This window comes from Phaseolus vulgaris, chromosome 2 (assembly GCF_051622355.1).
Source record: "Phaseolus vulgaris cultivar YP4 chromosome 2, ASM5162235v1, whole genome shotgun sequence".
Classification (NCBI taxonomy): Eukaryota; Viridiplantae; Streptophyta; class Magnoliopsida; order Fabales; family Fabaceae; genus Phaseolus; species Phaseolus vulgaris.
Genome location: NC_143499.1, coordinates 4,146,446 through 4,274,345, shown reverse-complemented (window position 1 = coordinate 4,274,345; position 127,900 = coordinate 4,146,446). Strand labels below are relative to the sequence as shown.

Below are 127,900 nucleotides of genomic sequence, written 5' to 3'. Positions count from 1 at the left end.
GCATAGATGGATTTGTCGTTCTTGGGCGTCTTTAGAAGCATTCGAAACTTCTTGACCATGGCACGAGTGTGGGAAGCGTAGTGAGTGAGAAGACGATGCCAGATCTGTGCGGAGGTTTCCAGACCCACCATTTTTGTCAGAAGCGGAGAAGTCATGGCAGCGAGAAGCCATGCAACGATCAACTGATCTTGTTTGTGGTAAGAGTGAAACACTGGATTTTCCGTAGGTGGGGTTTCGGAAGTTTGTAGGAACTCCAATGGAGTATGACTGCTATCCAGAAAATGCATGAGATCAAGACCGCGCAAGGTGGCGAGGACTTGTTGCTTCCATATGAGGAAGTTCTCATCATTTAATTTGAGAGAGATAGGGGTATTGAACTGATGAGCCAGGAGAGACGTAGCCACAACAGAGGTGGTCCGGACAGAGGTTGAAGAAGACGAGGAAGAGGAAGAGGAAGAGGCCATGGAGAAAAAAAATTGGCTCAGGATACCATATTAGAATAACAGAAAGAGAAAGAAAATCTTCTTGATGAAACACCAAGAAGGAGTTATATACAGAGTGAGAAGAATGGAGGTGGAGAGAAACAGTAAATCGTCGTTAGAACAGCTAACAGTTGTAACTAATGGTCTAATAGAATGTTGAAATTTTTTCTAAAAATCACTCAATTTTGGTGTTAAAACTCGACAATTCATTAAGTACGAAATCATATGTAATTAACAACTCGAAATATTCAAATCTCAAATTCAGTAAGAACAATAAATATTTTATATATATTATTTATTTTACTATTTCTTTAATATACTACTTTCAACTTAAATTGACTCTAAAAATATATATTGCAAATATTATTTTTGAATATAGGTAAGTCATGTTAACAAGACACAACTCTTTCACATTAAAATACATTAAAATCGTGTAGAACTGAAACGACTTTATTTTGACGAGAATAAAGTTGTGTGAGGGTGTGATGACTTTGGTTACATAATGAAGTCGTACAGGATTAAAACGACTTTAATTAATATTTAAGTAAAATAGTTAAATTATGAGAAAAAAAATACAAATTCAGTGTATTGAATTATACTATTTTAGTTCAAAAATATTTATATAAAAATCGTGGAAGGTACCAATAATTTTGACAAGAGAAAATAAATTATCTAAAGATCACCAAAAAGTGAAACACTTGTGCATTCACACTAAAGAGGTGTTGATCTGAAAAAACAAAGAATAATGAGAATTGTTGGACATTGATAAAAACATTTTAATGCACACAGATAATAATCATTCACGTTACTACACGGTTTTAATTATATTTTCAATTATAGTTATAATTTCAATTAAATTAGTCAAATAATATTTAATATGTTTAAAAAATTGACAACTTAAATTACCACATTATTAGCAATTAAATTGGTACTGTCTTCCTCACTCATCACTAACACAAATTTATTAAATTTTGTATGTTTTTTTTTTATATTTAATGGCATGAAGTGAGTCAAATATATTGGAACATATGTTAAAGCAATTCAAAGAAGTACCAAAGTCGTTGCTACCATCCACGACTCTTATATAAAAAAAAATTACTGAAAGCAGTGTGATAGTACAGTGACTTTTTCAATTATTCAATACACTAAAATCGTTTTTACCTCTCAGAATCTCACTTAAATATTAATCAAAATTGATTTATCCTCACACAATATCAGGATCTCACTTAAATATTAATCAAAATTGATTTATCCTCACACAACTTAATTGTTAAAGCAAAGTTATTTCAGTTTTACACAATTTAATTTCAATATGATAAAGTTGTATTTTATTGACATAATTTACGTACCTTTTAAAATAATTTTTTTTATCCATTTTCACAATAATTGATCAAAATTACACTTGCTACCTACATTTTCCCTCTTAAGTACTGTGGTGACAACTAATCACATCAATAGAAAAAGATGAATGAATGAAGACGGCTTTTTGGAGATAAAGTGTTTGTATTGTGTTTTAATTGATTAACGTCGACGGCTATTTCATTATTATGTCAAAAACAATAATTTAATCATCTTTTATTAAAATCATTGAAATATTTATTAACTAGATAATTAGTGAAATTACTTTTCCTTACTAAAATATATTGTAAACTTATGTACAGATATTGGTTATTCAATATTTATTAATTCAAAAAAAAAGTTGTGAATTAGACTATTTCTCCTATATTATATGCAACCAACATAAATTTTTAGATTCAACTTGTTTTTCGTCACATATTCATCTATAGATATTAACATTCAAAAATGTCAATTTTATCTGTAGATATTGATATCCGAAAGTGTCATACTTGTATAGATACTCTCATCCAAAATCGTACTCTTTAACTATGGATATCCATATCCAGAAAAAGATTAACTATAATCTTTTGAATACAAGTATTCGGTCCAATCCCAACTATGAAAAAAACACTTTTAGATATAGATATCTAGAAATCACAGAATTTACGAAAACTTACTATAATGCATGTCAGTTCCCACAACCACATATCTTCTCATCCTCCGTGACATTAGAGGAGTTAAACTCACTAATGTAGAAGATGCATTAGAGGAGTGAAAACTTAATTTTTATTTCATTAGAAATACAATAAACACTTCACATAGTTAAGAACACATTTGAGACAGTGTTTTGGGTGTAGGTCAAAAATGGTATGATATAGGTCAAACAAAGCTCACTCATTCTACGCAATGGCACACGTCACCTTCAACTCTCTGCGATCCTTCTCCTTCCTCTGCTCACTCCACTCTCTATATAACGCCACCACCCTCCGCCGCTTCAATTTCAAACCCAACCACTTTCAACCCTCACACCCGCCACTTCCCACGAATCAAATCCTCTCATCACTCCCTACAAGATGGGAAACTTCAATCTATCCCACAGAGTTGTCTTGGCACCGCTCACCAGACAGAGGTCCTACAACAACGTTCCACAACCCCACGCCGTTCTCTATTACTCTCAGAGAGCCTCCAACGGAGGCCTTCTCATCGCCGAAGCCACCGGAGTTTCCGACACCGCTCAAGGCTACCCGAACACGCCCGGCATATGGACCAGAGAGCAAGTCGAAGCATGGAAACCCATCGTCGACGCCGTTCACGCCAAAGGCGGCATCTTCTTCTCTCAGATTTGGCACGCGGGAAGGGTTTCCAATTCAGCTTACCAGCCAAACGGGCAAGCGCCGGTGTCGTCCACGGACAAGCCACTCTCGCCGCAAATTCGAAGTAACGGCATTGATGAAGTGCATCACACGCCGCCGCGGCGCTTGAGCAGCGATGAGATTGCTCCTATTGTGAACGATTTCAGAGTTGCAGCAAGGAATGCCGTGGAAGCTGGTTTTGATGGGGTAGAGATCCACGGGGCGCACGGGTACCTGCTTGAGCAGTTTATGAAAGACAAGGTGAATGACAGAAGAGATGAATACGGTGGATCCTTGGAGAACAGGTGCCGGTTTCCATTGGAGGTTGTTGAAGCTGTTGTTGATGAGATTGGGGGTGATAGAGTTGGAATTAGGTTATCACCATTTGCAGAGTATGCAGAATGTGGAGACTCGAATCCCCAAGAACTGGGGCTTTACATGGTGAATGCTCTGAACAAGTATGGTGTTCTGTACTGTCACATGGTGGAACCCAGAATTGGAAGGGTTGCAGAAAAGGTTGAGGGGTCTCAGAGCTTGGTGCCTATGAGAAAGGCTTTCAATGGCACTTTTATTGCTGCTGGAGGGTATGACAGGGAAGATGGGAACAGAGCCATTGGTGAAAACAGAGCTGATCTTGTTGCTTATGGTCGTTTGTTCTTGGCTAATCCAGATTTGGCAAAGAGATTTGCTCTGAATGCTGCTCTGAACAAGTATAACAGGGAGACATTCTACGACAATGATCCGGTTCTTGGCTACACTGATTACCCTTTTCTTGATCAGGTATCCAATGGGGTGTAGCATCATAGCTTTTTTAAGTTTCATTGAATTGGAGAGAGGATTTATGGAGATTTGAGGATTGAATATGTAAGGATATAAGAAGTTGTTTTGAGGTTGTTTGAATTAAAGAATAGATAATGATTTATTAAAAATTTTGCATGATATAATGGTTAGAGAAAATCTAGAATTTTTTTGTTAAAGTTGTAAAATATAAGTTTATAATTTTTCATTTGTTATTAAAAAATATTTGAACAATAAATTATGATCTATTTTTATTTTTAGATTTAAATTAATTATATCAAAATAAATTTATCAAAAGCAATTACATGAAAAAAAATATATAGTTTATTGATTGTAATAAAAATATTGTTTTTGATATTTTTGGATCGAAAATTTTTGTACAAATTGAAAAATGTTGAAAAAAACATACGATACAAAATAATTTTGTATTAAACTTAAAAATATTATTAAATATATTATCATTTATGAAAATAATAATAATAATTATTATTATATACATTTGTCGGTTCAAATCCCTATCTAGCACCATTTACATCTTTATTTTCCTATCTAGCACCCTTTTGTTTTTATTTCCCTATCTAGTTCCCTTTTGTTTTTATTTCCCTATCTAGCACTCTTTTATTTTTTATTTCCCTATCTAGCACCATTTTAAAAATAAATAAATAAATAATAATTTTTTTTTATAATTTTAATTTTGAATGCATTAAAAAATAAATATTTTTAATGTTTAAAATAATTAAAAATATAATGAATGAATAAATAAATGAGTTTTTACAAAATAAAAATAAAAAAGTAATAAATTAAAAATGTTTAGTTTAAAATTATTTTTTTTTTTAAATGAAGAAAATAAAAAATTAAACTATACAACAACATAAAAGTTGAATCTATAAACATAAATTAACATTTATTTTTATTATTATTGATGATATAATCATGTTAATTTCAAGTAAAAAATACAGGACATAATTATAAAAAAACTAAAGTAAATTAGTATTAATTAATAGTGAACACATAAATAATATTGAAGTGTCTACCCTAAATGCAAAATTCTAAAAAAAAGCTAATGCAAATGCTACACTTAATGCTTAAAAATGAGACCAAAAAAATGCAAAACTAAATAAGTATAGAAAATAAAAACAACAACAATAAAATAAAAACAAAAAATAAATATAAATAAAGAATGACATAAAAAAAATAACAACTAAAAACATAAAAGATATAAAATAAAGGCAAAACAAAATAAGATAAAGATAAAAGATATAAAAAAAATTCAAACAAAATAAAAATAAGAGATATAAGGCGATATTAAATAAGTATATGTTGATCATAAAAAGGAAAATAAATAAAAGATGATCATTCATTTGATATTTTCTTAAGTGATACATTAAATAGTTTGTGCAAAATGAAACATAATTAATGACGAAAAGTAGACGGTCTACAAAAAGAACGTGTCCCAACATTAGTAGACCGTCTACTTTTCGTCATTAATTATGTTTCATTTTGCACAAACTATTTAATGTACCATTGAATAACATATTAAATGAATGATCATCTCTCATTTATTTTCCTTTTTATGATCAACATATACTTATTTAATATCGCCTTATATCTCTTATATTTATCTTGTTTTGATTTATTTGATTTTTTTTATATCTTTTATCTTTATCTTATTTTGTTTTTCCTTTATTTTATACCTTTTATGTTTTTAGTTATTATTATTTTTTCTGTCAATCTTTATTTATTTATGGTTTTTGTTTTTATTTTATTGTTGTTGTTTTTATTTTCTAGACTTATTTATTTTTGAATTTTTTTCTTCTCATTTTTAAGCATTAAGTGTAACGTTTGTATTAGTTTTTTTTAGAATTTTGCATTTAGGTAAACACTTCAATATTATTTATGTGTCCACTATTAATTAATACTAATTGACTTTGGTTTTTTTATAAATATGTCATGTATTTTTTACTTGAAATTAACATGATTACATAATAAATAATAATAAAAATAAATACTAATTTATGTTTATAGATTCAACTTTTATGTTGTTGTAGAGTTTAATTTTTTATTTTCTTCATTTTTAAAAAAAATAATTTTAAACTAAACATTTTTAATTTATTACTTTTTTATTTTTATTTTGTAAAAACTCATTTATTTATTCATTAATTATATTTCTAATTATTTTAAACATTAAAAATATTTATTTTTTAATGCATTCAAAATTAAAATTATAAAAAAATAATAATTTATTATTTATTTATTTATTTTTTAAATGTTGCTAGATAGGGAAATAAAAAATAAAAGAGTGCTAGATAGGGAAATAAAAACAAAAGGGTGCTAGATAGGGAAATAAAGATGTAAATGGTACTAGATAGGGAATTGAGCCTACATTTGTCATTCTATATAACTATATATATTTTGTTTATATTATAATTTTATTTTATTATTATCATTATTTATAATTATATATTGTTATTAATAGTATAATTAAATATTTTTGTTACATAAAATTATATAATATTTAATATGAGAATAGATTCTCAATGCCAATAAAATTAATTTTAAGTATATGAGAATCTTGATTAACACATGAGTGAGAATCTATTCTTTCTTTAATAACATATGAATGAGAATCAATTTTCTTGAATAACACATGAATGAGAATCGATTCTCCCTTGAATAACACAGGAATGAAAATCGATTCTTTCATGAATAACACATGCACGAGAATTTATTCTCCCTCAAGTAACACATGCATGACAATCGATTCTCTTTTTCCTCTTTCTTAGTGCCTTAATGTTTTTCCAATCTTTTTTTCTTCTTCTTTCTCATGCATGCAATGACAATGTCTCGTCTTAGAGATAACATCTGTAAAGATATGTGAGTAAATTATTTTGATCTTGCGGGACATCATCTTCAATCTCTCCATATGAAAGAAGAATGAAAAATGAAAGTTATTCATTCCTCCACCATAGAAGCACCTCCAAAACACTGAATCCAAAATAATAATATTAAAGGTTATAATGTGGTAGTATAAAATTGTGAGTTATAAATTAACTAACATATTTTCATCACTTAAATCAGCTGTAGAAAGAAATAATTAAACTAGTTTATTCTATAACTTAAAATCACAATTTTAGAACAGAAATAATAATCTCATTTCGGTTGCTATTTGTGACATTTCTTATTAATGCACTAACTAAAATAAATTATACTTTTTATTTAATTTGCTCCTGTATTAAATTGTATACAATCATAATTTAAGCTGAATTACAACTTCAATGCTTGGAAAATTACCAGAACACAACATATGGCAAAAGAAGTGCATATTCTTAACTCAAAGAAGCAACAAATAAATAAAGTGTAGTTATGAGAGTAATAAAAAGTCCCATAAAAGACAAATACAACATACATTATCAAGTGTATATTCTGTTTGGAAAATAAGCAAATAAATAAAAATAGGTCACGCTATACCTTTTTAGCATGGGTTAGACATTATTGGACTATTGGAATATTTTTTGTGTAATAGAGTTCGAATATCGTTTAAATATTTATTTTTATTTAATTTATTTTTTATCAATAAAAAATTTAAATATATCATTCTAAATTTAGCTAATAGTGGAGCCTTTTTACATAATTTTTAAGAGAAAAGTTATACATGGTTTTTTAGAATTTTCATAGAAGAGTTAAATATTATTATTTTTTTCCTTTTTTTCCTTCTCTTTTCTAGCTTCCTTTTAGGTAGATGATAGAAACGTTGTAACACATGATTACTCTCATAATTTTTAAAACTTGTCATATGCAAGGTTTGTGCATAGGAAACACGATCCATTTATTGTGCAGATAATACGAATAATAAACTGATAGTTGATTTTATTATTAATAAAAATTATAAATAATCTATAAATTAGTTACCAAGATTTTAATTACTAATATTTTATATTATAAATTAATTTTTAAAAAACTAATAATAAAAACTAATTTAAAATATAAAGTAGTTAGTAGTTAAAAATTTGGTATAAATACATAATTAGAAATTATTTTATAAATGTTATCAATAATAAAAATTATTTTATATACCAATAATTTTTTTAATTTATAAAATAAATTTTAATTTAATTATATATTTAAAATTATTTTTTATTTAATGTTTTTCTCGTAATATTTGTTATTGTTATAGATTCATTTAAATAATCAAAGAAAACCATGTTGGCAAATGGGATATGCTGTTCAACTACCTAATAAAATTGCAACCAAAAACTAATTATGATGATCTATTCTTATTTTTATGTAATTATACACTGATTAAATAAAAATTAATTTTAGAGAAAAATAATAATTAGTTGTTATAGTGACTAAATTAGATATTATTTTATATACTAAAAAATTATTGGTTTCTAAATTAGTTTCTATTATTGATAAATAGTTTATAAATTGGTATATTATTTGCTACTAAAGTTTTTGCTACCAAATTTAGAATCTAAATATTAGGTAGTTAAAACCTTGGTAGGTAATTAGATACCAATTTAAAAATTATTTATCAAGAATAGAAACTAATTTAGAAATCAAAATTTTTTTTAGTCTCTAAAATAATATCTAATTTAGTCAATATAACAATTAATTATTTTTTGTCTCTAAAATTGATTTTTATTTAATAGTTTTCTTGTAGTGAAAATTCTATTACAGTCTAGTCAGAAATAATATATATACGCATTTCTATCGAAATGTATGTAACTCGATGAGGACAACGAGTTTTTTAAGAAATAAGTTTTCAGTTGATCTCGGTGAAAAAAATTGTTCACATAAAAAAACTTTTTGATATTTAAGTCAATAAAAATATAAAAATAATAAATTTTTAAAAATATACTAAAGTTAAGAGTATAAAAATAAGATAAATTGTATTTTCTAAAAAATAATATTTACACATATTCTAAGTGATGACTTTTGGTTTGACCATATAATTTTCATTGCATCACAAATAATCATTCATCATTAAAATATTAAATAAGTCGTTTTATTTATAATGACTATTAAAAATAATAAAAACTAATGTATAAAGTCATCCAAATTATTTAATACTTTTTACCACATCATTAATTTTCATCACAAAGACACATGGGTTTTCATAACTTTTGTGATTAAAATATATGTTCATGATTTGTGTACTGAGTCATGTAGATGTTTGACTGAAGTGATAAAGAGAAGTAAATTCTACCATTAAACAAATATATTATTGTATTGTACAAATGGGTTGTGTATGTCATCTTCTTTAATGCAAAAGATAGTGACAGATGAAGATGACTTTGTAACATTTTGAATACTATTCTGAAAAAAAGGTAACTCTAATCATTAGATCCAAAATAACACAATTTGTACTTTTTCTATGAACACTAGCCTGAAACAAATACAGTTTTTATGGAGTCTCATAATTAATTGTGATGATAGTACATATAATTGTTCCAAAAAGTGTCTAAAGGGAACAAAAATAAATTCATGAAGTTGTTCAATTTTGCAAACCATATTCATGTAAATGTTCTGATTCTGACGAAGGTGTTTGCACTAAATATCAACTATGTGCAAACATAACAAGTGAAACTTTTCATCACTTCTATGCTAGCTTTGGATTTTTGTACAAGTTGTACCCTTTTTATATTCTCCATATTGTTCTTCCTAAATTTTGTGTTGTATTATCTTTCATTCTTTTATTCTCAACAGGAAATAGATAAGACGAACTCTAATAATTGGAGTCACATTTTCTTTCATATATCAATGAATTCAGTGAAGAATTTGATGCATGTCATGCGTGAAATAATAACCAAGAAAGATATCACAAGTTTTTGGTGTTTTCATCATTGAATGTCCATTATATTTCAAAAAATTTATTTCCATGTTAGAAATCTAACCTAAAGCATATATAAAAATTAGGTATGGACGATAAATAGACAAGTTATATGTTCTTATAAGGTTGGGTTGTTTCTAGAGTGACTCCTTTTGTCTTCTTTTTCCAATCTTCATAGGCACTAGATGCAGTGTTCTCCAATTGGTTATTCTTTTCACCGAGATGAGTGGGGAGCACATGCAAAGGCACTTGACAATCAAGTTAGTATGAGTAAAATGTACAGGTGAGTTGAGATGAAAAAAATTACCTTGGTCTTGGCTGATTTCCTCTGGTATTTATACTTTTTCGATGGACCTCAACTATAATGGGTATGCTTGTGGGATCAAAAGATGATTAAATCATACCTTAATCACGATTTACACTAAATTGAATTAATTGTGGTTAATTATAGGTTTACGGACTATGTTTAGACTAAGAGAGTCATTTGACCTTCTTGACCATTCGGTCATGTCAGCCTTCTCAGCTATCCGGTAATATACTATATGTTAAACAATCTATAGACAAACTACCCATTAAACAATTTATTTTACATATTTTTATTTCTTATCATGTTTTAATAATAATTAAATTTACAATAATATAATATTTATAATGTTTTTATAATAACATATTTGAAAATATAATTTTTGTATTAAAACATAAAAGATTGCATAAATTATTTCATTTATGAATAAATATATAGTCAGTTAGGTATTGTAATTTTTTTTTTAATAAAATACCCGTGCTGTAGACGGCTAGTAATATTAAAACAGAAAATGCAAACTCAATTGTGACCTGTTTTTGGGACAGGTTCATTTGTTTTTGTGACAGGTAATCTGTTTATTGTGGCATGGGACCGTGTCTCGTGACGGAAACATCTGCAGTGATACATTTACCCATCACAACGCTGCACTTGTGAAGTGATTCTTTCCGATTTAAGTGATTTTATATTGAATGTAGGTAGAGCAGGGAAGTTACAAAGAAAACGTGATGAATAAGAGGTCAACTTCTCTACTGTTACGCAATTGCACACGTCAATCTTCTTCTTCTTCCTTCGAATCTTTCTGTTTATATCTGCACCTCCATTTTTCCCACTTCAAATTCAAATTCAATTCAAATCCAAATCCAAATCGAATCAAATTCAACTCTCACACCACCATGGCTGCACCCTCTTCCACTCACCCACCGAATCCTCTGATCACTCCCTACAAGATGGGGAGATTCAACCTCTCTCACAGAGTGGTGTTGGCGCCACTCACCAGAGAGAGGTCCTACAACAACGTTCCGCAGCCGCACGCCGTCCTCTATTATTCTCAGAGAACCTCCAACGGCGGCCTTCTCATCGCCGAAGCCACCGGAGTCTCCGACACCGCTCAAGGCTACCCGGACACGCCCGGCATATGGACCAGAGAGCACGTGGAAGCATGGAAACCCATCGTCGACGCCGTTCACGCCAAAGGCGGCATCTTCTTCTGTCAGATTTGGCACGTTGGAAGGGTTTCAAATACAGGTATATATCTTCTTCTTCCATCTTCATATTCATATTCATCACGCTTCATTCATTACTTACTCTGCATTCTGATTTTGGAACAGGTTATCAGCCGAATGGCCAACAACCGATTTCCTCAACGGACAAGGCACTCAAATCCACGGAATACACGCAACCACGGCGTCTCAGGACCGATGAAATTCCTAATGTTGTCAATGACTTCAGAATTGCTGCAAGGAATGCCATTGAAGCTGGTAATTAATTTCCTTCACATTTTGTTTCATATAACATAAACACTGAATCAGAAATTGTTACCACATGATACAGACACGAAGAAATATAGTAAATTTACAATAAAAATTTATCAAAATTTATAATAAATTTAAATTTTTAGAAGATTAATATCTTTTTAAAAAAAAAACTTATGTTAGAACTCTTTATGTTTGAACTAGAATTATTAGAAATCCAACAAATAAAAGTGATTTTCAAGTGTCTACACATGTTGAACCTCATAGATTTTACTCTTACAAATTCTTCAAAACATACTTTATCTTGTGATTGTCAAAATTGTAGGTTAGATTTTTATAATTGTGTTAAAACTCTCTTATAATTATTAGAAATAAAAAAATAAATTCTTGAATTCGACACTCATCTGTTCTCGTACGAATATCGGTCTCTGACACGTGTTTCGCACAGTGTCCAGTCTTACAAATGCTTTATCTTGTGATTGTGGAAATTGTAGGTTTTGATGGGGTTGAGATCCATGGGGCACACGGCTTCCTACTGGATCAATTCATGAAAGACCAGGTGAATGACAGAACAGATCAATACGGCGGATCCCTTGAGAACCGTTGCCGGTTTCCTTTGGAGGTTGTTGAAGCCATTGTTAACGAGATAGGAGCTGACAGAGTTGGAATAAGGCTATCACCTTTCATAGACTACTCAGAGTCTGGAGACTCAAATCCCCTGCAACTGGGGCTTTACATGGTGAATGCCCTGAACAGGTACAACATTGCTTACTGTCACGTGGTGGCGCCCAGAATGGGAAGCATTGGAGGGAAAGTTCAAAACCCTGAGAGCATGGTGATTCTGAGAAATGCCTTCAATGGGAGTTTTATGGTTGCTGGAGGTTACGACAGGGAAGATGGGATCAAAGCCATTGGTGAAAACAGAGCTGATCTTGTTGCTTATGGTCGTTGGTTTTTGGCTAATCCAGATTTGCCCAAGAGGTTTGCTCTGAATGCTCCTCTGAACAAGTATCATCGTCCCACATTCTACATCGGAGGGCATCCTGATCCGCTTGTTGGGTACAATGATTACCCTTTTCTTGATGATGATGAATCCAACACTGTAAGATCCTAGGGTTTATCCTGCAAATTTCTACCTGATTTGCTATTTGGCTGGTCATTTCATCCACATAATATTCTTCAGATACTTCTCTGCAAAGAATTAGTTCAGTTTAACACAATTATGTTCTAAGTTGTTAGGCAATGTAGTGTTTTGGAACTTTTATTGTTGTAATAATATGGCTTTGTTCTTCGAAATGAAGCACATCTTATTTCATCTTATTCTTAATCGTACTTCGAGGGGTTTGATTAGTGCTTTAATAATTAAATCAATAATAATTTTGTTATGATTTCTTTTTACTATTTTTTTTATAAAAGTTTTCATGTTAAATATTATGCAACTTGACATATTAATAAAAAATATCATTATTTGTCACCCCCATGAAAAAAAATATTAATAAAAAAAGAAGAAAAAAAAAGAAAAAACAAAAATATGAGGGGAGTAGACCAAGCCCGTATGTTAACAAAAGCGATACACATAAGTAGACTATACTATTCTTAAAGAATTATAATAACAAACTATATGGAATTCTATTATATCTATTATACCAATGAAATAAAATGATTCTCTCTGAATAAATCCTAAACTAACCAGCACACGTGTTCCCTTCACGAAAAATATGAGTAATCCTAAACCTAATTGTTCAACAAAAATTAAGATAAGTATTCCATTGATTACGAAACATCCACGGAACATTAGTCTTAACACTAAACGCAACACAAACTAAGGGCAGAATCATATTCAAGCCAAACATTAGTAAGCCCCATCTTTTGAGTTTCCTTCATAGCATGTATAACTCTACACAACTCAACAACCAAAGCAGTCTAAACTTCAAGAAACCTAAAAAAGCACCAATAAATTCCTCCATACTACCACGGAAAATCCCTCCAAGAGTAGCAAGACCAAGATACCCCTAACAGTCCCATCAGTGTTAATTTTAACCCAGTCTGGTAAAAGTTTGAGAGATAACATCGATCGCTAGAGTCAATCATTGCATTTGAGGTATTGTTTGTTTTGGTGGTTGATGCTCTGTGACGGTTTTGTCGGCGTCTCCGTGGGTGAGGGAATGAAATTGTCATTGACCTCGACTCCTAAGCTATATAAGACTATATTTTGGTGTTATCAGGACAAATTTGTGGGTGAAAGAAGAAAAGTGTATTTAAACTGTCATTGATCTCGACTCTCAAACAATGTGAGATTATATTTTGACAGTACCAAAACAAATTTGTAAGTGAAGGAAGGAAGTTATATTTAAAATCATCATTGACTTTGATTGCTAAGCGATGTGAAACTATTTTACTCGTACGAAAATAAATTTAAACAACTTCCATGCACTTCAATGGAGTGATAAATGTAGGCTAATGGAAAGTTAACAAGATCTTGTTATAATAAGTTAACAAGATCTTTAGCACGCGTGGGAAGAAAAATCAAGTAACTATATTATAACAACACTTTTGATGCAAAATTTTGAGGTGAGATCTTAAATCAGAAATCAGTATTTTACAAGATCTTGTACTAAGCTAAGATCTTTAGTATTAAGGAAAATATATTTAGTATTAGAATATTTATTCCATGAACCCCTAAAGTCGGTTCATCATCCAATAAAGAAAAAATTCTATAAAAAAATATAAAAAATAAATATTTAGCGTAAATCGATGTAAATCGGAAGTTAACCCTAGTTAGTAAAAAAATGATGCTAATTAAACAATAAGGTTAGATCTACATTGCACATGGAGTAGATTCAAAAAAATTATATGTTAATTTCTATTGTCAGAGGCTAACTTTAAGTAGTGTCTGTGAAGTCACGTGGTTTCTGTATTCAAATAAAGAAAAAATTTCTACAAGTATTTAAGGTACGTTAAAAGTTTATGTTAATTAACCAATACCATCACGTTTATTTATTTATTTATTTATTTATTATTATTTTTATCAGCATACCATCACGTTTATATTCGAACATAAAGTTAATTTTAAAATTATATGTACTAATTTATTAAAAAGGTTAACTCTAATCGTGTCGTTTAAGTTAATACTAATTCATTATTGAACATAGAAGTAAATGAATGATAAAAATGAATTTCCAACTTATATTATTAAGTAAAATTTAAATTCAATAAATTCAGAAAATATTTAAATAGATGCATAATTGATAATTGATTATCCGTACCTAAAAATTTTATTGGTCGCAATCATCGAAACAAAGCGTAAATAAAATTGTAACAGTATTTGTTTTGCCTTTTCAAGCTTAAAAAAAGATATGAAGGGTGCAGAAAAGACATGAATGACATCACACACGTGGTTCACATTGAGAGAAAGAAACATGTATGTATGGAAAATATACACAAGTGTAAAAGAAAAGAATTTGGGTATTTTTAAAGGTAATACTACATCGATAATTTCAATTTCAATATTATTATTTTAATATTTTTTTATATAATTTAATTACAAATTTATTTTTTATTATATATATTTATTTTTAAATTTATTGCATAATTTTAATTATGTAAAACTCCAAAAATTATCAAACTTTCATTTTACTTTTTAAAAAGGTTTGGGTTTCAGTCAAACTCAATTGAACAGCTTCATTTCAACGGTCTGTTTTGTTTTACCCATTTATCAACTCTAATTATTTAAACTCAAAAGATATTTATGTAATTTTAAGATAATGTGGGCAAAAAATTAGGATAATTTTAATAAAAATTGTCACTCAGACTCCTTAGAATTTTTTAACACGATGATTTTTTTTTATCAAAGGATAACTGCTTTTAAAAAAAAATTAATAAAATATTGTCAATGTAAGATGATTTCACCAAATTGATACAAAATTACGTAAACCTATATTTGAATACAATACAGATCTAGCAAAGGTTTTCCTAAAATCAATGTTCAAATTATCTTAAATTCAATATAAACCATAAAACTCGTATCAAGTTAATACAATTTTAGGTTAACATGGTTAAAATCATATCAAATTAACACATTTTGTTCATATGAAATAATACCAACATGATAGGACTTATCTAAATTTAAAAAAATTTAGCCACATTTTAGTAAAAAAAAAAAACATGGTGGTAAAAAAAAACAACTCCTAACACATGTGTCCTTTGAAAGGATTCAGTAATGTGTGTACCCTAGCATAAATCAGTTACATTAATGCGTAACTGTCTTCTAGTAGGACAGGGAAATCAGAATAAAATGGGGTTTGCCGTGACGAAGAAGGTGACCTCTGCTACGCAATGGCACACGTCACCTTCTTCCTCTTATTCAATTCTCTTCTATTTATAACTCTACCTTCACCACCACTCCTTCCCACTTCAAATCCAATCGGAATCAACCTCAACCCTAGCACCACCACATGGCCGCCACCGCCGCCGCCACCGCTCCTTCTCACCAACCAACCCCTCTTCTCACTCCCTACAAGATGGGAAAATTCAATCTATCTCACAGGTATCTCTTTCTCTGTCTCTGTCTCTCTCCATTCTCCCCTTCCTTTTTCAATTCATTCCTAATTTTTCATCCTTTTTTCAGAGTTGTCTTGGCTCCGCTCACCAGAGAGAGGTCCTACAAGAACGTTCCGCAGCCCCACGCCGTCCTCTATTACTCTCAGAGAACCTCCAACGGCGGCCTTCTCATCGCCGAAGCTACCGGAGTTTCCGACACCGCTCAAGGCTACCCGGAAACGCCCGGGATATGGACGAAAGAGCAAGTCGAAGCATGGAAACCCATCGTCGATGCCGTCCACGCCAAAGGCGGTATCTTCTTCTGCCAGATTTGGCACGTCGGAAGGGTTTCAAATACAGGTATTGTTTTCCCTATTCAGATTCATTTTTTTTCTGTAATTGATTTCAAGCTTAACACGGTTGGGTTGTTGATTGATTACTTAGCATTGTGGTTTTTGTGCAGGTTATCAGCCAAATGGGCAAGCACCCATTTCCTCTACGGACAAGGGAATCTCGCCAACACCTCGAGTTGACGGCCTTGGACATACCGAACATACGCCCCCACGCCGACTCAGGACCGATGAAATTCCTGGTATTATCAATGACTTCAGACTTGCTGCGAGGAATGCCATCGAAGCTGGTAAGTTATTTCATTCTATAATGCTCAAACACTTCTCTTAAACACTTCTCTTTCTCTTAAACACTTCTCTTAAGTGACGTGACTCGGATACCATAATACACATATCGGGTAACATAATACACATTTGTCGGACTTGTATATGTGATGTGTAAAATTTAATAAATATTTGTTAGATTTCTAATAATTTTATTATAATTTTAAAAATAAAAAATATATTAATTTTTTAAAAACTTAAATTTATCGTATAAATTTTTAGTATAATTATAAAAATAAAAAATAAATATTTTAAACCAATGAAAAACATTTATCTGTGTTTAAAAAAATTGAAATATACTTAGACACATAAATCTTTATTACCAATTTAGATCATTCATAATTATATTCATAGTTATATAATATATAGATCTGTATCTAATATTCTATATTTAAGAGATTATACATGTATTCATGTATACTGTATTCATGTCAATGTTTATAGTTGCTAGATTTTATTAGCAGCAAAATGATTCAGAACATCCTCTTATCATTATTTCACAAAGTCTGTGGTTGTGCAAATTGTAGGTTTTGATGGGGTTGAGGTCCATGGGGCACATGGCTATCTACTTGATCAATTTTTGAAAGACAAGGTGAATGACCGAACAGATCAATACGGTGGATCTCTGGAGAACCGGTGCCGGCTTCCTCTGGAGGTTGTTGAAGCTGTTGTGGATGAGGTAGGGGCTGATAGAGTTGGAATCAGGTTATCACCTTTTGCAGACTTTTCGGAGTCTGGAGACTCAAATCCCCTGCAACTGGGGCTTTACATGGTGAATGCACTGAACAAGTTCAACATTGTGTACTGTCACGCGGTGGAACCCAGAGTAGGAAGTGTTGGAGGTCCAGATGAAAACTTGACGCCTATGAGGAAGGCTTTCAATGGCACTTTTATTGCTGCTGGAGGGTATGACCGTGAAGATGGGAACAGAGCCATTGCTGAAAACAGAGCTGATCTCATTGCCTATGGTCGTTTGTTCTTGGCTAATCCAGATTTGCCAAAGAGATTTGCTCTCAATGCTCCTCTCAACAAGTATAATCGCCTCACATTCTATCACCTGAATTCTGATCCTCTTGTTGGGTACAGTGACTACCCTTTTCTTGATGAAGAATCCAACAGTGTAGAATCCTAGGGCTTTTACTGTAACCTCAATTCCTTGCTATTTGCAATTTGCAATTTGGTTGGTCAGATTTTCATTGATATTCTTGAGCTACTTCTGTGTTAGGCTTTGGATCCAGTTCACAGATGTTAGGTGATTTAGCATGTGTAGCTATTATTGTTGTAATCATGTCGCTGGATCCGGGGGCAAACACTCTGCCACCTGTTTTTGCAACACTCTCCCACCTTTGTTCTTTGAATTGATTTGCAACACTCCTACTTTTTTTTTTAAGAAAATGTTATCAATAAATATTATATTTTAATTATTTACGTGTATTTTTCTTAAGGTTTTTATTTATTTATTACAGTTGTAGGATGAAATACGATTGTCAAAATATCATGATTCTTTAGAGTTGAGTTATATATCACTAATGTGATAAATTTAGATATAAATATATATTAAAAAAATAAAATAATATTTTTACAATTTTTAAAGTTGTATAAAATTTTTTGATGTGATGATTTAAAAATAAATATATAATAAATGATAAATTTGAAATTAAATTATATGAAAAAATATTAAAATAATATATTGAAGAGTTGTATTGTGATTGTATAAAAAATGGAAAACTTATTATTATCTTAAAAATAAATTTATGAAAAATATATATTAATAATATTAAGGTTATAAAGTGGTTATGTAAAAAAAATGTGAGTATCATTAATCTAAAATGAAGAAGACAATCATTGCATAAACAACTTTCTCTTTTTGATTATTGGGTTAAAAATAGTTTTGGAACCTTATTATACTTGAGCCAAAATAAGAAATATGGCCAAAAGGTACTGATGGGACGCTAAAATCAAGTAACTAATAACATATTCCAACTACTGAATCACACCTGTAAATGATCAATCATACACACGACAATGAATTCAAGATTAAACTAGTTTAACAAAGAAACATTTTTGTTAAATAAAATTTACCCATTACATTCATTTTCACACTTAATAAATTATTATTTTATTATAATATAATATATTATTTTTAAAAATATCTTATGTATTAATTTTCAAGATTATTTTTTTTAATACAAAATATATTTAATGTTTCTTAACTAAGTTTGAGTTTTTCATGAAATTGGATGGATATAAATTAGTTGGATATTGTACTTGTTCTTATTATAAATGAGTTAGGAAGTGTAACTCGAAGAGTATGCATTGTCTTTTGAGATTGAGTTCCAGTTAGTCTTCAACAGTAAATGAAAGATTTATTTGAAAATAATTCTGCAATGCTTAGGTCAGTAGGAGTACAACTAAGTTTTCTGTACTATGAGAGTTTAAAATATTAGATAAGATAGATTGAGTGAATATTTGTAGGTTAATGAGATGATATCCTTTAAGTGGACTGTTATGAGTCCCTTAGATTAGTCACGTAACTACAATCTATTTCTCCATAAATAGCTGCTTATCATTTAAGATTAATTAATTAGATCATTTTATTCATGGTGATCATTAATGTGGAGTAACAATTCAGTTTGGAAGTGGAGATCATCCCAAATTATATATTATTACCGACCTATAGGTGTATAGTTAAAGTACTTTTAAAATATTGAAAAATTAAGAATAACAAAGGACTTATTTAGCAAGTGATATATATTTTATCTTGATAATGTCGAGCACATACCATATATACTAGCATGTGTTATTAGCATATGTTTTCGATCATTACAACAATGTTTATAAAAGAGTCACGTTATACAAAACAAAGGTTAATATATAGGGATGAGGAGGTTAAACAAGAAGATCATGAACAAGTGTCAAAAACATATATGTCACTTAGACCGAGTGTATGCTCGACTCTGCAAGAGAAAAAAAAAACTCATAAGAAATTGCTTTTACTGTAAACACGAAAATTTATTCTAATTTCCTTCACCAGACAACAGAACCAAATACATGCTAAGTCCACTAACACATATTTTTGCTCTCTTTTGGACAAAAGACTAACACAAATTCTATCTTACTCCTAAAATCAATCAACTTATAATGGTATAGAAAAAAAAAGCTGTCTCTTCTCCTGAGAATGATGCATCGATGAATTGCACATCCAAATATGATGCACCCTTTTTCATCATATCCTTTTAAATCCAAAAACGTTGTTTGAAGGTTAGATAGCACCGAAGAAGATATTGTTTTAGGTTGCCAACAATACTCAAAGACAGAAGAGAAACTTTGGGACCACTTCTTTTTTGCTTTAGACATTAGATATGTGCAATTACCATATTGACGTAAAGAGAAGATTGTGCTTCTTGATAAGGACACTTGATTTGATCACTCAGGAAGTTCACTCATTACTCATGTCTTTGAAAAGTTCACGAGGCAAAAAAGGGATTCCAATTGGCCTCCCATTTTGTCTGTTATCGCATCAACTTCCCGAAGAAATTGACAATTTTCGAAACTTAAACACTATACGACACGGATACAAATACACGTGTTCTATAAGTGTCGGTGTCTAAGACGTAGCTTAAGATGTAGCTTAAACACTGATACAAATACACGTGTTCTATAAGTGTCTGTGTCTAAAATGTGTGTTAAATACTGATACGACACAGATACAAATACACTTGTCCTATAAGTGTCGGTGTCTGAAACGTGCGTTCAATACTAACATACCATTTAAGAGCCGTGTCCAAGAACGGTCTAGGAATTCAAAAGCAGCAACTTGGACGGTGCCTAAGACTGTAAAGAAAAGAAAAAAACTCACTTTGTTGACCAGGGGCAGCCTTTGTTCATCTGACCCAATCGTTACCATTTCAATAAATATATATATTTAACTCTCACACTGCTTTATTTTGTTCAAATTTTATGCTATTGTTGTTTTTGCAGAGAATGAGGAAACTCTGTTTTTTCCAAGAGAGAGAAACACAACTCTCTCTATTGCTTTGCTTGTCGCATTGTGTTGTTCCTCGTCTCAGTTAAAGGCATTAAATACTAAAAGCTTCTAGTTGGTGGCATATTTACTGGGACCTTGTTTCCTTGTTCTTGCATTTTTAAGAGTGTGGTTGTGCCATCACAAGAGAGCAAAACACAACACCACACTCACCTACCTATTTTGTTGTCTCTCCTTTTCTTCTATTCTCTCAAAGAAAGAAAGAGGGTGGAAATCCGAAAAAGGGATTTCACAGGAAGAGAATTTAGCATAAGGGGCTGTGTGAGGTACAAGATTAACAATGGGAGACCAGAATTCCAAAAAAAGCAAGGTTTTTTACACTCTTGTTGTCCTTGTCGGTTTTGTTTTTATGTTCTTTGGGAAATGGAATTCATCGTTTTGATCATGTTGTCGTTTGCATCTTTCAATTTTTGGCAACTTGTTGATTGTTTTGTGTGTTTGGGCCTTGTGAAGCTCTCATGGTCGAAGAGAATGGCCAGAAAGTTCTTCAATATCAGAAGCAAAGAGGAGGACTCCTTCCAATCAAATGGTGTTGCTTATGGAGGTTGGTTTCTCGTTTTGTTTTCTTGAAAAAAAATTACTCAGTGCATTGTAATTTGATGCATTGTAACTTAATTCCTTCTCCAGGAGGTGAAGTAGAATACAGAAGCAGGAAAAGCTTCTCTGAGAGAGAGCCTTGCACAATCAAAAAGAGCAAAACAGGTACACAATTATTTATGAATTACCCACTACAATTACCCATTTGAAATTTCCTCTTTCTTTTGTCTTGTTCTTTTTAGCTTAACATTTTTACAAAGTGTTTAGCTGTTTACAAATTACAATCCTCATTGTATTGTGCAGAGAAGATTGGGAGGAACACGGAGCAGGTCAGGCGAGGCAGAGCTAGTCTTGACCATCCTCGAATTGTCGATGTCCATAACTACAGGTATGCTTTTTCTTTGACCTTACTTTTTCACCATGAAAACAAATCATTGCTTTGATGAGTCCAATTTCTCACTTCACTTACCTTATGAGCAGTGTTTTTGTTGCTACATGGAATGTGGCTGGAAGATCTCCACCAAGTAATTTGAGTATAGATGATTGGCTTCATGCCTCACCACCTGCAGATATTTATGTTCTTGGGTAGGATTTCTTTTTATAAAGCTTTCATGTTCGACATCACTGTCATCACTATACAATTCTTCTTAGGTACCATTTTGTACTAGTTAATGTCATGTTTTTTCCAAGCAAACACTAGTGGTTGGTTGCTAATGAGTAACGACACATTTGTGTTACAGATTTCAAGAGGTAGTTCCCTTGAATGTTGGTAATATCTTAGGCTCTGAAGACAACAACCCTGCAAAAAAATGGCTTGCTCTCATTGGAAGGACCTTAAACAATCTTCCTGGTTCTAGTGGAGGTGGAGGGTATTACACACCCTCTCCACTCACTCAGCCAGTGGTAGAGTTAAATGCAGATTTTGAGGGATCGTCTAGGCAGAAGAATCCATCATTCTTCCATCGTCTATCGTTCCAGACAAGTTCTAGCAGCTGGGGAACTGACGATGATCCTTCAAGCATGCAACCTCAACTAGATCGAAGATTCAGCGTTTGTGATCGTGTAATTTTTGGTCATAGGAAAAGTGATTTCGATCCCAGCTTCAGATGGGGTTATAGGCCAAGTGACTACTCCAGAGCAAGTGACTACTCCAGACCCAGTGACTATTCAAGATGGAGTTTATCTGATGATGATAATGCCCTTAGAGATTCCCCAAACACAGTCTTGTTTTCACCCTTGTCTCATGGTGGACCTGCCACTACTGAAGATGGACATGGCAGGCACTGCCTTGTTGCAAGTAAGCAAATGGTGGGAATATTTCTTACCATATGGGTGAGGAGTGAATTGAAGGATCATGTTAAAAACATTAAAGTATCATGTGTTGGCAGAGGATTGATGGGTTATCTTGGAAACAAGGTAATGTTTTAACTTTTGGTTTCATATATTCATGGAAAATTTGTTGAATGATTGAAATTGTTGGTTCACATGAGAGTTATTAATCTGCCTGTGTGTTTTCAGGGATCCATCTCAATTAGCATGTCTCTGCATGAAACAAGCTTTTGCTTCATTTGTAGCCACTTAACCTCAGGACAGAAGGAAGGTGATGAACTAAGAAGAAACTCTGATGTGATTGAGATTCTTAAGAAGACAAGGTTTCCTCGTGTCCATGGTGCTGACAATGAGAAGTCTCTGGAGACAATCCTCCAGCATGAGTAAGAACTTGCTTGTATACAATATGAAACTCAAACACGCCTTTTAAATAGTGTGTCCGTATCAGTGTTTGTGTCTTGTTACATATAGTAGTATGACTAATAATAGTAGCATAGCATGCTTATGTAATTTGATACCCTTCTTCCATTTGCCTAATTTTGCATCATGTTTTAACTTTGGATTCATTTCCTCAGTCGAATTATATGGCTTGGAGACTTGAATTATCGAATTGTCCTCTCCTACCGTTCTGCTAAGGCTCTTGTTGAGATGCAGAACTGGAGAGCATTATTGGAAAACGACCAGGTATGCTGATATAACTATAATTTATAATTCTCTCTTTTATCTTAAACCTTAAACTCTAAATCTTAAAAAAAAACAGTTTATCTATATTATCTATATCATCTATATTATCTATATTGTTATTCATGGCAGTTGAGAATAGAGCAAAAGAGAGGTCGTGCATTCGTGGGATGGAATGAAGGGAAGATTTATTTCCCTCCAACATACAAATATTCAACTAATTCAGATAGATATGCAGGAGATGACATGCACCCAAAGGAGAAAAAGAGAACACCTGCTTGGTAAGATCATCTTCAGTCATAAGAATTAAGCAGAAAGATCCCAATCCCATTTGAAATTTAGCAATTATGAAAAGATTTTTTTTAAGTGTTGCAACTTATTCCATTGTGGATATTTTCCTTTGTATAGGTGTGATCGTATACTGTGGTATGGAGAAGGTCTCCATCAATTATCTTATGTCCGTGGAGAATCAAGGTTTTCGGATCACAAGCCTGTTTATGGCATATTTTCTGCAGAGGTTGAGACAAGTCATGGAAGGTTGAAGAAAAGTATGAGTTGTTGTTCTAAGAACAGAATCGAGGTGGAGGAACTCTTGCCATATTCCCATGGATATACCGAACTAAGTTTTTTCTGATGTTAGAAGGACTGAATATGGGATTTCAGGTACATTCTCAATTCCAAAATACAAGATTCTTGCTTGATATGTTCAATGCTACTAGTTTCACCCTTCTTTTGAACATACACAAACTGATTTCATCAACCCATTAGCCAAAATGTAGAGTATTGGATCTGGTCCGAGGTAAAAGGCAGAACGATGGTCCACAGATCTTGGTATTAAAGAGGTTTTATAAAGCAAATTAAGAAAATTCTGAATTATCAACAGAAGAGTAAAGAAGAGTATTTATCACGTAAACAAAGCCAGATTCAGCGATAACATATATATATATATATAAAAGAAGATAAAGAGGAGACAGATAATACACTAGGTTAAGAGCACTTCTTCTGGACCACCTTGAATATTCTAAGTCTAAGATTGCCTACAGATTTCTGGAACACAAAATAATCAGAATACGTTCACTGCATTGTATGATGAGTCTCTCTCAACCTTTTCTGGTTTTATGTTCTTCCCCCTTCTCTCTTGTCATTGTCATCATCACAATTATTTACCCCTTAAGAATCCAAAATCTTACATGCATGCACCTATCACTGTTCAGAACTTGGTCAACAAAAGGGAGTCACTTCAGTTTGAAGAACTCTATTCATGGAGATTGATAAAACAAACCATTTCCCACATACCGAAAAAGGTCAGTGTAGTCTGTTTTTCTCTTTAATGCTTTTCTTGCTTCTGCTTTTGTTCTCAACCTCTTTTTGTTTAATTTTCAACTTTACTTTTTCATTATTGTGAGGTGCTAACATGTAATTTTGTTGCACAGTATACAGCTAAAGAACTCTTAAATACGTATCTCCGTGTTTATATCTATGTATCGTAAGAGTATCTGTGCTACATTAATCATCATCTCGGTAGCATCTCACATCAACTTAAGTACTAATTATTTGATAGCCAATTAACAAACACACAACTTTACAGTGTCTCCTGCACAATGATTGGGTACTGCATTATTCTTTTCTTGTTATTGTTGCCTTCTGTTTCTATAAATTACTAGTGATACGCACGCCGCACGCATACTCATGACCAAAGCTTTTGTTCTTGCTTTTTTGTTGTGCAGGAGGCCCAAAGAGACCCTTTTTTATTTGATTAATGATTCTTTAGTTGTTTTTGGAGAATATTCATGATGACTGAACTAAGTTGAAAAGTTCCTCAACATAATCATTAGGGTATAACTTTTTTGTTTCGAGTGCAGAGAACAATGAATTTCGATGTATACTTCTTACACTGATTGCAAAAGTGATGAAAAAGAAATTGTAATTACAAAGGAAAAAGAAAGTTTAGTTAATTATTGTTAAGCCTCCACTCCTCAATTTCTGACTCTTGGCACATGATTAATGATTTCACCGATAAAGGTGTCTTTGAGATCATTAACAAACAAGAAAGGCTTCAATGGCTTTCCATGTTTCAAAGGTATATATCCTCAAACTACAATTACAATAAATATTAATATTTATAATCGAAAAAATATTGAAATGATGCATTGATAACAAATTTTTATAACATTTTTAATAATTTGTTAATGAATGATATTGTCCATTTTTGTCTGAAAAGCTACTTAACATGTTTCTTTGCATTAGAGGAATAAGGATTGCCAAGGAAAAAACTAATGAAACATTAACAACATTGATAGCAAAGAAAAATGGTAAAATAATTTGAAAACTTGATTTAAAAACGAGAAGAAATTAAAATTCAGAAAACATAGAAAAGAAGAAAATAAAGTACAGTGAAAACACGTGTTATTGCGTAATATGGTATTAAAGAATAATAATGACACCATAAAAAACCTATAATCATTAAAAAATTGGTAACCACCAAACCATAAAACACAAGAAAGAAAAATCAGGAATAGATAGTCTAAATGTTAAAAAATCTACTAAAGATTTATACGAACAATTTATAGACGAACTACATGTTAGATGATGTTAGACAATTTACATAATAAAAATCAACTATAAACAAATTGTAGTAATATAGGCTTAAAAACGAACAAAATTGGTTTCCCGAAGCGTGAGTAATCACTGTCCGTAAGGACTTATTTGCGGTGTATTGCGCAAGTCTCCCAGAATTCAACAGGAACTTCTCGGAGATTTCCGAAGATCAGAACTAGCAGGTTACTCCTGATAGAGTAAGAACCCAATGTATCCAGAAAAAAAAATATAATAAAGTAAAATAATGAATGAAGAGAGAGAAAGAGAAAAGTGTGAATAAGGGGAGGAAGAGGAAAGGTTGCAGCTTTTAGTTGCTGAAAAAGGAGAGGTAAAGATTCTCGTGCCTCTTATTTATAGGCAAGGTGAGAAGCTCAACAACCCACTAGAAGAGGAGAGTGCGGTTCAGGTGGAGGTGACGCCGGAGACGTGCCGGTAAAGGTGGAAGACCCAACTTGCAAACGAAAAAGGGAAACCCTATCTCGCAACGGTAAGGGATTTCGGATATTTCGCAGAGTTGTTGCATTTCCACAACCTCTTCCACAACCTCCCTTCCACTACCTCCGAGAAACTCTGCAACGGTAACATTTTCCACTACCTCCGAAAGATCTGCACATACTCTGTTTTTTTATGTTTTTTATTTTGCAATATCATGGATCTGTTTTGCAACAATCCCCCACATATTGCAAAAGATAAAGATAAAGAGAAAAAGAAAAAAAATTGGGTTCATCTAAGATGTAATGCATCAAATCTGGTATAGCAAGCTATATGAACCAGTCTTAGATTGATGAACGTAACACATAGTGTAGTTGGTATAGCAAGCTATATGAACCAAGACACTTAGTATGTGTTAGAGGTTTATCAATCACAATACACCCCCACATTACTTGCTGTTATCGCTGTGTTGCGCTACTAGACCATGCGCGTGCCCGGTATTCATGAGTGCTATAGAGATCTTGCCAATATCTCATGCAAGCGGCCCCACTTGACACTCATATAGGTGATTTCATCAAGTGTATACTGCAAATTATACACCACCCATAAGGGATATGAAAATCATTAAAACTTTGTAAATCGTTAAAACTCTTTTACCTCTGAATTTTAACCACAAAGTTTATCCTCTCGATAATGCAGTATCTAGCACTTTCACACACACCATAGGAATGGACAAAATTGATTTAAAATCAATATTAGTGCTAGCAAAACTAACAAGTGACTTGTTTTTACCCATATGAACCTTATTCATGGGATCTCCAATCACAAAGGTTGGGTTTCCATCACTTGTTTGTTTGCAAGTGGCTTAAGTTCCATTCCCCTTGATGTTTCTAAAATCATTTTTCTCCCTAGGGGTTTTGTTAGAGGATCTGCCAAATTCCGTTCTGACTTGACATAGTCAATAGAAATCATTCCACTCTTTAACAGCTGTTTCACCAAATTGTGTCTCAATTGTATATGTCTATTCTTTCCATTATAGCTTTTATTTTTAGCTATAGCTATTGCCGATTGGCAATCACAATGCATTGATACAGATGGGGTTGGTTTCATTCCTAAAGGAATGTTTGCTAAGAAGTTTTTCAACCACTCAGCTTCACTACCAGCCATTTCTAGAGCAACAAACTCAGATTCCATTGTTGATCTTGCAATAATAGTTTGCCTGGCTGATCTCCATGTAACTGCACCACCCCCAAGTGTAAATACATAACCACTAGTGGATTTTGTCTCATCTGAATCAGAGATCCAGTTAGCATCATTTTACCCTTCTAGCACAGCGGGAAATCCACTATATTCAATGGCATAATCCATTGTACCTCTCAAGTATTTCATGAGTCTCGCAAGTGCTTCCCAATGATCCTGACTAGGACATTGAGTGTGTCTACTCAATCTACCTACTGCATAAGCAATATCTGGTCTAGAAAAGCTCATTAAATGCAATAAGCTCCCAATTATCTTAGCATACTGAGTTTGAGAAATAGATTCTCCTTTGTTCTTCTTTAATTTAGAGTTAGCATCATAAGGGGTACTCACTAACTTAAAGTCATAGTAACCAAACTTCTTTAGAAGTTTCTCAGTGTATTTTTCTTGGGATAGTAATATACTATTTCCCTTCCTTATGATTTTAACTCCTAGAATCACACTTGCTTCACCCATGTCTTTCATCTCAAACTTAGATCCAAGAAACAATTTTGTTTTAAAAACTATATCATTGCATGTACCAAATATTAGCATGTCATCCACATACAAACATATAATGACATATTCACCATTTTCAGATCTAGAATACACACATTTATCAGCATCATTGGTAGAAAAACCTTCACAAAGTAAAACATTATCAAGTTTTTCATGCCATTGTTTTGGTGCTTGTTTCAAACCATACAAAGATTTTAAAAGTTTGCATACCTTTTCCTTTTGACCTGAGACTACACAACCTTCAGGTTGAGTCATATAAATTTCCTCTTCTAATTCACCATTCAGAAAAGCTGTTTTAACATCCCTTTGGTGAATTACTAACTTATGGATAGATGTTAAGGCTAACAATACACGGATAGAGGAAATCCTAGTAACAGGTGCAAAAGTATCAAAGTAATCTATGTTATGTTTTTGAGTAAACCCTTTAGCAACTAACCTTGCCTTATATTTCTCTATGGATCCATCAGGATGGTACTTCTTCTTAAAGATCCACTTACAACCAATGGGTTTTACTCCTTTAGGCATATCTACTAAGGTCCACGTATTATTTTTCTTTATTGAATCAAGCTCAGTTTTAATGGCCTTATCCCAATGTTTAGCATCAGGAGCACTAGTAGCTTCTACAAAACTTATTGGATCATTCTCAACTAGATAAGTAAAAAAGTCATATCCAAAAGATGTTTCCTTCCTCTGTCTTTTACTTCTCCTAACATCTTCACTCAAGGTATCACTAACACTATCTATATGTTGTTCAGATGTACCACTACTCTTTAGAGGAAAGATGTGTTCAAAGAACTCAACATTTTTTGTCTCTACTATAGTGTTGCGTTCAATTATATCACTATTAAGAACTAGAAACCTATAGACAGCACTATGTTCTGCATATCCTAAGAACATACAATCAGATGTTTTAGAGCCTATTTTCCTTTTCTTAGGATCAGGTAACATCACTTTAGCTAAACTCCCCCACACTCTTAGGTATTTCAGATTAGGTTGATAACCTTTCCACAACTCATAGGGTGTTTTACCAGTTTTCCTATGTGGTATCCTATTTTGTAAAAAACACGCAGTAAGCAAAGATTCACCCCATAAATTATCAGGAGCATTAGAACTAATAAGCATGGCATTCATCATTTCTTTAAGAGTCCTATTTTTCCTTTCAGCTACTCCATTAGACTCAGGTGAATATGGTGGGGTTACTTCATGAATAATACCTTCTTTTACACAATAATCATTAAATAAAACATATTCACCACCTCTATCTGATCTAATTCTCTTAATTTTCTTATTTAGTTGATTTTCTACTTCTACTTTATAAGTTAAAAACATGTCAAAAGCTTCATCCTTAAGTTTAATTAAATACACTTTGGTGTATCTAGAAAAATCATCTATAAAGGTTACAAAATAATTTTTACCACCTCTAGACATGGTTTGTTTTAAATCAGCAAGATCGGTATGAATTAAACCAAGAATTTCAATTTGACGTTCTACAGAGTGACATGTTTTCTTCGTTATTTTAGATTCTACGCATACATCACATTTACTACTTTGTTTGTCATGCATGTTGATTAATCCTAGTCGTTGCAATTTTATAACATACGAAGAATTCACATGTCCTAATCTAGCATGCCATATATCATACGAGTCAACAATATAAGCAGAAGATTTAGATTCATTCATAATTTCAGAAATGTTTAATACAAAAAGGCATTGATCACAATATCCCTTTCCCACAAAAACATTGTTTTTTGTCATAACAATCTTGTCAGATTCAAATGACACTTTAACCCTAACTTTGTTTAGTAATGCCACAGAGACCAAATTAACTCTAATTGATGGCACATGTAGCACATCATTCAAAGCTAGAGTTTTACCAGATGTGAGCTTCAAAAGAACTTTTCCTTTTCCTAGGACAGGAGTTGTCTTGGAGTCACCGAGATATACTTGTTCTTCTCCATCCCCCACACTTGTGTAGGAGGTGAACACATTTCTGTTTGCACAGATGTGTCTGGTAGCCCCAGAGTCTACCACCCATTTGCTCACATTTGTCACAAGGTTTACTTGTGAAACGACTGCCACAATAGTATCTTCCCCTTCGGCTAGATTTGCCTTAGGAGGATAGTCGTTTTTAGCCCTATTTCTGCACTGAGGTGCATGATGACCTGGCTTTCCACAGACAAAGCAATTACCTTTTTTCTTGAAAGTGGGGTTAGTTCCACTGGGACGAGAGAATTTGTTATTAGGTTTATTTTTGTGATCAAATTTTTTCTCGTACCTTTTTGGAGCTGGTTTGTCTTCTATCACGTTTGCTTTGGCAGACAAAGCTTTGGCCTTTGCAGCAGCGCACTCCTTCGTGTTTGTGTCTTCGATGATGATGTGGGTGATCAAATCTGATAGAGACATCTGTTTCTGTCTGTGCTTCAGTTGTTGTTTGTAATCCGTCCAAGACTGCGGAAGCTTTTCGATCAAGAGTTCGGACACGAATTCATCTGGCAATTTTATGCTTTCAGTTTTGATATCTTCAATCAGCTTGTGATATTCGTTTATTTGGATTTGGATGTCTTTGCCTTCGATCATCTCCCAGCGGTAGTAGTTTGCAATTACGAACCTTTGTCTGACGATGTCTTCAGCAGTATATTTGAGGATAAGAGAATCCTAAATGTCTTTCGCATTCTTATAAGAAGCATAAACATCGAACAGATCGTTAGATAACACACTGAGTAAAGTGTGACGACATACCTTATTCGCATGGATCCAGTCGTCAACTTGTTTCGCAGTCGTGGTTGAGTCGGGTTTGGCAGTTGTAAGTGCATGAGCAACTCCGTACATGTCCAATAGGGTGGACACGCGTTCTTGCTAACGTCGAAAGTTCTGACCGGTGAAGACTTCAATTTTGGAGACGTCCGGAAATGGTTTCACAAAAATGGTTTGCGTTGTGGAAGCAACATTTGATGTTTCCGGAGCAGTGTTGTCGTTGTTGTTCGGATTTTCAGCCATAAGTCCTTACGATTGTAGTAATATAGGCTTAAAAACAAACAAAATTGGTTTCCCGAGGCGTGAGTAATCACTATCCGTAAGGACTTATTCGCGGTGTATTGCGCAAGTCCCCCAGAATTCAATAGGAACTTCCCGGAGATTTCCGAGGATCAGAACTAGCAAGTTACTCCTGATAGAGTAAGAACCCAATGTATCCAGAAAAAAAAATATAATAAAGTAAAATAATGAATGAAGAGAGAGAAAGAGAAAAGTGTGAATAAGGGGAGGAAGAGGAAAGGTTGCAGCTTTTAGTTGCTGAAAAAGGAGAGGTAAAGATTCTCGTGCCTCTTATTTATAGGCAAGGTGAGAAGCTCAACAACCCACTAGAAGAGGAGAGTGCGGTTCAGGTGGAGGTGACGCCGGAGACGTGCCGGTAAAGGTGGAAGACCCAACTTGCAAACGAAAAAGGGAAACCCTATCTCGCAACGGTAAGGGATTTTGGATATTTCGCAGAGTTGTTGCATTTCCGCAACCTCTTCCACAACCTCCCTTCCACTACCTCCGAGAAACTCTGCAACGGTAACATCTTCCACTACCTCCGAAAGATCTGCACATACTCTGGTTTTTTATGTTTTTTATTTTGCAATATCATGGATTTGTTTTGCAACACAAATTACGTGCTAGATCGTCTATCTTAAAACATATACTAAAAACTAGATGTCCATAAACGAATTACATACAAGATGATATTCTAAAGGCAATTGCTTCCTGCACCATATCACTGCACCCAATCACAGGGGAAAAACCGAAAATACACTTAAAAAAATGGGGTACATATAAAATTACATTTCGGACTTCCTTTTCTAGAACACAATAATCTCTTCCGGATAATTTTTTCTGGAATTTATTATTTTCAGTTCCGGATTTTTTAATCCAGAATGGGATTTTGATTTTCTTTTTCTGGATTTTTATATCCGAAACACAAAATTCTCTTCCAGATTTATTTTTCCAAAATACATTATTTTCAATTTCGCATTTTTATTTCTGGAATAAAGGGTATTTTTGGAATTTTTTGAAATTGTGTTGGGTGCAGTTTCAAAAGTGTTAAGTGGAGGGAGCATTTGCCTATTCTAAAACTATCTTAAAACATATACTAAAAACTAGATGTCCATAAACGAATTACATACAAGACGATATTCTAAAACACATCGAAAAATAATGTTATAAATTATTTTCATCTTTATAAATATGTTTTTTATTTTTAATCTTTATAGTGTTATATACCGTAATAATGTTGAGTTGTTAATTTTGTTGAAGTATATATCATTGTAACTTTATGCGACATCATCCATTAGAATTAACAAGAAACTAAAAGAATTAACAAGAATGAAAATACAAAAATAAAATAGAAACCAGAATCATTGTTTATGTTACGGGACGAAAATGTTAACTAAAAAAAGTCAATTGATTGAAATGGAGTAACAACAGTATGCATTCATATGTAAGGACTTTCAAAAAGGATCTGATACTAAGAGAAGGGGATTTCTTTTTGCACCCCACGGTTTCTTTCTACACCCCATGTAGTGTGTATGACACTAAATTAAGTCTAAACAATAACAAAATTGGAATTTTAACATAGAAATACAAAAAGAAAGCATGGCTTGTACAAAGAAATCCTTTGGATATGATAGAGTTAGGACAAACTCTTCCTCCACCTCCTTATTATGAAAAATCGATTTTAATATTTTAATATTTTTTAAATAATTTTAAATAAAGTATAACTTTACCTTCACCTGTCCTCATATATTCATTTTATTCGCAACATTCTTCTTCAGCCGCAGCAATTGAGAGAATAATCTCAATATTTGAGTGTGTGAAATGGTTTAATAGACGATTTATTGTATTTGTAGTTCTTATTGTAATTTTTTTTTTAGTTTTGTACTCAATTTTTGCACCTTGTTGACTTTTTTTGTTTTGTGACTTTTAAAGAAATGAAAAAATAAAAATAAAAACACAATTATCATCACTAAAAACATCACAAAACTTATCTTAATCACCAACATTCATCACCAGCCACTACAAACAATTACCTTAAAAATGAAGAATAAAACACTATATTATTTACAATACTCAAAAAGGTATTATTAAAATTAGAAAAAAGTATGAAGGTGGAGAAAGAAAGAAGGGATAGAGATGAAGAAAAAGATTTGCTTATAGTGAGAGATATAAATATGGACTTTAGGACATAAAGATGTGGCAGTTTGAGGATATATAAATAGAAAAAAAAAATACATTTTAGATGGTAGAATTTAAAGGTATATTTGAATTCAAAAATAATATTTAGATTTTACAATTCAAAATAGTTTTTTTACCTATAAAACAGAGAGAAAGAATCTAAATATGATATAGAGAAACAAGTTAATTTGTGGAGATATTATTTTTAAATAATCTGGAATTTTTTTTCTAAAATAAAAAAAATTGAAACTTCCAGAAGAAGTTTGTTGCAACTAAGTTGTTATGTATGTCTAAAACTTTCTCACTGTTCACGTGTTTATTGAAAATGGGAAAAACAATATTATTGAAGAAGATTCTTCTCTCAATACCTTTATTTTTCTATTATATATATAAAAAAATAAAGTTTTTTGTTTTCATTTTGATTTATATTTATTTAAGTATTCTTTTGGTAATATTTATGCTTTGAGGTGTAAATTTATATCAGGAATAAAATAATAAATTTTTATGTTTTAAATTATGATTTTTAATTGCCAGAATAACTTATTTTCACAAAATGGACTAAATAATTAAAAAAATTAGAAGTTACACTGTTATATGAATCACATTTGAATATCTAAAACTCATAAAATAATTTTATTATAGTTTTCATTTTTTTTAAAATTATCCTACAATGTATAAAGTATCTACAAAATACGGAAAACCATATATACACTTGTTTATTTTGGCATTTGTCCAAGGTAATTTTTTGTGCAGAAAATTGATTAGAGCCATACTTATAGTAGATAATTAATTATAGTTAAAAAAACAACCTCACACATAATATAATTAAGACTTAAAAAAATAATAATAATCGATTATGTAAAAAAACATCATCTTTCATAATCAATTAGACTTAAAAAATTATTAAATGATCCATTATGAAAAAATAACGTCTTTCATAAATAATTAAGACTTAAAAAATAACAAATCAATTATACCTAAATAAAGAATGTCTTTCATAATTTGTTAATTCCAAAAATTAAAACTAATCTATTATATTAAATTTGTAATCGATTATGTGAGAGATTTTTGTTTTCTGTTGTAAATTTTATTTTACAATTTATTTAAATATTAAATTAATTTTAAAATATATTATTTTTTAAATTTATATATGAAACATATTCGATTATATATTATATATAATATAATAAAAACAAAATAACATTAAAAGAATAAAAATGAAAATATTAAATACTACATATACTGTTATTTATAAAAAAATTATAATAATTATTGTTATAAAAAATTATTATAAAAATAATATTATCATTTAAATTTAATACAAAATTAATTTCTAATTATACTTTTTAAAATTATGAATATTTAAATTATTTATTTTATCTAACAATTTTTAATTTTTACATATATTTAAAAATTATTACAATTATGAATATTATCATTTTATTTTTAATTGAAACACAATTATTTTTTTGTTAATTTTTTATGTCAAATATACATAACCTATTTGTATTTTTCCAAAGTCAATACATACACAATATAAAAATATAATATTTTAATTACAAACAATTAAAATACACAAATAAATAAATTATATATTTTTTAAAAATGATAAATTGTAACGATGTAATTTGTAATTTTTTCTGAAAATAATAATTACTCAATAGTATACAAAATTTCAGTTACCTCAAATATAGACAAAAAAAAAAAACATCATAATTTATTATTTAAATATTTTTAAAACAATAATAAATTTATAAACTTATATTTTACACATTTTAATAAAATTAAAAATTTTCTCACAACCATTATATATCACTAGCGGGAACACAGGCACTGACGTGCCTGTGTATCCGCATTTTTTATTTTTTTAGTATTTTTTTATTTTTAAAAACAATTTCTCTTAATAACATTAAAATGAGAAGTTAAAGAGTAGTTTGTATCCGCATTTTTTATTTCTCTTTCTTTAGTATTTTTTTATTCTTCAAAAACAATTTCTCTTAATAAGATTAAAATGAGAAGTTAAAGAGTATACCGTTAAAGAGTAGGTTAATAAAATAGTGGAGAGCGGTAATTAAAAGTTACATATGGTAAAGAGAATGAATGAATTTTCAAAATTTAAAATTCAAAATTGCTATTTGAATTCAAAACCGTCTCTCATAGAAAATAATTAAATAGAATTTGAGTTTCATATTTTTTTATAATTTTTAATATTTTATTAATTATGGGTAAAAATATATGTATTTGGTAATAGTTAAAATTTATTTAAAACTACAAACTCAACCGAAAAAATAATTAAATAGAATTTGAGTTTCATATTTTTTTTAATAATTTTTAATATTTTATCAATTATAGGAATTAAACCAATATTTTTCATTAGGTCTATAAACAACCAATAATATATGACAATCATTACAATACATATGACACCATTAAACAATAAACCAAAAAAAGAAGAAAATGCAATGAAATCTGCTTCTTATCTTCACCTTGGACCTGTATGGAGACTCGTTTAAATTGTTCCCATCTTTCGCACCCAAATCTAATGTTCCTTCGTTGAGCGCAACAACGAAATATAACATGTAAAACATAGATTTAAGAACACGATGACATACCTTCCCTACATAATGCTCTCTGGTGAGCAAACCTATTTTGAATGTGGTCTCTAAAATCATAACTTATGAAAAGTTGAGATGATTTCAAAAATCAAAACCTAAAAGAAGAAAATATAGAAGAAGAGCAAAGATAAAGAAATGGTGATGACAGAAATCTTAAAAATCAAATTGGAAGTAACTTTTCCATAAAATATGAGGAAATGATAATATAGTTTAGTTAATGCTTCGTCTTGTTGAGTCCTTCTTATCCCTCTAGTCACATGTTTCCATCACAATTTTAGAAGACAAATTAGTGTTTTACAAATTGAAATGCATATAAAGAGAATTACCAAGCGCGCAACTTTTTTGAGTCTTTTCGTTCCCTCTAGTCACAAACTTCAATTACAATTTCATGAAACAAATGTCAAATTAGGGTTTCACAAAGATTAATAAAAGAAATATGATTTTACATGAAAGTGAAAAGGAAAGAGAAAAGAAAGTGAGAAGTATGGTAAAAAAGAATGTGTTATGTGTAGTGGAGAACCATAAAATCGGTTTCTTAAATTAATTTTAATAAAAAAAATATCAGTTTAAATCAGAAAAGTAACGTACCAAATCTCCACTCTCCTGCTGGTCCACAAAATATTACAAATATCTTTAATTTTTTATTTAATAGAGAAGAAGATCTCTAAAACAGAAAAGTAACTAATCAATCTCTCCACTCTCTCCACTATATCCATTCTCTCCACTCTCTCCACTATATCCATTCTCTCCACTCTCCAGTTAAATAATAACAAATAAAATAAATTTTAAAATTAAAAAATTATTTTATCAATTATTGAAATTATAAAATGTCCAAATAACCAAAATAAATTAATACAATAAATTATTAAGTAAGGATAAAATGGAAAAAAAAATTAAAAGCAGTTAAGAAGGGAATAAGAAATGACACAATAACCATAATACAATAATAAAAGTAAATATTAATATAAGGATAAAATAGGAAAAAAAATTAAGAACAGTTAAGAGGGGAATCCCCTTTATATATAGGTATAGAGGTATAGATTAATAAATTTTATTAAATATTTCTCACAAATACATCATAACATACTTCAATTAAAATCATCTCACTTACTTTGCACTCTTATTTAAAATTATTCAAAATTCACTCACAAATCTGTACCAATATGTGCATATAATCGAATCCAAAGAGTGATTTATTCATGCTAAATACAACCTATATTTTATATTTGTATTAACTATGCTTTTTACTAGTTCCATTTTCTCTTTCTCTATTTTTCTTCAGTGGTGCTATAATTTTTTCCCCAATTTTTTTCAATGTATATAAAAAATAGTGTCTAGAATTCAATTTTTGTAGCATATATGCTTAATTCTTAGAAATATGGAAGAATCATATTAGAGATTAGAATAAGAAAAATGAAAAAAAGCAAAGAATGAAAAGTTGCGTTGATTTAACAGTGACTATGATGGAGTGGGAAGAGTTGAAGTATATATGATAGCATCGATAACGAAAGAAACCATTTTGCAAACTTTATTCCTTTTCCAAACTTTTGTTAAGGTAAGGAGTGAGGAAAAGGAACAGTTTGTTCCAACCAAAACCCATTTTACATTGCGATTTTCAGTGTCTTTGTTTTCTGTTTTAGGATCATACACACGCAGCTTCAATTCAAGGGTTTTTTCTTTTTTGTTTGGTTTTTTTAGTTATTAGGTTGTAGCATGACAATTTGATTTAGGTTGTACTGAAAGAAAATTAGGTAATAGAAGAATGAATTTGGATTTACTTTTAGAGAACAGGAGAGAGTAATGCTCAAATTTTTAACAAATGCATGTTGTGTGTTTGTTGTTTGTTTCTCTCGTGGTATGAACCTCTCCTGTTATTTGTAAAAGGAGATAACTGTGGTCCATGATTGTAGTTTACTCGAGAAGAACGAAACCTTGTCGTTTTGTAGTTTTCCTTTCTCATAATTTCATGTGTTTTTGCTAAAATGTTGTCCTGTATTTATTTTTGGGTGGTGTTTTGTGTAGAGAGATCTTGGAGTTGGAGGTGGTGTAACAGTGTCCGATGAGTACTGCTGGATGGTCCGATGAGGAATGCTCTGTCATTGGAGATAAGGCAGAAATTGGGTTTCTAGATTTTGAACAAGAGAAATCTGTTTGTAGTTATGGTGATTGTGAAGGGGTTCCGGTTATTGTATCTGCCCCATTTGCTTTTGTTGATGGCAAGCCTCGATCTGTGTTCGTAGGGGACACTGCTGTGGATTTAATAACCGTCAGGAATACTACTGATGAACCTGTGGACCTGTGGGGTGTTCATATTTTTGCCTCAAATCCTAAGGACAGTTTCACTCTCTCTCTCACAGAACCTCCATCGGAGAATTCAAATGCAGAGGAAGACCAGAGTTGCTTAGAATCTTTCTCTTTGGAGGACAGGGTGCTTCAGCCTCGTGAAAACCTAAAAATATGGTTGTCTTGCAAGGCAAAAGAAATGGGCATGTATTCATCAGTTGTATATTTTGATGCCGGAGATGAAAAAATTGAAAGGGTGGTTTTCCTCTTAATTGAAGACAAAATCTCCAAGTCTTTGGCTTCTAATAAGCCTTATTCAAGAGCAAGGAGAAAAGACAAATTTGTGGTAGATACTTATGTTGCAGGTTCACGTCCTGCAGGGAAGCCAACTCGAAGATACGTAAATAGGCTTCCAAAATATGACATTCCCAGGGCTATGAGAGAGTTGCTTGAGAGTAATCAGGTCCCCCAAGTTGTTGAAGAAGGTCTTACAAGAAGGACCTATTCATCTTATTTTAAAGCATTAATAATAATGGAAGAGATTCAATTGGAGGTAATTTTATTTTCTATACTTTTAGTTTCTAAGAGTCATGAAAACTTACTGATTTTTTTTTCTTTTATTTCCTTGTCTCTGGCTTCTACTTTCAGGAAGACATGAGGACTTATGACATGGAATCCGTATCGATGAGGAAGAGGAACAATCAATTTTTGTCTATGGAGGTTCCTGGGCTTGCTGAGAGAAGACCATCTCTGGTTCATGGGGATAATATCTTTGTTAAGCTCGCATCTCGACGTGGTAATAACACCACACAGGTTTATCAGGTTTGGTCCTTTTATATTTTCTTTATGTAAGATAGAGCCTGATCTGGTAGATTGTAAAAACACATGTCTTTGCCATAGTGTTATCTTGATCATCGGCCAAAGAATGATATCTCATTTGTGTTGATGTATGTATGATGGAGATATTTGTTATGTGTGAGTCATCTTCCCTATCTACGACTGCATTGACAAACTTTATTCAGGGATAGCTAAGATAGATTAAACCACTCTTGCAGTGGTTTTCCTCTGAGTGTTGGTTGTAAATCTTGAATAAAATTAAAGCCAGCTATTATTACGGAAGTGTTGAATAATAAAAGTGATAACTTTGTCTAATAGATTTGACATGTCTATCCTCTTTTTCTCTTGCACCCATACTAGTCTGCTGGAATGGAACTTGAGAGTCCCACAGACTATTTATTTTCATTTGTATGAAGATTGAAACAATTTAGAAAGATAAAATAAAAGATTGACGAAAGAAAGAAGAAACAGATATGGACTTCTGTTTGACCTGACTGCATGAGTAGTCTGCAGAAAAATGCAGCATATGAATTGTAATATCCAAGCCATAGAGGACAAGTTCAGGAATTCACTCTCTGCTATGTGTTACTGCACGAGTGAGTTGTATTGATTTGCATGATTCTAATTGCGAATGAAACGATTTCTGTAACCATGTGTATGATCTTTAGAGTAATTTAAAGTGCTGTTTACTTTGAGGAAATGTTTGCTTACCTTTGGCGGCTTAATGAGATAATATTTAAAAAACTAATCAATTATTTTCCAGAATTCAATCATTACGTCTAAATAATAAAGTTAATTATGTTATTCATTAATTTTGTGCATCTTTTATTTTTATATATAATTATCAAATATGATTTTTCCATTAGTCTACAAATGTATTTATCATTTACAGTTCAGACTCTTCTCTCTATAAAATTTATGTGAATTTCTCCAGGGCTTTATTCACCGAGTTGAAGCTGATGAGATTTATTTGAAGTTTGATCCTGGATTTCACTATTACCACAGGGATGAATATGTCTATGATGTTCACTTCACCTACAACAGGATCAATATGAGAAGGTTATATCAAGCAGCTGAGGCAGCAGAAAACTTGGGTACGGACTTCCTTTTTCCATCTACTTCATCCAAAAAGAGACACATTAAAACCACTGCTCTAGTACCCATATCTGGTACTTTTAACGAGGAGCAAATTTGTTCAATCAAAATGATTCTCGGTTGCAAAGGTGCACCGCCTTATATGATTCATGGACCCCCTGGTACTGGAAAGACAAGCACAGTAGTGGAAGCAATCCTGCAGCTCTACAAATATCACAAGAATGCTCGGATTCTTGTGTGTGCACCCTCAAATAGTGCAGCAGATTACGTACTAGAGAAACTCCTTGCTCAACAGGACATTGAATTGAAAGAAAATGAAATATTCAGGCTCAATGCAGCTACCAGGCCATACGAGGAAGTCAAACCTGAAATTATCCGCTTCTGCTTTTTTGATGAAATGGTATTTAAGTGTCCCCCAGTCAACGCCCTCAGTTATTATAGGATCATAATATCCACATATATGAGTGCTTCTCTTCTTCATGCCGAAGATGTTGCCCGTGGTCACTTTTCCCATATTTTTTTGGATGAGGCTGGCCAAGCTTCTGAACCTGAAACCTTGATCCCTGTATCCCACCTCTGCACAATGAATACTGTTGTTGTTCTGGCTGGAGATCAATTGCAGTTGGGTCCAGTAATATATTCCAAGAAAGCAGATGAGTATGGGTTGGGGGTTTCATACATGGAACGATTGTCTGAAGTTCCTCCATATGCCAGTGGAGATACAAATTATGTAACACGATTGATTCGGAACTATCGATGCCACCCTGCAATTTTACACCTTCCTTCAAAGTTGTTCTATTGTGGGGAGTTGATTGCCTGTAGAGATTCCACAACTTTCATGACCATGGGGGAGTTGCTACCTAACAAGGAATTCCCTATTCTTTTCCAAGGCATCCAAGGATGTGATGAAAGAGAAGGAAATAACCCATCATGGTTCAACCGAATTGAAGCTAGTAAGGTAATAGAAGTTGTCAGGAGGCTGATAGCCGGAGGGAATATAAAGGAGGAAAACATTGGTATAATAGCTCCATATAGGCAGCAAGTGTCAAAAATAAAACAGACACTTGAAAATCTAGATATGCCTGACATCAAAGTGGGTAGTGTCGAACAATTCCAAGGACAAGAGAAGGAGGTTATTATCATATCAACAGTTCGATCAACTATCAAACACAACGAGTTTGACAAAGTTCACTGTCTGGGCTTTTTGAGCAATTATAGAAGGTTTAATGTGGCTATGACTCGTGCTATATCATTGCTGGTTATAATTGGGAATCCACATATAATCTGCAAGGTAATTCATTAAATCCAACAAAATGTGACTATCTTATTTATCTAAAAGGAAGAAAAGAATTGGATGATTCCAAAGGAATCCAACCACCAAAACTCTCTAATGTAGCCAAAGAGTAGAAGCCAATTGTAAAAAACGACAATAATTATGGTCAGTGTATCTTTTTAGCGGGATAATTATGGTTACAAAATATTCAATGATGTTGATAATATTAAAACAGGTTCAAACCATGATTGTTTGCTAGATCCTTATCCCTGATAGCTATGGTTGTTTATGAATCATTCTTCATTTGTGATTTGGCAGGATGACCATTGGAGTCAAATGTTGTGGTACTGTGTGGACAATTCATCTTACCAGGGTTGTTCTCTTCCTGAAAGGGTGGAACTGTATGATGATGAGGACACTGGAGAGAACCCATGCTTGACTGAAGATAATGCAGAATGGGGTCAAGATTCATCAAACAATGCAGAATGGGGTCAAGATCCATCAAACAATGCAGAATGGGGTCAAGATTCATCAAACAATGTAGAATGGGGTCAAGATTCATCCCAGATGGGGCTCCCTAAACCTGTTTACGATGAAGCTGAATGGTCTGATGGCTGGAGAAGTAATTAATCCAGCACGTTGGACTTCAACTTGGACTATATTTTTGTGTCTATATTCCTTTTTTTTTTGCGTCTGTTTATACTCCATGCCTGCAGTTGGATCCTAGATTCTGAATCCCCCCAGATTTTATACAACTTTAGCTTTTAGGTAATGCTTCGGGAACGTGGTTTTCTGAGTTGTTCTGGCTTTTTTACCAGCCCTCCGTTTATCACCAAAAAAAGGGTTTCTAGTTCATTTCTTCTTTTTGCAGATATCTTTTTGCAGTAAAGTTTATCGTCGGTGCACCACACTATTTTTAGTCTGCATGAATTTATTAATACTTGTAGGAGTTGAAACAATAAAGAGGAAAATAGAATAAGCTTTTTCATAGATTAATTTTAGTTTGCCGAATTTATTATTCAATATAGCCCTTAAACACATGAAGTTACGTAAAGTCTGAAATGTGAAGTACATGCAAAGAAATAAAAACGTGCATGCAAACAAGATTTGGTGGAGTGTGATAATTTTGCATGTATTCAACAACATTTACAATATTCAACAACTATTTATCCCATGAACATGAAAATAACAGCAAAAGATGGCTAGGAATGTTGAGAAAGTGGCGAGTGGAGTGAGGGTTGAAGAAGAAGAGTGACCATGAGGAACTGTTCCTGCTCCACCGCCCAAAATGGGTGGCCTTGTCTCAGAAGACCTTCCTCTAGTGCCGGACCCTGACCTTCCTCCTCCTCCTCCTCCTGCACATGCATGCATTAGTATTAATAACAAAGTGATTCTTTATTTGTTTCTTGTTCAGGTATATATATGAAGATGAAAGACTCACTAGCAGAAGTTCCGATGGTTTGAGTTGATGGTGTGGTGAGAGGGGGTAGAGCAGAAGAATCTGTGAAAGAAGAAGAACAAGAAGAAGGTGGGAAAGTGAAGAAAGAAAGGAAGAAGAAGAAAGAAGAAATAAGAAAGTAGAAAGTACCTGAAGAGCAGAGAAAAGGGAAGGAGGTTGAGAATGGAGAGGGACAGAGGGAAGAGAGGGAGAGAAGTCTGGTGGTGTTGAGAGGGAAGCCGAGGAAGAGAGGGTCGCGGATAACGTAGCAGAGGCAAGACGATTCCACCGCCGAGGAGAAGGCCTTGCAGCATTTCTCCGAAGCACTTTCTGTGAGGTTGTTCGGTGGATACGACACGTATGCCAGACATGCTGAAAACGATATCAGCTCCTCCCTGCACCCCTCCGCCGCCGCACTCACCACCACGAGGACCAACGCTGCTGCATTCATCACCTTCATCAAACTATATCACTTCAACTGAATCTTCCACATTCACATCTCTTTAACCCTTAAATATCTTTTAAAACAAAAAGTTTATGACTGTTTTTCCGGTATATGTTGTTAAATTTTTTTCATTTCTACCCAACAAAAAGTGTACGAGTCCTTAGTAATATACTCATTGGTTCGTTCGTCATATACCGATTAGTCCGACCGATCTGTCTTATTATGAATTTTCACGTAATTATATATTGGTGTAATAACATTAATTTAGATAAATATATTATAGGAATCAATCTTATTAATACACCACTAACTAATTTTAATGTATAATATTTTATTATTTTTAATATTTTAATTTATTTATTCAATATTTTTTATTATATTATATAAATGTTCTGATAATATTATAAAATATTTTGATTTATATATATGATATTCAAATTTTATGAAAAGATACTATAATATGTTATTAAAACTTGGAGAATCGTGTATCAAAAATCTTATGTTCTTAATGATTTAAGTGTCAGATTATTTTTCAGATTTTATGAAAAGATAAAATGATTTGCCATTAAAACTTGGAGAAACAAGTGTCAAATTCATGAAGGTTAATAAATAGATGACCACTCCCACGGAGTATCTCAACTCAAATTTTAACACTATATTAATTATATACACAGGATGTTCTTAGTGACTTAAGTGTCAGAGAATTTTTTTTAAAGTGGAAATCTCTCATTCTTTAGAGGCTAAATCACTACTCAGAACCCTCTCGAATACCGATCTCATTTTGGCGAAAAGAGAACTTTTTCATAATATGGTGTTAAATTTTTCATTTTGATTTCTTACTAGTCTTTGTCGTTAAAAATGTTTCTTTAAGGAGATAATTGTTAAAAATTTAAGTATGGGTTTAAATTTTACATAGAGTAAAAACAAGTTGATCAAACTCAATAAACTTCTTGAATGGATAAAGCATCAGTGATTTGTAATCCATGCACTCATATATACATTACAACACAAACGTGAAATGCCTTTTGATCTGGTAAATACTCCCCCAATGTGGGTTTGAAACAATCTGAGAAAAACCGAACTGAACAACCACACAAAAACCTAGTATAGTGCTTAAAGAACAGCAAATCCTAATGCAATTAATACAACAGAAGGTAGGAAGCTGTTAGATGACATGGCAGATGATGGAGTCAGATCAGAGCGTCCACTTCCAGTAGTTGCAGACGATGGAGTCAAAGGAGAAGGGTTTGTGTCAGACACTGGTTGCAAGGAAGGTGAGGGAAGTATGGAGGAAGCTGTTCAATGGAAAAAAGAAAAGATGCTGACATTAGACTCATAATCAAACTTTAGAAGCTATATATTGAAAACAGTAACGATACTTTTTTAACAATTTGATACAATAATAACAAGGTTATTTTTATTATTTCATATAAACTGGTATAAGTTTTAAACCTAAAAATATGATTTTAAACTGATAAGTTGTTAATATATTATTTTTGTTGAGTAAAGTAAATACCTTGAGGACTAAGAGATGGAGAAAGAGATGGCCCAAAAGCTGCTGGTCCTGCCAATATGAATAAAAATCACACAAAGCATTGGTTAAAATGGAAAGATTCAAGGATTATACTTAAAACAGTAAGTTTTAGGCATATGATGATAGTACCTGGAGCTGGAAGTGGTGAAACTGAGGCTGAAAAATGACAAAAAAGAAATCTTAGTCTCATGGGTAAACAGTATAAGAAGAACTGATTTAGTAAGAAATAAACACTTTTAAGTCTAACTCAATTTTATAAAACTAACTTTAAGTCTAACTCAATTTCATAAAACTAGTTTATAAGATAACGATGATGTTTACGTCCACTTATACTGTGTGAAATATTCTAATCTCTAGTTGATATGGATAGAATGTGCATACTTTTGCATTGAAGTGGAAGATTAGGCAAATTGCAAGCACGAGGAAGAGAGATGGCCAAGGTTCGGTTGATTGGTATTGTAAAGGGAACATTGCCTGTGACAATGAGACAGACACAGTCCATGCCAGTACTTGTGAGAGACTTTATGGAATTGCAGCACTCAGCAGAAGGTGAAGTGCCATTGCCACTGCTGTTTGTGAGGAAATTCATACAAGGGTTGAACACACTGTTTATCATTGATGCGTTGCATGGCGTGGTTACCTGAGCTTTGGCTGGTGCAGCTATCACCAGAGTCATGGCTAATACCACAGTTAGGTGCACAAAGAGCTCCATTGTTTTGGTGTTCAGAACTAGAGTTTGGAAATTGGATAGTGGGAAAGTGCAGGACAAGGAAGTTAATTTATAGAGAGGTGTTGCAGTTGGTTTAAAAGCTCAACTACCATCACCAATAAATGGAATAGGTGAAGAGTTGGAGAGGCAGTGGATTGACTAGACTGAGAGATCGAAAGTTCAGATTGTCAACAACATGATAAAAACTATACTAAAATAAATAAATAATAGAATAAAAAGACACTATCAAAGTTTATATTTAGAATATATTTAATAATTACAAGATGTAAAGATGTAAAGAGTAAAAATTCAATTAAATCAAAGTTTAATTGATTCTGACTTTATCATTGGAGTCTCTACACTACACACCCGAGAACAATTTCGAATTCAGTTTTATTTTGATTTAGGAAAAAGTGAAATTTCATATCCAGTAACTGAAAACTAGACCAGATAGTAAACCTTATAACCGAAAATCCAGGATAATAGTAAAAGACTAAAATACCAAGATAGAAAGAAACTAGGTATATTTTGTACTTAGTTATTTGAAGCTTTTCATTGCCATCTAAATCATCTTACCTAAATCTGTGCTATAAAATGTGAAACAAAACCATTGTTTATTGATTAGGTGAACTGTTCAGGTGGATAACCGAATCTTAGTAGTTGCTCTCTACTTCCTGCCATTTCTCTGCATTTTTAATATACTTTCTCAAGTCGTTTTATAAGAAAAATAAATAAATAATAACTCATACAACTTCCACTAAACTTACTCAACTCGTTTAAGTGGCCATATTATAATATGAGCACAAGAAAAACATATTGTGAGATTACAAAATTGTCATTTAACATATTATTGGCAACATATATTATTGCATGCAAAAGAAAAAGTTCTCAACATGCAATAATATATTTCAACATATTATTGCAACATATTTGGCAAATTAAAGGCAATTGGGACAAATTCTTCGTGCATAATATCAATTTCAACATGTACCTAATCTATTATTTAAAATGACAAAAATAATCTTAAAGAAAAAAAGTGTAATACTTTTAAAATTTATTTTTCAGAATATATTCCTAAATTTGTATTTCCAGAACATATATATTTTTTTTAAATATGTTTTTAGATTTTATGTTCTGGATTTTTTTTCCAAAATACATTATTGGATTTACATTTCCATAACACATTTTTTAATTTTAAAATTTTTTTTTAAATGCATTTTCAAATTGTGTTTTAGATTTTCTTTTTTATAATCTATTTTTTACATTTCAGATTATCTATTTCGAAACAAAATTTTAATTTTTAAATTCATAATTTTAAATTCAAAATAGAAGGTAATTTTGAAAATTTTAAAAGATAATATTTAGGTTAAAATTGATATGGTATAGAAAGAATTTTCAATAATTAAACCTAACTAAAGTTTGTCTAGTCTAGGGCCAAAGCCCAAAAAATATGCCTATATACTAGGGCAGTTTCTTCCTGCACCCCCACAATTTTGTAAATTCCGAAACTGACCCCACAATTTCGGGATCTCGGAGTGTGCTACAGATTCATCAATCCGGAAGTGAATCATGTTGCATTCTGGATGAGGGGGTGTTCCGGAAGCAAAGTTTGCATAAATATTGATTTCCAGATTGCTGAATCTGGAAGCCCAATTTCTATTACGAATTGGTGTATCCGGAATGATTTTTTTCAATTATGAATTTCTGAATCCGGAATGCATATTTTGAATTACGGATTGGTGGATTCAGAATGGTTTTTTCAATTATGGATGTTTTGCATTTTTTTATTTGGATTAACACTATTATTCATGTACTACTGGAAGTATCAATCCGGGAGATTAACGGATGTGCCAATCCAAAAATTTACCGAAAGCGCCAATCCAAAAATTTACCGAAAGCGCTAATCCAAAAATTTACCGGATTTCATAATCCAGAATACAAAAGAAAAATAAATGTATAATTTATATAGTGACAGTTTTATCTTTGCGCAATCTTGTGGGGATGCAGGAAGAAAAATGTAGGGGTGCAGGAAGAAACTGCCATATACTACACTCAATTAATTAACCATATAAAAAACTTACTACATATTTTGGTCAAAATATAAACAAAATAAATCGATTTGTCTACGCAAATAAGTTTCGCAGATGGTATAAAAATTGCTTCGAATTATTATTTAGGTGAAAAATTGGTATAAAATATTAAAATTGCAAATCTATAAGAGGAAGGTTAGCGAATGTTCCTACAATAATCAAAAATAGAAATTAATTTAAAAAATTGAAATAATTAATTATTATATTAATTAAATTAAAGATTATTTTATAAATTAGAAAAATTATTATTACCTAAAATAATTTATATTATTAATAAAATAATTTTTAAAATAGTATCTAATTATTAATTATTAAAATTTTATTTATTAATTATTTATATTCTAAATTAGTGAAGACTAATTTAGAATTAAAATATCCATAGTTAAAACATTTTTAAATATTAATAATTTTTTATTTTTTGTAGTATCTAATTCAATTAATATAATAATTAATTATTTCTATAATTAAAATTAATTATTATTTAATAATTTTCTTATAACGTAAGATATGAAAATAAAAAGTAAGTGATTTTTTCTTTATTGGTGGTGTTTTCAAAGTCTACAGCTTTGTAGACATAAAGTGGTTCATCTCTTTAACCCTAAACTCTCTACAAAAAGTTGCATTTAATCATAAAAATCCAAAACTTTGAATTTCTACCAAATTGGTATGTTCATCACTTTCCATTGTCATTTTCTTCCCTATAAAAAGCCATGCTTCCTTCTTCCAAAACCATCAAACACCTTTGCTTCACCCCTCTCACAACAAACCAATTCCAACATTTTCCATCAAATTAAACACTTGAAATGGCTCACACAAGAATGCACACTGCTTTGGTTTTGGTGGTGATTGGCATGGTGGTTGCAGGAGTTGCAGCTCAATCCAGTTGCACAAATGTGTTGCTGAGCCTGTCACCATGTCTCAACTACATCACAGGGAGTTCTTCAACCCCATCTTCTGGATGCTGCTCTCAGCTTGCCACCGTGGTAGGCTCACAACCACGGTGTTTATGTCAGGTTCTTGGCGGTGGACCAGTTATGGGGATCACCATCAACCAAACTCTAGCTCTGGCCTTGCCTGGTGCTTGTAATGTGCACACCCCACCCATCAGTGAGTGTAACAGTGGTAAGTAGGACAACAACTATTTCATTACACAAAATACAAAAATAAAAATCATTGTAGTACAGAGACTACGAGATACTATAATCTCTACCATGTATAATTTCTACGATGTAAGAGAAGAGATACATATCTATTTATTACATGTTTATGATTCATATTGATTGATAATAAAATATTTACGTCTACAAGCATGTTTCAATTTTCTTTTGCAGAGAGATGTTTTTCATAATTGGTTCAAAAACATTTAAGTAGGGCAACAACTATTTCATTACACAGAGTAAAAAAAAAAAAACCTATGTAACATATGACATGAATACTGATACGACACGGCCACTTATATAACACGAACACGGACACTGAAATACATATAATCTCTAAAATGTAAGATACGGAAACATGATAAATCTATATATTATATCATTATGAATTATATAAATTGATAATAAAGATTATTATCAATTATGTTTCAGTTTTTTTTACCAGAGAAGTTTTTTTCATAATTGATTCAAAATGATTGTTACTTATTTTTATAGTCATAATAAAAATTTATATAATAAATTTGAGTTTTTAGAAAATTGATATGTCTCCTTTTAAAATTGTGTTAGAACCATGCTAAAAGTTATTAGAAATTTAACAAATATTTATTTGAATTAGACACTTCACCAACATCCATTTTACAAATATCTTAAGAGTATCAGTGTTCAATATAAACACACTTTTAAAAGGTGTGTCGGGTCTCATAAAGAGACATAATCATAAAGAGGATTCTCAGTATCAAACCTGAATATGAGTATGAATATTGAGACAGTGTATATGATCTATGGAGGAAATGAATAGAACAAAAAAAGAACTATAAACTCAATAAGATAACCATGATCTGTTTTGATCAAAATTATTTGCTAACTTGACATCTTTTCTCCATCTACAGTGGCTGCTTCAGCACCAAGAGGAACAGTAGCTGAATCTCCAAATTATGCTCCATCAGGTATTGAATAATGTTAAATCTCCACATTTTGAGCAACTATTTTGGTTGATGCTTCACGGTTTCATAACCCATTTTGTTCCTTCTCCAGGATCCAAAACCCTGCCCCCAACTGGTGGCGGCTTTTCCGCCGGAGATTCCATAAAGTTATCGATTCCTCTGATAATTATTTTGGCAGCAACATATGTCTCAACTTTCACAGCATACTGATCCTGTGATCAGTTATTTGTCATCTGCTATTTTTTTGCTTGTTTTGAAATCATTTGGTATTATTGAGTCACCTTAGATTGAAGGGTATTCATTGGTTACATGGTTTTGTATAATCAGAGATATTTGCTCTCTATCCATTATCAATAAAGATGATTTAACTTTGTGGCACTGTCAAACGAAATGAACTTTTAACTGAATCTGAATTTATCCACTGTAAAAGTCAATCCACAGACTAAAAAGCCATACTTGGACCATGGGAACTACTTCAAGCACTTTCGATCTAACACATATCGATACGAACACAAAAATACGTATAATTTCTAAAATGTAAGACACGGGAAACACGGATCTATATATTATATTGTGTGAAATAGTTGATGTGGAGAGAATGTACATACTTTTGCATTGAAGTGGAAGAGTAGGCAAATTGCAAGCACGAGGAAGAGAGATGGCCAAGGTTCGGTTGATTGGTATTGTGAAGGCAACATTGCCTGTGACAATGAGACACACACAGTCCATACCAGTACTTGTGAGGGACTTTATGGAATTGCAGCATTCAGCAGAAGGTGAAGTGCCATTGCCGCTGCTATTTGTGAGGAAGTTCATACAAGGGTTGAACACACTGTTTATCATTGAAGCGTTGCATGGCGTGGTTACCTGAGCTTTGCTGGTGCAGCTACACCATAGTCATGGCTAATACCACAGTTACGTGCACAAAAAGCTCCATTCTTTTGGGGTTCAGAATTAGAGTTTGGAAATTCAATAGTGGGAAAGTGCAGGACAAGGAAACTAATTTATAGAGAGGTGTTGCAGTTGGTTTAAAAGCTCAACTGCCATCACCAGCTCAACTGCCATCACCAATAAATGGAAAAGAGTAATGATATATTGTCACATGGAAAAGAGATATATATTGCCACCCTCTGACATTAACATATATTTGATGCTGCAAACGTAGCAATGATGTGACCGAGTGAGATTACGAGCAGCGCGAACTTTAAAATAGGGTAAAAAAAAATAATACATCGATTCTTAGAAATATCTGGCTGGGTAGTTCTGGTAGGGTTATTACACTGGTTAAGTCATCTAATTGATGTAATATATGATTTTTATTAAAAAAATGATTTCTTTTTCATGAAAAGTGGGTGATTATAAACGTCACATAAGTAACCATTTACAGACACACGCGTAATCAATTTTGCGTGTGCTACGGGTCATATATTTGAGGGAGAGGATGTGTGAGGAAAGTGTGAAGAAAGTGACGGTGTTTGGATTGAGGTATGTTAAGGTGGGATGTGTGAGGAAAGTTTATGGGAGTTTGTGAGTGATGTGATGGTTATGATGAAATTTTAATTTTGTTTAAAAGTGTGAATTGTTACTTTACAGATTAACCCTTGCCTATTAAAAAAATTAATAATAAAATGAGTTGTTTTTGTTTAAAAAGAAAAAACTTTCACACATTTCGTAAATTTAAAAATTATAATTAAAAAAATATATGTTAAATGTAAATATATATAATATAAAAACTATAATTAGAAAAAAAATATGTATTCAACAAATTAAATAAAAACAGAACTTCAAGTAATAAAATTGAAAAATAAATCAAATCTAAAAAAGATATTATTTTTTAATATTAAAAATCCTCTAGAAATGAAAAATAAAAAATACTACAACAACAAAAATATAACGTAATTAACAATAAAAAAAAATTATAAAAATTTATAATAAAATAAATTATAACTCATAAACATAATAACTATATATAGAAATATATTAATATAAACATAAAAAAAATAAAAACAAAATTTCAAATAATTTCTTTAAATATTAAACATATACTATAAAATTAAAAAATAAATCACATCTTATATAAATAAAAAATTACTATTTTTTAATATTAAAAAACTTCACAATAAAGCAATCTAAAAAATACAACATAACAAAAATATAACTTAATTTACCATAGAAAAGGATTTCATAAAAAATAAGGATAAAAACGTATTAGTAGTATAATCCGATATAGTTTAATAATTAATTATTATTATTTTTATTAATATTTGTGTTAGTTAAATTTATTTAATAACTAATATTTATAATAAAGTGTAGTTTTTATTAATAAATTATGTAAAAATACGTGAAAATATATTAATTATATTTTCAGTTTCTAATGAATAATTTAAGTTAGAATAAAATTATTTTAAGTGATGGATTGTTTTTAGGGATTTTTTTGTATTAAAAAAATTAAATATTTAGTATAAAATAAAATGAAAAATGTTTAATATAACCTTTTGGTGAGGACCATGATCCAACACAGGTAATATTTTCAATTTTAATTAGATATAGTATATTTTTTTCTTTAAAAAAAACTAAATTCAACCACATTTAATAAAATATCTTATTAGAACTTGAAAAATAGGTATCACCTGATCTACTCTAATAACTAATATATAAATGAAATATTTTATTTAACTATATTTTTCTTTACACTGATTTATAATATTTTATAAAATAATAAACAAACTTAAAACTTTCTTAAAATTTATTATGATTTGTTTCTTCATTTTAAATATTATATATATATATATATATATATATTTTAAACATTGTACAATAAATTTTTTAAAATAGTAATACATTCCAATGAAGCATTGTGATACATTCAAATGAGGGTAAATTTGGAAATAAGGGATGCTGACATGGCTTTCCTTCTACATCTCTTCATTTTGAGGGAAGAAGATATTTACTGTTCACAGGTATATCCTCTCCTTCACTTCCCTGCACATCCCTTGATCCAAACCATGTATATCCACTCACATCCTTCCTCTTGAACAGTACATCCATGGAAGCAAACAGGGTGTGTTAGTGACTGGGGTGTTAATAAGACATTTTTTAATGAAAAATAATGTGAAGAGTTGAAGTAGGTAGTGTATTGGTTAGGTCAAACAAAAAGTTGAGAAGTCATAAATATGATAAAAATTAAATTAAAATAAATAAATAAATAATATAATAAAAAGATATCGTATTAAAGCTCAATAAATAGACTCAAAATATTTAGAATATATTTATTAATTGTAAGGTGCAAATAGTAAAATTCAATTAAATCAAAATCTAATTGATTTTAATTTTATTATTGGAGTCTCAAGTACATACATCAATCCGAGTGCAATCCCAAACCCAAAAGCCGAAAGTTGATCTATCTTAAAAAAAAAAAATCATACCCAGTAACTGAGACTAGACCAAACCCAATTTTGTATACCTGTAGTCGAAAGCATAAGATAACAGTAAAAGATTGAGATACTTGGTATTTTGTAGATATTTGAAGCTCTGCAATGGCATCTCAAACATCTTACCTCAATATGTGTTATAGAATGTCAAATAAAACCATGTTTATTGATTAGGTGAGCTGTTCAGGTGGATAACCGAATCTTGGTAGTTGCTCTCTACTTCCTGCCATTTCTATGCTTTTATAATATACTTTCTCACATGAAAAACATATTATAATAATATATAATAAACATCTTATTATAATAATATATAATAAGATTATTGATGAGTTAAATAAAATTGTCATTTAATAGGATCTTCAATATATTATTGCATGCAAAAGAAAAAGGTCTCAACTTTAGTAACATACTTGGCAAACTAAAAGCAATTGGGGGAAATTCTCCCATGTCAATTCCAACATGTAACAAAAATAATTGATATTTAATGAGTTTCTCCTAATAAAAGTGAAAATAAAAAGTAAGTGCACGTGTTTTTTTCTTGATTGGTGGTGTTTTCAAAGTCCAAAGCTTTGTAGACATAAAGAGATCGTAGAGGGTAGCCTCAGATGCTTTAGTTGTTTATCTGTTTAACCGAACTCCCTTCAAAAAGTTGCACTTAATCATAAAAATCCAAAACTTTGAATATCTAACAATTTATAATGCCACCCCAAAAATACCAAATTGGAGGAGTGGTTCACCCACATCACCTTCCATTGTCATTTTCTTCACCCCTTTCCCTACAAAACCCCATGCTTTCTTCTTCCAAAACCATCACACACCATTGCTTCACCCCTCTCACAACAAACCAATTCCAACATTTTCCATCAAATTAAACACTTCAAATGGCTCACACAACAATGGACACTGCTTTGGTTTTGGTGGTGATTGGCATGCTGTTTGCAGGAGCTGCAGCTCAATCCAGTTGCACAAATGTGTTGGTGAGCCTGTCACCGTGTCTCAACTACATCACAGGGAATTCTTCAACCCCATCTTCTGGATGCTGCTCTCAGCTTGCCACTGTGGTACGCTCACAACCACAGTGTTTATGTCAGGTTCTTGGAGGTGGTGGATCAACACTGGGGATCAACATCAACAGAACTCAAGCTCTGGCCTTGCCTGGTGCTTGCAATGTGCAGACCCCACCCACCAGTCAGTGTAACAATGGTAAGTAGGACAACAACTATTTTATTAGACAGAGTACAAAAACAAAAACCTAGGTAAACAGGGACACAGATACATATAATCTCTATAATGTAACACACATGGAGGATTCTCCAGTTAAACCTGTAACAAACTTGAGTATTGAGTATGAGTATTGAGACTGGTATGTGTATGGAGGAAAAGAATAGAACAAAATAAGAACTATATACTCAGCAAGATAACCATAATCCGTTTTGATCAAAATTCTTCTGCTAACTTGACACCTTTTTCTCCATCTACAGTGGCTGCTTCACCACCAACAGGAACAGTAGCTGAATCTCCAAATTCTGTTCCATCAGGTATTGAATAATGTTAAATCTCCACATTTTGAGCAAGTGTTTTGGTTGATGCTTCACGGTTTCATAACCCATTTTGTTCCTTGTCCAGGAACCGGATCCAAAACCCTACCCACAACTGACGGCGGCTCTTCCGCCGGAGATTCCATCAAGTTATCGATTCCTCTGATAGTTATTTTGGCAGCAACATATGTGTCAAGTTTCACAGCATACTGATCCTATGATCAGTTATTTGTGATCTGCTATTTTTTGCTTGTTTTGGAATCATTTGGTATTATTGAGTCTTCTTAGATTGAAGGGTATTCAATCTATTCATTGGTCACCCTATTGGGTTACATGGTTTTGTATAATCAGAGATATTTGCTCTCTATCCATTATCAATAAAGATGCTTTAACTTTGTGCCACTGTCAAACGAAATGAACTTTTAACTGAAACTGAATTTATGCACTGTAAAATAAAAGCCATAATTTGTTTAATTGATATAATGCATGACTAATATTTTAAAATGAAAGAGCTAGCACTCAAAAATATTTTTATTTTGGATGGGTAAAATGATATCTCTAATGTAAGAAGTCTAAAACATAAATCATAAAGACAAACTTTTGTTTAACTTTTAGTTGAGTAATAAATATCAAAGAGAAAGAAAGAGATAACCTCTAAAATTAATATTTAAAGATTATTCAAAAACCAATTTAAACGTGTATTTTATCAGACAACTTGGAAACAGAACAAATATCATATCATACTCATAGGTACTTGCTTCCTATTAATTTACATTTATTTAAATAATTTTTTATTGCTATGTTACACATATTTAGCAGGTTTGGCCATAGAATGGCATCTCTCATATTCTTTGTCAGTCATCTTCTATATCATCTCTGTTGACAACCATCATTCAGGGAAAGCTAAGATAGATTAAACACTCTTGCAGTGTAGGTTGTAAACCTTGAATAAAAGAAGCAATAAGATTATTAAAGAATTGTAGAATATAAACAAGTGAATACTTTGTCTAATAGATTTGACATGTCTATCCTTTTTTCACTTGCGCCATGGAATGGAACTTGAGTCCCACAGACTATTTATTTTCATTTGTACTAACATTGAAACAATTTAGAAAAATTAAATAAAAGCTTGAAGAAAGAAAGAAGAAACACATAGGGACTTCTGTTTGACCTCAGTGCATGAATAGTCTGCAACAATATTGTTTCCTTAGCAAAAAAAGCTGGTTATGTTTAACATAACCTATTTTCAAACATGCACTACATGTCCAACTTGAAACTGGGACAACACGACAACATCGTCACCCTCACTAACGTTGTTTTGGTTCGTTTCTAACTCCCCAAATTTCCTCCACCCTGTTTCGTTGAGAAATTATTAAAGGCAAATTGTCATATCAGTTCACAACCAAAATCGAAAATTGTTACTTGAGTTAGCAAAATAACAAATAGCACTCCAAGTTAGCATGAAAAGAAAAAGGCTTGGTTTCACAATAGAATAACGTAGTCTCAGGAAATTCGCTCAGCAGGATAAATGGATAAAAATTTAAAATGCACGCACAGAAACAAAGAAATTCATCTGCAGTGCAATGGAGGAATAAGCCCATAAAACCATAAATCCATTTACAGTGCAATGGAGGAATAAGCCCAAAATCAACTACCTTTGCTACCACCCTAGCAGCTTCCCTCACCCTGTTTGGTTGAGAAATTATTACATGGTCCTAAACCAATTAATATTGTACCGTTAGTTTCTTAGAAAATAATATACAAGACAAGAGAAAAAGTTTAACCACTTTATTCTGTTTCAGTTTGTTCTTGGGTTTCTGGCCATTATAGAGCAAACCTGGCTCATGCTGAAGAGATTTATTTTTCCTTTTCAAACCAGCTCAAACCCCGGCTTAAGCAAGCTATTCAACAGGCTTCAATTCTAGACCATGTAGCACAGACACAAATATGAACACTGTAATCTACAAAATGTAGGACATGACAAAACAGATGTGTTTATGAACATCATTATGATTATTTAGATTGACAATTAAGATTTATATATTCAAATATAACAATCTGAACATATTGTTACTAAATAAAAAATGAACCTAATCCATTTATCTAAAGTCTAAAACATAAAAAGAGGATTTAATTCATTTAAGATATTTCACCCCCTTCTTGATCATCATTGAAAAAGACAATGTAGTCAAGGTTCATCTAGAGACAAATTAGCAACTTGAAATAATTCTACAATATACGAAGATATGATACAAGAATAAATAAAAATGTTCTTAATAATACATATAAAATTTAAACATTCATGATTATATAGGATTCACTCCTTATATGTATAACTACAATACAAACTTACACAAGTTTCTAACTTACAAAACAAAACACCGTGTTTGCCCTTATTTACATTGTGTGGAGTCGTGTCAAATGCCCAAAAAAACATTTTTTTTTTTAAATATGACACTTCAACATAGTGTTTGATGTGTTATGTGTGTCTGTATCTGCTACATGTGAGACAAAGGAACACACCATTGAAGGCATGTCTAAGTTTCATTTATAACAAAACTGATGCATTGACAGACTAACACGACTTCCAAATAGGCACAGCAGAACACATGAATAAATAGGTAGCATGTCATGAACCACATGAATATGGAAACTCAACAAGTAGGAGGTACAGACAATCACATTTCATGGAGATAACTATTAGTGTGTTTGGATTACCGTTTCAAACGGTGGTTTGCACTTTCCAAGGTACTAAACAGACACAGAAGATAAGTGTTGGATTGAAGCAAAGGAGGGCTTAACTTAGTTTCAATTCAACCGTTTTTCAGACACATTGTAAATATTAAATGTCCAACTTGAAAGCATGACAAGACAAATAGACAAATGAATAAAGATCTAGAACTCTTCGCAACTCAATCTCTACATCTGGCAATTCCTGATGAAAAATAGAAGTATGTTCCAAAATAAGCACAGAAATTAACCTTATATGGACAAAAACTAGGGTATAAATTTGACAACGAATCTGTAAAAGTTCATTGCAGGTGTAAAGATTTCCATCCATTTATACAAGGCAAGTTATTATAAATACTTATCTCATAATCTGATAAAACATGAATATGACAGAAAGTACAGTCTTGCAGTCCCAAGGAACTTCAAATCAAAACTAAGTACGTACATGATATCTAAATATGGCACAAAAATCAAGAACGTGATCTTGCGCGTACAAATTCTTCTAGTCTCTCCCACACATCCAATGCCGCAGCCCTGTCCTGATGTCTCTTATTCTTACTAATCTGCAAATGGCAACAAGTTAAACATGCGATTAACCTACAAGTTTAACAAGTGAAATCACAATATAGCAGAATACTAGATTGATATAATAATAGAAGAAGAACCCACTGAGATAATCTTGACATTCCACTGCTTGACATTCTTTGCTGACTCCAAACTATCATCTTCAAATCGCATGAAAAATCCAATAACTGCAAGAATGGATGAATCACAAAGGTTCAGACACATATCGACAGTTTTACAACATGTATGAGTGAAGTGTTCAATTCATGTTTGAATTTATGACAGGATTCTTAACACAATTTTAAAAAGGAAAAATACATTAATTTTTAAATTAATGTATTTGACAACGAATCTGTAAAAGTTCATTGCAGGTGTAAAGATTTCCATCCATTTATACAAGGCAAGTTATTATAAATACTTATCTCATAATCTGATAAAACATGAATATGACAGAAAGTACAGTCTTGCAGTCCCAAGGAACTTCAAATCAAAACTAAGTACGTACATGATATCTAAATATGGCACAAAAATCAAGAACGTGATCTTGCGCGTACAAATTCTTCTAGTCTCTCCCACACATCCAATGCCGCAGCCCTGTCCTGATGTCTCTTATTCTTACTAATCTGCAAATGGCAACAAGTTAAACATGCGATTAACCTACAAGTTTAACAAGTGAAATCACAATATAGCAGAATACTAGATTGATATAATAATAGAAGAAGAACCCACTGAGATAATCTTGACATTCCACTGCTTGACATTCTTTGCTGACTCCAAACTATCATCTTCAAATCGCATGAAAAATCCAATAACTGCAAGAATGGATGAATCACAAAGGTTCAGACACATATCGACAGTTTTACAACATGTATGAGTGAAGTGTTCAATTCATGTTTGAATTTATGACAGGATTCTTAACACAATTTTAAAAAGGAAAAATACATTAATTTTTAAAAATCTCAAATCTTTATTTTCAATTTATATAATTCATAATTGTGTCCATAACTAGCTTACAAACAATCAATGAGAAGCAAGCAGGGATTGATGTATATGTGTCTGTGCTATATAGCTTACAAACAATCAATGACGGTATAATATACAGAAGGAGTGGAGGTGGACTTACTTTTGTTGAAAATTTCAACATGGTCCTTGAAAGGCCATTCCTTAAACTGCCACTCCTTGCCCAACACGAAAACAGCAACAACCCGATCCCAGTCGTCGGGTTTAAGAGTAGAAGGCTTATCCCTCACTTCATAAGCGGTCACAACCCTATCCCTACTGAGCTTCTTCTGCACAGTGACGCAATCGGGCCTGGCACCTTTCATCTGCTTCACCTTAACATCAGTGGGTATATAAACACCGTCCTCCAAGAACTCCTTCACGTTGTAGATAGTGATAAGCGTCTGAAAGGCACTGGGGACCAAGATGATGGGGACGCCCTCCCCAATTTTGGTGCCCTTCAAGTGCATCTTGGGCTTCGGGGTGGGGTCGTAGCCGCCCATGTCGTCGGAAAACCCTAAACCCCTGTCATCGGCGGCCATCAGGCGACTCTTGGCCACGAGCCCGTCCTTCCTCTGCTGCGACTCCATCCTCTGGCGGTCCTCCTCCCGCTTGGTGGCGGCGACGAGGACGCTGTAGAAGTCGCGATTCTTGCACTCGAGGAGGGCCTGGCGGTCCTTCAAGGGCCTCTCGACGGAAGTGATGAGCGAGATGAGGTCCAATTTGTCGGGCTGATCCTGGGGCTGGGCCTGGGCCTGGGCCTGCGAAGGGAGGAGGGTGGATTTGGGGGCGAAGGAGGGGTCCTCGGGGCGGTACTCGATGGAATCGGTGGAGGCGAGGGTGCCCTGGAGGTAGTGGAGGAGGGGTTTGCGGTCGGGGAGGGTGACGGAGGGGATGCCGACGGCGAAGGTGTTCTGGATGTACTCGGTGTGCTTGAGGTGGTGGTTCTTGATGTAGTGAACTAGGGTTTCAAGAGTGTAACGGTTGCCCTTGGTGGAACGAAACGCGGTCTCCACCCAGCAGGGGAAGGTGTACTCTTCTCCGAATCGGAACTCATTGTTGAGACGCACGATCTTCTCCACTTCCCCTCTCATCGTGAACTCTCGAAGCGCCGACAGCGGATCCATCGCTTTCCGCCGCTGTCACTGCAACCTGCGCTCATACGATAGATTCTCTGTTCCCAATGCTCTGTTCACCTTTCGCTACTATTCATACTAAATCAACTTTTATTTTCTTTGTGTTTCCTTATGTAGTGTAATTTACAATGATTTTTTGTTAAATGGGTACATTTTTTTTATTTCCAAAAGAAACGTGTATGTGAAGTATAAGTGTAACGATTTTCAAAGTGTATATCTTTTTCTTCCAGATATACATTTTATTTTAATTTAAAATTATATAATTATCTAAAACTATATTATTTAAATTAAAAAAATGCAGATAAAGCCCTGTTTTTCACTTGTTATCTCTTACAATCTTACCAAATTCATAATTCTTTGTCAAAAATAAATCAGAATTTCATCTTCACATCATTGTAAATTATTTTACTATGGACTCAAGTAAAGAATGCTGGAGAGAAAAAAGGGCAAAGCATATAATGATCCAACTTCAGTGATTCGAATTATGAGAAATTGCATCTATACAAGGAACACTTTTTACAAGAGTAAAATGGTTTTTGAGTCAAATATGGTAAACTACACTTAGGAAGATGCCTTAGTATCATCACTGCTTTCATTCTCAATAGTTCTTTCATTCTCAATGGTGCTTTGTTCCATATCTGCAGCCTTTCCCAGCAAAATCCCAAGCTGTGTGAAGAAATCACGTGTTATTATTATGTGTTCATAAATTCAAAAAACTGAAAGATCATAAGGAAAACCCACCTTAGCCTTTGGAATCCCACGACCTTCTTTGTCTTCCTTGGAACAAACAGTGGATGTCATGATATCTGCGTCACATACACAACTGAAACTCAGAACAATATCTTTAGGGTTTAGGCAAGCTTTGTAAGGGGACAAGACTTCTCTTACCTTTCTCAATTGCCCAACCGTTACTTTTCAAAATCTCAGAGATGATCACAACAGTTGGAATAGCTGAGATTCAATTTCAATTGAAGTTAGAAAAACAAAAAGTGTGTGATTACTTTCAATTAAAAAAAAAAAAAACCTAATCGCAGAAGTAACAGGCAAAATGCATCCATCAAGAAAGTAAAAACGCAGAAAAAGATTCAAGAATTTATACCCATGCCAAGTGCACAGAGCTCGATGTCATTGTCCTGCTTTATGTACTTCTGCATTGGAAAGAAACACAACAAGATTGAGAAACGAAGCCATTTCATAATCCAATTTCCAGAATCCGCAATGCACATGTTGATAGAAAGTACGAAGAAGAAAGAGAGTGATGATACCTTGGCGAGATTGAGGTAGAAGAAGAAAGGTTTCTTGGTTTTCGAAACCTGAATTCGAATTATCTTCTTGCCTTTCTCTTTGACGGCACTAGTGTCGGCGTTCTTCTTCTGAGGAGCACCCTCCATTATCTCCATTGCCATCAGATTTTGCAGTACGCTACTATCACTGATGAAAACCTTCTTCAACTGTACAGTTTCCGTTGACGGAGACGCTTTTATAGGAGTCCTTGACCAAACCGAAAAGGACACGTGTCTACCTTGGAGGAGTAAAAATAAGTTATACTTACCTAACCATTAATTAAACAAATGTTATAATGTACTAATTATAATTATTATAAAATCTAAAAAAACACTTTGTTATCTATTTTTATTGAATTCTATGTGTCACAAACACTACCACAACATTAACAAAGTTATACGGAAATATGTATAATTTCTAAAATATAGAATACGGAGACACATTTATATATTATTGTTCTCGTCGGTTGACTAACTCTATCTCTTCTAGCATTTGTTCTATCTCTTGTTATTCTGGAACTGAACTGTGTTGAAACAGATGAGGCCTTACTAGTTGATTGCACTTTGACGATCAAGTTAGTAAAGGGTTTACTATAATTTAAAAAGTATTAAGTTTTAGTTTTAGAAACAACGGACTTTTACATGGCTTTTATAACTTACCTCTTGTAACAGTTTTCTCTCACGAAAATCTAATCTCAACTGAAAGCATACTCAACCGGAGAAACATATTTTGTTCAGAGACGCCTTTTCTCAAGGTGCTACAACAAAACGAAATACTGTATCCAAGTAGTAATAATAACATAATAATCACCTACCAACAGGACATCAACTCATGCGCCAACATCAGGGGAACATTCTGTTTACAAGGGCGTCCTACTCATGGTGCAACGTTAACCACTACGTGCCCTATAACACACGAGCTTAAGTTAAAAGAAAACATTTACTCGACCTAGACTTCACACGCACTAAACGTACCCTTAGATCCACAAATATCCTTTATTAATAGCTTTATATTTACGTATAAAAGGTCGCTTCAATTATACCAAAACAAATTTGCTGACCAAACTAGGTCCAACAACCGAGCTAACTGCCTACTCCATGTACCAAAATCCAACCTCCGAGCACTAAGCCCTGAACGATCTCCAGTACAATTATATAATTATAAATTATATAAATTGATAATAAAGATTTATCTACGTAAATATGTTTCAATTTTTTAGTAAAAATATGTTTTTCCATGTATGGTTCAAAAGTATTTGTTTCTTATTTATATAATCATAATAATTTATACAATAAATTTTAATTTTTAAAAAATTAATATATTTTTTCTTCAATCCAATAAATATTTTTGATATAAATAAAGTGTATTACAAGTATCAATTTCCAATATATATGTTGAATACTAACACAGAGCCTCTTAAATTCGATTTGCAAATGACCTATTCAACACAGCTGTTATCCAATAAAAAAAAGTGGATAAGAAGAAATTTACGCGGCATTTGGTTTGGATTTAACCGGAGAAGGGGACTTGAAGCGGCGAACCTACCAAATGTGTTGCAATATTTAATGCAAGTAAATCGACGGCAGATAGGGTGCCACGTGGAGAGTTGGTCTGAGCGAGAGAAACAGGGGAAAAGAGGCTATCCTGTTTTTTGCGTTTCGATTGTTGAAGATGGAAGAGGGCGAACTCGTTGGGTGTGTGCTGTGCAACACCGTTTTCTTCATCATCTAATTCGATTTTTAGGTAAAGAAAAGTTAGAGATAGATTAAGAGAACAGAAAGAGAGAGCGATAAAGAGAGGGATCTTTCATTTTCTCGGGAAAATGGAGGATTCTTTCTTTGACATGGTGGAGTTTCTGAAGAAACCCTCGATAACGGAGACATTCGTCGACATTTTGCTATGCGCCGTTCCGATTTGGTTGGCGGTTATGATCGGCCTGCTCATCGGCTGGTCCTGGCGCCCGCGCTGGACGGGGCTCGTCTTCCTCGGCCTCCGCAGCAAGTTCCGATTTCTCTGGACGGCGCCGCCGGGGTTCGGCGCTCGCCGCCTCTGGTTCGCCTTCACCGCGGTCTCCGCCTTCTCCATATGCCGCACCTACTGGTTCAATTTCAAAGGCAGAGCCAAGGCCAAAGCTCAAGATCCCTCGCCTTCGCAATCTGATATCTCCGACTCCAACGCCACCGACCGCACCAATCGGTAGCTCGATTTCCACCTCTTTACTGTCGCCTGTTTTGCAATTCGCATTGATAACATTGTTGAATTGGTGTTTAATTATTGGCTTTGTAATTTTTCTTAGTACCAGCTGTCAGATTTTATGATTTATTGTGCTGTGTTGGTGGAAGAAGAATTGATCGGTTTGTTGTTTACTTGGCTAATTGGTTAATGCACAATCATTAGGTCCGGTGATTGGGCTGAGGAGAGGGGGCAGGACACTGTTACACAAGCTGATTTGGAGCATTTTCTTCTTCTTCTTGAAGGGAAAGATGGAGTGATGGACCGGCAATGTTTTATGGAGAGGTCAACACCAAACATGCAATACAAAGCTTGGCGTCATGATCCTGAGGTAGATTCCGAGGTTCAATTTTCATCTGTCTATACATATCTTGCAGCACCATCTATATTTGATGATTATTTCCTTTTGTATTTTCACTTCTACCTTAGAAATAGATCACCGTCTGATGTTGTATCTGGATCTGTTAGCAGACAGGTCCTACAGTTTACCGTAGTAGAACCGTCTTTGAAGATGCCACTCCAGAGTTGGTGAGGGATTTCTTCTGGGACGATGACTTCCGTCCTAAATGGGATCCTATGCTTGCATACTGCAAAGTGTTGGAGGAATGCCCTCGTAATGGGACAATGATTTCTCACTGGATTAAAAAGGTATTTACCCCAAAGATCTTGAAGACTGTTGTATTTTAACTGTGCAATGATACGGTTTTCTGATTCTTCATGTACTCCTTTTGTCTGTAGTTCCCCTTCTTCTGTAGTGATAGAGAATATATTATTGCTCGAAGAATATGGCAGTCTGGAAACACGTACTATTGTGTCACTAAGGTATGGCTCTAACATGGTTCATTATAATTTTATGGCATTTCCTCTTGTTTATACTCCTCTCCCGGTGACTAGGCCACAGACTTCTATCACTGGAAAAGAAAGTCCCACTTATGTGATGACACTAACAGTGAATGTTTCGATTTCTCGCTAGAAACAATTGAGTAATGAATTAGGAAAGGAATAAGTGGAAATTGGTCCCACTCCCTCTCCCCTCACAAATTTTAAACATTTTTTTAACTAAGTTTCACGCATTGAGTTGATAATTTAATTTGAACTAGTTATTTTATTAATGTAGTTATTCAGCATGATAACAGCAGAATGGCCAATCCCAAATTTGTTATGGTGGTTAGCAGGTAGTATGAGGGTTGTGCTATACTGAAGTTTACACATACAACAACAGTAGTTGTATCTTACTATGTGAGATTGGCTACATTATACACACAACATCATTAGGCTCGATTAAAAATCAAAGTTTTAGGGATAATATTCTCCATGGTATCTTACTTCATCTATAGGATTCAAAATATTCTCTCTACTCTGCCCACCAGTGTCCTCAGTACCTTTTCTGTATATGCCTAAACTATCCTAACCAATTTTCTTATGGTCTTTCCCGGATAAGTGCTACATACATCAGTATCTCCTTGTATATAAAGTGTTGATATATCTTCCTGCCAACCTTACCCTTAATATCCATAAAGCGATATCTAATAATACATTCTGATTATTTTATAATATGCATTTATATCCAGGTCATAGATAGAATATCTCGCCAACATAATTAAATAAGAACAAGATAATTAGAGGAAAATCAGGAAGGACAACCCCATCATTATAGAAACCGAATTGCAACTCTAAAGGGACAAAACTCACTATAAATAAAGAAGTGAAACCATGGAAAAACAAGACATTAATGCTGAATGTTCTAGATTAAGGGATCTCCATATCTCTTGGTTAGAACAATAATCATTTTATAACTGTCCCCACACATCTTTACACGCTAATACTCTTCTCTTTTTATTCTTTTATAGCCCAACATACTGTAGAGTGTGGTTTGTTTGTGGATTGGATTGAATTGATTTTGAAGGAAAAATCTCTCTTCAAACACCTTAGTTTTGTTATTTGATTGTCCGGTTGATTTGATACTTTGATTGTAAAGTTCAATTCAATCCTATCCAATTTATTTTGAGTTAGACTGCATTGGTTTTTTGTTTTTGGTTTTTGGTTTTTTGAAAGAGTTTAGAAATATTAAAATAAATTATGCAATATTGAGATGCGCAAATTAATCCTACATAAAAAAACACATCTCATGTAGTTCACAACATAGTTCAAATTGTAAGTTAAAGATAATCTCATAATCTCTTAAAAAATAATATATACAATAGGTGACAAAGTCCTAGTAAATACAAGTTCTTAAGTGCATGGATATTATAACTACTGAATATTTTTTATTGAATACACAACAAAGTTTATTTTGGATTTGTTTTCAAAATAGATTCTCACTTTCAATTTAATCCAATGAAAAAAGATGTTATTTCCTGGCTTTTTTATTTCAATCTGATTACCACAATTTTGTATTGGATTGGTTGATGAACACTCTTAGTAGAGTATAGATGATCGTATGATGATAGAACTTTCCTTTGAGTTTTTTTAAGTACTTTGTGATCTCAAATAACTCTCAAAAGTCTTTCTCCGTTTTAGTTATCCAACTTGTATCCTCTGAATGACATTATTAATTTATCCACCATTTTGTATTATTAATTCAAGATACTTAAATTTAGAAGCTTATGTTATGGTATGACATCTCCCATTTTTATGTCCAAGTTATTTACCTATGTGTCTTGTTAAAATTGCAAAACACACACCTTGTCTTGCTCCAGTGAAACGGAAACCTTTTTTATTCCAATGTCTATCTCCAATGCTCAAGTTTTACCTTTCTTCCTTGCTTTTTCAATCAAAATATATTATTTGCAAAAAAAGCCTTTATTTTATGTCCCTAATATGCATTTTTATGACTAGTTAAACAAATAAAGGCTTGAGACTAAGTCTTGATGCAGACCTATTATTATAGGGATGTCTTTAGTCTAGCCATCATGACTTCTCACACTTGTAGTTACTCAATCATACATGTCTTGTGTGGTTGTATAGTCTGGATATAGGCCATGTAAATACCATTTTTTCCCAAAACTTCTCTTAACTCATAATCATATTTAAGTATCTTTACTTTGCTATCTTTCCTAGTATATATTTGAATTTGTTCAAGCAATTTGAATTTATTGTTTTCCATGTGTCTTTCATTAAATGTGTTGTTAATTACAAAAAAGACGCAAAAATAGATATAGAATATTCGAAGTAACCACAATGATTTTTCCTATTCAATCTCCAATGTTGTAGGGGGTATCCCATCCAAGTTTGCCAATACGGGATAAGCCCAGACGTGTGGAGCACTACTTTTCTAGTTGGGTAATCAAACCAGGTAAGAACTGTCAGAACAATTATTATTTGCTCGCTAACCTTAAAACAATTCACTGTTGGTTGTTTAACTACTGATTATGGGAAATCGATGCAGTGGAATCTCGCAAAGGAGATGGTCAGCTGTCTGCATGCGAGGTTACCCTGTTACATTATGAAGACATGGGGATTCCCAAAGATGTTGCCAAGTTGGGAGTTCGCCATGGAATGTGGGGAGCTGTCAAGAAATTGCACTTAGGAATGAGAGCTTACCAGAATGCTAGGAAAACAGAGTCTTCTTTATCAAGATGTGCATTGATGGCAAGTAAAACAACCAAGATTTCTTCTGACAGCAACATCTCAGAGCCTTCGTCTTCCATGGAAGATGGGATGCAAGCCACGTCTAATACCGCACAAAAGGGTCATGGCATTGATTGGAAGTGGGTGGCTCTAGGTGGCACTGTTGCCCTGGTTTTGGGTCTTCATAATGGGGCTGTAGGGAGAGTGTTGTTATTGGGAGCAGGGCACAGAATTGCGCGGAGGTGAGTTGTCCAGGATCTGATCAATGAGAAGAATATCTACTTATCACCATTCAGAATATTCATCATAAATATATTTAGACTTTCATTTATCAGTGTCGAATGCTAATTTTGCTTTATTATCATTATCATCACCATTTTTATTTTATTTCTTCTATTGGTTTCATCGTCTCGCCCTTGCCATTTAGAATGATAAGCTGCAATTTCATGCTATTGTGTTTTTTTATGGAACAAAATCCTGTAAAACTGTGAAGCACAATTGTCCATATTTTCCCAGGATCAAAACAGAATTAAGCATAAGGGACATAATAATATAATGTTAAAGATTTTGTCGGATTGAGGCGATTTTAGGTTGTAACAAAAGAAGAAAAAAAATGGTGTCGTGTCGTATCTATTATAAAATCCTAAACTAGAGCTGTTGAGCTCAATAATTCTGTGACTGCACTTCTGAATGGGGGAATGCATGTCCTATGATATCATGTTCTGCGTTATCCAACATTTCGTCAGGACCTTCGACTAGGGAAACATGATTTTGTCCAATTTTCTTTTTCACAATTGGACAGCTCAAAATTATAAATAATTTAGTAACATGTTGGATGGTAGTTTTCACACATGACAATCTTAGCAAATATTTAATTGATACATAAAAGGATCAATTTATTTAATTGATACATAAATTGATCAACAAATGAAATGCAAAATAGAAACATCTTTTACAACTTATATTGTTGTGTTATGCACTTCATTTTTCAGTACCACGTTATGTATCCAAAGGAGTCTACCAGAATATAAAAATAGTTTGCATTTTTAAAGGGGAACGGTGAAATTGCAAACTATTTATCATAAATAATGATACGAACATTTATATTTATATGACACAGACAAAAAATATATATATAATTATAATATGATACAGATTTATATATTATATAAATTGACAATAAAGATTTATATGTATGAATGTTTTATTTTTTTTAATAGAAAGATGTTTTTTTACTAGTTTAAAAATATTTGTTTTTTATTTTTATAATTATAATAAAAATTTATAAAAAATAAATATATTTTTTATTTTTAAAATTGTGTTAAAACTGTGCTAGAATGGTTAGAAATTCAATATATATTTTTTGAATTAGACATTTCACGAAATACTTATCCTACGAATATTGGTGTGCGATACGTATGTCCGACACAAACACACTACACTATTTGAGAGACGTGTCTGAACTTAAAAATTTCAAATCATCTCCTAAGCATATAATTTTTTTGCAAATAGAAAAGATAAGTAAACACAAATCAAATCAAGCAATTAGACACGTCTATATGCCAAGAGTTGTTTATGATTTACCGTACATGAAATTGAAAAGAAAAAGGTTGATGATATAATAATTTTAAGTTCTATTTCAATAAATGAATTAATTGTACTTTTCCCTCTACTTCTTCAAATGACAATAACTGAATCGTCATTGTTTATATTATTGTGGGAATCTCAGCAAGAACTGAGTTAAAATCAGCAGAGAGATGGAAGCAGGTTGGCCAATCTTCAGAAGTTGTTTGGGGAAGAAGTTGTCTGTGACCGAATTTTAAAACATGGTTGAGAGAATAGTGTTTATTAAAAGAAACATAACTAACCATTTTAAATTTACAAAATAAAAAATAAATGTTAGTTTTCTTTTAATAAATACATGTGTCAATTACTTTAATTAATAAAAATTAAATAAATCTTAGTTATTATAAAGTTTAGACACTCATCTTACATGATGTGTTTGTGTCAGACAAACATATTTGACACCGACATTCATAGGACATGTATTGGTATTGGTAAAATGTTCAAATTAAAAAATATTTGTTGGATTTATGACAATTCTAATACGGTTCTAACACAATTTTAAAAATAAAAAATACATTAATTTTTTAAAAACTCAATTTTATTATAATTTTTTTTATTATAAATATAAAAATAAAAAATAAATATTTTGAACCAATCATAAAAAAATCTTTCTATTTTAAAAAAATCTAACACATATTTATGTGAAAAATCTTTATTATCACTCATATGATTCACAATTAAATAATATATAGTTTCGTATATTCGTGTCCCGCATTTTAAAAATTATAAATATTTTTTCGATTATGGTATATTAGGATCTTGTGAGTGTCTTTACTATATAGATTAGTAGTTAGTAGAGTATTATAAACAAAATTAGAATTAAAACTCTTGTAGTGATAGTATATATATAAAACAGTGACGATGAAACGCTGCAAATTGCAATGATCGAACGTACTGGGTGGTCAGTGGCAGAGAGTGTGTCCACGTGGCATATTCTTAACCTCACAGAACAGAAAGAAGGTGGAGAGCTTCATGTAACTGTTATACCAGCACTTGTGCTTCTGCACCTGCGCCCCAACTCCATTCTCTTTCTCTCTCTCTTCTCTTTTTCTTCTCTTTTGTTCCTTTGCTTACTGGATCAATCAAAACTGGTACCCTTCTCTCCTTCACTTCTCCTTTAAGCTTCAAAATTAACTCTTCCATTATTCTATGAACTGAGTTTGGAGTTTGAAGTGTAGCTTCACAACTCATGTTTCCAAATTCCACACCCTAATATCTATCTAGTATACTTCACTAGCCTAGAATCTATTGCTTTTTTATAGGATATATTTGAAGTTTGTCATTTCCTTGCTATTATACTTTTTGTGTAAATGGTTATAGTCTTGTGTTTGCATATATGTAGCCAAATGATCGACTTGAATCCTTGCAAATTCTAGTTCAACACAAGGTGATGGTGGTGGTGCCCTTGTTCTTTGTCCATACTTGAACCCCATGTGGTGCTTGTAAGCTGAGTCATGAGGAAGTGTGCCCCAGATAAAAATACCATTCATAAGCATGTACCTCGCAACCTGAGCTTTTGGTATGTTTGATTCTTTACATTACCTGTGGCAAGAAATTGCTTTTAACCTCATTCCAACTTTCATGTTTTTTCTGCATATTTCATAATGCTTAATGGTGTGGTAGCTTCTCCTCCTAGACTTGTTGCAGATATTATTAGATTCACTTAAAGGTCTAAAAGTTATTACTTTTTGCATTTGTGAAACACTTGGATTAAGAATGTTAGCATAATGTCTGGTTGAAACAGTTAAATTTGTATGGGATAAGGTGTGTTGGGAAAATTAGGACTAATTCTCATTCTTTAGTGTAGATACAAAATGGTCACTTGCCGAAACAATAAGCAGATAAAAGAAAATAAAGCAAAAAAGAATAATGAGTAACCAACCCATAATCCAGTCAAGTAATTTGGTGCTGTAGGTTAGTGTTTGTAATCAGTTGTCTCAACATCTTTAGCCTGCTTTTAGAATTTTCACTTGAAGTGCTACGCTGAAGGTTACTCTTAATTGTAATAATATTTCAGGATCTTTTTGTGAAGAGTTTATGCTTCTGAAGATGAGTGCCGAAAACAAGAAAATAAAACCAAAGACTGATATTGAACTCTTTTTCAATAATGCTAACCAGTGCGTTTGGAAAAAATTGAATAATGACTCAGGTGCAGGTGCAAATGCAGCCTCCAGGGTGGACATGACATTTGCTGCCACTGACCCCCTATCTGAAATAGTTTGGTCACCAGATAAAGGTTTGAGTCTTAGATGTGCCGATTCAAGTTTTGCTGATAAAAATACTTCTCTTTTTCGGGATGTTGGAACGAGCTGTATGGTTCTTTCTCAGCCACAAAATTTTACTGGTGGTAGTTCTACCACTGATAAGCCTTTAGATGATGACTTTGCGAAACCTTTAGCAGTTGTATGTGCCAAGGGTGATATTGCTGAAGCAGATGCTCCTACTAGGCATGCCACAGGTGATTCAGGTGTCAAGGCCAAGTTTAAAGCCTATGAAGAAGATGATATAGGTAAGTGTATAGATGCAAGGAAAGGAGGCTTTACAGTAGATTTTTGGGTTTGAATAAACGTTACCGAGGGAGGGACAAAGAAATACATCTATTATCCTAATTAGTTAAATACTTAACTGAGACTTAGTGATGCGGAACATGAAAGCTTTATATAAAAAAAACTGGGACTTGTGATTTAGAATTAGTGTCTTTCTGGTCACTTTTTTTCCTGGAATCATTTTCTCAATCCTACAGAACTCATCTGGCAGGATCTGCTTATCATGAAGACATAGTGAACACCACAGCAACAACACGTAATATGCTGAATGATGAAAGTGAGAATCTGATGAACAATTGTGAAAAGACTGTTGGGGGTCAACCCAATATTGGAACTGATAACATATCTGGGATAGAGGGAAACAAATTTTCTGTTATTTCAGGTATGTTTTGTCATCAAGGTAGTTAAAGGTGAAGCGCGCTCTAAGGAATAGCTTTTTATTTTATCAGCAAAGAATAAAATGGGACACGTCAAAAGGTGTTACAACCCTTATACATGAACCAAATAGAACCTACTACCTAGCTTACACACCAAAAACATTACAAACCAGCCGATAGTGTAAACTTAGGCTTCCTAAAGATTATTAAATAATAACCAGCAGCAATGTCTGCATGAAAGAGAGTCACCAAAACACACAAGACTTACCAAAGAAAGTTTTAAACATTAAAGCAGTTAGATATGTGAATATTTGCATTGATTTTCCACATATTAACTATTAAAGCACAAAATTCATAGTAAAAATAAAAGGTATCTTTTTGGTGCCTTTTAGGTACTGTGAGGGTAAGAATCTGGACATTTTAGATTATTTGTGCTCATGTTTGTTGTACATTCTAATTTGTTTAATATTTGTTAATGGTTTTTAGCTGAATAACACAAAAGAATACCTGGTAGCTTTGCAGCCTGTTTTTATGAATACACAGGCACTGAAATTTGAAACATGTCTTTTCTGTTTAAACAAGGAGATTTATTGGAATTTTTGTTTTTGTTAAAGAAAACTTCAAAAATTCTTCCCTTTTGTGAATACCTCTGAAATGTATTATTTGTCAATTTTTCTGCAGGCCAGGCTGACAAAGGGCCATTGGATAATTTATTACTTCAATCAGATGAAATCAAACATAACATGGACCAAAATCTTTCTCCAGGGAGACATTCTGAAGGAGGTGTAGATATTGGTCTTGGAAAAAAGGCTGTAGTAACTGGTAATTTACATACTGTGGTTGAACCTGTGGTGGAACTCAAAGGCTCTGATGCTCCAGGAACTAATTTAGCATCCTCCAGCAGGAGACCTTTAGAAAAACTGGAAAGCAGTGCAGAAAATGATTTACAAACTGTCAAATTTGAAGCTGCTTGTGCTGGAACAAGTGGAGTTAATGTTAGTAGTAAGATTGAAAACAAATTTCAGGACAATGAAATGATGCTACCATGTGATAAGATTCTTCCAGCCATGCATTCTCCATGTCATAGCAGAATTCATATGGCAATAAACAAAGGCAAGGAAAAATCTTTATCAGATGGGCATGCAAATGTGATATTGTCAAAGGAGGACAATGACAGCCATTCAAGTGTTGAGAGCTGCAACAGTGCTGGCATTTTTCCAACAGGTAAGAAGAGACGAAACTTTCAACAACAGTTGATAATCGGGAGTAAAAGAGTGAAGAAGCAAATTGAAGAAACTTCGGGTTCCAAATCCTATGTTAAACAGGATAGCTCATTCATGAATTGGATTTCAAACATGGTGAAAGGACTCTCTCAATCAATTCAAAATGATTCAAACACTATGGCTGACAACAAACTTATCACATGCAATCAAGATTCTGAGCCAAAAATTACAGGATTCAAATCCATTTTTCAGTCCATATATTGTTCAAGCTTGAAGAATGTAGAAACAAGAACCTATCATCAAGAAGGAAAGAGTAGTGAAGATTTAGAGCCAGGTAACATGGAACAAGGAATAAATGCTACTCCTATAACCTGTTGTGCAGAGAACAATAGCCTTTCCAAACTGTCTTTGCAATCGAATAAGTTTGAAGTATCTACTGGTGGAAGACTTGAAGCCGGTCCGTCGTCACAACCTCAGATCAAACCTCTAAATTTTTTTAACTGTCAAGAAAGCAGCAAAAGTAACCCACTGGAGACTAAAAATAATTCTATCTTTAGCCTTAGTAGGGACAAGGAAGAAGTGGGTCCACATTCATCTTCAACCAAACAAAACACAGATAATAATAATAACATTGATTCCAATGTGATATCTGACAAGAAGGAAGAAGAGAATACCTGTCACATAAGAGATAATCTGGGAAGTCTCTGGATAACTCGTTTTTCGCCAAAATTCACTACTCCCTTGAAAGAACAACCCACCAATGAGACAGAGGCCTCTACTGATCTCAAGGAAGAGAAGGGAAACAATGATCCTAAATCAAAGTACAAGTTCAAACCCCTTTCATCTTCTCCAGGAATCCGAAATTTAGAGCCAATGTCTTCAATGTTTGCAAGGAGATTTGGTGCCATCAAACATATCATACCAGCAAACACACCTGATAATGCCTCACAGGTTAATATGTTGTGCTTGTTTTGTGGAACAAGGGGCCATCAGCTCTCTGATTGCTCAGCAATTGCAGAAAACAAGCTGGAAGATCTCCAGAAGAATATAGATTCATATGGAGGATTAGAGGAATGTCCTTGTCTGTGCATCAAATGTTTTCAGCCCAACCACTGGGCAGTTTCTTGTCCCACTTCAATCTCAGTTAGGAAACCTGAACTGAAAGCTAATACCTTGGTTAATGATTGGGGAAAACATTTCATCCCAAGCAATGAAGAGAGTGTGAGGCTTGATGAGGATGACCGAGTTTTATCTGGTGGTTCTGTTAATAATGAAACTGATCAACCAGCACGTCAAGCTATTACTTTGAAGCGGAAAGCAAATGAAATTATGACCTTTAAGGCAGAGAGCAATGAACATGTTTTCAGAGAAAATCCTTTGTCAACTCCATCCAAATTGACTGAAAAGCAGATTTCATATTTGCCAAAGAAAATATTTGATGCAGTGAAAAAGCTTCGATTGTCCCGCACTGAAATCCTGAAGTAAGTAATATCAGACAACACTTACACTTTGTCATTTCATATGATGATAACTAATTATTCTTAATCCCAATATTCATGGTTAAATCATTATGACATCGGTATAAGGGTAGATGTCAGATATATAAAATCATTAGTATATACATCCATTTTATGGCAAAAAGTGTAAACAGTTTTATTTTCCCCACATCATTATTTCTTGTGAAAAGAGTCATTCTGTTTTGTACAATTTGATCTAACAGATACTTAACATGAGTTGAAACTGTCTTATCATTAGGTCATCCATAACTCGATTCTCATCTATTGTCATAGGAACTCCAGAAAAAATTGATGTATGCATAAAAGTAAGTGAACTTAGTTATAACACCTTTACTTTTTTGTGTGAAAGAATGGACTTATAGAAATATTTTCACAATGTCCTGAGAGGATCTCTTTGTGAAAAACTACAATGTAACACTTCAAATGTATTCACTTTTAGTCTTACATCTGCAAAAATGTAAAGAAGCTAACTAAAGAAACATGTAAGTGTAATAGAAGAAAAGTTTGCCAACAAATAAAAGGAGTTAAAGAGGAATCGTGTATAAAAAGACAAGCACAGTCACTAAGTACAATAACAATATTGAAAATGAAAAAAAAACAAGGGGAAAATAACAGGAAATGAGCTTACAAAAATAGCATCAAAAGCTACCTGCGAAATAATTATTTGCAAATACTCCACTTTTGCCTCTTGATGTTGATTGGGAAGGGGAGATATTGCTAATATTTCTAGCAGGTAAAGGGTTAACTGAAAATTAAAAGGAGAAATAAAACCAAAGGGAGTGTATTTTTGGATAGCTATAATACAGTATACTTTTGTCACTTATAAAATAAGTGGATCTTTGTGGTTACTTAACAGACTGTCATTTACATCAGATGGATAGATACTCGTGGCTCAATCTCACAACTTGATGGCTTTTTCTTGCGCCTGCGGCTTGCGAAGTGGAAAGAAGGGAATGGGGGAACTGGATACTTTGTGGCATGCATAAATGGTATGATTAAAATCACTCCTTATTCTTTGCTTGCAAAACAAGCATGACTTATGTTACATGACTTCTGTTGTTTTTTTCTGACTACAAGACTACGAGGCTCAGACACGCCTCTTAAATGGTGTGTCCGTGACACCGACACTCGTAGGACACACGTATCGGTGAATTGTCTAATTCAAAAAATATTAGTTGGATTCTGATAATTCTAACATGATTTTAACCCAATTTTAAAAATGATAAATACATTAATTTTCTAAAAACTCAAATTTATTGTATAAATTTTTATTATGATTACAAAAATAAGGAATAATTTTTGTTGAACTAGCAGTGAGAAACATCTTTCTGCTATAAAAATAATTGAAACATACTTATGCACATAACTCTTTATTGTCAATTTATATAATTCATAATTATACAATATATAGATCTGTGTTCTCATGTCCTACATTTTTTAGATTATATGTATCTCCGTGTCTGTGTCATATCCGTGCTCGTGTCGGTGCTTGTGCTACACACCTACAAGATTGTTGTGTTTGTTTCTTTATTATTTGTCCTTCATCCTTGTTCTTGTTTATCAATAGAGACCCAATCCCGGAGACAATCTTCAGAGCAGAATACAAGAAAATCTTTTTCAGTGAAAGTGGGGAGTATCAAGTGTATGGTAGAAAGTCAGTATATATCCAATCATGATTTTCTTGAGGTAATAATCAGTATTTATTAGCTTTTCCGCTTGTTTTTATTGGTTCCCACATCATTTTTACTCCATAAACTACTGTGAGATTCAAGCTATGATGAATTATACGAGATACATGAGATTGTTGGGGGAAACAAGCCCCTTTAAGCATTGAGGATTGAAGCAAAGAATACATTAACACCACTAACAATATGTCATAAAATAAAAATAGATGAAGAACACAAGTAACATGATTCAATACTTCTTGCCTATAGCATTGGAACATCTTAGTAAATGTTCATTATCAAATAAGATTACAAGTTTTTTTAAACAAACTTGAGAAAACTCCCCATCTCACTTGGGTGAATCAAATTCTAATGATTTATCTTTCTGATGTTTCCACAAGTGGGTTATTATTATAGAAGTGTAGCTGATTTGGTTCAGTGATTTACAAAAGCATCATCATGGGAATGGTTATCTAACTACTATTTTGTTGAGCAGGAAGAAATCATGGAATGGTGGTTCAACACCTCAGAAGCTGGTGCTGAGATTCCATCTGAAGAAGATCTAACAGAAAAAATTAAAAAGAAAATTATGTTAGGTCTCTAGGCATTTAATATATAAAGTGTTAATATATTTGTTAACGTACACGAGTTCATTCTCTCACACTATTTGTCATCCAATTGATTGTATATTAAAGGAAGCTTAAAATTGATGATGGTGGCAACCCATCATTATGATTTTGTGAATGTGATACCAACATTCATATACAAAGCATTGCTTCATCTTATTATGCAATGAAAGTTACACAAGATTTCATTATCCTGGTGGATGTTGTGTTGGGAAACCAAACTCCTTGGACTGTTTTTATTTAGATATCAGTTTTGTAATGCACTAACACCAGTACACATCTGTCTATAGTTTTGGACGCATGCGTAGGTTGAGATAATTAAGGTGAATTCTACTTTCCTTTTTTATTTAACTAACTTAATCATTCAGTAATTATATAATTATTTCATGTTCAAGTGAAAGATCATTGTGGCAGAGTGGCGGACACTTCGAAACTGCTGTTGTATGAGGCTCGGACACGTCTTTTACATGGTGTGTCCGTGTCAGACAAGTGTCCAATTCAAAAATTATTTGTTACATTTCTGACAACTCTATAGTTATGTACACGAATCTTTATTGTCAATTTAGATAATTAATAATTATATAATATATAGATTCGTGTCTTCGTGTCCTACATTTTAGAAATATAATTAATAATTATATAATATATAGATTCGTGTCTTCGTGTCCTACATTTTAGAGATATAATTAATAATGATATAATATATATATTTGTGTCTTATATTTTAGAGATTATATGTATCTTCGTATCCATGTTGTATCCATGTCTTGTTAAGTAATTAATAATGGTAACTAATTGTTTAACAAAAAAAAAGTTAAAAGAGAACTGATGGAAACTAAAAATATATGCAAGTTATAGAATTATTTTCATTAAAATAAGTGAATTTTATTCCTAAATAATTGATCAAGGTATAAAGTAATGGTCGACCAACATAGATTGATGAATGAATTTGATTGACACAATCAATCCAACTAGAATTCAATAAATTGAGTTTAATCATCATCTTAATTCTGTTTTTTTTACTATTATTAATAATTATTATTATTTCTGATCAGGTGAAATACTATATTTTTAAAGGTGATCAATTGTTATTTTTTTCAAAAATCCCAAATTCTGGATTTTCGCATCCGGAATGAAAAAAAAAAGTTTTTAAATGGCATTCGAGAAACATTTATGTGTGGTCAAATAAGACTATTTTCTGGAATTTCTCATCTGAAATGAAAAAAAAAAAGTTTTCAAATCTCAGCATTCGAGAAACATTTATGTGTGAAACATTTATGTGTGGTCAAATAAGACTGAGGATGGACATATCCGAAAGACACATCTCAGTTTTAGATTTGCACTTAGAAAATTAAAGATAAAATAGATATTTTTATTGTAAGATTTGGATATGACAATGGTAATACCAATCAGGTTGAGGAAATGAGCACGAACTCTTAATGAATATAAGAACTTCATCTAAGTCAATCTTCTTTTGCTCTATTCTCTCAAGTTAATCAAAACTGTTTGATGTATGAATATAACAACTTCATCTAAGTCAATCCTCTTCTGCTCTATTCTCTCAAGTTAATCAAAACTGTTTGAATCTCACATCCATTAGAAATCATTCGATTAAAACATTTCATATATAAGTGTTATAAACCGGAGTTAAGCTTAAAAGTGAACTTCTTAATAAAAAGAAACAAACACTTGATCCCAGCCAAGCAAGTCATGCAGTATATTTTTAAGGAATAATGGTATTTTCTAATGAAGTTATAATACTACACTTTTTACATCAATACATGCAATAAAATAACAGTCTCTAGAGATTGAGAAAGAGTTTTACAGTCCACAAGCAGAAACTGAGATCTATATTGGAACTCACCTTAAAAGATAAAAAATCAAGAGTGCACAGCATATAATCTCTACGAAAGCTCCATTAAAATATTGAATACAGAGTAGTGTGTGTACCTCTCCCTTAAAGTCCTAGAGAGATCATTAAACAAATAAAAAATGAATTACATCATCAACAGCATTTTCTTCTCTGAAATGTCTATAAATATAATAATGTAATAATGTTAAGAATACCACTAAACTCTAGTTATAGACCAGCACTGATTACACTCCTGCTCTCATATAACATGAATCACCAGATCCCGATTTTTCACATCCAATTTGACATAAAAGAATAATAATACATTACTATAATTGATTATCAGTAAATAACTGATTGAATCTAATTGGCAGATTCTTTCTTGAGTTGCTTCTGGTAATCTTCCTTCTCATTGACCCAGAGATCAGCAAATTCACAGTTTTTCCAAGCTTCAAACCATGGCCCTCCACGAGTATAATGAATGGCCTTGGGCAAAGTAAGGGGATCCTTTTCAACAGTCTTGTTATGTCCCTCGAGAAAGTTCCAAACAAAGGGAATGGATCCAATTTCATCATCCTCCAGCCATTGAAACCTGTGAAGAAAAGCACCTGTCTGTGTGTTGACAGTGTCAGGAGTGAGAACTCTGTTCTTTGGATGACCACAGTTATAGAGAACCATTGAAGACCAATTCTTTCTTGGATACACAGTTTGCACTGCCCCATCCATCTTAGTAGTCTCCTTTGGAGCATAATCATGCTGAACACACATGATAGCATACTTCTCCTCAATCAAATCTCTGAGTTCCTTGATATCAGCCAAGTAGAGAAAATCACAATCCACAAACATGGCCCAGCCTTGATAATTGGCAAGGCAAGGTGTCAAGAATCTAGAAAAGGAGAACTCAGTGCTCTCAAACTGACCCCTCTCACGCCAATACAAACCCTTCTTTCTCAGATCTGACTGCTTAATCGGTATGATCTCAACAGGAATTGAAGACCTTTTCAAGATGGAGTGCCGACACACCTCAAACGCAAGATCTTCACTCGGGTCATATCCAACAAAGATCTTGAAGGCCTTGTTCTCATTCTTCACAGTTTCAGCCAATGGTGCTTCATTCTTACCATTACCATTACTCAAACTCATTTCTCAATATGCCTGTCACCCAACAAATCAAACATGAACGTGAACAACAAATCACACCACCCATTTGCCTCTAGACAAGAACAACAACAAAACAAGAACAAAAATCCAATCTTTTTCATTCCCAACATCACCCAAATGCTGTAATGCAGCATAATGCAAAGTTAACAAAAATGCATGGTGAAGAGATCAAATGTAAACAAAAAAAAAAGGAGAAGAAGGAGAAAGATACCGAATTGAGATAGCAGCACTGAGGGTTGGACTTGAATGGAGAAAAATTGATTTAGAAAACGGATATGAAGGAAGATTGAGAGCGAGAATTGAGCAATGACGCACATGCAAACCGACAGTGGTGGAGCAATATATATAGCATACCATTCTCAAGGAGATTGGATTCGATCACACGCTTTCTTCAATCAACTGGCCCAACCCATACTTTTACTCTTTCTTACCCCTTTTCTTCCTCAATTCTCACCTCACTTTTCTCTTTTTCTGTGAATCAATCTTCTGTAATATAGTGGATTCCACCATATTGAAATTGCATGGAAAGATGTGATATGGAGAATTAAAAAATTAATTTTTAGTTAAATTATAAATAGAAAACTAAATTTTGCTGCTATTTTTGTTTTTTTTTTCCTTTTTTTAGTAATATTTTTTTATGTGATCGCAGATGACTTGTTGTTACATGTCAGTATAACTGAGATATCAAGTTGCATAATGATACCTAACATGCATTTTTATAAAAAAAAAACTAAAAAAAGTTATGTAACCAACTACCACAAGCAACCAAAATAAAGAAGAAAACACTATATTTTCCGTCATATTCAAAATGATATTGTTGAAATTAAAAAAGTACGAAGATGAAAGAGAATTTGTCGAATTTTCCCATCCAATTTAGGGAGTTTCTTCCTGCACCCCTACATTTTTGTTTTCTTCCTAGACTCCTATATTTTTTAAAATACTGAAATTATCCTTTCACAGTGATTCCAAAATTGAGGTTCCATAAGCAAAAAGTGTTTCCAGGACAAGGATTTCATAAGAAAAAATGTTTCTATAATAGGAAATCTGGAAGAGAAAAAAACCATTCCATAATATCTTTTTTGAAATACATTTTTGATTTTCAGATTGATAAATCTGAAATTAGTAAAATGTGCTTCGGAAAATATATTCTGGAAATATTTTGAAAATAACAATCCAGAATTCATTTTTAAAAAGGGTAAAACAGTTTTCTTAAAAAATAAGGAGTGCAAGAAGAAAGTTGTTAGAGGTCCAAGGAAAGATCCTCTGAGCCTCTAACTGGAAGGCCCACACACATACCAATATAAGGGTGTTTCTTCCTTACCTCAACAATTTCTCCTTGCATCCCATTATTTTGGAAAAAAAATTTTAAATTTTTTTTAAAATGACTTCCAAGATTTAAGTTTAAATCAATCTTATAAAATCAATTTATAAAATAAGGTTATAAATTATAAAAAAAATTATCATGAGATGGGTGTGTAATCTCTAACATGAGATGAAAGGAAAGAAGGGTGAGAAGTTATTTTTATTCACTTAAAATTAACCTTATAATATATTTCTAAATTAATACCTATCTTACCAAAATTGAATTAAAATCATTCACACGATCTAAACTTTTACATAATATTATATTGATTCACGCATTATCATAATAAAATGTATAAATGATACAATTTGTTCATAATATATATATATATATATGGATTACTAAGTAGTAAAATATTAAGTAAATGTTTGGACCAATTTTTTAATAAAATATATGTTTTGAAAAGTGATTAAATAAATTAGAGTTCAAACATTTTTTTGACATGTTGATTACTTTTCAATGTTCCCATTGTTGGGCTTGTACAGCCTGCCAAGAAAGCCCAAAATAACTGACTCAAATTCTTACTACACCTGAATTTTTTTAACCTGACCCAATATTCTTTTAAATTTCCAAAATTGCCCTTCATTCTATAATTGAAAATCTAAAATTAAAAATACATATTCTGAAAAAAAATAATCCATAATTGATTATTCTATTTTAGAAATGAAATTCTGAAATAGAATTCAAAACTAAAATCTCTCTGAAAAAGCAATTACATAATGTAAAAAGTACCAGAAAACAAAATCCAAAAACATACTTAAAATTTTTAAAAAATCAGAATGTATTATTTTTTATTTAAATGCAATTTTATTATTTCAAATAGAAGTAGGATGCAAGTTTAAATTTCATCCACTGGAAGTAAATTGGCAATAACTGAGTATAATAATCTGGGAAATGATTCATCTAAATTTAATAGTGAGAAAAGGTCCACATCATATCATACATTAACATCACTATGCCAAATGAATCTAGTTCACTTAAAAATCAGTACAAAGAAAATCTCATGAGGAAGCAAAAAAAAGTTATTCTCTCAGTAAAGTAAATCATAACTTCTTTACATATTATAATATTATAAAGGTGTGGAATAAGTGGAATAACACTTTACCTAATTCAATGTATACATAGTTTAAAACATTCAATCATATATAATTATTGTTTCTTAATATTATTACAATCCATAAATCATCCTATAAAAGCAATTTAAAACTGAGAAGTGGAATGAGAGAGTTCAATCAAGCAGTGAAGAGGTAATGCAGGGTTCTTACAACTTATGAGAGAATTAATATTTTTTATTGAGTTGTTATTGCCTTCTCTTTCGTTATGGTTGTCTTCCTTTGAGATCTAAGAGAGTGAGATCCTTGCAATGATACTCCGACACTAAAATCACATAAGATATGTTCAATTAGTTCAGTTTAGAGTAAAAAATTATTATCTTTCATCAGTCTCCTTTTATTTATATTTTTCTATTGGATCTTATTCAAGATAATTAGTGTAAGTCCAATGATAATTAACTATGTTTTGTAACTTTTAATTAAGGTTAAAACTCAATTAAAATTAATATTTTTAACTTATAATTTGACGTGATTGTTGTCTTTTGCTAATAGACCACCTGATCGTTTGAGTTAACCGATTACTCAATCTTCCGATACACACTTGTAGAAATTAGTGTTATCCATATAAATAAACACATGAGAAGATTTATAAATCACCTGATCGTTTGAATTAACCAATCACTTGACTTTTCGATCACTGTACAATCGACAATCGACCTTCCGATCACTGTACAATAGTAGTATCCATATAAATAAATCTGAATTTACATAAAATAATAATATAATGATAATAAGGGAGACCCTAGAGTTAGAGGGTGGTACATGGTACATAGGCATAGGGTGTTGATACAGAACCCCAAAACTAGAATATGGTGCATTTGCATTGCTTATATTTGGACCACATCTTGGTGAAGGTGAGGTCCCACATCGAATGTTACCCGCATTCCAGCAACCAAAAGGTGGTTTCCTCCAGCGGTGGCCATTCCAAATTTCAATTTCACTTCTGCATTGGGCCCATGGGCCCGGCCCTCTCTCGCCCCCATCACGTGTGGTTGCTGTCAGCTAAAGAGGTGACAACACGAGGTGGGTAAGGAGAACACATGCATGTGATATAACACGCCCTTTTCTTACCGATCCAATCAATTAACATTGATTCTTTCCCACATTATCATCATCAACTCTTTCAATTCATATCAAAAATTTCAAATTCAAAATATCTATTCTCTTAAATTCATGCTTTACTTCTTAGTTTTACACTGTGTAATCTCTTCAACTGATATGATATGAATCATTCAATGGAATAATAATAATAGTGTCCCTCAATGCAAAACCTAATAAAGATAGTATTTTTACTTTAAGGGTATCTTTCCCTTAAGGTGAAACATTATTTGATTTTCAGGGTACAGGAGTAAAACATATGAACAAAACAAATGGTCTTGTGAAAGAAACCAAGGTAAAAAAATATACAAACACAACATGGAAGACAAAGACTGTCAGCTAGAAAGTAACATTATAAGGTTTGAAAATAATTTGTTGTCAAAGAATATAAGCACCTATGTACCATTTCTCTTAACTTTCCTTGTTCCCCAAAATTGTGTTTTCTCTCTATACCATACTCTCTCACTGTCTCCTTTTTCTCAAAGTAATGTTTTCACTTTTCACCGAGAAAACAACTCCTACACATCTTGTTTGTAACATTTTATGCATACTGCTTTATCTTTATTTTTTACAAGTAAGTGTAAAGAACTATGGATTTTACTTCACTGTTGTTTTTTTGGGTACATTGGTTAAGGTAGAATAATTATGTTGGGTATGGGCAGATGATGGTAATCATTAGCATCATCATGACACTTGGATCCTCCACCATTTGACCAACATCAATTTACAAGGTGATTTCATATCTTAAACACTAGATTACAGTTAATTCCTAACCCAATTGGTTGAATCATGCATGATGTAATCTTTATTTGAAGTACATTGGTTTTAAAAGAACTTGTAACCTAATTTCCTTTCTTTTTTTCTGATGCCTTTTCTCTTAACCCCTGAATACAATTTGTTAGAGGGTGAAATTTGAAGTGAGAAAGTAGAGGGAAGGGGAAAAGAGGAAAGAAGTAATTAGGTGAAGAGTGATGATAATAATTACAGAGAGGAGTAGATGAGGGTTGCAATAAAGGGAGAAGAAACCAAACCTACTCACTCACCTAAACTAAACTAAAAAAGAGAGAAATGAATAATAAAAGGAGAAGATGATTTAGAGTTTGTTTGAGAAGAGAAGAGAAGTGAAGAGGAGAGAAGAGAAGAGTAGAGTGGAGGATGAATAAGAGTGGGGGAGGAGAGATGAGTAAGTGGCCCTTCACAGTGTCTCAGTGGCAGGAACTGGAACATCAAGCTTTGATTTACAAATACATGGTGGCGGGTCTTCCTGTGCCTCCTGATCTCGTCATTCCCATTCAGAACAGCTTCCATTCCATTTCCCAAACCTTCTTGCACCATCCCTCCTCTGCCAGTGAGTCTACCTATTCATATATTTCAAACTCACCCATTGCACATTCATTTCTTGCATTAATCCTTTCTTTTTCCTTTGTTGTAGATGTAGACTCTACACAATGTCTGAGTCTATGGTGTCATTTTATGTAGTATCTCAGACATTGCATTTGCATATTGACCCCCTTTGTACTAAAACACCTGCACTGAATTTGGGTAGGGTAGGGGTACCTCAACTCTGTTATATGGTAGGATGACAACTCACCATACCATATTTGGTAATGTGGTTGCAATTAAACATACCTGTGCACTTTGCATTATATTTCTCCTCTTTCATGAGGATTTCATATAGGAAATTGTTGAGATAAACTGAGATTTGTGATTGTTGATTGCTTATTTGGTCTCCCATTCTTTATAACTAACTAGATGCTACAGTCTGATACACTCAGTGAACTATGCAGTTCTGTAGTTTTTTTTACCTATGCAATGGATATGTATGTACTTCACATTTTGATGTCTTGTCTGTGACTTGGGGCTTTTCTAGATACAGGTGATAAAGTAGAGGTGGGAAACTAACTGTGCATGTAAATTTTCAGTGAGTTATTGTTCCTTCTATGGAAAGAAGGTGGACCCAGAGCCAGGAAGATGCAGGAGGACTGATGGCAAAAAGTGGAGGTGCTCCAAGGAAGCCTACCCAGACTCCAAGTACTGTGAGCGACACATGCACCGTGGCCGCAATCGTTCAAGAAAGCCTGTGGAATCACAAACTATGACACAGTCATCATCATCCACTGTGACATCATTGACAGTAAATGCTGGCAGCAGCAGCAGCAATGCAACTGGAGATTTCCAGAACCTTACTACCACAAATACATATGGTAATCCCCAAGGCACTGGCTCTGGAACAGACCAAACCCACTATGATCTGGAATCCATTCCCTATGGGATCCCAAGTAAAGAATACAGGTATGGACATCTTTATTATATTTCACACTGTTTCTTTGCTTGGAGAAAGGAAAATTACTTATCACTAGAATCATTTTGCTTGGCATATTTTAAGAAAGAACCTATACTTGTGCCTATTGTTGTATTTGATGCAGATCTTTGATTTCTATTCCATGCAAATGAATTTCTGTTGTATAGATCATGATATGCTTAGTTTTTGTAATTTGGGCTCACTTCATTTCCAGTAAGAAATTATTGTTTACCTTGATAATTCCAGGTAAGCATTGGATGTCAGAATGGCAGCTTTTTCCTGGTTATTTCATTCTAATCACTATTCTGGGCCATGATGTCTTTGTGCAGCTTTCGAATTCTGTAGCAATTTATGAGAATGGTGGGGCTGTGTTTGTCTTTGGTTATTTTGTTGCAGATGTCTGTAGTCGCTTGATTTTGTTGTTAGAATGTTATTACTGCAGAAGAATCTTATAAATTCTTGTTCTGAAAATTTTGTCAAAGGGCAGAAAAAATTGTTAACTACCTGAATTTTTCTGTCAAAAATTGTTGTCATGTTGAAGACAGGAGTTATAGTTCTTTCCCTAGATCCTAACGTATTTAAGGTGTTCTGGTACAATTTATGTTTTGGTTTATTTTCTTGTCTGTGTGATGCTCTAAGGTTGGAGTAGATTGAATGTGGAAAGCCTCATGAATTGAATTTACCCACAAAGTTCTTAATGGGTTTGTTGACTCAATTATGTGGGAGGAAGATGGTCTTTAATTGCCTTTTTTTCCTTCCATTGATTTATTCCTGTATTATGAATTGCACTGTGAAACATCCTAGGATGCTAGTTGCCTAGTATATTGTCTTTCTGCAATATCTGTCATGTGGGGATAGTGGGAAAGGTAGGTGCACTGATTTATTGTCCTACCATTTTTTTTGGTAAAGAAAGGAAATGTTACGTTTTCCTTTATTCATTTGCAATCACTTTTGATTCTGCTTCATGTGATTGTTGTCTCTAAAATCTCAAAATCAAATAATGGCACATTTATATTATATTTTTTAATAAAAGATAAAGACAGAATATGTCTCCTCTAAAGTATTGGATGCACAACCTTTGACAAGAAAATCTGGTATTGGATTTTTTCGGAATACATATTTTGCTTATTCTTTCTCTGGTTCTTTTTATGAGATAGAACTAACTAATACAACAAAATTAAGGAAGTTAGTTAATTTGCTTAGTAGTAATAAGTAAAAATTACCTATAACATTAATGTAACATTTTATTTTATTTTATTTTCAAATCCTTTTACTGGTTTTGATTCTTTTAGTCTTTCTCATAGTTAATATATTTATCATCTAAATTTTTACTGGCTATGCATGTGAATATATCAAACTAAGGCACGAATATGTCAGATCATTTGAATGTGCTCTCATTCCATTTTCATTACTTATTTGTCTGATATAAATCTGTTCAAAATAATGAGGTCTGAATGGCTTCAGTTTCACTGAGTTATGCTAACTTTATAGATGGCTCTGCATTGGTGACCTTGTCTAATGTGTTGCTCTTATCTTTCCATGGTTTTGTTATTGTTATGGTGTTGCCATTATCATCAATGTGATTATGATAGGGACTTTCCACCATTCAAAGTGGTCAATTAGGCACATTGTGTTGGGAATCCCTCCTTATTCTAGTGGGGACCAATCTTGATAACTGATGATATGATCTTATTTGAAACAAACAGGTATTTTCAAGGATCAAAAGGTGATGGTGGTGAACATAGTTTGTCATCCAAAACTTTTGGAAGCAACAACAAGGTGGATGCCTCTTTGATGCCAATGGGAGTAGCCTCATTCTTGAGATCAAGTAATAATTCCATGTTGCAGGGAGATTATCAGCAGCAACCTTCTTTCTTATGTAGTGAATATGGCTCAGGAGAAACTATGAAGCAAGAGGGTCAGTCCCTTCAACCTTTCTTTGATGAATGGCCTAAAAGCAGGGAATCATGGTGTAGTCTGCAAGATGAGAGATCCAATCACACAAATTTCTCCACCACTCAACTCTCAATATCCATTCCTATGTCATCATCAAATTTCTCTACAACTAGCTCTCAATCCCCACATGGTGAGATTTAAACAAGGCCAACACCTGAATTCTGTAATTATATTGTTGCAGATAACTGAGAACCATTTCAGTACAATGTTGTTAAAGAACACCATAGAGACTAAGTTTTCTTGTATTTTCTTTTCACTCTATCTCCTCAGTTTTGTGTACTCTCTCATGAACAACCTCTTCTAGTGGTTGCATTGCATTTCAATACAAAAACGCTATTTCCTCCCCATTTAATGGATAGTGAATGAGGTAGCTGGTTTTGTTGAAGAATTAACGCATCCCTGTGAGGTGCAATGGCTCATTTTTGTGGGTTTGGGAGGGTGAAAAAAACTTTAAATTTGGTACTTCTCTACTCTATTATTACCTGATGCTGATACAAGAAAAATCTACCACCATATTTTTCAATTCAATTAAACATGTTATAGATTGAACGATTTGAAAGTACTTTTCAAATCTGAGTGATAACATCGTTAGTGTCAATTACTGTATTTGAGGTAAGTTCCGTCACGGTTTTGTTCTTGAAAGACACCTTAGTGGATTAAGAGAGGAAGGTGCATTTAAATTATCTTTGATCTAGATTCCTAAACAATGTGAGACTATATATTCTAAAGTAAACAAGAACACTGCATTAACACTTTTTTTTGCACCTCCCTCTCACACTCACACTACCTCATTACTGTTACTCTTCTCCATTGCTACTCATTTTCATTTCAAACTCCCACACCCTTCATCACCATTTCAACAGTTTCCGTTCTTGTCTCCGTCCACACCTTCATCGACAATGCATTGATATGCTGGTAGTAAACATTGGGGTGCAGGAAGCAAAACTCAAAAAGTGAATGGGATTATATTTAAGCCCATTGGCATAACAACACGTGGGTCTTGCTGGGCCTTGAATGCATTGATATAATATGGTGAGACAAAAGAAGAGACAAATTCTCTTTTCGTTCTCTACCTCACATCCATTCTAATTGTGAAAAATCAATTTTAACCTTCTTAAAAAAAATTCAAAATGAATAATAACATTAGTTGCACCTCTATATCCCAATGCATCTCTTAGAGTCGCAACACTTTGATTCTTCTTCAGTCACCGCGTTTGATAGAACAGTTCCATCATTTGAATGTATATAATAAGATATGGGAAAGATTCGTTGTATTAGACGTTATCAGTATAAAGATAATTTATTTTTTTAGTTTTGTACTCCATTTTTGCACATCGCTAGATTTTTTCTGAGTTTTGTGACTTCCAAAAAAAAAACTAACAGAAACACAACCTACATAACTAAAAAGGAGTGGCAAAGTGGGGCAGGCCGTGCGGGCTGGCTCGCTGAAAAAAAACGCGGAGCGTGTTGCTTATTTCAACCGCTGACCCGTTTAGGTCCTTTCCGCATAACTCGCAACCCGTGCAGGACGGGGCGAGTTGGCCCGCATAACCCGCATAACTTTAAAATGTATAATTTTTTTTTCTACACCCCATATTTTCTTCATGTAGCCTAATATTTTACATTTTGAAATTCTTAATAACATCTTACAACGCATGTTTCATGAAAATAATATTATGAGACCATTTACCTAATGCATCTAAAAATCAAAAAAATTATTTAAAAATTTAATTTTTTAATAAATATTTCTTATGCGGGTCAACCCTTATGCGGGACGGGCTAGAAAAATCAGCCTGCAAATTCTATGCGGGGTAGGCCAAATGCAGGACGGGTCTATGCAGGACAGGTCAGCCCGCATTGTCACCCCTACTAAAAACACCACAAAACATACCTCAATCACAAAAATTCATAAACAACAAATAATCATCTTGAAAACAAATAAGAAAGTATACTTCCAATCAAACTTAAAATGGTATAATTAAAAGAGTATGAAAGGTAGGGTTGTAGGGTGAACCTCAACCTCTAACTTCAATTTCAATTTCTTTATCTTCCTCACGTACGCACTGACGTGGATGTGTTGAACTAGAGTTATGCATTAATACCATAGCATGTGTGCTTTGTCACCACTTAAAAAACTATAATATAAAAAGATAGTAAAAATTTCAATTTATGTAACTTTTTTAACAAGGTTTGGCCCTATTAATATATCTTAATTAATTAAGTCACCCTAACCTAAGAGCTATTAAAACTACCAACTTATAATAAAATTACAAAATTAACCTTAACTATTGAATTCTCACAAAATTACAATAATGCCCAAAGCATTTTTCTTCTTTCTTTACCAAAATTTTAAACACCATTTTTCATAATTTTTTTTAATAATGGGGGTTATCCACTCATTTAAATTCTTTCATTCTTATTTGTCATTTTTCATAGAATTTCTATTAAATGCATCTTGAACTCATCATTTATAAATGAATTTAGATTGTGTTGCTAAAATTTGACTATATGATAAAATAATAATATTTAAAAGTTTAATAAGTCGACTTTTGGATCACAGAGTAAACACATTTTTTTTTAATTCTTTTGTTTTAAAAAAGACTAAATATTTTTTTATTTTTTTTTACGATTTTCTATTGACTTATGAGATTTTGATCAATAAAAAAAATTATTTAAAAAAAAATCTAATAGGTGATTAAATCACCACATATAAGAGTCAAAATAAAAATAAGTAATTTTTGTTTTGTTTTATTAAACAATAATGTATAATAATAGCAATAACCTAAAACAATATCATAAAATAGTTACTTTAGCATAGGTTTGAAATTGGAAAAAATTTTGTTGATATTATTTTGGAATTGACAAAAGTTTGAATAAAAATTAAAAAGTATTTTGCGTATTTGAATGAGAATGTTTTATGAGAGTGATATTTATACATACGCACAAAATTCATAAAAATTTAATAATAAAATAATTCATTGAGATTTGTATGATCTATTGTTTTTTTCTAGTGAATAAACTTTTATACCACCAAGTTTTGCTCTCTTTTAAAGAAAAATGCTAATTTAATATCACAACAAAATTTATAATATTTAAATTTTTTTATTCAAAATCAGAATATTCGTTACACATATATACTGGGTATAATATATTATTTAGAAAAAAAACATGTTATCTTTTAGAGATTTTGTTCTTCCAAACCTATAAATAATACATTTTGTAATTAGTATTAGGAGTTCAAGTATGAATTTGATTTTAGGTTGAATAAAAATAGGTTGAATAAGAATAAATATGAAGAATAATACATAAGAATTTTTTTTATATATATATTTATTATCTTAAAATTTTAGATTAGGAATAATATTTGACTTTTTCTTTATATGAAATGTCTGTGAGTCATTCCATAAAACTAACTGATATACATATTGTCAATATAGTGGAAGTTAAAGATAATTTTTTTTTTCTTCAATCCATTGAAATATTTTTTAAAATCAAAATCATGGATCTCCAAAGCAGACAATAACACAAATAAACTTTAAAATGAATAAAAAAAAATAAAAAATACTTCCTTTTATTCGTTTTATAATACTTCTTCTTCATTTATTCTAAACTTTTTTTGTATCTAGGCTTTGAAAAATGTCTCTAATTTCTAAAAAAAAATATTATTTTTTAATTGACATGAATTAGAGCCGTTGGAAAAAAGGAATGGTTAAATTTGTTGATACCTAATTTCACAATTAAAAAATCACCCTTTCTTATCTTCAATATCTATTGACTTTGCACTTCATTCTCTTCACCCCTTCTTTTCTAAGTCAATGGCATCACCAATTTACAGTGTTCTTCTATGTTGTTCACTAAATTATATTATTTTTTCTCTAGATTTACATTGATTAATGTTCACATTTTTTATTTTTAAAATAAACACACGTGTGTCTTTTAATAAAATAGCTCTTATTAAATAATCAATGTATTTTTTTTTATAAAGTGGAACTCTTTTTCTACTTAATTTTATTTAAAATAACATATTTACTAAATTATGAAAATTAAAAGTTGAAAATTTGGAATACTAAACTAATAAGCAAGAAATTAAATTATTTATATTTTTTTTTCATCTTATGAGATACCATATAATTAAATCATTTAATTTTTTATTCTAAAAATTATGTTTTACACATTTTTTTTTATTTAAAATTATAAGAAAATGCAAGTATGAGAAAAAGATAAAGAAAAAAACTTGATTATGGTCCAATATTATAATAATCTCTCCAAAGAATGGCTTTTATATATAAAACTATTTAAAGACTATGTTTTCACTATGAGACATGATTCGTATGTCTGATGTTAAAACATTATTTATTATTTTAAATAAAATTCTAATAATTATAAGTAAAATCATAAAGATTCAAAGTTAAAAGTGTAACAAATTTGTTTTACTGCTGTTAATTCTTTTATTACGGTCTAACTCTATCTTATAATATTTTTTAATCAAGTATCTGTTCTTAAAGTAAGCATTGCATTGTTCTTAAAGTATTATTATAATATAAATATTTTGTAAATTGACTAAGCATAAAAGTACGTAAAGGAAATAAAAAAGGAATCGTGTTCTCCTAATTCAAAGTTGAAAAATTAGTGTTTTGGATCTTTACGGAACATAAAAAAATAGAAGAAAAGAAAGAGAAAAAAAGTGTGTTCTCTTATATTATTTAAAAAATTGCTCCACCACTCAAAAGAACCACAAAAGATAAATAAAAAAGTGTGTTCTCAAATTAAATTATGTTGAGTTTGAAATTTATATCAATTCAAGTTATTTGTGACCCTAATTTATATTAATTTTTTAATCTCTTCTCGTTTCTTTATATTTTATATTTTTGTTTTCTTTTGTTTCCTTTGGGAGTAAAGACTAAATTAAAAAAAATTGAATTATTATTTTTGAAATATTTTTGAAAGTGAAGAAAAATTTATAGAGAAAAAAAGATATCCAATGAGTATTGACAATTCAAGAGTGTTGAATAATAAAATGACGTCTCTTATACACAAATTTCAAATTTCAAATATTAAATAATAAAATGAAATATATTAATAAAGATAAAAAAAATATATATAAAAAATATGTTATGAGAATAATCTTCCTTATATATTGTTATACATTTGTAATTTTGAACTCTCTTTTAAAATTAAATATAAATTAAAAGTTTTTAGTTGACTGAGTAATAGAAAAATTAAAGTCTTTTCAATTGAATTATCTAAAAATAATATTAATTTGCAATACACAATATTGATGGAATGTTTATCTATAAAGTATTTTCAAATACTCAAATTAGTAAAAATTTAAAAATAATAATGAAAAGTGAAGAGAAAGTGTTTTTTTTAAGTGTATATATTTATAGGTTTTTATGTCTTCATAGATAATTTAGAGTATAAAAAATATATTTGATTTCGCAATTACAATGAAAAATCACTTATTTTTTTTATCAATGTAGAATTTAAACTAATTAAAATGTGTATTTTTATAAATATAAAAGAACTAAGCTAACAAACGTGACGTAACTTGTTAAGACTGATATTAATATTATTATTTTCTGACTGCAAATATTAATATCATCATTATTTGGACTTTACAATATATTATGCATAAAATATATGCATGTTTAATTGAAATAATTATTTTATTAAATTAAAATAATATAATACTTCTTATTCAGTTTCTTCTTTCTCTGTATGCTTTAATTTATGTCTCTCAAAATATGATACTGTATACGTAGTTTCACATCAATACAATATGTTTACACGTACTTTATACGTACTTTATACTCACTATTTATTTATTTATTTATTTTTCTTATAACATCATTTTCAATCATACGCGAGTCTCTATTTTTTCAAAACGTTTATTCATAAAAAATGAAAAATATTAATTTACTGTTTGAAACAAATATTGTATTTTCCTTTTCATTATCATGTTAAATATTTTTTTTTGTCAAAACAAAATTAAAGGGCCAATTTTGCTTTTAAATACAATAAATACTTTATATAACTACTTAGAAAAAAAAAGAAAACTAACATCCAACCGTTTGATAATTTTAGTTTTAATTACTTTTAATTTTATTTTGGTTCAAGTGTGTTTTTAGGTACTTGGGTATAATATCATAAATTTTTGTCTATACATATGGATTAAAAAATTTATTTCTTTTTATTACTTTTTTTTATCTATTTATATATTTTATGAAAATTTTATCAAGAAATGTAGAATAAGAATCATTATTCTGCTTCTAAATTTAAATGACTTTAAACTAGATTATTCAAGTTTAATCCTCTTATTAATAAAAGATATATTTATAATCTATATTAGTTATTTTTTTATATTTTGAATCTTAATCAATATTATATAACTTTTAAAATTTATATTTTTTCTTAAATATTAATATTTGTTTTTATGTTAGTATAGTTTCACATAGTTAGGAGTCAATTTTTTTTTTTTTATAGTTTCACTTTCATTTAAATATAATACATGGTTTAGGAGAATGGCACTATTTTAACATGTATTTGATTTAGTATATTATTTTATTTTTTAATATCAAATTTTAAAAACTAATTTAAAATATGTAAACTTTTAATATAATTTGAACCAATTTTAAATATTTACAATTTTCTCACTATTTTTTATAATTAAAGAGAATATAAAAAGTAAAATTCATATTATTTTATAATATATCAACAATAGCCTCCGAGGAATGACATAAAATGTGAGGCAGAGACGCTGCCAAAGAGGTCTCATCAATCCCCACGCGCACCCTCACCACGCGCGCCCTCACCACGCGCTCCCCTTCAGCTAACACGCCTCACTAAACTTACACGTGCGGAATGCTCACTTCATTCACCTTGACTTGTTTGTCTTCGTGGGCCCCACCTTTAATAAAACCTAAATAAATATTAAATGACCGAATGAATAAATAATAAATACCCAACTGATGAAAAAATATAAAAAACCAAATATATACAAATTAAACGTGAAAAACAGAAAATAAAAAAGGAAAAAAATTATGTGAAATGGAAATGGCCCAGAATTCTGTTTTAGGGATTTGAAAATTGACTTGATTAATGATGAATTTGATTTAGAAAAGGTGGAATTTTTTTGAAGAAGGGAGAAAGAGAGAGAGAGAAATGGCAGTTTGAGCCAGCTGGGTCAGATAAATGGATTTGGATTCTGATGAAAAATAAAAAGCCCATTTCAAAGATTTCACTTTTATTTATATTTTTGTTGAGATCAGAGAGAAAGTGAAGAGAGAAGAAGAAAAAACGGAAGAAAATTTATTATATATAATTTATCCATGAATTAATTTTATTGAGTATAAATATATAGGAGTTTGTTGGTTGTATGAAATTCCGTGTCTCAATGGGTGTGTGTGTGTTTTGCTGTGAAATTTGCATGCTCTTCATCTCATCTCTGAACCCTTCATTTTGAATCTCCATTTGGTGGATCGTCACAGATACTCTAAACTCTCATAACCCCAATTTCCAAGGCGCAGATTTCCGCCACATCGCGCTTTCATCTTTCTCATCGGAAGAATTTGCCTAACGAAAGGTGAGGCTTGCAATGCAAACAAGATGGGTTCCATCTCAATTTTTATTTTTTTTTATGTTAGGGTTTTCTTTTTTAATTTTTATTCTGATTTATGTTTACCCTCTTGAAATATATTTTGCTCCTTTTGTTTTGTTGATTGATTGGAAATGTTCTTGTTGTGTTGAGATGAATTGATTGGGACAGTAGGGCACTTGTTGGTTGTTACAGGGGGAATTTTAGAATAATTCACTGCGTGGTTGGGTTAGGGTTTCATTTTGTCTGTGGAATGGGTTCTGGGACCTGGGGTTTTTTTGTTTTTTGGGGACCCTTTAGCACACTTCAATTAGCATTTGTGAAATTGTAATCTCTGTTAGATTCTGGGTTGAGAGAAGCATCTCATGAGTGGTACCTGCTTAGTACCTTTTTTATGTAAAAGTTGGGATAATGTTTGTTAGTGTGGTTTGGATGTAAATTCTGTATACATTGAGCAGTTTCCAGATTCTTGAACCTCGGTTATGGGTAATCAATCATCGTAATATTCCAGGAGAACATGCGGAGATAACAGGGTAATTGAGAGGCTGCTCCTTTTCTTTTATGGTAATCCGGTTTTTGTTTTGTTGCTCTGAAATATCTGCCATATTGAGTTACTTTATGGTTTATTGAACTGGAGGGGTGGGCAGATAAAATAGCATTAAAATCATTATGCCCGGCAAGTTGCCATGAGATAAATTTTGTAAGCATGTATTGTGCGAAAACTGTAGAAGTGGGCGATTATATGCATATATGAATGTATCATGTGTGTGCATTGTTGGTCTTGGTATGCATGTTTGGTTTATTGTTTTCTTATTTCCTGTTGTCCTTGTTGAGAAGCTGCTTATCTGTGCAAAATTCCATGGGTACAAAGAAAAACTATATTTCTGGAATTAGTTATAGTCTTCATCTTTCTCTCTGTTTACAACTGTTGAGTACATCCATGTTAAAATGTTGCAACTTTACCCCGTATCCAAGTAAATCCATGAATGGCACTATGTTCACATATCAGAGAAAAAGATAACTCCAGTCTCAGAACTTTAAAATATGGTTCACAAATATGATACTATAACCTAATGCAGCTTCTGTGCATTTGAATTCTGATAAGTCGTTTGTGTTAATTATAGGGTGTAACTTAGAGAAAATTTGTTATTATTGGTTTGGAGGTATACATAATCTCTGCGGAAAGCAATTGTGAGTGTCTGAGTCAAAATTTTCATCTTTCCTTTAACTTGTGTTTTGTTTTGATTATGTATCAGCTCAATCTGGAAAAGGTTTGTCAAAAGTTCCATGACTCAGAACACTGATATGAGAATTGAATCGGGAACTTGCAATGTGTGTTCTGCTCCTTGTTCATCTTGCATGCATCTCAATCATGCTCTCACGGGGTCAAAGGCTGAAGAGTTTTCTGATGAAAACTGTCGCATAGGAGAGGCTATTGATCAGTACTCTATGGATGAGGACAATGCATACTCTCTCAGGAGCAGAGCTTGTGAAAGCAACACTGTCAGTGAAGCAAGTAATATGCAGAGTGTTAATTCAAGTCATGACGCACTGTCTGAAAATGCCAAGAGTAGACAGATCATTCCGAATAAGTATCAGGATTCCAAGCATTTAGAAGGTCATGATGACAACACTTCTTGTATTAGTAGAGCCAGTGATACTAATTCAGTGAATGTTAGCCATCAAAAGAATGAAGAGCGAATAATAATGCATGTGGAGAGGGATTCATGTTCTCGTGTGTCAGAGAAATTGTCTGAATGCACCATTGAGAATTTTAGTTCATCATGTACCAAAGAGAGGGAACCTGTTGTTTCTGGTGAGAAATGTATTGTGGTTAAGGATGGTCTTATTGAGAGTACTTCCAACATTTCACTAAAAGTATGCCCAAAGTTAGAAGCAGATACTGAGGTATGTGAAGCTAACAATGAAGATCCTAAATGTTCAGTTCAAGATGGACAGTGCGAGAAAGCTGCACAGCTGGTTAGATCGTCTGCGAAGCAGGAAACTCAATCTGAAGATGAGAGTGATGAATCAGATGTTGTGGAACATGATGTGAGTATCTTTCCTTTTCTCTCTACTGAAACTACATTTGATTGAGATGAAACTAAGAGGATTTGAATGCAATGGCATCTGTGGAGATTCTTAACCTCAAATTTCATTTCTGATTGCATTATCTGGTACATAGGTAAAGGTGTGTGACATCTGTGGAGATGCTGGTCGGGAGGATCTACTTGCTATATGTAGTAGGTGCAGTGACGGTGCAGAGCACACGTATGCATAAGAAACTTTCTCCTTATTTTTCAGTTTTTATTAATATTGTTGCAAATTTATTTTTCTAATAATCAAACTGAATTTTACCATTATTGTTTCTTTGAATCAGCTACTGCATGCGAGAAATGCTTGAGAAAGTCCCTGAAGGGGATTGGTTGTGTGAAGAATGCAAAGACGCAGAGGAGAATGAAAATAAAAAACCGGGTAAGAGTGAAGTTGTATATCTTATCATAAGAATGGCATTTTGGGTCCGACATTTTACACACCCTTTGTACTTTCTGTGAACTGAATTTGCATGCTCTGATGTTGAGTACATAAACGTTCATGCACTCACCCATATATCCGTATCTATGGCTGTATGCTGACATTTTTGTGGAATTAAATTTTGTGGTTCAGATGTTGAAGACAAGAAAATTGTTGAAGTTAGTTCAACCTCACAAGTTTCTGGCAAAAGACTTTCTGATAACATTGAAGTAGCTCCAGCAGCAAAAAGACAAGCTCTTGAATCAAGCACAGGGTCACCAAAGACGTCAAGCCCCAAGAGATTAGTTCCACTGTCCCGAGAATCTTCATTTAAGACCTTAAATAAATCTAAGGTGAAGACTGGTCTTCCGATACCTAGTCGAAACAACTCTGGTGGTAGTGACACTGAGACTGCTCGCTCTCCTTCCATTGGTCCCCGGGGTCAAACTCCAAAGGGTATGGATTTATTTTTCAGATGTTGTGCTTCACTGCAATTTTCTATCTTTCCTGTGTGTAATGATTTTGTATCATATATCCCAGAGTTTCATTTATTCCATGCACAAATTGTTTCTTATGAATAGGTACGTTATTGAAATCTAATTCATTCAACAATGTAAATTCCAAGCCAAGAGTCAAACTTGTTGATGAAGTTGTTCCCCCAAAATCAAAAGGGGGTAATGAACATGCTTCAAAGAACATGGAGATGCCTGCTCGGATGACTGGCAAATCGACATTATTCAAATCTCAAAGTTTGGGGCGAACAAATGCAACTGAATCAAAAGTTAAAATGCTTTCACCCAAGTCTGCAGCTATGCAGGATTTGAAAGGATCTAGACATTTAAAAGAATCAGGTGCACTTGACAGGAAATTTCCATCTAGGATTGATCGGCCTGTGGTTAGTTCTGTTGTTTCCAGTCCTAAGGGTGATCAAAGGCTCACACCTCGTGCTGAATCCAGTAAACCTTCCGCAGTGAACAACAATCGAGAGGTGAAGGTTATTCAGGATGGAAAAGCAAGTGCATTATCAAGGTCAATGAGCAGCATGAACCGGAAAAGTTTGGAGCCTCAAATTATTTCAGGTGTGATCTCTATTCCTGCTATTGTATTTTCTTTTTTCTTCGGGGAGGGTGAAGGGGTTAATCTGCTGCCCTTGATATTTTGGTTTTATTTTCAGGTGTGGCATCCTTCTTTCAGTACTAGGTTTTGTGCTTCAAATGTGCTATCTTATAATGTTATTTCTAATTTCATTTTTCTCTGAATTTTACAGAGAGAACATCAACCCGTGTTGATGAAGCTCAACAGGATGTGCTGCCTCGAACACGGGAGACAGCTAATCAGATTGAGAAAAGCAGAGATAGTTCTAGTGACCGTGTAAGGCCAGTTGTTCCTACTTCTTCAAAAGGTCCATTCTGTCAAAAGTGTAAGGAATTTGGCCATGCTATCGAATGTTGCACCGCTGGCACTACACAAGAATCTGGTGCTGAAATATCTGTAACTACATCAAGTAGTTCAAAAGATGAGATGCATAAAGGCAATATATTGAAAGCTGCTATCCAGGCTGCTTTACTTAGAAGACCTGAAATTTACAAAAAGAAAGAAGTATCTAACCAAACCGATGAAGTTTCTACCTCAGGCACAGATTTGAATTGTGAAGTGACTTCAAATGACCCCATCTTGGTTTCCAGCACACCGAAGAATAGTATGTCTGTTGAAGAAACCCCTGAACAACAGGAAATCCTTGAGAACTCTACCTCAGATTCTTCCAAATGTTCATCTGCCAATGATTTTAAGCAACTCAAGTCTTGTCCGACTGATTTTCGATCCCAACCAGGAAAGTTAGGTTCCATTTGTCTTGCAGCTGGAAAACCTGTAGTGAGAGACATGTCTGATAAAGCCATGACATTGTCGATTCTTCCTTCGAAGACGTTGGCCTTTCCTGAATACGAATACATCTGGCAGTATGGAACATCTTATGATGAACTAGCTTGTCTCTTGTTCTGGATTTCTCTTAGGTGTTTATTAATTGTCTTGTTTCGCAATATGCATAAGCTTTGTTGTTTGTTTGCAGGGGTGTCTTTGAAGTGCATAGAAATGGAAAGCCTCCTGATTTATATACTGGACTTCAGGCGCATTTATCCTCTTGTGCTTCTCCTAAGGTTCTTGGTGCAGTGAACAAGTTTCTACCTAAGGTTTCTTTCAATGAAGCTTCTCGCACGAGCTTGTGGCCTTCACAATTTCATCATGGTGGTGTTAGTGAAGATAATATAGCTCTATACTTCTTTGCCAGTGATGTTGAAAGGCATGTATACAGATATTATTCTTATATTGACCGTAGACCATGAAATGGAAATATTTATTTCATTTCTTAGTTGTAATAATTGACTTTTTAATGATATTCTGACACAGTTATGAGAAACACTACAAGGGTCTTTTGGATCGCATGATTAGAAATGATTTAGCACTTAAAGGAAACTTTGAGGATGTTGAACTGCTGATATTCCCTTCCAACCAGCTTCCTGAAAATTCACAGCGTAAGGAATTATTCCATACATTTGTCAATCAATCTAACATTCTAAGCTATGTGTGAAAGGTTACTTGCAAGGTCAGGCTTTGTTGGAAGTTTATGCTTTGATTAGTGTTCATGTACTGCTTAAATTATTTCATGTGCAATTCTCGGTGAAAGATTATTTGAGAATTCTCCACGAAGAATAGCATTCTTCTGTTTTATAGTGCACCTTATGTGTTTTCTTTTGGGCCAGTGGTTATTTGTCATTTTCATGAGTGATGATCTCATTTATTTTGAGTCAGTATTATATATTTCTTTTTATATGATATCGGAATTCTGTATAGGAATAGTATCTATGCAATGCTTAAGGTTGCAAAAAATATGAATTTTCTATGTTGTTTTTGGACCAAGACAAAAACAATAATTTGATAGTGCATTCTTTAGGCACTAGTGTCACTAGTGCTAAATTTCAGTCAATCTTAGTTCCTCTTTTGATCATTATTGGATGTTTGATATAAAATAATTTCTCGAGCCTTAACCTAATAACTTGAGCTTTTGGGAGGTTCTCTACTGATATTAGATCCTTCCATATTGTCTTTTAGTTGAATATAGGAAGCAGAGGTTGTGACTCCAGGTTTCTCATTTTTGCTGATGACTTCTCTCAGAGGCCACTGTACAGTCAGCTAGTCTGTGGCACAGGGGTTAGCATGGTGGAATGTTAGGATTGAATCACAAGATTGGAACTTGAGCCCCACATTGGAAGTATGAGATTTGGGTTTTTTTGCACACCATGGTGGCTAGCTTTTGTGTTGTGGTTCTCCCAATGTTTGTATCAGTTGGAGAATCAAACCCTTTATAGTGAAGTGGTCATGAATTCGATATTGCTTGTCATTCTTAAAAAAAATATTAGCACACAATAGGTGTGCTCTTTAAGGAGTCATGTTAGATATAAAACCATTCAATTTTAGTGGAGGGTTTGTCCTTGACAAATGGGCATGCTTGGCTTGCAGTTTAGATGACTGATTGTGTGGCTGTTTTAAAAAGAAAATAATTGTTTAAATTCACTGTCACACGTTTGGAATGCTAATGATCCTATTTTTTGGCAGGCTGGAATATGTTGTTTTTCTTATGGGGCATATTTAGGGGAAGGAAGATGAATCATTCAGATTCTACAAAAAAGATTTGTATTCCCAGTTTGAATGGAATGCCGGTTGAGGAGAAATCTTCCTCTGTTGTTTTGATGGTACCTGAGACACACTGTTTGCCAAAGTGCAAGGATGAAGAAACAGTTGATCGGTATAGAGCATGCAATGCACTTGTCCCGTCCACATCCACAGACCAACATCCAACCACCAGATGTAGGAATGTTGATGTCAACGACCAGAGACATTTGGATTTACAAGTAAACATAGAGAAGCTAGATGGTAGGATTGGATCAAAATGGGTTCCAACCAGCACAACTCTGTTATGTCAAGATATGAACTCCACTGATTCGTCCCTGGTAATGCTTTTATCCTTAAATACTTAAATTTGATAGTCTGAAAGCTTTGTTTTGAAGTTGATAAAAATCTACTTCAATGCATGGCTGACGTCAACGTTATGATCTGGTTATTGTCCTTCATACTGTGTATTTTGAAGAAATGCTGTTAGTGGTGTGTGGAAGCAAGTCAGAAAAGGGCCAAAAAATATAGTGGATATTGTGTTGAATGGCAAAAGCATGGCGGTTGTGATAAAAATATTTCTTTATGTATATGTCAGGAGGAAATCCCGTGTTTTGTCTCTCATCTTGTTGCTTTTAAGCTATGCTGTGAAGTGTAACTACCTTGAGATCACCATTTAAAAAACCATTTTGTGAGTAGTAGTTGTTATCATTGATGTCTATCTTCTCAGTTTGTTGAAAGATGTTTTTGCTTTATGCATAATTCCCTGGTTGTATGTCTATCATCTTTTTGCTTGTAAGCTATGCTGTGAATTGTAACTACCTTGAGGATCACTATTTAAAAGACCATTTTGTGAAGAGTAGTTGTTATCATTGATGCCAATCTTCTCAGTTTGTTGAAAGATGTTCTTGCTTTATGCAGAAAGCTAGTGTAGCTGAACAGGGACAGTGCAAAGACTCTAAACCTCCTGAAGCTATGGGAAAAAGTGCTAGCAGCAGTATTGTGGAAACAAAAACTGATTCTGATGTTTTTGTCAAAGAAGAGAAAACGTTGTCTGTGATTCCTTCTGAAGAAGCTGCCGCTTGCAATATTACTAAGGATACAATTTCTGAGAAAATAAACACTGATGAAGACCAGCAAAGGCCTAAGGAGAGACAAAAAGGGCATCGTCACTACAATATTGATTTGGAGGCAAATATTGACGATGAAGAAACAGGTTATGCAAGCGATTTAAGTAAGGATAAAAACTCAATAACAAGTATTGGTAGTGAAGATAAGAAAGGGCCTATGGGGAAACAGAAAAATGATCATTATATTGACTTAGAGGTAACACTTGAGGAGGAAGGAACAGATTTTGTAAACAATATATGTGAGGATAAAATTTCAGAAAAAATGGATGTTGAAGAAGATGGGCAATTTCCCAAGAGGAAACGGAAAGATGATCACTATATTGACTTGGAGGCAACTTTTCAGGGAGACCCAAGTGCAGAAGGGATCAACTGTCAGATACCTAATGATAAAGTTAAACATGTAGATCTTTCTGACACAATCATGCAGGGTTCTTCTGTCAGTTGTCAGAAAATGCCATGGACTCAAGGAAATGTCAAGTTAGAACACACAGAAAGTTCTGACAAGAAGCTTAAGACATGTTTCTCTGGGATCTATGGTTCTGGAGGTAGAGACTCTTTTAATGACAGTATTACATCTCTTGGAAATGATCTTGGTTCCGGTTCTTCAGTTGAGGACAAGGGATGTGTGGAAGCTTGTGATGAGAAAATTATCAGGGAGGACTTAGGAACAATGGAAAGAACCTTCTTTCCAGTGGGCACACACAACATTAGCAACTCAGTATCTGTGCTGAATAGCTTGTCAACCAAAGGGGTTGTTGGTGAGTATGATAAAGGATTCCAAGATGGGATTCCCAATCTAGAGCTCGCTTTAGGGGGCAAAACAAAAGCACTTCCCACACCATCTGCGCCAAAGGGTATGCTGCCCTTCTTAGTAGGGCCAGTGGAGAGGCAAAATAACCGCCCAGAAAGTTTGGGAGAAGTGCAGGAGGATGATGGTGTTGCTGCATCACTTTCCCTCTCTCTGTCCTTTCCATCTCCAAACAAGGAACACATAAAACCTGCAGAGCTTTTACCTGATGGGCAGCGTATGAACAACTCGTTTTTCCTTTTTGGGAGAAAATAAATCTGCTGGTGGCTTTATATATATATGTTGGAATCATGTAAATTATGTTATCTTGTTCCGGATGGCCCAGCCTGTATGATAGATAGATATATAATGTTCCAGCCCCTCCCTACACAAGAAGGAGCCATTGTCCACAACAAGAGCCAATAATTTTTCTTTTCTCTTTTCAATCCTGTCACATACATGTTTTTATGTTAGCTTTTTTGTTTGTTTTCAGAATGCATAGTTTACGGCTGTTTGTATATATAGAGAGAATTGAAGCCGGCATAATTTCAGATATGTTACTAGGAACTTGCGGATGACTATTTTTATGGCAGGGTTTCCTCTGTTCCTGGCTCCATGCTCTGTCTTTTTTTCCATCCTTATATACACAGACACACACTCGGTAAGCTCTTAATTGTTGAACAAGTTCTATGTTGAAATTCAACTCTTGTTGCAGAAATTGAAGTTCATGATTTCATGATACGATTTTAAGAGCAAATCTTAATGGCAGTGTTGTAACGCTGCTTTGTTTTGTTGCAATGTGATTTGTGGTATATGCATTAAACAACCGTGTTGAGTTGAAATTTGTAAACCTGCAATCATAGCAGTCCTTAACAATTCATATTAGCTTAGAGAAACAGATAACTTATAAACATGGTGACATTTTCATCCAATTAAATGAAATTACATGGAAGATTAGACTAAATTATGTCATTAGTGTTGGAGACCCAACATTTACTATAGGATATTTCATATAAGTGGATATAAATCTCATCACCTTATAAGTTGGTTTGATGGGTTGAGTTAGACTTAACATTTCTTAATATGGTAACAGAGTCAGGTTCGAGTCTATTTTAGCAATTTTTTGTTAAGTTTATCATGTCATCTGTTATTGGACTCTTATCGGATTATTTATAATATATAGTTGAGAGTTTCTTCTTGCACCCCTATATTTTTCTTCATGCACTCCTACATTCTTTAAAATACCAAATTATCCTTTCATTAGTTTTATGTGATTCTGGAATAGAAGTTCCGTAAGCAAAAAAGTGTTTTTGGAACAAGGATTTTGTAAGCAAATAGTGTTTTTGGAATAGGAAATCCGGATGACAAAAAATTATTCCATAATATCCTTTCTGGAATGCATTTTTTTAATTTATGGATTTTCCCGAATTAATAAAATGTGTTTTTGAAAAATATGTTTTGGAAATATTTTAAAAAAAAATAATTTAGAAGTCATTTTTAAAAGGGGTAAAACAGTCTTATTTGGAAATGATAATGATGGGGTGTAGGAAGAAATTTGTTAGGGTGCAGTAAGAAACGGTCTATAGTCTCACACACGAGTTGGTACTTTCGACAAGAGGGGAGTGTGTTAAAAATTATACATTGACTAGAGATTATTATCATTTCATAGATAAAATGATAATGATGGGGTGTAGGAAGAAATTTGTTAGGGTGCAGTAAGAAACTATATAGAGTTGGTACCTTCGACAAGAGGAGAGTGTGTTGAAAATTACACATTGACTAGAGATTATTATCATTTCATAGATAGTGTATAAGTGAATATAAACATCACTTTATAAATATGTGTTATAAGGTTAAATTAGACTTAAACTTCAATTCTTAATAATTAAAATAATATTACAGGATTAATAATTTTTTTACGGACAAAATTAAGTTAAGTGGTTTTTATATTTGTGTAGAATAAAAACAAGTCATCGTATTATTTAAAATGTTCTATGGAACAACTTTGAAAAGTTTAATTAATTAAAACAATGTTTACTATAATATTTTTATGTTTTGAAAGATATTAATACTTCATAATTGATTCCGATGATCTTGATATAAACAAAATTAAAAGAACACCTTTTAATAATAAAGTTATTGTTTCTTTTAAAATAAGTTTGTATTTATTTCTTTGATAATACTATTAAAAATAAATATACATTTATAATCCTGTATGAGTAATGGTATATTTTTCTCACAAATCTTTCTTGTACTTTATGAAGAAAATGTTTAAATAAAAATATAAATATATTTAATATTGCTTCCTTTTCATATATATGATATTTTAGAATATTGAAAAATATCTGAAATATGACTAAAACACATTTAGTATATCTATATATATTAAATAAATATTTAAGATGACAAAATGATCGTACTGGTTGAAGACTAAAATTGAAATATTAACAAAAAGTGATTTAAAAAATGGTGAAATTTTTATTTTAAGTTATGAAAATGCAGATAGATAATTAAACAAAAAAATTGTGGTGACGAACAGTGATTACTAAATCAAAAGTAAATAATTTAGAACACAAAATCTAAAAATATATTTTGAATTTTTTTTTCATAATTTAAAAATGTGTTACAGAAATTAAAATCCAAAAATGTATATAGAAGAAAAAAAATCCAGAACACAATATAAAAATATATTCTGAATAAAAATTTCAATATTAAAAAATATCTTCTGAAAATTCAATTCAAAATATTCTAGAAAAAATTTACAAAAACAATTTTTTCTAACCCCTCATTTAAAAGGTTATTTTCGTCTTTTGAAACATGATTTTCGTTTTTCGTCATTTTCAAAGAAAGATTGGTGCAGGAATTGATATTAATACTTCAAACATTTCTCACTCACAAATTTCTCTCTTTCTCTTTCTTTCTACCATGGCTACTTCTTTTGCACCCTTCTCCATTTCAGGTTAATCAATTTCTCCCTCTTCGCATTCTTCGTGTGCTGCATCACAAATTCTTTTCCTTTTTATCATTGTTTTTCAGGCATTAACATTGATTTTTTAGGGTTTTTTTTCCATCTGGGTTTGTTAATTTGCGTTTTTTTTATGATTCCCAGCAGTGATTTGAGAATATCTGTGGAATAAATCTTGGTGTTCTTGTATTTTTGAGTAGGAGGATCTCATGTGAAGTCTGGTGAGCTGTTGTTAACAAGGCGTAACCCATGTGGGATTGGACCTAAGTTCCCAGTTCAAAGGAGATCAAACCTTCTGATCAAGAAGAACCATCGCTCTTCATCAATTTGTGCTGAATACCGGTATGCCATTTTCACCTTATTTTGCATCTGGACTTGTTAGAAATTCAGCAAAAAAAATCATGTTATTGTGTTTTAAAATAAATAAAAATCATGTTATTGTGTTTTAAAATAAAAAAATTTCATGTTATTGTGTTTTAAAATAAATCAAACCATCATAACACTTGCCAGTTTTCTTGTTGAACCAGATATGGTTCTGTCTGTTCATTTATATCTCACGTTTATATGATCTGCTTGGAATCATTTTATAAATCTTTAAACATGGAGTTTCAGGAATGGAATCTCTATTTAATTTTTGGTGTTCCCTGTATTGGAAGAAAAAGAGTGGTAACAACTAGCCACTTTGGTGCTAATTTTTATTTCATTATTCTTGAGATTGTTTTGGTGCCAATTGTGTTTTAAATTCTGGGTCCTTGGAGAAATGGTTGGAGTTTTCTCGTGAGCTTATCTTATTAGTTGGTTGTTTTGGAAGATTATGCAAAGATCTATTGTTCTTTCTTGTATAGTGATAATAGAGGAGGTGGAGGTGAGGATTTTCTTGCTGGCTTTCTTCTGGGTGGTGCAGTATTTGGAACTGTAGCTTATATCTTTGCTCCCCAGGTGATTCCTTTTTGCTTTAATTTTAAATTTATTTATGACTACAAAATATAACTGGAAACAATGATGATGAACAAGCTTGATTATACAATTGAAAAAAGGGATAGTATGATACATTAACTGTGGTAGATAACTTTTGTAAAAAAATAACTTTTATTTCTTCACTCTACAAGGAAATTAAGTCATTACTGGACTGACTCAACAATGGACTTGTGAACTTTATCATTGTTGTCTCATTACTAAGTGGAACATTTGTTTCATGCTCCAATGGATAATTTGTTCTTCTGAGGAGAGAAAAGGAGTTACTGAATTTTCTCTTGTATATGCTATATTGATTATGACATCAAATTGCTGTGATGATAAACTAGAGTCATGAAGTTATTTTTATTCACAAATTTGAAAAATGTCTATGTAGTGTCACTAATCTCCATCTTCTAATCTAGTCTTATTTTTATGTCTCAAGTACTATAAACATTCTATCAACAAAGTTTTGAATGCTTTTTTTTTGGAGTTGAATTGCTTATAAGTTTTAGCAAAAAGACATATTTGCATCATCCCTCTTATTGTTGTACTCTTCTTGCCTCTATTACTGTTTACACTCATGGCATTCTTGTTCCCATTTTGGTCACTCTTCAGATCAGAAGATCTGTGCTGAATGAGGATGAGTATGGGGTTCGCAAGGCAAAAAGACCAATATATTACGATGGAGGGTTAGAGGTAATTAGGCTTCATTTGGCTTTTGATTAAACTTCCTTGTTATTGGAATATGCTGAGGTTCTTCTTACTGTTATTTTTGAAAGCAGAGTACCAGGCAGACCTTGAACGACAAGTTGAGCCAACTAAATTCTGCCATTGATAATGTATCTTCCCGTTTGAGAGGTGGCAACAAAAAAGTGCCTGTTGCAAAGATAAAAGAAAATGATCCTGAAATGGAAGCAAATATGTGAAACGCATTCAGTTTGATGCTGTGGTCAATGATGTTTTAAATTCGTGGAAGATAACGAATTGAAGAGGATAAAAGTGTTGTTGTTACTGAACCCTTATAGTTTTTTCTTATGCTGTCAAATTTGAACTTGCAACCCCTTTGATAATGGATCATTTTTGTTTCTGTTCGAATGTGGAGCATTCTGCAAACATACTTGGCGTTACTTGTTTCTTATTTGGAAAACTTCCAAATAAAATTAACAAGAAAAATTCTTCTTACACTCAATCTTTTTAACCTGCACCCAACAGTTCTAATTTTTCAAAAATACTTTCATTCTGGAAATAAAAATTCAGAAAAAAAATTAAAATCTCATTTTGGATAAGAAAACATGCAATACAAAAAATTTATTCCAGAAACATATTTTGGAAAAGGAAATCCGAAATGTATTTTTATATGTATTTCATTTTATTTAAGGATATTTTTGTCTTTTTATACTGAAATTGAGTGCAGGAGATAATTGCCAATTAACAATTTTAGAAACCAACCAAACTCAAAATAATAAAGTAACTTGACAAACAACAACAAAAATGTTGCTGTCCAAGCAATAGTTGTAATCTCCACCCATAATGTAACACACTACTCCCTCAGTTTCCTTTTGAAGTATTTTTAGAAAGAAGTCTTCTAATGCCACACACACACACTCTTTCTCTATATTGGTTTTTGTTTACAATTATTAAAATATTCTTAGTTCATTGGGTAATATAAAATAATTTATTATCATTTTTTTATTTATTTTGGTTTTGTTTTATATAAAGAACCATTTTTTGGGTATACAAATTTTTTATGTCTTTCCATTTAAATCTTTACAATTTTTTTTCTTTCATCACAAATTTAATTGCACACATTTTTCTTTGATTTAAAAAACACAAATTTTAATTTTATGAAATTAAATCGTTTGTAAAACACTTATTTTCTCTACTTTTTAATGTTTTTATTTTTAATTGGATGAGAACATCTAACTTTTAATTTAGAGTATGTTCAAACACCTAAACTTTTAGTTTATTAGATACCACAAACTTTACCTTTATTTTTTCTTTCGCTCTTAAATTTGTTTCATTTAAAGAATTCTTCTTTTATCACACAAATTTTTACCATTTCTTATAAATTCAACTAATTTAATATCCATCAAATTCGAGGAAAGTACTTTCCCTCATTTGCAAAAATAAATGTTATAAATGACAAACTGACAACTGAAGTGGTAAATTGAAAAAAGTATATTATAATATGGATAGATAGGTATATGAATATTTTAATTAATTTACAACTTAATTAAAAGCACGCATTGTTGTGGTAAGAATCTTGAAAGCATATTGCACTTTTTTATGGGTGAGCATCATTATGTTCTTCATTTACTATGTCAAAGGCATTGTATTAGTCCAATGTAATCAGCATATTCTCCTCGCTGTCAGTATTTCATCTATGCTTTTGTCCCTCCATTTTAAATTGAATATTCTGATTTATTGGTTTGAGCTTCATTGATCAATCTTTGACTCCTAGGATTTACAGAGTTTGCGTGATACCTTGGTATGAGGTAGCTGAACAACCATCAGCATATGCAAATAAAAGCATTCCTGAAAATAGGGAATTACATTCGTTTCCAACTTGCAAATGTAAAACTTCACAGAAAATAGAAAAGTGAAATGAATGATATAGCAGTCTCTTTCTACTGCTGCAAAGGGAAGACAATGAAAAAGAAATAAAAGCCCAAAATTAGAGAACTATGCACCTAGCCCAAAAAAGTTAAAAGCTAATTGTCCCGATCAATTGTAACCTACATCCAATGCACAGAAAATATCTATTTTATTCTTAATCGTTCGGATATCTATATTGTAACATAAAGGTAACCTACATCCAATACTGCACAGAAAATGTCTATTTTATTCTTAGTCGTTCGCATATCTATATTGTAACATAAATAAGACGGTTGCAGATACGATGTGAAAATCCAGAAAAGGTGACCTGGGCAATTTGAGGTTTAAAAAAATGATTGGTACAAATTACAATTGATCTGGTGGAGGGAGAATTAGCCAAAGTTAAAAGAATAGAACTACAGGTTCTTCAAGTTGTTGTTAACCTAGTATACCTCCAAGAATATTTAAGGTGTGTAAAACTCACAACTATCTTAATGTTTGTGCAAATGAAAGAGAACTTTTGATCATTTTAGCATTTCCACCAAAAACAATATAAACTTACCTAAATAGATTTTCCTTGCATGCTCCATTCATGTGCGCAACTGTTAAAAGGTTTGTTAGCAAACCGAGCTCATAAGCGCTAACAAGACACCATGATTGGCAGAAAGGGATATCAACCAAGATTCCAAATGATCGTCATGCACAAAATAAATTGCAGATGACCAACAGAAAAACATAGTTATGAATCATGTTAAAGCCATACAGAAAATTTTCTTAATAAGTGAAATATTTAGCATTCATAAATCATAGCACAAGGATTTTGACATTATTTATAAGATGGAATGGATTATACATTGAGGGTAATGGTTGGGTCTCAGAAACATTGCAGCTCCCTCGCCGTGGTTGTTTTTGGAAGGAATCCTGTTCCATGTTCAGTAACTTTTGAATGTAATCCAGTTAGCAATCACATGCTTTCAAATATTCATAACCACTCAACGACAATTTCATCTTTATGTTCAACAATGACAGAAAGGAAGACAAGCAAACAACATATGCAAATGAGCACTCGATTACCTAGACTATGGAGCTTGTAAAATGTATTCATTACATTAAGTCCGAGGTTATGAAGTAACATTTACAGGTGAATCCTAATGTGCTCTCTTTAATTGGGGGAAAAACCCACATCATCGATGAAATAGAGTGCCTAACAGCATGAATACACCAAGAACGAGTAATGACTATCGCCTACGTATTCTTTTATTAAAATTATTGCCTACATACTAAAGAATATAAAATTAGCACTATTACAAAAACTTACTACTAACTAAGGCATAATTTTCCTAAATTTCTCAAATACTATTTTAATATGTGTAGTTCCCAAAATTCAATTTCACCACAGAATTTTACATCAACAAAATAGGGTAAAACTGAAACTTCCAGCCATGATCTGAGGGGAAAAGACAGCCTTACAAACGCAGTCAGACATAGATAAGGAAGAGGGTCATTCCTGCATGGAGAACAGCGACAGCAAGGGAGACACAACACAATGGCAGAATAAAAGAGCTTGGGTTGCAGGTTTAGCTGGTGGAGAGTCAGATCACAGCAGAGATAAAGAGGTGGGGTGAGTGGCATTGGCAGAATCATGACAAAGATCGCGTGGCATTGGGATTTGGGAAACTTGGGTTAGAGTTTGTACACCAAATGGCATAATTTGAGACACACAAGGCAGCTGAAAGAGGGTGAAGTGGCTAGGCAGAGAGGTGGGTCCGCCAGAGCACCTGAAGATAGAGGGCAGGTGAACTTGCTATGTGGACAAAATTGGAAAAACAGATGATGGATAATGAAGGAAAAGGAGATTTGTAAAACGCATTGGTTTATGATGCCTTATCTACAGTAACCCCACACAAGCTCTGCATATCCAATAGTCCATATAGAATTTTAGATGATTCCATACTGTCATTGATGCACCATTAAGAAAAAGTAAGCCGCTAAGACCTTGAAACAAACTAAACTGAAATCACCAATAATCACAGCAAGAACAATCCCCTGAATTGATATGATGAAACCTGGTGGCATCTCTCACAACTAATTCACGACCGGTTACTATTGAGACTCTTTTTGCAAAATCATGGCAGTCTTTGCAGGATCGTGTATTTTTGAATACCATAATGGGGCTCTCAGCTGAGGTGCATATGAGACCATACGCTATAGCTAATCTCTCACTATGATCAAGAAGCTGCTCTTTGCGTTCAGTAAAGTCAGATAGAGCATCCTCTTCGTTGAGAAGGCACTCCTCATCCCTTTTGAAAGAAAAATTGAGTTCTTTCAATTTTGAGTATATTTGTTCTGTTTGAGGATGGTGTCTATCACCTACCACAAAACGGTGGACTTTACCCTTCACAATAATCCAGCTGCAACTGACTTCCTTCCTCACGTTCCTTTCAGTCATCATCTTCCTAAATTTGGCTGCCTCATCCCACTTCCCAGCCAAAGCATACAAGTTGAACATGATCACATAAGTAGCAGAGTCTAGTGGGTCCAGGCGAATGATGTTGTCAGCAGCAATCATCCCAATCTCAAGATTCCGATGGCTCCAACATCCTCCCAATAAACTTTTCCAACTCAGCACATCAGGTTCAAGTGGCAAACTCCTTATCATCTCACGAGCCTCCTGTAGCATTCCAGCACGAGAGTATATATCAATCATGCAATTGTAATGATCAATTATTGGGTTCACACCATATTTGTCGCTCATTGAATCCAAAAACTGCTTCCCCTCCTTAACTAAACCCGAATGGCTACAAGCATTTAACAAACCTATGAATGTGATGGCATTTGGCTTTACACCAGACCCCTGCATCTCTTTAAAAAGCCTTAAAGCTTCAGAAGCTTTGCCGTGGTAAGCATGAGCACATATTATAGCAGTCCACGCAATAGTATCAGGTTTATCTATTGTCAAAAATGCTTGATGTGCGTAATCCACTTTGCCACATTTTGAGTACATAGTGATCATAGCACTCTCCCCGGATAGGAATGAAACTAGCCCCTTTTTTATTGCATCTGCATGGATTTGAGAACCACAGATCAAATCTGAGAGACCGGAGCATGCTTGAAACATGTTGGTATAGATGAATGAATTTAATAACACTCCTTTACTTCTCAGTGTCTTAAAAACCTCTAGAGCCGTGTCAAATCTACCACTTTGGCAGTATCCAACAATTAAAGCACTCCATGAATAATCATTAGGTTCACATATGGTCTCAAAAGCTCGACGTGCAGCATCAAATCTTGCACACTTAACATAGAAGTCCACAAGTGGAGTACCAACCGAGACCTCAGATTCCAACCCAAGTTTTATACAGTAACTATGAATTTTCCTTCCAGTATATAAGTCTCCTAAAGCAGCACAAGCCTTGAGGACAATAGAAAAGACAAATTCATCCAACTCTGCACCTTCACTTATCATCTTGGCAAATAACAACATAGCATCAGTGTGCCTTGCAGCTCGAGTATAACCCACCATCAACCCAGTGCACGCGACAACATTTTTCCTAGTCATCTTATTAATGCAAACTTCAGCACCATCCAACCACCTACACTTGACGTACATATTGGAGATTAATGTCTCAATAGAAATATCAGCAGCAAACCCGATCCTTATCAAATGAGAATGTATCTGTTTGCCAAGGTCTAACATTGAAGGATCTGCAAAAGACATAATAAGTGTACTGAAGATAGAGAAGTTGGGTTTAATCCCCAAATCCAGCATATGCAAGAGCAATCTAACAGCTTCATATGTATGCCCTTCCTTTGTGTAAGCTGATATAATGGTGGCCCAAGAGAACAAATCCCGATCAACCATTTTATCAAAGAATCTCTCAGCAGCGGCAAAACTTTTACAGTCACAATGCATTTGAAGGATGCAATTGTCAATGAATCTATTGCTGTTGGAGATTCTCTGCAGTCTGCTATGAAATAATCTTCCATCAGGCAATGCTCTCAGCCTTCCACACATTTTAAAGAGATATTCATAAGATTGGAGATTAATGGAAATACCCTCTCTGTCCATTCTTTCAATAAATTCATGCACTTCTCTAACCTTCCCTTGTTTGGTCAAAGAAATCAAATGCAAGTTTTCAACTTCGCCTTGTTTATTTGGATTGGTCCTCAATGAAGCATGACTGCTTTTCAAAGAGATCCGTGAAGGGATTTGAGCAAAATTAGCATGTCTAACATTATTACTTTTATCATTAGCTACCACTCCCAGCGAAGAACTGGAAAGCACCCAAGAGAAGTGGCAAGTTATCGAAGACATTTAGTTTGTTTGAGATTTGAAAAGTGTTTCCCTGTACAACTTCCAACAAGAGAACTCAGTCCAAGAAAGCAAGTCAATGGTGCAGATTATATACTAGCAATTCGAGTATTCGATCTGGTTCCTTATGTTAGAAGCCTGATCTGATCAAAAAAGAAAAGAGTGAGAGAATCATGGGTTAGATAAAAGCCTAAGAAAAAGGCAAGCAGTGGCTTAGTCAGTATGCTAGAAATTCTAGTCGCTTCATTGATTAAAGTGCTGTTAAGATAAACTTATCCATGCAAAACTAATGAAAAAAATAAAATCACTAATGTAGAAAACATCGGTTAAATACTTTCTATATTATTCTAGAATCACATGGGACAAAGAAAGTTTAAACATTCTATGATAAACTCTCATACAAAATCTACTTTAAGTTAAAGGGGGAAACAAATCCGCACAAATTACACTGAATTGGGTCACCACCACAGAGTGTAATTGGAGTTTGGCTTTATCAAAACGCAAAAGCATTGAAAATCACTTATATTATGATAGAAACTTAAGGAATATCAGAAAAGGGACAGATTGTAAATCATAGCAAAAGCAACCAAAGCATCATGCTGGAATTGAAAGAGCGCTATTGAGACACAATACGAGAATGACTACCTGTTCAAGTTCGATTTCAAATGCCTCCGGCGAGCTTCCGACCACTCGATTGTGGAAGGTTCGGTGGTGAAGGAGCGGTGCTAGGAGCAGAGCTGAACCCAACAATTTCTCTTAATCTTCATAGAAACTTTTATACAGTAGCAACAAGATGCAAAACGCAGACGTTTTGGCATTTTTAAAAATTAAATAGTTATTATTAAATGTTGTAATTAAAAATCATAAAAGAAATTTAGATATATTTTAATTTGTCTTATTTATTATTGTTTCTTTTGCTAGAATTAGCATCTTTATGTTTATATAATTGCAATTTTCTCTGTTGAATTTGTTTTGGGTGTTATGTGTGATGAAGTTTATAATTTTTATGCATTTACTTTGCATGTATATAAAATTATTTTCTAGGGCGTACATTGTTTCAGAAGTATAAAAACTTTTTCATTTTTATTTTACTTTTTAATTATTATTATATATATACACATTATTAATTTCGGTTTCTTCAGACAAAATATTATAAAAATTCCTTTTTTAGTGTAACATGTTTAATTTTAAATTTTTGGGTGAAGGATGAAACCATGAGTACAATTTGCCTTCACTTTTTGGCAGTTTCTTCCTGCACCCCTACATTTTTCTTCTTGCACCCCCACAATTTTGTAAATTCTGAAACTGAGTCCACAATTTCGGGATTTGGGAGTGTGCTACGGATTCATTAATCCAGAAGTGAATCATGGTGCATTCCGATGAGGAGGTGTTCCAGAAGTAAAGTTTGCATAAATTATTGATTTCTGGATTGTTGAATCCGGAAGCCTAATTTCTATTACAGATTGGTGGATCCGGAATGATTTTTTTTAATTATGGATTTCTGAATCCGGAATGCATATTTTGAATTACGGATTGGCGGATCCATAATGGTTTTTTCAATTATGAATGTTTTACATTTTTTTTATTTTGAATTGACACTGTTATTCATGTACTACTGGAAGCATCAATCTGGGAGATTACCGGATGCGCCAATCCGAAAATTTACCGGAAACACCAATCCAAAAATTTACCGGATTTCATAATCCAGAATAAAAAAAAATAAATGTACAGTTTATAAAATTGTACAAAACACCATAGGCAAATTGGGCAATTACTTCCTGCACCGTATCAATGCACCCCATTTCAGTTAAAGACAAAAATACCCTTAGATAAATAGGATTATACATTATGGATATTCTTTTCTGGAATATTTCCAGATTTTTTTTTCCTGAATGAATTTTATGTATTAGGGATCATGGAGATTTTGAATTTTAGAATGTATTAATTTTAGTTTCGAATTTTTATTTCCAAAATAAAAGACATTTTCATAATAAAAAAAATTATGTTGAATACAAGTTAAAAATGATTAGATGTATGAAGAACTTGCCGGCAAATTGTTGCTTTACCATATCAATTTCAACATGGACAGAATTTATAATTTAAATGACTAAAATATTTCTCCAAAATGATGAAAATATCTTATATGGAAGGAGGATGTGGATAAATTATTTTTCCTAAACTCTTTTTTTTAATAATTTTTTTATTTAGATTTTCGGAACATATTTTTTAATTCAGAAAATTATTTTCTAAACTGTATTTTCAGATTTGATGTTTTGAATTTTCTTTTCTGAAATGTCTTTTTTGGATTTCCTTTTCTGAAACGAAATTTTAATTTTTAAATTATATTTTTTTGAATTTATAATTTTCAAATCTAAAATAGAGGATAATGGATAAAATTTAAAAGATGGTACAAATTGAAATAGTAAAAAAAAATAAACAATTGGCAGTTACTTCCTGCATTCAATCATTTTGGACATGTACTCGATTTTTAAGGTAAAATGACAAAAAAAATAAATTTGCAAATCAAAAATATTTCTATAACTTATTTTTCATAACACATTTTTAAATTTAGATTTTCGAAACACTTTTCTGAATTTCATAATTATTTTTTTTTCTGGAATTTTCTTTTCAAAATGAGATTTTGATTTTCAAGTTTTGTTATAGAATTTTATTTCCATAATACAGTCTTCTATTTTAAATTTACTTTTTCAAACTTTGAATTTTGAATTTAAAAATAAAAGATAATTTTGAAAATTTCAAAAGGATATTTATAGATAACAATTGACTAAGCACTTTATCACTCCCACATGTGCTTCCATCATGTTCTTTCCATTAATGTTTCAAGAGTTCTCATATTTACCTATTTAACTCTCACAATATTTATACACTAATTCTCATATTTTGCTTCTGCATTAACTATATTTTTTAAATAAGTATAAAGTTTTATGAGCCTCATTTGGAAATAATAATAATAAAAATAAATGTTGTTTTATTACACTCTTATAACTATCTGATTCAATTATTCAACCTAAAGACTTTTTTTTCTTCAAATAACACATTTCTTAGAATTAATTTTCTGGATAACATCATTTTTTTTATTTCTGTGCAAAAGAAAAAGTTTCATATAATTTTAAAATTATAACTTATACACCTATTTTTTTAAAACCTAATAATATAATTATTCACTTAATTTTTTGTCATTACATATATATCCATAATTTATTTTTTTTAAAAAAGAACCAAAGGTGAAAAATTTATTTTCTCTCAACAAAAATGCAACTATCAAGGGAATTAATTCTGTTTGTCATTTGAGAAAATAAGTCTAGGTAACTTACAAATAATCATTATAAAATTAAAAAAAATTATTGCATACAATAATTTAAGATTGTCTTCATGCTATTATTATTTTTATTATTATTATTTTTTGAAATAATTAATAATAAAGTAGGCCATCAATTCTTGATTGTGAAATAGGTAGGGTGCTTGGTTTGGGTTGGGAGTGAGGTTTGGATGTAGACTTTGAAGAAAGGCACAATAATAAAAACACTAGCTTTACTTTCTGCCTTGATCATCACCCACCCACCACTACAACCTTATTCCTCCTTCTCTCTCTTCTCTGCCATAACATACCATATTCAGACAAACTTCTTTTCTTCTCATTTCTGTTTCTGCCATAAGAGAAATCAAACACAAAAGTACATCCACAACAACAATCATTATGGTTGGTCTTAGTAGTGTTATTAGTACCAACATCAATGCAACACACACGTGTGTTTTTCTTTTCCTTTTTTGTTTCTTTCTTTTCTCTTAATTGTTCTTTGTTGTGGATTGTGTTGTGTGGATTAGGGGGGTGGAGGAGATGCAATTGGGGTGATGAGAGGTCCCAAAGAAGAAGAAGATGCTATTGGAGATGATGAGGAAGAAAAGTGGCCACCATGGCTTAGGCCACTTCTCCAAACAAGTTTCTTTGTTCAATGCAAAGTCCACTCAGATTCCCACAAAAGTGAATGTAACATGTTTTGTTTGGACTGTGTGAATGGAGCCCTTTGTTCTGCCTGTCTTGCTTCTCACAGAGAACACAGAGCTATTCAGGTAAAAACATGCTTTAAAAATTTAGTTACTTTGCATAGTGATGAGCTTTTATGAAAAAAATTTAGTTACTATTGAAGGATCTATGATTTTTCATCCAATTATGTGGTGATTTGAACCACCCCAGAGGGTAAAACTCAAGGATTCTGATGCCTGTATTCTGATTGTGTAATTTTGCTGCATTATCACTTTGTCAGTGATGAAACCCCTTTTGATTGATCCTGAAAAAAATGGTTGTCTTTGTATTGGTTTCATGTGGGTGGTGGTTATACATGCCATCCAATGCTGAATTATTCATTCCAAAGTCAACTATGGATGGCCAGTTAAAGTTAGCACTTTGAATTTTCTTCCATTAAAGAATTGATTACTGTCCAATTTGAATAAATGGCCATTGGTTCATGATGTTGTGTATTAAGAAGTGTATTATAAATTGAGATTTGCACATGTGAGATTTTCAACCTGTGAGATAAACTGTTTATTATTTTAACATTTTGTTATTTTCTTTTATTGTAGTCAAACTAAATAGTGATGATTTATATCTGATGGCTTGTTCTTGTATTCTTCTTCTATCTCCTAATGACTTTTCAAAGATAAGGAGATCTTCATACCATGATGTGATAAGGGTGTCAGAGATACAGAAATTTGTGGACATAGCAGGGGTCCAAACTTACATTATAAACAGTGCCAAGATTGTGTTCTTGAATGAAAGGCCTCAACCTAGGCCTGGCAAAGGAGTCACCAACACCTGCCAAGTCTGTGAGCGCAGCCTTCTTGATTCTTTCAGCTTCTGCTCTCTTGGTTGTAAGGTATTGTGTATAATAATACTGTTAATTACTGATTATATATATTTGCATGCAGAAAAAAAAAAGTGACTGATTTTGCTGATTATATCATGTCATAAGAGAAACATGTAAAAAAAAAGAGATTTGATAATAGAATGTCTGCATTATCATCACAAATCTGTTAGTTTTTTTTGGCCCTAGCAATGCAAGTGTTTAAGTTGCTCTAGTTCTAAGAAAACTGGTACTATTACACTAGCCACCACTTTTCAAGTCTTCAATTTTTTCCCCACAGATAGTTGGAACCTCCAAAAAGTTCCGGAAGAAGAAACTGTTTGCTGAGACAGATGGGTCGGATTGTGAAGAATCAATAAATGGCATCAGCAATGAAAGTGCAAGAAACAAAATCCAAAGCTTCACACCATCAACACCACCACCAACAGTGGTAAATTACAGGTCTGCTAAGAGGAGAAAGGGTGTCCCCCATAGATCTCCAATGGGGGGTGCCCTCATTATAGAATACTACTAAACTAATGTCATACAGTAGTATTAGTACTGTATTAGTAGTACTGGTAGTGTGGTAGTGTGGGTCGAGTTCGATCACGATCACGATCACAGTATAAACAGATCAAATATCGATCATGTAATAAAAACTAGTATAGTTTCACTTAATTAGGAGACAAAATACTAAACAAAGACCGGAAACAAGACTAGATACAGAATAAAGCAGGAAGAAATGAAGCATATAAGGAAGAACGTATGATTGAAGAAGATGATAACCATTTAGCTAGAAATTCTTGTATTTCTGGCAAACCTGAGGAATCATCTCATGCCTTATAAGGTTACAATACCTGAGCCACTGTTCACTGAGGCCGGTGTTGGAACTTCTTCACTGTCTTGTATACTGCAAAATATAGGAGGAAAGTAGTAAAGAAAAAAGTATAGCTCAGAAATAAAATAACTATAGAATATAGTTTAATTATACTGGTGTAAGTAAGAATGATATGTGTTGTTATCAGATGCAGAATATGTACAAAATGTTGTATTTTAGACCATAAAAGTCTTCATAATGATTATTAAAATGTTCCACTTGGTTTGGTATATGTCCATACTCATGTTCCCTTTCAAAGACTTGAAAGTGTGGTGTTGAATTGTTGAACTGGTTGAGTGGCTTAAAATGCAGAATGTGTTTGGCTTCTGTATTGTTCCTCTTTCTTGCTTTTCATGCTTCACTTCTTGTTACTACCTGATTAGTGTAATGCATAGAGGAGCAAATAACCAAATTTATTTAACATGTTTAGCCCTTTTACCACTTAATTTCTTTCTTTAGAAGCTTAATTATATATATTAAAATCTCAATCTCATATAATCGGATTACAAGGTTTCCACCTACTTATATATTATAAATTGTTCTATCTTTAGTCGACGTGAAATTTCCACACATTTCTTACACCAAAGTTACCAACTCATACATGAGACTATATATTATGATTGATACGATAATGACCGATAGAAGGTGTTCTGATAAACTCAACTAACAATCTTTAAGATAATGCAAAATGATTGATATTATATTGAGAAGATGAATTTAAGCTTAATCTTTAGTTCTTAAGTACTTATTTTTTAAGTTCGGTAAGATAAATTAAGTTGAAGCAATAATGGTTTAAGATAAATAATGAAGTTATTATTATTAACACATGACAAGGCATCCACAAGAGAGTGAAACAGACACTACAAGAATAATAGAGGGACCCACAGAAGAAGAAGAAGAAAAGAGTACTTTACCAGTGCATTGATGACCTTTGAATATGCACTCCATATTTGTGTGAAAAGAAAAAAATGTTCTTACAGTTTTTAAATAAAAAGAATTGTGGATTAAAATACATTTTGAAATCTGTTTTTTTTTTTAAATATGTTTTTGGATTTGAATTTTTATAATATTTTTCAGAAATTTTTTAAATGTATTTTTTAATTCCATAATTACTTTTTTTAAAATGTATTTTTTATATTTTAAAATTGTTTTTTCAGAATGAAGGACGATTTTAGAAATTAAAAAGGGGATAAGAATTAGCCAACGTTCAACAATTACACCAGCCTTTGTTATTATGTTTAATTATACTTTTAAATTCACCATCCTATGTTGTATAAAATTATCAATAATAAATGCAAGTTTGGTACGTAAAAAACTGTTTTTGTACTCGAATTATCAAAATAAAATGAGATATTAAAATGTTCTCGTAAAATTTAAATTCAAAATTTTGTTTAGAAAATTCAATTATAAAAAATTATATATTCTTTTAATTCTTAAAAAGTAGTGTTTTATTTTATTTTAATCTCTATAAAAAAATCTGTTTATTTTGTTAGTTTAAGATTGAAAATCACCACATTCAATGTAATTCTACATCACATCTAATGATCACAATAAAGTCCAACAAATGACCATAAGCTAAGCATTTTCTCCCTATATCATTTAAGATATGCAATTTCTCCTCACATTATATTATTTAAGAAACATATTTATCATAAAATTTAAAATTCATATGTATAAATTTGAAAGTGACGGTTATATACTCCGAATTTAAAAATTTATAAAGTTATTTTCGTATTTCAATTAAGTTTTTGAAGATTTGAGTAAATTATGAGTTTCAAATTTTTAATTTTTATGTTTGAAATGATATGCTGTAAATAGTGTTGAGAATCGAAATTCAAAATTCATTTTTATTTGTTTATGGATCTTGACTTTCAGAATGTCATTTGTGTTGTTCAGATAAACTTCTAGATGGTCAAATTCAGGGTTTTTTGACCATGATGAGGTTTTTTTTTTTGTTTTTACCAAAATGGGGTCCGTTTAAAAGAAATTATAAATTAAGGCAAGTCGTGCCAATTCGGCATGACTTCATATGCAGAAATCGTTCCAATTAGGCACGACTTCTGCTCTGTCGTACTGAAATCGTGCCAACTTAGCATGACTTCGACCCCGTCATATTGAAGTCGTGCCAACTTGGCACGACTTCTGCCTTGTCATACAGAAGTCGTGCCAAGTTGACACGACTTCTGCCACGTCATTTTTAAAAAAAATTTATTGTTTATATATTGGATAGTAAGTTATGTAATGTTAAAAATTAATTTGATACATAATTTTCTAAGAGTGTTAGTTTGAATGAACAAAAAATTGGATAATCATGTATGGATCATGTTTGATGGTAATGTAATACAATAACTTGATTATTTGATTAATTAAAAAATGAAGAAAATTGTTATTGAATTTGGAAATAAATAGATAAATAAAAAATTATTATATTTGAAAAATAAATAGAGAATTATTGTTGTGAATTTGCAAAATAAATAGCTTGAGAAGTAATGATTTGACATAACACGTAATGATGAGAATAAATTAATTTTTAACATTACATAACTTACTACTTAATATATAAACAATAAAATTAAAAATAAAAATAAAATTATGACGTGGCAGAAGTCGTGCCAAGTTGACACGACTTCAGTATGACAGGGCAGAAGTCGTGCCAAGTTGACACGACTTCAGTATGATAGGGCAGAAGTCGTACCAAGTTGACACGACTTTAGTATGACATGGCAGAAGTCGTGCCTAATTGGAACGACTTCTGCATATGAAGTCGTCTCAATCAGACACGACTTGCCTAAATTTGTAATTTTTTTAAACGGACTCCATTTTAGTAAAAACAAAAAAAAAAACCCATCATGATAAAAAACCGAAATTCAAAGGTGATATATTAGTTCCGAACTTACCTATCGAGATATGAATATAAAAGGTTAAAATCTTTTAAATGGATAAAACAGACATTTTACTTGTGTTGTGTTGGATACATTTTGAATTGATATGGTGTGGAGAGAATCAGCAAAGAAACAATTAGGTTTAGTCTAACAGTGAAAAAATTAGTTAATTTACACAAAATTAAAAATTCAAACTTGATTACAGTTCAGTGTAGAAATGCAAAATTGAAATGATGAAGAGTTGTTTGAAAATGAAATGGAGTTAAGGGTTTTATTATTTTGTTTTGTTCTTTCTCTTAAACCCTAGAACAAAGGGTTGGTTGGTTGGTGTTTGTTGTTGATTTTGATTGATGATTATGAAGAAGAGAGAGTTGAACAATCTTTTCTCTCGCTCTCTCCAATTCTTACACCCAAAACATCACTTCTCCAATTCCTCACACCACCCTCTCCCAGGTCTTCTTCCCTCCGACGACGATGACACTTCGCACGATTCTTCCCTCCTTTTGTCGCACCACTACGCATTCCTCCGCAACGCTTTGATCAATTCCTCCACCCACTCCGATGACTCCTCCAACGACGCCGTATCCATGTCCAACGCAATCAGAACCGGGTTTGGCTCCGAAACCCGAAATTTCTTGAGGCAGTTCCGGGGCAAGCTCAGCGAGTCTCTGGTTGTTGAGGTGATGAATCTCGTTAAACGGCCTGAGCTGTGCGTCGAGTTTTTCCTCTGGGCGAGTCGCCAAATCGGTTACACCCACACTCCTGTGGTGTACACTGCGCTGATTGAGCTACTGTGTTGCAATGAGGTTCATCACAGAGTTTCCGACATGTTTTTGATGCAGATTAGGGATGATGACAGAGAGCTGCTTCGGAAGTTGCTCAATGTTCTCATTCAGAAGTGTTGCAGGAATGGGATGTGGAATGTGGCGTTGGAAGAGTTGGGGAGGCTTAAGGATTTCGGGTACAAGGCTTCTCCTGCCACTTACAATGCTTTGATTCAGGTTTTTCTTAGGGCTGATAAGTTAGATACTGCGTACTTGGTTCAGAAAGAGATGTCCAATTCTGGGTTTTTGATGGATGGATATACTCTCAGTTGTTTTGCCTATTCCCTCTGCAAAGTGGGGAGGTTTGGGGATGCACTGAGTTTGATTGAGAAGGAGGGGTTTGTGCCTGACACAGTTTTTTATAATAGGATGGTTTCTGGGTTGTGTGAAGCTTCGCGTTTTGAAGAAGCTATGGAAATTTTGGATCGAATGCGGTCGAATTCCTGCATTCCCAATGTTTTCACATATAGAGTTTTGGTTTCTGGTTGTCTGGGGAAAGGGCAGCTGGGTAGGTGTAAGAGAATTCTTAGCATGATGATGACAGAAGGCTGTTATCCTAATCGGGAGATGTTTAATTCTCTTGTACATGCTTATTGTAAATCTGGGGATTACTCTTATGCCTATAAGTTGTTTAAGAAAATGGATAAGTGTGGGTGCCAACCCAGCTATCTTCTGTATAATATATTCATTGGTAGTGTATGTGGCAACGAGGAGCTGCCCGGGTCTGATGTTCTGGAATTGGCTGAAAAGGCTTACAGTGAAATGTTGGATTCAGGGCTTGTGTTAAATAAGGTAAATGTCAGCAATTTTGCGCGGTGTCTCTGTGGAGCTGGAAAGTTTGATGAAGCCTTTAAGGTTATATGCGAAATGATGAGCAAGGGTTTCATTCCTGATGATAGTACATATTCTAAAGTGATTGGTTTTCTTTGTGATGCCTCCAAGGTAGAGAAGGCTTTTTTGTTGTTTGAAGAAATGAAGAAGAATGGCATTGTTCCCAGTGTTTATACTTACACTATTTTAATTGATAGCTTTTGCAAAGCTGGTCTTATTCAACAGGCTCACAAGTGGTTTGATGAGATGTTAAGAGACGGATGCATCCCAAATGTCGTGACTTATACTGCACTTATTCATGCATACCTGAAAGCAAGAAAGGTGTTTGATGCAAATAAACTATTTCAGATGATGTTGATTGAAGGTTGCAAGCCTAATGTTGTTACGTATACTGCTTTAATTGATGGTCATTGTAAGGCTGGGCAGATTGATAAAGCTTGCCAGATCTATGCCAGAATGCAAGGTGACATGGAATCCTCTGACATTGACATGTATTTTAAGCTAGATGACAATGATTGTGAAACACCAAATATTATTACATACGGGGCTTTGGTGGATGGCTTATGCAAAGCAAACAGGGTTAAAGAAGCCCGTGAATTATTGGATACCATGTCAATTAATGGTTGTGAACCTAACCAAATAGTGTATGATGCTCTCATAGATGGGTTTTGCAAGACTGGAGAGCTTGAAAGTGCACGGGAGGTGTTTGTAAAGATGTCAGAGCGTGGATACAGTCCGAATTTGTACACTTACAGTTCTTTAATTAATAGTCTGTTTAAAGAAAAACGATTGGATCTTGTTTTGAAGGTCTTATCCAAGATGCTAGAAAATTCTTGCACTCCAAATGTTGTTATTTACACAGAGATGATTGATGGGCTCTGTAAAGTTGGAAAGACAGATGAAGCATACAAGCTCATGCTTAAAATGGAAGAAGTGGGTTGTTATCCAAACGTCGTAACTTATACTGCAATGATTGATGGCTTTGGGAAATTAGGAAATATTGAACAGTGTCTTGAGCTATATACTGGTATGTGCTCAAAGGGCTGTGCACCAAACTTTATAACCTACAGGGTCCTGATAAATCATTGTTGTTCCACTGGCCTTCTTGATGAAGCACACAGACTTCTAGATGAAATGACACAGACGTATTGGCCAAGGCATTTGTCAAGTTACCGTAAAATTATTGAGGGCTTTAACCGAGAGTTTGTAATCTCAATTGGGCTTTTAGATGAGCTGAGTGAGAATGAATCAGCCCCAGTCGAGTCTTTATACAGAATTTTGGTTGATAAATTTATCAAGGCTGGAAGACTGGAAGTTGCGCTGAATCTACTTGAGGAGATTTCATCATCTCCAAGCCCTGCAGTTGCCAACAAATATCTATATATTTCCTTAATTGAGAGTCTGTCCCTTGCAAGTAAGGTTGATAAAGCTTTTGAGCTTTATGCAAGCATGATAAATAAGAATGTTGTTCCAGAGCTTAGCACATTTGTCTACCTCATCAAAGGCCTTACCAGGGTTGGTAGGTGGCAAGAAGCTCTACAATTATCAGACAGCATATGCCAAATGGTTTGTTACACTTGCTCTAACTTTGCGAAGTACAAAACAACCCAAGGATAAACTTTCCATGACATTTTGCTGAGTTATTTTAAACATGTTAACATTAAGTGCTTCCTTTATGCATTCAGTGGTAAAAGTATTTGTCAAACTCGCCATGATATTTGTTACACAACCGCTCTGTAAATCTACTAGATCCTTTAGTTATTATTTATGCATGTTTGTTCTGACCCTGTTTACTTTGCATTTTCTGTCGACATTGCAGGATATTTGCTGGCTTCATGAGGAGGTAACCGATGCGGATTAGATTTTTGATGTACAGAACTACAGATAGAATGTGAGTTATACAACTGAGGGAAAATGAATGCAGGTAGGATGGAAGAAATGGTTAATCTGGTAAGTGGTTGCTGTTTCGTAATCTCCAATATCTTATGATGCCTTTCATTTGTTATTGATTTTCATCTGCAGATGTGGGTTTTTGCAGAAACATGGGATTTTGAAGAAATCATGTTCTTTTTCCTCCTGTCGTTACATCATGCCAGAGGTAATGATTTGATAATCTATGATCAAACATACTATTAGATGCCAAGGTATATCAAAATTAAATTTCTATCCTTGATATCTTTTGGAGCAAATTACGTCTCAATAATGTTTTTGTTATTCGCTAATATTCTAAGAAGCGACAAATTATATTAAGTGTGACGTACTTGCATTATATAACCAATAAACTGAGATTGATATAAAGATTTTTTAATACAATAAGTTGTCTGGCCTTTATTGCAATGAATGGATATGTTCACCTACCTCCTAACAAGAGGTTTTTCCTCCAATCATTTGCAAACAGAGGTTCATTTGTGGTTTCAAAGATCTATTTGTGGTCAGCCATTTGCGTGCCAGATTCATTTCTGATACAAGAATAGACCATTCTTTATTGCTGTTTGTTTAGGGTTTAAGGTTTTGCTGTTTTACCATGTGCTAATTTGGAAATTCTGTGAAATCTATGAGTACAGAAGAATAGCAAGTCATTTGTGATTTTTGTTACAATAGCCAATCATCCGCTATTAGCAAATATACTTACTATTTTTTTCTCAAACTAGTTATGTTCTTGGTTCAGTTGTGAAACTGGTAAAGTTTAAAGGGAAAGTCATCTTCAGTTGTTATATTTGTTGTCTAGTTTTGAAGTTCAGAGACAAATAATCATCTGTTTTTTATTATGAAGTAGCTTGGGAGCCAAGGAATCAGCTTTTAGGGGATATTTTTTAGGAGCAAGGACTTTGGGAAGTATATCCTTGGTTCAATTTTTTTTGCTATTCATTTGAGAAACTGGCCATTAGAAGGAATTTGCCAAATGGTCTGGTTTTTTACAGACTATGGTGGTGTCTACAGGTGGGACTTGCATGGGTCAGAGTCCACACTCTTTTTGGTGGTCATGGGTGGGTCTCCCACTCACTGCGTAGACCTTTCCGGACCCTAAACCTTAAACTTTAAACCCTAAACCCCTCTCCGACATCACAATGGGAAGGTTTTCATGCACCAAACTTCCTTTTTGTTTGGTGGCGAATGTAAATAGATTACAGCACCAGGATTTCTAACCCTCCGTTTTGGTCCCTTCAAGAAACAAGTGCAAAGAACAGGATCAAATGCGATGTTTCTTCACTTTGGAATGTTTCTAGAGCACAGAAGCTCCCTTGAAAGCTTGAGGCAGAGATAATTACATCATTATTTCTTTACCCATATATATGTTTTGTGGATCTTTCACCATTTAAAGGGAGCTAGTTGATTTACTTCTAGAACAACTACGGCTAATGATGTTACCATTAGTTTGAGCATTAGCTGATCTTGT

The 127,900-nt window shown here is 32.8% G+C and overlaps 21 protein-coding genes across 59 annotated transcripts in view; 14 read left to right on the top strand and 7 right to left on the bottom strand.

Annotated features, from left to right (window-relative positions):
- The first annotated feature begins 2,656 nt into the window (after window positions 1–2,656).
- LOC137810360 (12-oxophytodienoate reductase 2) lies at window positions 2,657–4,208 on the top strand. The gene has a single exon (XM_068611587.2). The coding sequence runs from the start codon at window positions 2,894–2,896 to the stop codon at window positions 3,968–3,970; it is 1,077 nt and encodes a 358-aa protein (XP_068467688.2). The 5' UTR covers window positions 2,657–2,893; the 3' UTR covers window positions 3,971–4,208.
- Window positions 4,209–10,985: 6,777 nt separating this feature from the next.
- On the top strand, window positions 10,986–12,894 carry LOC137810359 (putative 12-oxophytodienoate reductase 11). The gene is made up of 3 exons (XM_068611586.2): window positions 10,986–11,352; window positions 11,436–11,585; window positions 12,074–12,894. Exons 1-3 carry the CDS (start codon window positions 11,001–11,003, stop codon window positions 12,691–12,693), a joined length of 1,122 nt encoding a protein of 373 aa, XP_068467687.2. The 5' UTR covers window positions 10,986–11,000; the 3' UTR covers window positions 12,694–12,894.
- A 2,962-nt stretch (window positions 12,895–15,856) lies between these two features.
- Window positions 15,857–18,216, top strand: LOC137810358 (putative 12-oxophytodienoate reductase 11). Its single transcript, XM_068611585.1, has 4 exons — window positions 15,857–16,125; window positions 16,207–16,478; window positions 16,582–16,758; window positions 17,320–18,216. Exons 1-4 carry the CDS (start codon window positions 16,034–16,036, stop codon window positions 17,922–17,924), a joined length of 1,146 nt encoding a protein of 381 aa, XP_068467686.1. The 5' UTR covers window positions 15,857–16,033; the 3' UTR covers window positions 17,925–18,216.
- Window positions 18,217–20,273: 2,057 nt separating this feature from the next.
- On the top strand, window positions 20,274–25,339 carry LOC137810357 (type IV inositol polyphosphate 5-phosphatase 7). Of its 6 annotated transcripts, none has more exons than XR_011080888.2 (13): window positions 20,274–21,147; window positions 21,291–21,381; window positions 21,465–21,539; window positions 21,678–21,762; window positions 21,855–21,959; window positions 22,115–22,790; window positions 22,893–23,086; window positions 23,279–23,387; window positions 23,517–23,665; window positions 23,793–24,047; window positions 24,599–24,688; window positions 24,818–24,993; window positions 25,112–25,339. XR_011080888.2 is itself a non-coding variant. In XM_068611584.2 (11 exons), the coding sequence occupies exons 1-10, from the start codon at window positions 21,118–21,120 to the stop codon at window positions 24,016–24,018; spliced, it is 1,740 nt and encodes a 579-aa protein (XP_068467685.2). In that variant the 5' UTR covers window positions 20,594–21,117; the 3' UTR covers window positions 24,019–24,047; window positions 24,599–25,339. The 6 variants fall into 6 exon arrangements, 2 of the variants coding, with proteins under 2 accessions (XP_068467685.2, XP_090154254.1); XR_016518376.1 differs by having other exon boundaries at window positions 20,742–21,147; window positions 21,855–22,025; XR_016518375.1 differs by lacking the exon at window positions 24,818–24,993 and having other exon boundaries at window positions 20,323–21,147.
- A 1,025-nt stretch (window positions 25,340–26,364) lies between these two features.
- LOC150028945 (uncharacterized) lies at window positions 26,365–31,166 on the bottom strand. Its single transcript, XM_090299387.1, has 6 exons — window positions 31,046–31,166; window positions 30,044–30,658; window positions 28,409–29,383; window positions 27,788–27,883; window positions 27,575–27,703; window positions 26,365–26,588 (listed from the first exon to the last, which is right to left on the bottom strand). Exons 1-6 carry the CDS (start codon window positions 31,164–31,166, stop codon window positions 26,365–26,367), a joined length of 2,160 nt encoding a protein of 719 aa, XP_090155513.1.
- Window positions 31,167–37,396: 6,230 nt separating this feature from the next.
- SDE3 (P-loop containing nucleoside triphosphate hydrolases superfamily protein) lies at window positions 37,397–42,338 on the top strand. 5 transcript variants are annotated; one of them, XM_090298127.1, is made up of 5 exons: window positions 37,397–37,550; window positions 38,018–38,831; window positions 38,927–39,100; window positions 40,121–41,501; window positions 41,802–42,338. In XM_090298127.1, the coding sequence occupies exons 3-5, from the start codon at window positions 39,036–39,038 to the stop codon at window positions 42,111–42,113; spliced, it is 1,758 nt and encodes a 585-aa protein (XP_090154253.1). In that variant the 5' UTR covers window positions 37,397–37,550; window positions 38,018–38,831; window positions 38,927–39,035; the 3' UTR covers window positions 42,114–42,338. The 5 variants fall into 5 exon arrangements, with proteins under 5 accessions (XP_090154253.1, XP_068467682.1, XP_068467683.1 ...); XM_068611581.1 differs by having other exon boundaries at window positions 40,050–41,501; XM_068611582.1 differs by having other exon boundaries at window positions 37,506–37,746; window positions 40,050–41,501.
- A 271-nt stretch (window positions 42,339–42,609) lies between these two features.
- Window positions 42,610–43,374, bottom strand: LOC137809870 (Bifunctional inhibitor/lipid-transfer protein/seed storage 2S albumin superfamily protein). The gene is made up of 3 exons (XM_068610931.2): window positions 43,072–43,374; window positions 42,925–42,984; window positions 42,610–42,838 (listed from the first exon to the last, which is right to left on the bottom strand). Exons 1-3 carry the CDS (start codon window positions 43,370–43,372, stop codon window positions 42,639–42,641), a joined length of 561 nt encoding a protein of 186 aa, XP_068467032.2. The 5' UTR covers window positions 43,373–43,374; the 3' UTR covers window positions 42,610–42,638.
- A 920-nt stretch (window positions 43,375–44,294) lies between these two features.
- Window positions 44,295–45,629, bottom strand: LOC137810361 (non-specific lipid transfer protein GPI-anchored 20). The gene is made up of 4 exons (XM_068611588.2): window positions 45,282–45,629; window positions 45,030–45,056; window positions 44,883–44,930; window positions 44,295–44,661 (listed from the first exon to the last, which is right to left on the bottom strand). Exons 1-4 carry the CDS (start codon window positions 45,610–45,612, stop codon window positions 44,480–44,482), a joined length of 588 nt encoding a protein of 195 aa, XP_068467689.1. The 5' UTR covers window positions 45,613–45,629; the 3' UTR covers window positions 44,295–44,479.
- Window positions 45,630–48,453: 2,824 nt separating this feature from the next.
- On the top strand, window positions 48,454–50,010 carry LOC137810354 (non-specific lipid transfer protein GPI-anchored 26). Its single transcript, XM_068611580.2, has 3 exons — window positions 48,454–48,821; window positions 49,747–49,803; window positions 49,892–50,010. The coding sequence occupies exons 1-3, from the start codon at window positions 48,503–48,505 to the stop codon at window positions 50,008–50,010; spliced, it is 495 nt and encodes a 164-aa protein (XP_068467681.1). The 5' UTR covers window positions 48,454–48,502.
- A 3,968-nt stretch (window positions 50,011–53,978) lies between these two features.
- Window positions 53,979–55,179, top strand: LOC137810351 (non-specific lipid transfer protein GPI-anchored 26). Its single transcript, XM_068611578.2, has 3 exons — window positions 53,979–54,434; window positions 54,713–54,769; window positions 54,858–55,179. Exons 1-3 carry the CDS (start codon window positions 54,113–54,115, stop codon window positions 54,980–54,982), a joined length of 504 nt encoding a protein of 167 aa, XP_068467679.1. The 5' UTR covers window positions 53,979–54,112; the 3' UTR covers window positions 54,983–55,179.
- Window positions 55,180–55,756: 577 nt separating this feature from the next.
- On the bottom strand, window positions 55,757–60,376 carry PHP (PLANT HOMOLOGOUS TO PARAFIBROMIN). Of its 3 annotated transcripts, XR_016518374.1 has the most exons (6): window positions 59,187–60,308; window positions 58,793–58,875; window positions 58,569–58,686; window positions 58,169–58,251; window positions 57,945–58,062; window positions 55,757–56,122 (listed from the first exon to the last, which is right to left on the bottom strand). XR_016518374.1 is itself a non-coding variant. In XM_090298125.1 (3 exons), exons 1-3 carry the CDS (start codon window positions 60,187–60,189, stop codon window positions 58,594–58,596), a joined length of 1,179 nt encoding a protein of 392 aa, XP_090154251.1. In that variant the 5' UTR covers window positions 60,190–60,376; the 3' UTR covers window positions 58,403–58,593. The 3 variants fall into 3 exon arrangements, 1 of the variants encoding a protein (XP_090154251.1); XR_016518373.1 differs by lacking the exon at window positions 55,757–56,122 and having other exon boundaries at window positions 57,775–58,062; XM_090298125.1 differs by lacking the exons at window positions 55,757–56,122; window positions 57,945–58,062; window positions 58,169–58,251 and having other exon boundaries at window positions 58,403–58,686; window positions 59,187–60,376.
- Window positions 60,377–60,654: 278 nt separating this feature from the next.
- On the bottom strand, window positions 60,655–61,668 carry LOC137810352 (uncharacterized protein At2g34160). The gene is made up of 5 exons (XM_068611579.2): window positions 61,464–61,668; window positions 61,298–61,346; window positions 61,087–61,149; window positions 60,940–61,004; window positions 60,655–60,864 (listed from the first exon to the last, which is right to left on the bottom strand). The coding sequence occupies exons 1-5, from the start codon at window positions 61,602–61,604 to the stop codon at window positions 60,760–60,762; spliced, it is 423 nt and encodes a 140-aa protein (XP_068467680.1). The 5' UTR covers window positions 61,605–61,668; the 3' UTR covers window positions 60,655–60,759.
- Window positions 61,669–62,911: 1,243 nt separating this feature from the next.
- On the top strand, window positions 62,912–67,671 carry LOC137810349 (uncharacterized). 2 transcript variants are annotated; one of them, XM_068611573.2, is made up of 6 exons: window positions 62,912–63,678; window positions 63,880–64,045; window positions 64,186–64,362; window positions 64,453–64,536; window positions 66,928–67,009; window positions 67,103–67,671. In XM_068611573.2, the coding sequence occupies exons 1-6, from the start codon at window positions 63,305–63,307 to the stop codon at window positions 67,528–67,530; spliced, it is 1,311 nt and encodes a 436-aa protein (XP_068467674.1). In that variant the 5' UTR covers window positions 62,912–63,304; the 3' UTR covers window positions 67,531–67,671. The 2 variants fall into 2 exon arrangements, with proteins under 2 accessions (XP_068467674.1, XP_068467673.1); XM_068611572.2 differs by having other exon boundaries at window positions 62,927–63,678; window positions 64,183–64,362.
- Window positions 67,672–69,794: 2,123 nt separating this feature from the next.
- On the top strand, window positions 69,795–77,054 carry LOC137810347 (uncharacterized). 15 transcript variants are annotated; one of them, XR_011080886.2, is made up of 9 exons: window positions 69,795–70,001; window positions 70,253–70,429; window positions 70,928–71,221; window positions 71,312–71,419; window positions 71,668–71,838; window positions 72,515–74,537; window positions 75,430–75,562; window positions 76,141–76,259; window positions 76,734–77,054. XR_011080886.2 is itself a non-coding variant. In XM_068611569.2 (9 exons), the coding sequence occupies exons 3-9, from the start codon at window positions 71,092–71,094 to the stop codon at window positions 76,839–76,841; spliced, it is 2,700 nt and encodes an 899-aa protein (XP_068467670.1). In that variant the 5' UTR covers window positions 69,795–70,001; window positions 70,253–70,429; window positions 71,060–71,091; the 3' UTR covers window positions 76,842–77,054. The 15 variants fall into 15 exon arrangements, 12 of the variants coding, with proteins under 12 accessions (XP_068467670.1, XP_068467669.1, XP_068467668.1 ...); XM_068611569.2 differs by having other exon boundaries at window positions 71,060–71,146; window positions 75,447–75,562; XM_068611568.2 differs by having other exon boundaries at window positions 71,060–71,146; window positions 71,309–71,419; window positions 75,447–75,562.
- A 1,707-nt stretch (window positions 77,055–78,761) lies between these two features.
- On the bottom strand, window positions 78,762–80,335 carry CDI (Nucleotide-diphospho-sugar transferases superfamily protein). The gene is made up of 2 exons (XM_068611559.2): window positions 80,088–80,335; window positions 78,762–79,870 (listed from the first exon to the last, which is right to left on the bottom strand). The coding sequence occupies exon 2, from the start codon at window positions 79,856–79,858 to the stop codon at window positions 79,079–79,081; it is 780 nt and encodes a 259-aa protein (XP_068467660.1). The 5' UTR covers window positions 79,859–79,870; window positions 80,088–80,335; the 3' UTR covers window positions 78,762–79,078.
- A 3,742-nt stretch (window positions 80,336–84,077) lies between these two features.
- Window positions 84,078–88,059, top strand: LOC137810345 (growth-regulating factor 4). Of its 3 annotated transcripts, none has more exons than XM_090298123.1 (4): window positions 84,078–84,180; window positions 84,352–84,797; window positions 85,372–85,741; window positions 85,998–88,059. In XM_090298123.1, the coding sequence occupies exons 2-4, from the start codon at window positions 84,605–84,607 to the stop codon at window positions 85,999–86,001; spliced, it is 567 nt and encodes a 188-aa protein (XP_090154249.1). In that variant the 5' UTR covers window positions 84,078–84,180; window positions 84,352–84,604; the 3' UTR covers window positions 86,002–88,059. The 3 variants fall into 3 exon arrangements, with proteins under 3 accessions (XP_090154249.1, XP_090154248.1, XP_068467659.1); XM_090298122.1 differs by having other exon boundaries at window positions 84,085–84,180; window positions 87,458–88,059; XM_068611558.2 differs by lacking the exon at window positions 84,078–84,180 and having other exon boundaries at window positions 84,306–84,797; window positions 87,458–88,059.
- Window positions 88,060–94,721: 6,662 nt separating this feature from the next.
- Window positions 94,722–104,012, top strand: LOC137810344 (ASI1-immunoprecipitated protein 2). Its single transcript, XM_068611556.2, has 11 exons — window positions 94,722–95,289; window positions 96,558–97,353; window positions 97,487–97,572; window positions 97,682–97,776; window positions 97,969–98,271; window positions 98,397–98,894; window positions 99,083–99,773; window positions 99,884–100,114; window positions 100,222–100,346; window positions 101,428–101,822; window positions 102,403–104,012. Exons 2-11 carry the CDS (start codon window positions 96,589–96,591, stop codon window positions 103,672–103,674), a joined length of 4,461 nt encoding a protein of 1,486 aa, XP_068467657.2. The 5' UTR covers window positions 94,722–95,289; window positions 96,558–96,588; the 3' UTR covers window positions 103,675–104,012.
- Window positions 104,013–106,214: 2,202 nt separating this feature from the next.
- Window positions 106,215–108,415, top strand: LOC137810342 (uncharacterized). Its single transcript, XM_068611554.2, has 5 exons — window positions 106,215–106,357; window positions 106,564–106,705; window positions 107,209–107,302; window positions 107,936–108,016; window positions 108,103–108,415. The coding sequence occupies exons 1-5, from the start codon at window positions 106,216–106,218 to the stop codon at window positions 108,244–108,246; spliced, it is 603 nt and encodes a 200-aa protein (XP_068467655.2). The 5' UTR covers window position 106,215; the 3' UTR covers window positions 108,247–108,415.
- A 1,060-nt stretch (window positions 108,416–109,475) lies between these two features.
- On the bottom strand, window positions 109,476–115,028 carry RARE1 (Pentatricopeptide repeat (PPR) superfamily protein). Of its 2 annotated transcripts, none has more exons than XM_090298119.1 (3): window positions 114,873–115,028; window positions 110,478–114,370; window positions 109,476–109,855 (listed from the first exon to the last, which is right to left on the bottom strand). In XM_090298119.1, the coding sequence occupies exon 2, from the start codon at window positions 114,228–114,230 to the stop codon at window positions 111,933–111,935; it is 2,298 nt and encodes a 765-aa protein (XP_090154245.1). In that variant the 5' UTR covers window positions 114,231–114,370; window positions 114,873–115,028; the 3' UTR covers window positions 109,476–109,855; window positions 110,478–111,932. The 2 variants fall into 2 exon arrangements, with proteins under 2 accessions (XP_090154245.1, XP_090154246.1); XM_090298120.1 differs by having other exon boundaries at window positions 110,478–114,365; window positions 114,873–115,017.
- Window positions 115,029–117,789: 2,761 nt separating this feature from the next.
- On the top strand, window positions 117,790–120,198 carry LOC137810340 (protein RGF1 INDUCIBLE TRANSCRIPTION FACTOR 1). Of its 2 annotated transcripts, XM_068611553.2 has the most exons (4): window positions 117,794–117,948; window positions 118,074–118,319; window positions 118,907–119,122; window positions 119,391–120,198. In XM_068611553.2, exons 1-4 carry the CDS (start codon window positions 117,946–117,948, stop codon window positions 119,622–119,624), a joined length of 699 nt encoding a protein of 232 aa, XP_068467654.1. In that variant the 5' UTR covers window positions 117,794–117,945; the 3' UTR covers window positions 119,625–120,198. The 2 variants fall into 2 exon arrangements, with proteins under 2 accessions (XP_090154247.1, XP_068467654.1); XM_090298121.1 differs by lacking the exon at window positions 118,907–119,122 and having other exon boundaries at window positions 117,790–117,948.
- Window positions 120,199–122,916: 2,718 nt separating this feature from the next.
- The window catches only part of LOC137810337 (Tetratricopeptide repeat (TPR)-like superfamily protein), a 5,098-nt gene continuing 114 nt past the window's right edge, over window positions 122,917–127,900 (top strand). The window contains exons 1-4 of one of the 9 annotated variants that reach the window (XM_068611547.2): window positions 122,917–126,069; window positions 126,323–126,453; window positions 126,542–126,601; window positions 127,280–127,900. The exon at window positions 127,280–127,900 is cut by the window's right edge and continues 114 nt beyond it. In XM_068611547.2, coding sequence (XP_068467648.1) covers window positions 123,199–126,069; window positions 126,323–126,364 — 2,913 coding nt within the window. In that variant the 5' untranslated portion in view covers window positions 122,917–123,198 and the 3' untranslated portion in view covers window positions 126,365–126,453; window positions 126,542–126,601; window positions 127,280–127,900. Of the gene's footprint in view, window positions 126,070–126,322; window positions 126,454–126,525; window positions 126,602–127,276 lie in introns of all 9 variants that reach the window. The other 8 variants (XM_068611542.2, XM_068611545.2, XM_068611543.2 and 5 more) reach the window with 8 other exon arrangements.

Coding starts and splice junctions, on each gene's coding strand:
- LOC137810360 (XM_068611587.2), top strand. CDS start 2,894: ATGGGAAACTTCAATCTATCCCACAGAGTTGTCTTGGCACCGCTCACC.
- LOC137810359 (XM_068611586.2), top strand. CDS start 11,001: ATGGCTGCACCCTCTTCCACTCACCCACCGAATCCTCTGATCACTCCC. Junction 11,353..11,435: donor TGGAAGGGTTTCAAATACAG/GTATATATCTTC, acceptor ATTTTGGAACAG/GTTATCAGCCGAATGGCCAA. Junction 11,586..12,073: donor AAGGAATGCCATTGAAGCTG/GTAATTAATTTC, acceptor TGGAAATTGTAG/GTTTTGATGGGGTTGAGATC.
- LOC137810358 (XM_068611585.1), top strand. CDS start 16,034: ATGGCCGCCACCGCCGCCGCCACCGCTCCTTCTCACCAACCAACCCCT. Junction 16,479..16,581: donor CGGAAGGGTTTCAAATACAG/GTATTGTTTTCC, acceptor GTTTTTGTGCAG/GTTATCAGCCAAATGGGCAA. Junction 16,759..17,319: donor GAGGAATGCCATCGAAGCTG/GTAAGTTATTTC, acceptor TGCAAATTGTAG/GTTTTGATGGGGTTGAGGTC.
- LOC137810357 (XM_068611584.2), top strand. CDS start 21,118: ATGGGAGACCAGAATTCCAAAAAAAGCAAG. Junction 21,148..21,290: donor AGAATTCCAAAAAAAGCAAG/GTTTTTTACACT, acceptor GGCCTTGTGAAG/CTCTCATGGTCGAAGAGAAT. Junction 21,960..22,114: donor GCAGATATTTATGTTCTTGG/GTAGGATTTCTT, acceptor TTTGTGTTACAG/ATTTCAAGAGGTAGTTCCCT.
- LOC150028945 (XM_090299387.1), bottom strand. CDS start 31,166: ATGGCTGAAAATCCGAACAACAACGACAACACTGCTCCGGAAACATCA. Junction 27,884..28,408: donor TTATATGACTCAACCTGAAG/GTTGTGTAGTCT, acceptor TTTCTAGACCAG/ATATTGCTTATGCAGTAGGT. Junction 26,589..27,574: donor TGTTGCTCTAGAAATGGCTG/GTAGTGAAGCTG, acceptor GAGTATGTGCAG/ATCTTTCGGAGGTAGTGGAA.
- SDE3 (XM_068611581.1), top strand. CDS start 38,055: ATGAGTACTGCTGGATGGTCCGATGAGGAATGCTCTGTCATTGGAGAT. Junction 39,101..40,049: donor ACACCACACAGGTTTATCAG/GTTTGGTCCTTT, acceptor GAATTTCTCCAG/GGCTTTATTCACCGAGTTGA. Junction 41,502..41,801: donor ATCCACATATAATCTGCAAG/GTAATTCATTAA, acceptor GTGATTTGGCAG/GATGACCATTGGAGTCAAAT.
- LOC137809870 (XM_068610931.2), bottom strand. CDS start 43,372: ATGAATGCAGCAGCGTTGGTCCTCGTGGTGGTGAGTGCGGCGGCGGAG. Junction 42,985..43,071: donor CCCTTTTCTCTGCTCTTCAG/GTACTTTCTACT, acceptor CTTCTTTCACAG/ATTCTTCTGCTCTACCCCCT. Junction 42,839..42,924: donor AACCATCGGAACTTCTGCTA/GTGAGTCTTTCA, acceptor ATGCATGTGCAG/GAGGAGGAGGAGGAGGAAGG.
- LOC137810361 (XM_068611588.2), bottom strand. CDS start 45,612: ATGGAGCTCTTTGTGCACCTAACTGTGGTATTAGCCATGACTCTGGTG. Junction 45,057..45,281: donor TCTTCCACTTCAATGCAAAA/GTATGCACATTC, acceptor GTCATTTTTCAG/CCTCAGTTTCACCACTTCCA. Junction 44,662..44,882: donor TCCATCTCTTAGTCCTCAAG/GTATTTACTTTA, acceptor TCCATTGAACAG/CTTCCTCCATACTTCCCTCA.
- LOC137810354 (XM_068611580.2), top strand. CDS start 48,503: ATGGCTCACACAAGAATGCACACTGCTTTGGTTTTGGTGGTGATTGGC. Junction 48,822..49,746: donor CATCAGTGAGTGTAACAGTG/GTAAGTAGGACA, acceptor CTCCATCTACAG/TGGCTGCTTCAGCACCAAGA. Junction 49,804..49,891: donor TCCAAATTATGCTCCATCAG/GTATTGAATAAT, acceptor TTCCTTCTCCAG/GATCCAAAACCCTGCCCCCA.
- LOC137810351 (XM_068611578.2), top strand. CDS start 54,113: ATGGCTCACACAACAATGGACACTGCTTTGGTTTTGGTGGTGATTGGC. Junction 54,435..54,712: donor CACCAGTCAGTGTAACAATG/GTAAGTAGGACA, acceptor CTCCATCTACAG/TGGCTGCTTCACCACCAACA. Junction 54,770..54,857: donor TCCAAATTCTGTTCCATCAG/GTATTGAATAAT, acceptor TTCCTTGTCCAG/GAACCGGATCCAAAACCCTA.
- PHP (XM_090298125.1), bottom strand. CDS start 60,189: ATGGATCCGCTGTCGGCGCTTCGAGAGTTCACGATGAGAGGGGAAGTG. Junction 58,876..59,186: donor TGTTGAAATTTTCAACAAAA/GTAAGTCCACCT, acceptor CCATTCTTGCAG/TTATTGGATTTTTCATGCGA. Junction 58,687..58,792: donor GGAATGTCAAGATTATCTCA/GTGGGTTCTTCT, acceptor TGCCATTTGCAG/ATTAGTAAGAATAAGAGACA.
- LOC137810352 (XM_068611579.2), bottom strand. CDS start 61,604: ATGGCAATGGAGATAATGGAGGGTGCTCCTCAGAAGAAGAACGCCGAC. Junction 61,150..61,297: donor GCTCTGTGCACTTGGCATGG/GTATAAATTCTT, acceptor ATTGAATCTCAG/CTATTCCAACTGTTGTGATC. Junction 60,865..60,939: donor GTGGGATTCCAAAGGCTAAG/GTGGGTTTTCCT, acceptor TTCTTCACACAG/CTTGGGATTTTGCTGGGAAA.
- LOC137810349 (XM_068611572.2), top strand. CDS start 63,305: ATGGAGGATTCTTTCTTTGACATGGTGGAGTTTCTGAAGAAACCCTCG. Junction 64,046..64,182: donor CTTGGCGTCATGATCCTGAG/GTAGATTCCGAG, acceptor TGGATCTGTTAG/CAGACAGGTCCTACAGTTTA. Junction 64,363..64,452: donor TTTCTCACTGGATTAAAAAG/GTATTTACCCCA, acceptor TTTTGTCTGTAG/TTCCCCTTCTTCTGTAGTGA.
- LOC137810347 (XM_068611560.2), top strand. CDS start 70,948: ATGCTTCTGAAGATGAGTGCCGAAAACAAGAAAATAAAACCAAAGACT. Junction 71,420..71,667: donor CTATGAAGAAGATGATATAG/GTAAGTGTATAG, acceptor CTCATCTGGCAG/GATCTGCTTATCATGAAGAC. Junction 71,839..72,514: donor CAAATTTTCTGTTATTTCAG/GTATGTTTTGTC, acceptor ATTTTTCTGCAG/GCCAGGCTGACAAAGGGCCA.
- CDI (XM_068611559.2), bottom strand. CDS start 79,858: ATGAGTTTGAGTAATGGTAATGGTAAGAATGAAGCACCATTGGCTGAA.
- LOC137810345 (XM_090298122.1), top strand. CDS start 84,605: ATGAATAAGAGTGGGGGAGGAGAGATGAGTAAGTGGCCCTTCACAGTG. Junction 84,798..85,371: donor GCACCATCCCTCCTCTGCCA/GTGAGTCTACCT, acceptor GTAAATTTTCAG/TGAGTTATTGTTCCTTCTAT. Junction 85,742..87,457: donor ATCCCAAGTAAAGAATACAG/GTATGGACATCT, acceptor TGAAACAAACAG/GTATTTTCAAGGATCAAAAG.
- LOC137810344 (XM_068611556.2), top strand. CDS start 96,589: ATGACTCAGAACACTGATATGAGAATTGAATCGGGAACTTGCAATGTG. Junction 97,354..97,486: donor CAGATGTTGTGGAACATGAT/GTGAGTATCTTT, acceptor TCTGGTACATAG/GTAAAGGTGTGTGACATCTG. Junction 97,573..97,681: donor AGTGACGGTGCAGAGCACAC/GTATGCATAAGA, acceptor TCTTTGAATCAG/CTACTGCATGCGAGAAATGC.
- LOC137810342 (XM_068611554.2), top strand. CDS start 106,216: ATGATTTTCGTTTTTCGTCATTTTCAAAGAAAGATTGGTGCAGGAATT. Junction 106,706..107,208: donor TCAATTTGTGCTGAATACCG/GTATGCCATTTT, acceptor TTTCTTGTATAG/TGATAATAGAGGAGGTGGAG. Junction 108,017..108,102: donor ATTACGATGGAGGGTTAGAG/GTAATTAGGCTT, acceptor TTTTGAAAGCAG/AGTACCAGGCAGACCTTGAA.
- RARE1 (XM_090298119.1), bottom strand. CDS start 114,230: ATGTCTTCGATAACTTGCCACTTCTCTTGGGTGCTTTCCAGTTCTTCG.
- LOC137810340 (XM_068611553.2), top strand. Junction 118,320..118,906: donor GAGAACACAGAGCTATTCAG/GTAAAAACATGC, acceptor GACTTTTCAAAG/ATAAGGAGATCTTCATACCA. Junction 119,123..119,390: donor TCTGCTCTCTTGGTTGTAAG/GTATTGTGTATA, acceptor TTTTCCCCACAG/ATAGTTGGAACCTCCAAAAA.